The sequence below is a fragment of the Larus michahellis genome, chromosome 5 (assembly GCF_964199755.1).
Source record: "Larus michahellis chromosome 5, bLarMic1.1, whole genome shotgun sequence".
Lineage (NCBI taxonomy): Eukaryota > Metazoa > Chordata > Aves > Charadriiformes > Laridae > Larus > Larus michahellis.
In genome coordinates, this window is record NC_133900.1 from 41782499 (window position 1) to 41926677 (window position 144179).

Here is a 144179-nt window from a genome sequence, read left to right on the forward strand (position 1 = left end):
TGAATATTCATGAGAATAAGATCTATTTAAGCCAAAGTTGTTACAGTCAGCCATTGATAAGCAAACCACAGGCTGAAATTTGTGCACCGTATATATTTGATAAACAACTGGAAATTGTAAACAATGAAGTAAAAACCAGTCAAATAGGAGACAATCTAACAGTAGCAAAAAGACCAACATTTAGCAGCTTTTTTCTTTTTTTGCTGAACTCATCTGTGTTGCTTTAATATATCATAGGGCTAGAAAACCACCTGCAACAGTGCCTTTTTTAATGAATATGGGATCTGTTTCTGGAATCCAAATTTCTGATGCCCCCGGGAGTTGATAGTGTTGGCAGGTAGATGTATCACTGATTGTTATGGCACAGAATAGTCCTGCCTCATGGCTGATACTAGGGGCTGGGGACATGCATGACTCATTTGGAGACACAGTCCATCACAAAAAACATCTCAGATTAATTCCTTGCTTGGCACTGCAGTTGTATCTGAGTGAATTTTGTTGCTTATCCAGTAAATCATTAAGGAATCCTGTCTGTTTTCTACAGGAAAAAAAAATCATGACACAGCAAGAAAACCAGTATACACAGAAGCTGTGGTTGTCCAAGCTCGCGTAGCAGAACCAAGACTAGAACAGAAATTGACGGCTTAATTTGCGAAGTATAGTCGTCTGTCTAGCTCTTGGCCTCTGGTAAACAGCTTATGCTTTTTCATATAGCTTAGGAGCTTGGTTGGTCATCATCCCTCCCATTTCGAGCATGTTAACTATGTATGTACTTGTGGCATCAATACATTTGAATACTACCTACAAAATAGTGGCAAATGTATAACAGAGATAATAACGGTAATAACAGAAAATGGTGGAAGTAGGAAGATGGATATAATGGCAGTCAATGACAGATACTTACAGAACGGGACATTCTTATTCTGAATTCTTTGACTGGAAACATAACTATAATTTCATGTCACCTTAGGCTTGCTCAGAAAAGTTAAAATCTTTAATGGAAGGCTGTAAATAATATAGGCGCACTAGCCAGATGTTGCTTTAAGCTGTCCTCCTTACAAATATGATGATATCCACTCAGTCAGGGAACAGAGACCACGCAGTGTAACTGGTCATGTAGCTGGGAGACTGGGGTAAGGTCAACTGCTTAAGTCCAAGCCATACTGGAAAAAAAGTGGTTGTTGAATTAAAAATATATGTGAGAGTACAAAGGTTTTTTTAAACAATATTTTGAAAATACAGTAGACAAATCTGTTGAATCATGCATTGTCTGAAGACGTATTACATCCAGCTCTTTATCCATGCATGTAATACTGTTGCAAAATGGCTGGATAGCATTATGACTATTAGCTGGCAAGTCACTATAGCCATCTGACTGTGAAGTTCCTTAAGTAAAGAGCACTGTGAACCCAAAATGTGCAAAAGTAAACTTCTGAACTTCTGCATATAGTGTTTTCAGTTACAATAATATTTTCCAAAACTAATGACTAGATAAGATTATCTTTGATCATGAGGACTACCTGTAGATGCCAAACTAATGTAACAATAATTATTGCAATCTTGCACCATTTTCAGGGCTCGGAAGGAAAAGCTCCCAGCTGTTTCCAACACAGAGCATCTTGGAGTTAACAGCTGAAGAAATGTAGTAAACCTATTGCCTACACCTGAAATTCATTACTTTTCTGTAATAAGTTATTTCTTCTTATAACCGTTTCCATCTTTAAGCATAGCAATGAATTTCCTAAAGGCAGAAAAATACTCTCTATTCATGCGTAGAAACTGCACAGTAAAACCTGGGACGGAGAATGATTTTATCAGTCTAAGGAACAGAGAGGACCTTGGGCTCATTGGATCTTGAGATTGCCTTGCGAAGAAGGAGCAAGTGGGCTTGGTGCGGATGTTTCAAAATACAGATAAAAAAGTGGGTTTATATCAGAAGAAACTTAAAAGCCATACTGATGTTCCACAGCGTGCACTTGCTGATCAGTGGATGTATGATGATACACTGAAGAAAACTGTAGAACACCAAATGCACGTAAAAAGTACATTCTATTGCAGGCTTTTTAAGATATACCTCACACTAAAATAAGAACCAGTGTCTCAGTAAATGGCATGGAATTTTTAGTGTCCCTTCACCCATGTGAGTGAACTGTCGAATAAATGTTCTTTATCTAGCTGTAGAGCTGTATTTACACCTGAGATTTTTTTATTCTTATGTTGTGCGATTCTAAGGATATTTCCATGGTGAGGGATGTGCAATTTCTGATGATGTTTCCTCTCTTCCTTCATCAGACTCTTAATTGCTGACTGTTTTGTTTGTTGAGATGTTCTTTCTAAGAGTCGTCAGATGGTTTCTGTCTTTTGCACTGAGGAGAAGTCTTGGTTAGGGATGTACAAATAACATTTATTTTAGGAATTACTGTCCTTAGGAATAATTCCATTTAATGAAACTTGTAGTAGACAATAGCAGGCACTGGTTATTTTTTAAAATACCTGTTTTCATTATCTTGAAGTACATAAATGTTTTTGTACATCATATAAATGGCACTTTCTGTTGGTGTCTGTTCTCACTTAGGGTTATATTAACTGTCTACTTTGATAACATCCTTACTTGGGCATGTAGGGTTTCTTATTCATACAGGTAAAATATACCAGCACCAGGCCATTTTCTTCAAGAAATTTGGACAAATGCTTTCAGGTTGTGCCTATCTTTGAAAGCTGTTATCATCATTCTTTGGTGGTTTTTTTTTTTTTTTTGCTTTTTTCTACAGCAAGACACCCAATTGCATGGTGTCTTTGTCTCCATTCTACTCTCTCATGTTTCCATAGTGAGTCCACTTTGCACTCAATTAGCTACAGCTTCTCTTACAGCTGAGTAAGGAGATACAGAAGGAAACACTTGTTTTCTGTGTTTCGAACTCTAAATGTTTTCTATATGTAAAAATATAGAATATATAGGAAGTTGGCCTTTATATCTCGGAAGCCTGATGTCACAGTGTATCTGAAAACTTCAGTGAAAGTTTGAGAGGCTTTATAAAAGCTTTAATTAGGACTTTTAAAATTAGGATAACTTTTACACTTATATAGCTAAGAGGTGTGCGTAGAATCCTATTTATGTGATGATTTAGAGGATTGAGTTTGTCTGCTACATGCAACACTGCACTGATGCTGTACATCTCAAAAGGTTAGAAATCTTAATGCTTTGGCAAATTCAGTGCGTACTTGCAGTTGTGAAAGTTGCGCCAATGGTGTCTGGTTGATGATGTTTTGACATGAAATACTCCATTTATAAATTCTGTCTTCATTACACATAACATCTGAAGAAAGGAGCTTTAAGTAACATTTTGGAGTAGAGCCTGACTCGTGCTACGAAGGAAAATGCAATGAACAGGAGTCACTTCTAAGTGGCTCAGCAATGGAAAGGCTTTACAGAGTCTCTTGCTTGGCTTATTCTTCAGCTGGGGTTTCATTTTATGGCAAAAGTCAGTTAATCTGATTTTGGTATATGTAGTACCATTCTGAAGGTCAAAATATGGCAAAGTTGCTATCAAGCTAACATAGCTGGTCACTGGAAAAGCGCAGGTGGGAAAAAGCCAATGGATGGCTTCTGCACCCCTCTTGTCTTGTTCGTGTGGGAACCTCTCGGGTACCTTGGAAATTTACTTCTACTTGGTGAAATGAATGCAACATTTTCTCCTTAGCTACCAAAATAGCTTCAAACTCAATAAATTTATCTTAACAGTTAATTGCTCTTACATTTAGGTGCACCAGCAAATCCGTCTATGTAAAGATACCAGACTCTGCATTCTTCAAAGACCTTCTCTTTTGTCTCAATTAAAATGCAATCAATATAGTCTCAATTTCACTAGCTTGTATACAAGTTATCAGCCAATTGTGGGCATGCCTATTCACTAATGTGCTTTACTAGAATAATTATTTCCATGATTTCTCAACTTTAAACCTTTACAATTCATACTGAAGTTTCATAGCAAACATTCTTTTACTCAAGAAAACCAACAAATAAATTAAAGGCTTCACTGAGAGTAAACACTAAATAGCTTCCTTTGCAGCTATGGTCAGTAAGATAGAAAAATGTCAGTGCTATTTTGGAAACTCAAAGCTACAGACAGCCAGTACTACCAAACCTGAATGCATGATTCATGCACATGGATTTGACTGGTGTGCAGGCTAACAAAATAAGTCACTTCAGTACTGATGATCATGACTGTACATATGGAAGAATACAGACTTCAGTTGCATGCATAATGAAAATTATCAATTCATGATCGAGGCACTATTCTCACTCCCTTCACTGAGGAATGCTTCCCCAGGTATTCTTGGTTCAGGCTTTGACTGCTTTACACTGCTCTGTTTCTCTAATATCAAGTGAGCACGGGGATGTTTTTGCATAGGATTACACTGCTAGTGCTAAATTCCCAGGAAACATCTTCCCTCAGGTGTAAGGGTGTCACACCAACAGCAGCATCTTCGTTGCTATTATAGTGTCCACAGACAACTGAATGGTCTTTGATCCCTTTATGAAAATAGCATGGTTCTGCACTTTGACCTACCCAGAGTGATGATATAAAAACAACGTATTAATCCCTCTAAGATGAAAACAAGGGAGGAAAATGAGGGAAAGCATGCAAAGATGTGAGCATCAATCACATTTTGTCTTTCTTCATATTTTTGTGAGGGATAAAGTCACAAAGAAGTAGTAGTTTTTGTATGTAAAGGGCCATGGAAACAGATTGTGGAAGCATGAAGGACTAGAGAACGAAAAGAGAGAGAGGAATTCAAAAGTGCAGTGAAAAAGATCTGATGTGAATGAAGAAGTAGAAATGATGGTGGAATAATGAAATGTGAGAAATCAAAAACTTCGCATGTGTACAGCAACTAAAATTAGTGTTGGGATTGTCCGTCAGAACTAGATCCGCCATTGTAATTAATATTGTGCTCCAGGGAATTGCTCCAGCAAGTCCGGGGGCCCTGTGGGTGACCCTTCTGCAATGGTCAGGTGAATTCACAGAGCTGCTGGTCACAATCCTGTGGAATTCAGAGACTGCTGGGGAATCACGGTACTCTTGGCCATCTTGCAGGAGCTGACATTGCTTTGGGGGTTCAAGAGTCCGCCTTTTTACAACCTAAAGGCATTTTATTGCCAGTGGATTTCTATAAAATAATAAAGGTTTTTCTCTAGGGTGAGGCTAGATTACTTCCAAAAACCAAAAAGGTGAACAAATTCTTTTCTCAAGGGATAGAAAGGAAACATCAGTCTTTTGAAAAATCCAGGAATACTGAATTACGATTAGTAAAATGAATGCAGGTGTGACTTAGCTTGCTGACCGATAAGTATCTACTTTCTTTTTGCCTGCTAGTCCTTTGAAGGCTGTCTTGCTGCTGCACTGATTTAATTCCTTTGGGGCAAGGTTTCAATATTCTTTCTCTTGTTTTAATGTCACCTTGCGTCGTGACCGACCAAAAAGAAGATATCCGGTGAGGATGAGAATATGAGAACCTGGACCTTAGTAATATGTTTTGTATATCATATAACTTTCAAAAGGACAATTTATAAAGTATAAGATTTATCTTTTTTTTTCTATGATTCGTGGGATATTTCCAAGTAGGAAAACACTGGGGAGACCTTTTTTTGAATACTGACAGCATTACTGACTACTCTACAGCAAACATCTGGTGGTCTGTGATTTCCTCTGTGGCACTTACTGCCAGCTTGCCAGAAGCTGCATCACAATTTTCAAAATATGCATTTTTCTTTTTATAAAGCAAACTCCACAGGAATGTATTTACTACTTTTAAAATCCTTTAATAGCAGATACAGCTAGTCAAGGATGAAAAGAATCTCATAAATGTGTGGTGCACTGTTTTATTCATTCATGGTAATATCTTACAAGGTGCAAACTGTATTCCAGGGATTTTGCAGATAGTTTGTCTGCTGATGCTTTTTATTCTTTTAAATCAAAACCCTTTAAATAAGTAGAGTCAATTTTCAATTCCCTGTGTTTCTGAAAGTATTTTTTACAATCTAGTCATGACTAATGTGCTGAACATATTTTGTAAATGTTTTATGAATTTCTTTTCTGAAATGATTGTGAAGTACGTAATTAGATGTAAAGTATACCAACAGGCAAGGTGTAACTGCTGAATGTTAACTAATTTCTTATTTTTTAGTTACCCTTGTGACATTTAATTGACCTTTCAAAAAGAAACAGTGCATGCATAAATGTACTTAAAGTCTACTTCTTGAAGTAATGATTTTTCTCACCCTTGATTGAATTTAGAAATGTACAGTAAGCAAAGTTTGGGCTTGTTTGTTTGGGGTTTTTTGGTGTTTTTTTTTTTTTTTTTTTTTTTAACTTCATGTATTTGTTACTTTAAATGATGAAAGGAGAATGACTTGCAAAAGAAGCCAGGGTCCATTCTTGCAAGCTCCTCCTGTTGCTGGGGTGTGCCTGAGCCATTCACTGGGCTCTGGGCAGGCACGTGAGTTGTTGAATTCACATTTATTGCAAAGAAATCAGGTCTGGATTAGTACAATAATCCTTTCTCCAGAAATCAGGTTCTGTAGCTGGGGTTTGGGGAGAAAAGGCATTGATATCAATAGCTGAGCTATCCAAGAGCGTTTTGTACATCAGTACAACTGAGACTGGATATCTACAGGTTTTTAGGTGGGAATTGTTGTCTAAGGCGGTTTTGGAAGTTACGTTATTCAGATTAGTCATCTGAATCTTTCATATCTCTCTTTGGATACTTTATGTTCTTATTGTCCTACAAACTTTTCATCTTTCTAGGGGCATTGAATAGCGCGGCATCTCTGAGTATTGCTTCTAATCCTTACATGCTGCATGGCAATAATTCATGTCCATTTGGTGGATTTTGCAAGTGTCACGGTTACATAGGAAAATGTTTTCTAGCCATGGATTTCAATAAATGCCTTCTGATTCTCAGTCTAGTTTGTACTCTTGAACCTTCCCTCTTCTTACAGTCTTTCTTGCACTCATCTTCAGATTTATCATTCCAGACAGTTTTATAATTCACTGTAAATTTCAACTGTAAAACTAGTTCAGACAGTTCTTTACTGGTCAATGATGTTTCTGTTTTTCTTTCTGTTGCTCACTTTATTTGTCTACTTGCAGCATAAACTTATTTGAAATATAAACTACTGATGTTAGAAAGCAATCATGTGAGTTGTGTTATATTTGATTGGTACAAAAGGAGTAGAGAAACAAATCTTGAACTTTTCTGCTGTTGAAGAAAACAGAGCATGAGAAGATGGGAAGGATCCTCTTGAATTGATTTCAGTATTAGCCTCATTATTGCAATTGACAGCAAATTATCTGCTGATACTTTCTGCTTTTTTCTGTTGGGTATCTGGAACGGGGAAGATACTTCAGTAAAACATCTCAAGAACTTTTCATGGAGAACGTAGGCTTTCTGCAGTATATTTAAACTTTTTAAGCAATTCACATATAAATGTAATCTAAATATGTATACTTTTGTTTTCATCTTGTTTTAATTTCGTGCTTAATCCAAGGAATTTGACAAAGTGTTTGCAGTGTGTTTAAAGTGATCTCCCCAGTAAAAATGAAGGAAGCTGATGCTAATGCTCTGTGGTTAGGATACTTATGTGGAAATGGTGGAAGAGCTGGTTTATTATTCTTGATCAGAGAAGGTTTTATGTAATTCTGTCAATTTTTTCTAATGTAAGCTACAGAAAAAACTGTTGGAGGAGCCCCCGTTTCGCACAGTCTGCATCCATTAAACAGAGGACTAGTCTAATTCCCCTGTCTGGCTGAATTAACCTGTCATTCTTCTTGCAAAATGCAAATTCTTTAACAAGAGTTATTGATCCAGACATGCTTCATAGTAGTCTACAGTCTCGTCTTTCACTTGGACTACCGGTTTTAGTCTCATGACTTGAAAGTACCCTGAGCATGAGTATCACATTAGTGTGTTGCTCCTCTTTCTCTTCCTGGTTTGGACAAGAATATCTAGGACTCAAGGGCCATTTTTTTCTGGCACAAGATTTTGCGATTGTCTCTTAGGAAGTGTTTCTGTTTTCAAGAACTGTCATTTTGCTTTGCAAATTTCCTGTCCAGGTCTAATCTTACACCATTTAGAAACTGTTAAAAATTCTTTGTATGAAAAAAAAAAGTTTGTTGCATCCAGTAATAAATGCGAAATAAGTGCACATTTTCGTTTGAGCTAGGCGGTTATATCTGGGCATAAAGATTTAAACTTGCCATCAGTATGTAGAGGATGATTCATTCTAAAAGCCTAATCTCTTTTATTTCCTTCAACATATGTTTCATTCCTGCTCACCAGAAATTGATATTCCAGAGGAAATAGGCCACTGGAAGCACGAGGCTATCTAGAAACAAAGGATACTTCAACTGAGGAAAGATAATCACCCAAGGTACTCTCTATTTTACCCCATTTATAGAGGGCAACCTCTGGCTCATGACTATGAGAAAGAGAGGAAGACTAGGGTTCTGCAAGCTAAAAATGATTTACAAAAAAAAGTAAAATAGATGTGGACAACCTTGCCACATATACCCATTTTCACAGAACTAACATTTTGACACTAGTAGTACTGAAATGCTACCTTGGTTTGGTTTTCTATGTGAAGTTTAGAGTGGTTTTCCAAGTAATTTATTTTAAAATGTGTTTTATGTGTGAAGTTTAGTTGCATTTTTCACTTCTATAAATTACACTCTAAACCTATATACTGCTGTGTGAAAAAAAATATTATTTTTCTGTGTTTCTTTATTCTTTTTATGAAGATATTGTCTTGGTGTTACTGATGTATACTTAAGAATTACGCTGACTCGCTTAAAGAGATATAACTCTGCTTATTTGACTGTAATCATCAGGAGGGTTGGAACTAGATGATCTTTAAGGTCTCTTCCAACCCAAACCATTCTATGATTCTGTGATTATTGACCTTTGTCTCTTTTTTGGAGAGTAATGCAACACCAAAGCCATCACTTTCACTATCATATGGCAAGGTATTGGGGTGCTCCAGTAATGTGTCTGATTTTCTGGATAGATTCTGTGAAAGAGAAAATTCTGTCTGAATGTGAAGTTTTGTGATGTAGGAAACAGATTCTGTAAGATATTCGAGAAGTAATTCTAAGTGTTGTGACTAAGACTGATTATAATATTCAAAAATATCATCAAAACAGGAAGTTGTTTGCCTTGCTTTACACACACGATGGATATTTTAAACTTTCCATTCTGCAAACAGCTGGGATTGTAATTCTAACATTTATCCAAAGGAAAAGTAAAGTGTGACTTTTCTGAACACTCTTACCATATCTTTGTTTAAAGTGTAGCCGTCCCTACAAAACTGTACTCACATTACATCACAGAAGATGAACAAAGTTATAGATGTATTTTTAACGCCTGTCCAGGTTTCTTAAAAATTAAATTCAGATTTTATTAAAAAAAAAAGATAAATAACTTTTTAGGGTGTGAAATTGTATACCTAGCCAGGTACAATAATTTTCACTTGTCTCTTAGATAATTAGAAAGTCACTGTACTCCTCTTAGAGAAAGAAAAATACAGCCTTCCTGAGCTGGAAAGTGAGACATGCAGAACTACCCGGGAGGGTTTAGAGCAAATGGTAAGAGTGGGATGAACTATCCTTACAAAACACCCCAGTATTATTCTTTATATACTTTGTTGGTTCACACAGGGCCGTATTTCCTGATCTCTTTTTCACATACAAAACAAAACCCCAAAATAACCAAAGAGAAAGCCAAGCGGAATCCTAGATGCTGTGTAATTTCGGTGCTTTTCATTTCCCTGAAAGGGGAAGAACTCCTCCCATCTCAGCTCCACTTCTTGTTTGTCTTAAACCTCCATTTAGGAAGCATTTGTAATAACTATCACATATTGCTCCATTTAAAATCAAGTGAGCCTCAATCAAGTGGGCAAGAGGGGAATGGTCTTCATGCTCTGACTGAAAAATTCTCTCTTGACCTGTTATTCTGGTGTTCTCTGTACTGAAGCTGTGCTTTCACGTTCCTGTGGGCTAGACTTTGAAAAAGTCTATTTAAAAGCCTGTAAGTTCTATTCCTGTATTAGCCTTATCAGTGAACTATTTCAGGGACAATGTTCAGAGTACCTCCCTTAATCAAAAGTATAGGGAGAAACAGCTGCACTAAAAATCCACCTTTGGGCTCCCAGCAGATGGCAAGGAGCAATCAAAGCACAAGAGAACAAGGTTAATTATTGCTGCCCAGTTCTTCAGTGGTTCCCTTATGGTCTTTATCTACCATAACTGAACCTGGAGCACCTAGGAACTATTGTGATTAACTTTTGGTCTTGCAAACCCTGGGTTAACCACCCCTGTGTCCTTTGGCAGCCAGAGATGTCCAGCAAAGGCATCTGTAATGAGCCATGGCAATGGGAAGATGCACGTCCAGGGCTCCCAATGAACGTGGCAGCTCAGATGGAGAGCCAGCAGGCTTCCATTTGGGTTACTGGTACCCAGTCACAGCTTAAAATTGCCTTTTTTAAGAAAAGCACTTTGATTTAGTATATGACAACACACCCTCGTACACTAGCAGAAGTAAACTTGTCGCACGTAGGCTCTAACAACAGCACAAAGCACGCCTGCTCTTTCGTCTTAGTATGAAATGCAGATTGCTGAAGTCCTCCCCCCAGAGAAAGGGTAATGGATAACTGGTCAGCCAGCTTGTAAAATTTACCACGGCTTATACAAATTCACAAGTTTTCTTCATTTCTCTGCATGCCAGCTGCCCAGTTTGCTGAAATTACAGCAGAATAAGGATAAATAATTTCCTAGCTATTTATCTTTATATGGTTTGGTTTAGTTAAGTAATATTAGGGAGATAGATATACAGCAGGATTGTGCAGGCAGTTGTGTTAAAAATATGCTTAATTTATGTGTGGGGTGTTTTTTTGTTGTTGTTCCCCAGCTGCACGTCCCTCTCACTTTGCGTACCTGTGCTTTTAGACATCCAATAAATTTAACAGTTTTCTTTATTCATATAAATATACCTCAGAATGGCATAGCAATTAATTTATGTAGTGGGTAAGTTGATATGACGCGAAGTTGCCAAGTGACGAGGAAAACATAGGTCCCTGGGTAGAAGCTATGCAGCAAAGTGAAAGCATTCAGTTGTTCAACATAATTAGTGTCTCAGAAAAAGTCTCGGAATACTGCTCTGCTTATAGATCATGGCTGGTATAACATGCCTTGCCCTCTTTAGGTTCAAGCCACTTGAATTTTGTCATATGAAATCCTGTATCATATCTGCTTGCAGTCTGACGCCACACATGATGTCAGTTTTGTATCTTCTTTATGACAAGTCTTTGTCTGAGTCTACATCTTTATGTTGTTATTTGTGTTTTGATGTTCCCGTATGAGCAAAGCTCGAAGCTTGACTCCTCAGGAAATCATGCCCTTGCTTGTAAAGCAGCTTGATATAAAAGTAATCTAAACCTTTTTATTTTATTCACTAATTATATGTAGCTACCTGGTGGCTGGTTGGGATGAGATTAAATTGCTAGGCAAAAGTCCCGTCAGTGTGGTGGCAGCGTACTGAAGGTTGTCATTGCATACATCTCTTTATTCTTAATGAATACCAGGATGAACTTAAAATTCAGGTTCTAATAAAGTAGTAGCCACAAGATAAGTGAGCAAGACCAACAAAAAAGGAGAAGAAAGAAGAAAAAATGCTTTCATTAACACTATTTAGGAATGTTGAAGATGTTTTTCATTTGAAGTGACAGGTTGGCAGTCTGTAGTTCATTGCTGACAAGCAGAACTGCAAGTGTTATAAAACTGAGCAGGTTTTGGAATTGTTGATTCTGTCTGAAACTCAGTCTGGTTTGTCTGTAGCTCTGAATAAATTCATTATTTACTGTTAAAAAACATGTAGACTGACAGTTATTCTTATCCAAGAAAACTACATCAGAGAAAGTGAGTGTTACCCTTACCATCTGGCTTTTTAAATACTGAAGAGAAAAGAAAGTTAGAGCTACAATAGGTGCCCTGCAGGCAAAATCTGGAAGTTTTTTAATGGCTCAGGGGATGGTAGACATGTGAACTGTAGTGCATAGTACGAGAGAAGAATTGAAGGCTGAAGATTAGCAATGGTATTTTGTGACAGTGCCTGTCTGACAGATGCTTAGGGCAAAAGAAGGTGGTCATTGATCTGAAGGTCAGCTGAAAAAGGAATGCCTGTATTTTCCTACCACTTGCTTATGTGAGATCTGGCGTTCTAATTCTTTGGCAAAGATCTCTCTTCTAATCCGGCCTCCTAGCAGTAGTTTAATACTGAGCATTTCCTAATTTTTTAAATGTATATCTAATGGATATATTTATAAATAATGGATATATTTATAAATACATATTTGAATAAATATTAATTTAAATATAAGTTCACATAACTCAAATATAGCTTTACACAGGACATGTAATAAAACCATCAGAGATATATATGTATACTATTCAAAGGACAAACGTGTTCTTTCATTTGCCTAAATTAATTAGGAGGCAATGGAAATTGCCACTTGGGTTCCTTTGAAAAAGGATATATATTAATTTATTGTTGTTACACTAATATTTATGTGATAATGTATTTCCTTTAGTGTTCTTGGTACAGTGATAACACAAAGCTTTTTACCTCTGCCTCCCACTGTGATCTTAGATTAGAAGCAAGAGGAGAATGAAGCATACATGAAAGTTACGTTGTGGGTCAGGTTCCAACAAAATTGAAATTATGCTATTCGTTGGTCAAAGCTGATAGAAAATGGATGGATACAATTTATGATCTTCTAGTTCGTAGCCCGAGGGCTGAAATGAGTGGTTTCATCTAGAAAAAGATAAGTAAAAAGAAGATAAAATGAAATGTTTTAAATTTTGATTTTGAACTATTGGTTTTGTCAATTGATTTCACAGCAATAACTAGTACACAGTCAGCTTTCTGCTCTGCCTCTGGATGGCTGGGAGCCTTGCAACTTCCTCCTTTCAGGCTTTGCAGTTAGCACTCACCTTTTCATTAGTTGCATCTTCCCTGGGGCAACTCTTGAATTATACAGAAGCTGCAGAACTTCTTTCTAAGGTCCAGAACTTCATGGATAGTCTGTTTTGTGTTTTCCCTCTCTAACCCCCCTAGTAATGTTAGACCCGTGTTCTGGGATGGGCAAAGGCTAATGACCTGTTTCCATACTGAGTTTACGGTTTTTTATTTAGCAATACAACTTCCTGGAAGGTAGAAATTTTCAAGAAGAATTTTTCCACTTGGGAAATAAAAGATTTCCAAGAAGATTTTTTTCTTTTATTTTGTTAAATGAAGGAGGTGTGGAAAAATTCAGGGAAATTAATATTTTTTTCATTAGTGGTGGTTCAGAAAGCCTTAAGTGAACTCAGCATTACCGTTGGGGACTAAAACTGGCTCATCATTGGTCTAGGGAAGTAGATAACGTATGATCCATTAGTAAGAATATTTAAAGCTTGTAGAATCATCCTTGTTCTTTACTTACCCCATTGATTTTTATGGTCTTTTAAATTCATGCTACTCTAACTATGTTTGAATATCATTCTCCCAGTTGAGCGTATGAATATGGAAGATTTAGTCACATCACCCCCCATTTTTATCTCCATTTCTCTCCTCCATCTTCATCACTGGATGGGCAACGCTTCACACTTAATATTTTGATCATACTTTATATCTCAAACTTGATGGGAGAGAGAATTTTGCTGGGTCATACGAGCTTCTCTTCATATATTGTACGTCAAAACTGATACAGTAGCTTTGTCCCTCTAACTAGTAAATACATTCAGTAGAGTTTTGTGGCGTTGGTATGAGTTAAAGTTATGTACTCTAAAACCTAGCACTCTCCATATTTTTGCACTGTCACTAAAGTTAGATGTTTTTCCTAGTTCACTCGGAGGTTTTTCTAGTTGAATGTACTAAAACTCTCCATATTAAAGTGCAAGAAAAAATATTGCTTAATCAAAATCCCCATCCCTGGAAGTGTTCAAGGCCCGGTTGGATGGGGCTTTGAGAAACCTGGTCTAGTGGATGATGTCCCTGCCCATGGCAGTGGGGTTGGAACTAGATGATCTTTAAGGTCCTTTCCAACCTAAACCATTCTGTGATTCTATGAAAATGTTTTTTCATGATCAATACCTTCAAAAATTCAAGCAATGCTCTTATTTACCCAGAAATCTGTAACTGCCGGCACACCTGAATAACAGTGAAGAAGAAATTAGGTCATGCTGTAAGCTCCTGTTGTTTCCCTAGCAGGACTGTTTGATACCTCATTAATGTGAGTGAATATTGTTGTCTGGAGCTATTTATAATTACATGCAATGGCTCACAACATTCTTTCAGAGTGATTGAAGCAGATGAAGACTCTTCTTGGATGCTAATGGGAGACCACACCCCTATTTTAAATTCTTTTTAAATTGTTCAACAGATTAAATAATTATTTTGAGGTGAGCTAAGAGACAGACATACATACAGATTTAAGAGACAGGCATGGCTGTGGAGTGTGTAGACTGCACCAGCTTTTCTTCCCTAGGATATCATGCTAAAAATTAATTGCTTTTATTGATGTGTTGAAAATGATTATTGTTGAGCTTTCCACGTACAGCAGTGTTTTACCCCATAAGCAACAACAGCAAGTCAAGTACTAAAGAGGTCTTTGGAAGAATGCTCCATTGAAAGAATGAACTGAATTTCAATGTTCAGTGTATCAGCAAAAAGATGATCTTTTAAACTTAGTTGTCTCTGAGAATGAGATGCCATTGTTGTAGGAACTCCTCTTCAGTATTGCCCTATGGGATAATAAATAGTGACATGTGCAGGTGACCTTGACTGCTGGGACAAGGAATCTGTTTGCAACCTCTTGCCATGTCTGGGGCAGCCTCTCTGTACCTTCTCAACCCCTGGCTGGGCAGCTACTGTGCTGTGTGGTGGAGCGTGGTTCCTGGAGCCCTGCTGCAGAGAGTTCACTAGCAGCCTAAGCTCAGCTTCTCTGAAGTGTTGGCGTCACGGCTCACACTCACCTGTTTTCCTGGTTTGGCAAATGAGTAGTCCGGTTCTGTTGTCCTGCCAGTATCATGTCTAGGTTCTGACTTTAAATTCAAATCAGTGTGAGGATTGATGGAACTTTGTTTCATTTTTTCTTGCTACTTATTCCAGTACTTTTATTAGGATAGAAAAAAATCCAGTGTCAACTGAAATTTTTCTTTGGGAATATGACCTGATGATCCCAATGGACCCAATTGGTTCTGGTTAAAGCAGCAGCTGCCATTTTCTAGATGTCGTGCGCATTTTGTAGAGATTGGATCTGCAGCCTGCTGCTTGGACCTCCAGGTGTTCCTGAGTTGAGGTTTTGCTTGGGCCTTAATTTCCCTGCAGCGCAGAGGTAAATATTGTCTCCTGAAAATAGTGGTGAGCTGGCAGCAGAAATAGGTGGCTCTGGGACCTGCTAGTCATGTGATGTGGTGTGATGCTGAAAGACCTGTGTTTCCTGATTGTCCATTGCCATCCCAGCCCCTGGGGAAAGGGCAACTTTAACAATCTCAGCTGCTGAGATTGTTGCTGAGTAGTGTCAGCCTTGCTGAGTAGTGTCAGCCTTGCACGTCAACTAAAGTTGACTAAACAACTAAAATGCTTTTGTTTGCACAAAAGAGAACTGGTGTAATCCAAGTTAGTCACCTCCATACGGTTCAATGTTTTACTCGGAAGATGTGAGCAGCTCAGTTTTCAGTATGGTGTGTGCCATCGATATTGATGAGAGCAATTTCCCACTCTTTACCCCTCTTTACTTCAAATCATCTTCAGATGTTTTGTTTACTTCCTCTCCCAATGACTTCAATTGACATCTAGGTCTACATATTTAGTTGAAGGTGTGGCTTTTAGTGCTTTTCACTCCAGGGCTTGAAAGCAGGGCTTGACCTCCAATAAGGTCTTTTTGCAGCCAAAACCCTGTCAGATCAAGAGAAAAATAAATGCTTACATGGAGTGATTTTTCTGAGGGGAGTGAATAAAAAAATTATTCACTTGGAAGAGATTGCTCCCTTCCCAGGAAGGTTTGATATTTTGGTTTTTTCCCGCCTAAGTAAATGAGAAGCGTGGAATTTTTGTGGAGAAACATTATGAAGCGTGGAAGGTAAGGAACTTAAAGTAGTCTGTGGGACTTAAGAAAATAACTATTTTGTTAAAAAACAAAAAAAAAAGAAGTTAAAAGATAGTGCCTTTCTGCAAACAGTGCAATTTACCATTGGGAGACAAATAGCAGAGCTGTACTTCTAACAGAGAAGTAAAACTCACTATGTAAAAGCAGTTGATTGCTTCTCTTTGCACTTCTGAACCACTTCAACCATTCTAGCACATTTTTATAACTAAATAAACTGCTTTTTTAGGCATATTGTTGTTAATTGCAGCATGGAATAAAACTTTTCAGTTAAATTCCCTTTATAGTTGAGCTATTAGAAAATTAATACACTAATGAATTTTGGCAGATCTTGTCTTTATTAGCCATATACGTGGTCTAAATCCATACAGAAACACATGTATCTTTGTGTTCATTTGTGCAATCATGAACAATTTTACCAAAGCCCCTGAGGTGTAAGTCTTTACGCCACTGATGGGAAAACTTGTTCTGAGAAATCATTATTAATGATTTGTTTCACTCATGAAGAAAACGGCAATAGAAGTAAATAGGACTCAAAGTATAAAAAGCTTTCTAGCATCATTTGAACGTTATATTTACCACACAGAAAAACCTGCTAAAAGGCTTATCTAACAGGATGGCAGTAAGTAATCTAGATTGTTGTTATCTATATGATATTTGAGTCAGAGAGACGGACCCTATCCCAGCCCAACCATACAATCAAAAAATCTAGTGAATCAAAAAGCACCCATCTTGATTGTGTGAACAAGAGTAGCTCACTGAAGTCAGTGGAATTAGAATGGTATAATTCTTAAGTTTATGGTAGAAGGATAACACTTCCCATGCATAGCTAATCAGGAAAATTCAATAATATTAAAAAATCTTACCCTACTATGTAACTAGTACTGTCAACTCCAAGTGCCAACCCACTCCCAACTAACCGAAACCACCCCCGTCCCCAAATCCCAACCGTCTCCACACAAATCTAGACCACTCAGTTGTGCTGCTGCCATGAATATTCTGAACTTTAAGGTAAATACAAACATGGTTGTTTTTATTTCATAAATAATTCTGTGTTTCCATTTTCAGGATTTACCCTATTAAAAAAAAAAGGAAAAAAAGAGGAAAAAAAGAAAAAAAAAGAAGTAAGGTAATTCTATTAGTCTTATTTAATCATATGATTTCAAAAGCATATATTTTAAGAATTTTTGATGAGATAACGCAAAAAAGGCAGAGAAAAATGGTGGTAACAGTGACGCAGCTTTACAATGGACTAGCAATGTAACATAGATTCTAAAAGAGTGGTGAAGGGAACAGTGACATTTTAAAAGCAAAGTTTTGGTGGCAATCTGGAAAGAATAAACAGACCACCAATAAGCGGTGTTTTTAAGAGCATGTTTGGTGGAGTAGCGTAGCTCTCTGGCTGTGCTCATGTTGTCTGCAACAGATTCAAGGAATAATGTAAAGCATAGGAGGGCTACTGCAAGTACAAGCAAGAAGTAATATTAAGTTGAAAGAACATAAACGTGTTTGTAACTCAAGAAAATAGGCCCTGTTCTACCAAAAAAATGTTGGGCTTTATCTATTCTATGAAAGATGAATACTGCCTTTACATATTTGTTGTTCTTTAAATCCAAGTTATGAAAATGAAAGTGCAAACACAGTTAGCTATTCTTCTGCAGAAGCCTTTTGAAAATCAAGTTACATTGAGATATCTGTTATTGTAGTGAATACTTACAGCAATAAGAGAACCGACGTGTTTCTTTTGAGAGATTTGCAAATGTTAACATTTTTGTTACTTAAATTATCATATGAATAATTGTACATTGAATTAAACCAGCTCTATAGAATGATCAAAAATTAATTGAGTTTGAGTGATGGTTAAATTATGTTCCTGTAGTCTTTGAAAGGAATGCTTTCAGACTTATGGATTACTGAAAAATAGCAACAGAAAACAAAGGGAAAAAAAGTCAAAGCTGGTAATACAAATGGAATAAATAGTTGATTGTTATGCACAATGGTAAAACAGAAGAGAAATCACACTTTGACTGCAATCACAGAGCTGATCTCTTGGCTATTATTATTAATGCTAATATATATTTTGCAGTCACACTGTTTCTGCAGCCTATAAACAACTTATTCTTTCTCATTAACACATGCCTCCTTGCTACTGTAAGAAATATTGCAAAATTTTCCTCTGAAGTCACGTACCTTATGTAAACATATCTGAATGTTTTCTTGTGAAGCTAGAATGCAGAATCCTGCAAATAACAGCATAAATATGACTTGTCATGTTTCAGACATTCTTATTTAGCCACACACATGCCAGGATATATACAACTTTTTAACTAGAAGTGCTTTCTCTGACCCTTGTGTGTTGGTTTGTGTGTGTGTGTTTTGGTTTATTTTTTATTTTTTCCTGTGAGATTTTGCTTCAATGAATGTTCTGCAAGAAAGGTATTCAATTAAAAAAAAATTAAAAATATAATCTGTTTGATTTTTGTTCTACTAGTTTAAATCTGCTGTGGTTAAGAATGTAAAATCCTGCACTGTGTGTGTGTGTGTGTATTCCTTCCTTATATGTTTACAGGAGTGATTAATAATAAACTACTTTTACTCTGGTGTTGCTGTAGCAACACCAGAGAGCGTACTGATATTACTGTTACTTTTTTTAAGACCTTAAACAAGCTAATTACACTGGCACTATTTCTATGCTAATTGACCAATGCTACAGGCATGACATTGTTCAACTAGCTATCTTAGGATTCTCTTTTGTAAATTTGAGAGCAGTGATATTGCTGGTCATATCAGATGTGTTCATTTTACTAGAAAATACAGTTTTGTTATAGGCTAATTTTAAGAAACTGCTTGTAGATCGTCCTAGATATTTATTGAATGTTATAGACACTGCAAGGTCAGCAATATTTCTTATTGATTGCATTAGCTCATATCTGGAAAAGACTGTGCAATAAAATTATCTATTTTCAATGCCTCCAGTAAGTGTGCCATGCATTTGGTGTTATTTCTGTAGCTTCATCTGGTGATAGTTACAATTAGAACTGCATTTTGTAGTGGAATTTCTTATCTCATAGCATATTATGATTTAACATAGGTATTTTTCTCACATAGGCTCACTAATTGGATAGACAATGTTATTCTTACTTAGCATTAAACAGTGGTTGCTTGGTAACTTTCTCAGTGATGCTTTGTGCTTTTTCTCAGACATATTTTTGTGTGTATTTCTCCCAGATTATATAACAATAAGTGTGTTTTGACTAAGAAAACTTTTTGTTCAGAGTACATTCATTCCTTTTCACATATCTGAACATACTGAGAGTCCTATTTGAGGAAAAAAAGATAATATTTTAAAAAATCAGTGGCAACAAATAAATTAACAGTGAAAAGAAAAATAATGCATTCGTTAATACCACTTACACCAAACTTTTCTGAGATTACTTTACAGTGTTAAATGAGACTATTTTACCTCAAGTAATAGTTTTGAATTGGACAGAATTCCAAATTTTGGAAGTTGTGGGTTTTTTTTTGTATTTTTTTTTTTAATTATTAATCTGTGTTTAATACATGAAGGTATCCCACAAAGGAAGAAATTTTTGGTTTTTTTTCACTGCCTTACTGGAGACAAGCCTGAGAGACGAATATTTCCAATCTAGTGTGCTAAGGTGAGTTTTGTATGGGACTCACCATATCAGTTTCCATTCTGATATGCATCAGAAGTAGTTACTTCTGTACTTTTACTACTAAGGTATTCTTATAATTTCCATGCAGCACAACTAAACGGAAATGATATTTTTTCCTTGTAACTACTCAGAATGCTCAGCTGCATAGAATCAACCTTTCTTTTATTAAATTTATAGGTAGAAAATTGTCCAAGTCAGTCTTGAGAACTAATTCATGCAAGCATAAAGGACTCAGTAGACACAGGAAAAAATAGTATATTGGTGTCAATGATTTTTCTTTTTCTGTGGCATCAGTGGTCACACCACTCTTTCCTCGAAAAATAGTAGGACTCCATCTGTCCCTCTGAGACAATCATAGAATCATAGAATGGTTTGGGTTGGAAGGGACCTTAAAGATCATCTAGTTCCAACCCCTCTGCCGTGGGCAGGGACACCTCCCACTAGACCAGGTTGCTCAGAGCCCCATCCAGCCTGGCCTTAAAAACTTCCAGGGATGGGGCTTCCACCACTTCTCTGGGCAACCTGTGCCAGTGTCTCACCACCCTCATGGTGAAGAACTTCTTCCTAACGTCCAGTCTGAATCGACCCATCTCTAGTTTTAATCCATTCCCTCTAGTCCTACCATTACCCGACATCCTAAAAAGTCCCTCACCAGCTTTCTTGTAGCCCCCCTTAAGATACTGGTAGGCCACTATAAGGTCTCCTTGGAGCCTTCTTTTCTCCAGACTGAGCAACCCCAACTCTCTCAGTCTGTCCTCATAGGAGAGGTGCTCCATCCCTCTGATCATCCTCGTGGCCCTTCTCTGGACATGTTCCAGCACGTCCAAATGTCTCTTGTAGTAGGGACTCCAGAATTGGATGTAGTACTCCAGGTGGGGTCTCATGAGAGTGGAATAGAGTGGGAGAATCACCTCCCTCAACCTGCTGGCCACGCTTCTCCCGATGCAGCCCAGGATACGATTGGCTTTCTGGGCTGTAAGTGCACGCTGACGGCTCATGTTGAGCCTCTTGTCCACCGGCACCCCCAAGTCCTTTTCTTCAGGGCTGCTCTCAAGCCAGTCACTGCCCAGCCTATATCGGTGCTTGGGATTGCCCCGACCCAGATGGAGGACCTTGCACTTGGTCTTGTTGAACTTCATGAGGTTGGCATGGGCCCACCTCTCCAGCCTGCCAAGGTCCCTCTGGATGGCATCTCTTCCCTGCAGTGTGTCAGCCATCCCACACAGCTTGGTGTCGTCGGCAAACTTGCTGAGGGTGCACTCTATGCCACTGTCCATGTCGCTGACAAAGATGTTAAACAAGACCGGTCCCAGTACTGATCCTTGAGGGACTCCACTTGTCCCTGGTCTCCACTTGGACATGGACCCATTGACAGCCACTCTTTGGGTGCGGCTGTCAAGCCAGGTCTTTATCCACTGAATTGTCAGTCCATCAAAGCCATATTTTATCAGCTTGGAGACCAGGATGTCATGCGGGACAGTGTCAAAGGCTTTGCTCAGGTCCAGGTAAATGACGTCAGTTGCTCTCCCCTTGTCTATTGATGTTGTGACCTTCTCATAGAAGGCCACCAGGTTTGTCAGGCACGATTTGCCCTTGGTGAAGCCGTGTTGATTGTACCCCATCACCTCTTGGTTATCCTTCTGCCTCAGCAGTGCCTCCAGGAGAATCTGCTCCATAGGCAGGTGAGACTGACTGGCCTATAGTTCCCTGATTCATCCTTCTTTCCCTTTTTGAAAAGGGGGATTGTGTTTCCCCTTTTCCAGTCAGTGGGGACCTCACCAGACTGCCATGACTTTTGGAATATGGCAAATGGCTTTGGCAAAATTAAGGAACGAGTCTGTTCTGGCTCTAATTTATAATGACACACAGTATGGTAAATTGCTTTGCTCCGCTCAGATGTTTTAGGGTCTGTGGCTCTATTCTGTGCAAAGCTTCCAGTGTTTTCTATGAGTGTGGGACAGACATTTAATCATTGTTTTAGGCATCAGCAGCTGCCGTATCTGAACATAAAACAGATCCTTTAATCCAGTTATGAATGTCAATCTTTTGCACTGGTGAGATTCAAAGCTTTATTTTTGTTTGTTTGTTGGGGTTTTTTTTTTGGTGAAAGCATGAGAGATCAAAGCAGCTCTGGGACTCTTTACCATTGAAGAACTCATATGAGCAGCAGAACTCAGCAGGTGAGGCAGTGGGAAACTGGGTACTGTGGGGCAGGCTGCCAGGCCACTGGCTATACTACGGTGTGAGTTATGTTAACACTCTTCTTCCCTCTGTGAAACTCCAACAGAAATTAGAGAAGACCATCTTGAGAAAGGTGTACTTCCAGTCTGATATCTTAATTTTTGCTGCTTACTGACATGTTTCCACCAAAAATGCTGCTGCTACATGTAGCTTTGCATTTTTTTAAATGTGATAATATCCTAAGGATTTGTGGAAATAGAAAGAAAATCCTCCACTCAACTACTGAAATACTGAAAGCATTACAAAAAGCAAAAGTCAGTGTTATGCCCTTGACCTGCATATGTTGTTCAATTCTAGTCATCTAGAGGAAGCCTAGTAAAATGCTGCTGGAGTAATTAGAAAAGTAGGGAGCTCATTTTACCAGAGTGCTGAAAGAGGCTGTCTTTTTCTATCTAGTTCTTAGATTGTATAATTACTTGCTGGAAATTTATCAAAAGAAGAAACCATGCTGGTCAAAGAGCAAATGCACATGAGACAAAGGATCAAGGACAATGAAAAAAAATACAGCAAACGTTAGAATAGCAGGGAGCTGGTAGCCAGAACAAAAATGAGTTTTTGAAGTAGCCTTTTTTTAGGTCTGCTTCGGCTATGCTATGTAACCAATTTGATGAGAGAGTGCTTATGAAAGGGACTGGGCTGTACAGATTGTCTCGGGCAACAAGGGGTTAGACACAATGACAATGGAAGCTGTTTTCAGTGTTTTATTCCTAAAATACTGCCTCAAGCACCTTGTACCACGTCTGGGTACTATTATTTACAGGTAGCTGTTTTCATTCTCTTTCAGCTCAGATGTATGGCACGCCTGATATACAGTAAAATTCTAGATGTTGTCAATGTGGCTGCATTACATTACTTCAGGGCTTATGCTGCTCCAAAAGCTTGTAATTCAGGCTGGTATGTTCAGAGTGGCTGTTGGATTTAGGTGTCTAAATCACATTGATGTCGCACATAAATAAACTTCAGTAGTTAGATATATTGGTTTGAAGTCTGCATTCCTTAGCTGCGAATAAATTTGTGATTTAACAGTGCAGTTTGGGTTTTTGAAAAATGGCTTTCCAATCTTAGTTCTATATTTCACTCATATTTCAATGCATTGATTAGCATTGCCTGTTAACTGACATAATTAAATAACGTACAATCTCACTGATCTTATTGCATTTTCTGTAAACTAAGAAGTTCATTAGGTCATTGATGATTTTGTTACATTCCAACAAGAAGGAACCAGTTTTTCTCTCAAGTTACTTCAGCTAATTGGCATGAAAGGGTCAAGATTCACTGCATTAGCTCTTTGTAATTTTCATTAACTTTCACGCTACTGTTTTTTTCCCTTTCCTGATCATAAAATCCTGTTTCATTTAAGAGGGTCTGAATTTAAGATGGTGCTTCTGGTATAAAGCGTATAAAACTTAAAGTATATATTTACCAAAATTAGGTTCTCGCAAAAGTAATCTCTTTGACTTGAATAAGACTATTTATTTGAACGACTGCTCTTTAGCATCAGTAACATGGATCGATTTAATTCTGTTTTCCAGGGAAATGTGCTTTCTTCATGGGATGTTGCTATGGTCACATAAAGAAATTTAGCAGCTTCTTGTAAAAGCTGCTTTCATATTCACACAGAGAAAAAGCGGTCTGAAGAAAGATCTGACAACTAGAATAAAAGATGTCTGTTGGAAGAAAGTATAAAATCTTTTTCAAGGAGATATAATCTCTTCTAGGTATCAATTAACTTTAATTTCAGTATTAATTCATTAAAGTGTTTTATTTTCTAGTGTCAAAAGGGGTTAATGAGAAGTAATTTCACTGAAGTTAATCACTTTTCCATACAGTTTTTCAAATACTTCGATACAAGAGAATTCAGGATGAGGCCCTGAACTTAGTAGGTAAAAGGGCAGAGATTGTGGTTGTCATTATTTTAATTCATGTAGGTTAATTTGTGTTGTAGAGTTTCTGTCTGTGCAGTATTTAGGCTGAAGCCAATTGTAAGAGCTTCTAATTGAGCTTCCTATGAAGACAAGTAGTCTGCCATTGAAAAATTTAATTTTTCAACTAAAAATTACTTTTCCTTTCTGTTTCCAAAAGAAGGTAATGTGTTTAGCCATATGTCATTCTGGGGTTCTCTGCGCCATTCTCTGTTCCAACATATAAAATCACTGTCTGTAACTTTTGTACCTGGCGAGGGTTCTGCCTCCTCCACGGGTTCTCAGCGCTGCGATGGATCGTGCTGGTTTAGCGGAGAGAGGCTCCATCTTCCCTCTCCTCTGTGCCTCTCGCTGAGGCATGAATATTCTGGTTCATGGATAAACACCAGTTTTGGAACTGGTATTAATCCACAGTTACCTACTGTGGTAGCCAACCTAGAAGTGCACAGTAAGCCACAATTGACAAATGTTTCTGATTAAGACTGGTTTTAGCCAATTAGCATGTACTTTCAGTGTATTCTATGAAGCTGCTTTGGGCTTGGTATTACATGACAGCTTGTATCCATGCAGCTATCAGAAATTAGGTAAATTAGTGTTATCTCAGGCTATTTATTGTATAGAGTAGATGTTGCATTTATTGTTTTTATTTCCTTGTAGTCTTTTGAGGATACTCAGATCTGCATCTGGTTTATTGGCTGTTGTGCCAACATTCCTTGGATATACATACTCCAAAACAACCAGCAAAGAATGTGATATTATAGGATTACACTTGTGATTTTACTTATAAATGAAACTGATCACAGCTTTGAACTGAAATTCTTTTTCCTCAGGAAGTAGCACTGAAATCAAAGGATCTATAAAACATCATCTCCCCCTTTTTTTTTTCTGCATAAATAAAATGTAATTGTGTATGAACGCTTTACCTAAAGTGTTGAGAATTAATTAAAGGAATGTGATATAAGTCAAAATATAGTAACATTATTGCAATTGAGATGGCGGTAAAGACATCTGAAAGTGGCAAAGATGAAATACCCATCAAGCTGCATAATTTTTCTGTTATTCTCTGGCAATATCTGTATATATTTGTACCTATGTATATGTGTTGGATATATGTGTGACTGTGTATATAGAAAATAGTATGGATGTTTGTGTGTGAATATGTACTAAATATGCTAGAATTTAAGCTCCTCTTTTTTTTTTTTTCCTGTTTCTTTTTTCATATCCAGAACATTTTCAGATTATTTAATGCATTTTCTTCCCTTGGTCACCTGCTTGCTTATCTCACAAGTCTTTCAAAAGATCGACTTCTTACCCTTTGCTTCTTATAACTGCTTGCAGAACAAAACTTCACTGGGAATGTGAAAGTGCTTTGAAATAATTTAAAGGCAAGAAGAAATTCAGAATAACTTTTGAATAGCAAAACAGAAGTATCCAAGTGGTTGTAAAAGTGTTTCTCAGGTAGGTAATATTTTACTTATCTTTAATCATACTAGATGGTCTATATGCACACATTTGATCCAGATCAACTAAAACCACATTCATATGTTGGTCAATTTAATAGAACTAATGATAGGGGTTTTTGCTTGGTTTAAGGTGCCTTAGAGAGAACAAATGGTCCCTGATCCAGAGGAAAGTCCAGGATCAAAAAACTACGAAATCAAAAAACTTCTAAGCAATATGATCTGTAGCAGTTCACCACACTGTGAGTCATTCCTTCTTGCAATCAGTCTTTTTTTTGCTAAATGAAATAATTTAGGAAATGGAAATGGAATCTGAATTTATTTTACTTCTAAAATACAATAGATTACTATCAAGATCAATTAAGTCGAGTGGTTATGTCATTCATGTGACAACATAGGCAGTGTGCCTCTGAGTGAAAGCCAAATTGCTGAATACTCGAAACAGAACATTCAACTTTTTCCTTCAGGTAAAGAGGGATTGCTAACAAAAGTGTTACACAGCCTTGGTAATATTTCCATACATGTGACGTAAATATGATTCAAGCATAGGCAACACTTGCTTGCTTTTGTAATGTAAGATTTTGCAATTAATATTATAAAAATGAAAGATCTGTAACATATCCTGATTGAAGGAACGTAAAGTCTTCCTAGGCAATATCTTGACACCTGATACAAGAAAAAATTTCCATATTAAAAATGTTTTCAAACTACCTTTGCATTTTAAAAAAACTTTAAGAAACAAAATATTAAATTTCTGATTGTTATAGTAATTCATCATAGAGACAAAAAATGAGTATGGACCCTTGAATTTTCATTTATCGTAATGAAAGATTATTATGAAAATGTTATATGTAAACCTAAAACAATCTGGTGAAGGAAATACTTTTTAAATTAAAGATTTGCTTGTCCAACTATGTATGATATAGAAATAAATCCAAAGAAGAGAAATCTATCATTTTAGATTATGGATGTTGGATTAAAGTTTTCTTTTGTGAAGACTAATTTCACCTCTCCTCCTCCTCAGGTTCTATGAAAAGAATTTATTTATCGTTTACCCATTATCTTTGAGTGTGCAAATTCATTGATCTTTATTTTCAAATCCCAGGAATTTGGGGGATTGAAAAGTTTGATTTGTACAGGACCGAGGCTTTTTTCCTCCTTAAATGAGGTCATGAAATCAGAGCAGACAGATAAAAAGAAATTCTAACATTAAAAAAGTACTTCATGGTGGAGTTCAAAAAGAGGCTTGAGCCAAAACACTATACTTTAAAGACTGTAGCCTGAGAAACTAATATAAAGAGGCATACCTCTAAGGCAGAACAAAAATGACTAGAAACATCAAAAGGGCTCAAAAAAAGGCGGCGAAGTGATATCAGTAAAAGAGCAGTAAAGGACAAGCGTGGTTTATTAACAGTGAATGCTACAGACAATATACATTTGATAACGTATTTTGTCAATTGTAGAGGAACAATATGCAGGAACCCTTTATATGTAGCTCCAGAAACAATCTTTTTTCTCAAAAAAAATGTTAAACTATGAATTCATTGCCACGTGATATTAGTAAAACTGCAATCTCACTTTGGGAGAAGAGGCTAAATACATGTGTTTTTGTGGTAAGGTTAAGCACAGTAATACTTGGTAGATAGACTGGAAAGAATTTCCTGTGATTTAGAACAGTAACTGAAATATTTTCAAAGAAATATTGTTTGAGTAAGTTATCATATGTTTATCTACTATAATAATTCTTGTATCTTCTGTTGCTACGTTCAGTACTGACCACTGTCGGAGACAGAACACTGAATTATAAAGTCAATGTGTCAAATCCTGCCTTGATGTGCGCATTATACAGCTATTTTCCACAAGCACAGTATCATAGTTACACATCAGCTAGTCTTGATGATATCCTAGAAAACAGGAAAAAATAATAAAAAAAGAAGAAATGTTTCCTTCATATGATTGTACAAACAGTAACCAGTATATAGCTATCGATTAGCTATACAGGTTACTTCTTCGAAGAGGAGTGTAGGAGAAATTGTTTTAGTATTTTGGGTGATTTACTTATACTGATCCTGGCGAGGTCCATTAAATACTAGGCAAAAAAATCAACCTGATGCATTAGATTAAACTTCTGTAAATGTAATTAAATCCTGTCCTAGGTTTGTTCATGTATCAGTAAACTAATTCCATTTAGTCAAACATTTGCTTTGAGTCTGGACAAAATTAAATTAATTTCCCTAGCTGTGAACTATAGGAAAGCAACATATAGTAAATTACTCAAGCATTCAGTCTATTGACTCAAAAGGCAGAGTTAAAACAGAAATGTTGATATATTCAGTAAAAGGTGCCATTAGAAGAATTACACTTGGAGAACAATTAATTTTTGATTATTGAATGATATATAACAAGTAAAGTAGATGAATAAAAGAATTGTTAGGCAATATTTATTTCCTTCTGCCTCTTGGCGTTCAATTCTAAAAGCATGAAATTTTTCCTCAAATTCCACAGTGTGCTTGACAGGGGTGAGACTAAATTAAATCAGAATTTGACAGAATAGCTCACAAAGATACCCCTGCTCAGAAAAAAGGTGGTTGAAAAAGTGTAAGTGGAGGGAATCTAAGAGGACCAGGACTAGCGCCACTATCTGCATAGGAGAAAGGTTTCAAATAATTGTCATATGCACACATTCAAAGAAGATCTCGACTCATAGAGGGGTTGTGCATGGTGAAAAACAAACAGAAAGATTTGGAACAGATTTTGAGGGGAAACGTGTTCCATTTTCTATGTAGGTTTGCATCAAGATGAAGAGCGAGATTCTAGTCTTCTGCTCCCTTTCTGCTCTGAGCTGAGAGGAAGTCCCATGAGCAAGGCCAGCGCAGAGCTGAGCTTGCACTGTAGGTGCTGCTGAGAGGCATGAGCTCAGTGCTGCTGGCTAGGTGGGTCCCAGCTCTCACTAACAATATTCATCAGGGTTTCTGGCAGGGGCTGAGTGAGCTTGAGATATGTGGAAGAATGCCCTGAGACTGCCCAGTAGTGTTCACAGTACAGGAACGTGATTGAGGCTCATGTCTGTTTTCACAATTAGGATATTCATTAAGAGACGGGGATTCTAGGGTCAGTTTAATTATTGGTATAATGTAATAAAAAGAGCCTGAGAACATCATCTTCCTCTGAGTGCCCTGTGTTCAAGGAGGCATGAACTCAGATACTTTCCCTTTGCATGAATGGTCTAACTCTTGAGGTCCTGCAACAACTGTTCTCCTTTCAGTAACTTTGCGAAATTTAGCCTTTTTTTCCATTGCTTTGCCTACAAGTGAGTTAGAAACTAAACAAAAATGTCAGGGAAAGATTAAAAAGCATAATAATCCTGATATAATCTGAGGTGATTTTTTTTTTAAACTGCTGTGCCAAAAAAGCAATTTTTCATACAAACATATTTTAGTTAAGTGCAAAGAATATCTGGATAACTTTCTGAACTAGAGGAATACTTATCCTCCCTGAGTCTCTGATCTTTGTCCTTTAACGTTTAATCATAATTTCCTATTACTTTGAATAAAAGGAATAGTAATGTGAGTGCTAGAGATGACTAGAGGATTCTTTTTCAAAATGCAAGTCCAACTTGTACAGACCCATGGGACCTGGTGAAATACATCCACAGGTCCTGAGGGAACTGGCAGATGAAGTTGCTAAACCACTGTCCATCATATTTGAGAAGCCATGGCAGTCTGGTGAAATTTCTGCTAACTGGAACAGGGGAAATATAACCTCCATTTTTCCAAAAGGGAAAAAAGGAAGACCTGGGGAACTACAGGCCAGTAAGTCTCACCTCGCTGCCTGGCAAGATCATAGAATCTTCATGGAGCAGATCCTCCTGGAAACTCTGCTAAGGCACATGGAAAATAAGGTGATTGGTGACAGCCAACATGGCTTCACTAAGGGCAAACCCTGCCTAACAAATTGCCTAACAGGGTTACAGTTTTGGTGGATAATAGAAGAGCAACTGACATCATCTACCTGGGCTTCTGCAAAGCATTTGACCCTGTCCTGCGTGACATTCTGGTCTCAAAATTGGAGAGACATGGATTTGATGAATGGACCACTCGGTGGATGAAGAACTGGCTGGATGGTTACACTGAAAGGGTTGTGGTCAGTGGCTTGATGTCCAAGTGGAGACCAGTGACGAATAGTGTTCCTCATGGGTTGGCATCGAGACTGGTGCTGTTCAACATCATTGTTGGCAACATGGACAGTGTGACCAAGCGCACCCTGGGCAAGTTTGCCAATGACACCAAGCTGTGTGGAGAATGGGTTGAGAACAGCCCTGAGGAGAAGGACTTGAGGGTGTTGGTGGATGAGAAGCTCAACATGAGTCAGCAATGTGTGCTCACAGCCCAGAAAGCCAACAGTATTCTGGGCTGCATCAAAAGAAGTGTGGCCAGCAGGTCAGGGGAGGTGATTCTACCCCTCTGCTCTGGTGAGACCCCACCTGAGGTGGGGCCCCCCACATAAGAAGGACGTGGACCTGTTGGGGCGAGTCCAGAGGAGGACCACAAAGATTATCAAAGGGTTGGAGCACCTCTCCTATGAAGACAGGCTGAGAGAGTTGGGGTTGTTCAGCCTGGAGAAGAGAAGGCTCTGTGGAGATGTCCTGGTTCCAGCGGGACAGGGTTAATTCTCCCCAGGACACAGGTATTCCATGCCATATGAGCCATGCCCATCCGGGGGTGGGGGCGGGAAGCCGCTGCCTGGAGCGGGCTGGGGAAGTCCCGGCTCCGGGCGGGGAGCAGCGGTTCCGTAACCGTGTTTGTCTGTTCCTCTGTCCTTGTTATTGTTGTTGTTTTCTTGTTCCCTTTGCTGTTCTGTTAAACTGCCTTTGTCTGAACCCAAGAGTTTTGCCTTTTTCTTCTGATTCTTCCTGTATTGGGAAGGCCCGAGCGAGCGGCACGTGGTTCTTTGTTGCCGTCTGAGGCCAAACCACGACAGAGACCTTATAGCGGCCTTCCAGTACTTAAAAGGGACCTATAAGGAAGCTGGAGATAGACGTTTAACAAGGGCATGTAGCAACCTGACAAGGGGTAATGGCTTTAAACTGAAAGAGGGTAGATTTAGGTTAGATATTAGGAAGAGATTTTTTACTGTGAGGGTGGTGAGACACTGGAACAGGTTGCCCAGGGAAGCTGTGGATGCCCCATCCCTGGAAGTGTTCAAGGCCAGGTAGGATGGGGCTTTGAGCAGCCTGGTCTAGTGGGAGGTGTCCCTGCCCATGGCAGGGGTTTCAAACTAGATGATCTTTAAGGTCCCTTCCAACCCAAACCATTCTATGATTCTGTGGAACTCTGTATGTAATTTAAAGGAAACCTCATAACCATGGCAAGTAAACCCACAGAACAATGTCCAGACTTGAACGTCGTACAAAATGCTAAGAAGCCTGGTAAAGATCTGGCTGATATTCAGGACTCACTGGCAGATTAAAGAGCAGCGGAAAGAAAAAGGATATGTTTATCATGACACATCATGTCTTGCCAAATCCTGACTGGACCATACTTATCACACAAATGCTGAAAGTCATCACTTGAAATGGTATCGTAAAGCAAATGCTGGAACAAGTTTTTGCTTATGAAAGCTAAAAGCTGTAACTGGTTACAAATACAGTCAATCATACTTGTAGAATTTATATGAGGTTTGGAATCTGTCAGTTTTATCTTATTGCGTCATATACTTCAGCAAGATGTCATTTATTTTCTCATGTAATGAATAACTAAGCTTATCTGCACCTGTTCTGATATACTTCCTACTCATTTATGCTGCATACTTTGTGACACGTAAAGTAAATAGTTGTTTCACACCTGGACAAGAAAAATGCATGTAAAATTAATATTAGTATATATAAAAAAAATATTTTTATGTGGGTCAATTTGCATTGTTCACTGCTTTATTTTCTACTGACAAATCCAACTTTGTATACCACAATATCAATTCATAAGAATAAAAGGCCTTCTGGTTACCAGAACCAGACCATCCAGTTCAGCCTGTAAGTATATTTGATTTATTTGGGCTGTCCTGTTTTTTCTCCCTTCCGATCACAGAACTCTTGAGAAGCCGTGTTTCCTTATAGTTTTCGTTTTAATGGGCTCACATGCAAAAACCTGGTGGTTTGAGTGTTAATAAACTTTATCTGTATTAGCTAAAATTAATATGTTACCAATCTGGTGTGGATTGGAAGAGTTTGTCACTGTAAAAATGGTATGATGACAATACAGCTCCTAGAAGGAGAATCATGATCCTCGACCAATTTCAGTGATTTATATTCTGGATTTTTTTTGGTAAAACAGTGCTAGTTTGCAACTATGCTTGTTCGGAGAGAAGAAAAACTTGCAGTAAGACTTGAAAAGCCACAAGAAAAATAGAAACCAAACCAAGAAGGACAGAAGACTGTCAGACAAAACACAGCAGAACTTAGTAGCTGGAAAACAGAATGTGTGAATGAGGCTGTAAGTACTGAAAATAAGTTAGGTGAAGTTAACTTATTCTGCGTAAACCATACAGCAAAATATAAAATGGAAAAAATCTAGCTGAGAAAAGGGTCATCTTAGAATCTGTTTAGTGAAATCTGTGACCCAGTAACTCTAAATGAAAGCGGTGTTAAAGTGATGTGGGAGAAATATAAGAAATGCCATGCAAAAACCATCCAGTCCTCCGTCTACTCTAGTGTTCTGTTTTTAGCTGTGACTCTCAGTGCTACGACACATTTTAAAGAAAGCTGGAAGAAGACATGTGGTAAGCAATTATAAAATCTGCCCTGAGGAAAAAGTTTCTTCCTGCAACACTCAGTTAGAGGTTTGTTTATGCCCTAAGGCATAAGGATTAATATTCCTTCCAAATACCTTCGTTTTATAAAGCTCTACCTTTTTTTTTCTTCATAAAAATGTTCATTTTAATTATTATTAATTCTACTGACCCTCTGGAAGGATCTCTGCAACAATAAATTCCACCACATAGTTATTTATTTATGTGACAGAAATGTACTTTCATGACTTTAAAGAGGAGCTGGAATAAATGCGTGCTTCTGGAGGCTAACTGAGATCATCATTGACCAAACACAAAGGTGAAAAGAATTAGAAAGACAAACCATATGGTGAGGGAAGGAGATGGAATTTAGAGAGAATAGGTAACAGCACTGTTTCACCAGACAGTTGCCATTCATCTGGTCCTTATGACTGCCATATGCAAACAGTAAATGTGATGAACATTGACTATAACCAGTTGTGAATTAGAATCTGTTTAGATTGCATAAAGCCTAACTTTCCTAATGTTCAGTGAGGATTACTTTACTAAAAACAAAATTCCTAAGCCCCACAGTATTGTTACCCTTAAAGTATATGCACCGATTGTAGGAAAAGGGAGGAGGCTTGCAGCTCCTGTTTGGAGAGATGAATGTCTTGCATCCATAAAGCTTACCAATGCGTATATTGTAAATAAAAGAAGTCAAAATATATTCATTTTTTGAGGAATCTGTTTTCTCAAGCTGTGGCTTTAGAATAAAAAGCTTGATCCTGAAAACCTGTGGGCAGCAAGACTACCTATGCACGTAAGTTCGTTTATATATTCAGATCTTACCATCATAAACTGCAGTGGAATCTACAATGCAAATACCTGAATAAAGAGCCATTTATGAAGACTTTTTTTTTTTTTTTTTACTTTTATTGCTTTAGGAAGTTATGTCCAAGACAATTCAAAACAGAGACAGCAATGCCAGCAAAGCGTTAAAGTTTAAATATAGCCTCTCACATTCTCATTTTTTAAAGAAAACAATATGCTAGTATTTTATGTTTTCCTTTCAATATCTGAGCTCTTAAGAAATACTTGTTTTTTTCTGTAGTAAACAGGAACGTAGATATTTTCTGCTTTCTAAATGAACAATATGATCAGTATATCACATAAAAGCACGTGTGTAAAGAACAGGAACCTTCAGGTAACTATCAAGTCTCACAGGAGATCTAAAAAAAATAATCATAGAATCATAGAATGTGTTGGGTTGGAAGGGACCTTTAAAAGGCCATCTAGTCCAACCCTCCTGCAGTAAGCAGGGACATCTATAACTAGATCATGTTGCTCAGAGCCTCGTCAAGCCCGGCCCTGAAGGTCTCCAGGGATGGGTCCTGCACCACCTCTCTGGGCAACCTGTTCCAGTGTCTCACAACCCTCAAATATAATGGAAAAAGTAAGACCTAGTACTTCTGTGGTGAGCCATGCCTGTCTAATATATTCTGAAATACATATTGGTTACAGGAATATCTCCCAGCCCAAATATTTCACATCTATAAAAAGCAAACTGAGAGAAAGAACAGATCAGGAGGGGATGGATGTTAAAGACTGATAGGATGAAAGGGGAATGCAATGACAAATAGAGGTCTTAGCTGTGGTGTTTAACCACAGAGCTACAGTGGAGGTAATGAAAAGCTATCTTGCTTCTGGTGATGCTTAGGGAGCAATTAGAGAAAGATAACCTTCTTGAGTTCCTGATGCCAAAGAGCACTGCTGCTGATGTCAGTCTTTTAAATGGCCTGTGTGGCCTCCAAGCTAGTGACCTAAGAAGAAAAACTGGTATTTCGCCCTCTGCCCACTTTCCGCAGCGATGCCTGTCCCATGACTACTCAGAGAGGCAGTCTTCCCTCTATTCTCAGTACTCCTTTCAAGATATAAATAGCTATTAGAGAAGATGCCCAGAGGAAGAAGGGCTAATGAAAAGTTAAAATATTAAGTAACTCTGCATCCTTCCCTCCCAGCTCCCACCTCATGCAATATTTTAGAGTGAGAGATATTTGCAATTCTCTTTGCAATTCTATTTTTTTCCCTATGCCTATGCCAAAATCAAGACTCTAGACTCTGTCTGCTAAGATCTTGTAGTTTAGGCTGTTGTAATGTCTGAAGGACTTACTTTGTTTGCAAACTGAGCATAATTCCATTTTTATTTACTCTGGTAACAGGTAACACAGAAATGTGTATAATGTGGATCCTTTTGTGTTGATTTTTTCTGGTTTCCATTTTTCTCTCTAATGACTTGTGCAGACATTTTCTGCTCATTACGTGACAGCCAAATTTATGCTCAGGCTAGGGGAACTTGCCATTTTGTGTGTGTATAAAATTTCAAAGAACTTTAATAAGCAGGGGTTTTTTTATTCCTTTAATCATAGCATTCATTTAACTCTAATTATATTAACAGTTTAAGTTATAATTGTGCTAAATAGAATGATCTAAGCCTTGTGAGTGGCTAGATTTATTGTTTTATGTCAATTTTTTTACAGCATTGCGTTTCACTTTCAGTGAGGCAGATTTGTTAGGAAAGGTTTAGCTATGTAAACAGCAAAATTGAACAAGACACAGACCATACCCTAAGTCTGATAGGTTTACAATGATGAGCTATTGCCTATTAACTGCAACTTGCATTTAAACAAGACCATTTCTAATCAGGAGAGTTCCTTGGCACCTGCATCTAATTATACCTTTAAGACCCACTTGCTTAAACCTATGGATTGCTTTTGAACAGAGAGGCACTGTCCTGAAAATAGGGTCTGAATAATGAGCGGTTTTGTACTAAATGCTCATTTTTAACCCAATAAACTAAAGCCTCCTAGACCTCAACTATTTCAGAAGGGGGTATTGTTCATTGTCCAAAACAATGTTCTTGTAGTGTGATTTACATTGTTGTTTACATCTACATGTTGTTTAGGTCAAAAATCCATAGTTAAAAACTACCAAAGGACGGATTTACTGTACAGACAGAGTGTAGCAGCTGTGAAGGAGCCATTAAAGTCTATCAAGCAACTACCATGACTTTTCAAGAATAGTATTTATTTGAAATTCCAGAAAAGCTCAATATTTTTTTTTCTATTTTAACAGATAGCTTCAACTGGAATTTGTATAGCACTATTGTTGGTATTGTCGTAAGAGAATGATTTTTTCTCTTTTATTCTACCTGGTTCTCCATGAGATCTCTGCGCTTTTTTCATGGATTAAGAAACTGGTATGTTTTTTATGGTTTTTTTGGACACAGTCCACCAGATTGTTTAAATACCAAGCAGGGAACTGCAATAAGAGAGAGAGTTATATGGCATAAGAAAGTATTATTGAAGAGAGTAGGTGAAAAGTGACATGACAACTATTGACCACAACAGTTCAACCTCTCGAAGAAGACTTTGAGACACATTTTGGAGACAGGTGAACCAAAGATGTTGAGTTAAATGGAAAATGGCAGAAAGACAATATGGATTTATAAGAGGGGAATGCATATCACAATGATGTGGTGTATTTCCTTGATAACATAATTGATTTTATAGACCAGAAAAATACAATAGAGCTAAGCTCTCTGGAGTCCAGCAAAGAATTTGATTTAGTGTCTCGAGGACAATTATTATTTCAACATGACAAGATATAGCAAAAATGTGGCATGGATAACGGACTACTAAAAGGAAGGCGAAGCAGGTAATGTTGAAAGGCGAAGGAGCATTCTGAAAGGCAGTTACTATTAAAAAGTCTGGAGGCCTGAGCTTGAGAATAATTTTATTGACTATTTCTGCGAGTGGCCCTGGCATATGGGAATAGAGCATGTTGGTGAAGAGTGCTATGAAAACTACTTGTATACTAGTACAGAGGAGGATAGGAATTTCCAGAAGGTAAAATGAGCATAGCAAGCTTGTAAAAATGTTGCATTTTTATCAGGGATCTGTGTAAATACAGATGTTACCCGTACAGTAACAATGGCTAATGAGGACTTAAGTTAGTTCAGCTGATAAATTTTTTACTAGACTTCTTCAGTAATAGCATTTAAAAAAATGTTTATAGGAAATGTGGCGAAGGTAGAGAAGGCTATATTTGCAGATCCAAAGCTATCAGAAAGGAGCAGTTTTTGCCGTTTCATATTTTACTAATGAGATCATCTTTTTGGAAAAAAAGGAAAGGTGTAGAACCTCATTCCACCTCAAATCGTCACTAAATTGGAAAGATACAAGCAAAATAGAACATAAAGGTATTCAGTATCAGAATTACTGATGAACAGAATGCATTTATTTGCAAATGAGCAAAAATTGCATGATCACAAAATGTAAGCCAAAAAAATCGTAATGCAGGCAATCAACACAGTTCCCTTGAACGTAGGGAGAGTACCTTAGTGCAATGCAGAGCTATACAGGAGGAGGTCAGGACTTAGCACATATGTCAGCTTTTATCATCCTGCAATGTGCATTTCAGCATTTCTCCTACTCTTTGTCTGCAACTGACATACACACGTTTTCCCACGTATCTGGATTTCTTGATGCACTAGAATATTTTTTTTTTCTCAGGTAGATTGCCTTCATTTTGAAAATTTACATTTGTATTCTGAATACAGCTGGGTAAAATTTCAGCCAAGCTTGCTCTGAAATGTCAGAGAAACGTTTTAGCATCTAGTACACTTTCATATGTAGGAGCACTTTCTAGTCCCGTGCCCTTTTAGTCTTTCTGGGCTCCTTTCAGGCATCATTGTCTCTGCGGTGGGCATGCGGACCTTTTCCTAAGACAGCAGCACTGATGACAGCAGTTGCAGTGGTTGTAGCAACTCTGTGAGCAAAAGACATAACTCTCACGCCACCCATGTTATGCATTTCACTACTTACACAAACAATTACCAAGCTTTTTCCTATACTTTTCCTAAAGAGAGAAATAACTCTGCCTCAGAGTTTTACTGCTTCTCACATTCCCTATTGAGCTGCCGCGACTTAGACATGAGCCCTTGCTATTTAGACCATTGCCAGAAATCTAGCTGTATCCACAACCAGTAGGTTTGTTACACTGTAAACTGTGAATGCTCTTAGGAATTCATTTACTTCCTAGCTTATCAGGAAGGGTGGTTTTGAGCTTTATTAAAACAATTTCCAGCCAATTTTCAACAAATGCCAGAGATTTTTAAATAGTCATAAAAAACTGTACATGCTAACAATAAAAGCATGCATCTTTCTAGCAGCAGGACTCAGCCTTCCTTGAAATGCTGTTTTGTGGACTGTGGAAGAGATGTTGCAGTTGCAGGAAAAATGGAATTCTGCTTGATTTTAAGACTGTATCGATAGTAATATATTCCACAATATCTGTCAAGTGCTGTTTATGACACTACCATCAGCTGCCACTTTGCAGAATACCATTAGAGAGTGATATGTACTGTAAGAAAATATTCTCAAGAAACAAAGTCAGCTACAAAATAAAATCAATGATAGCTCGCTTTCTTTAGATGAGTCCAGTTTTGAGATGCAATTGTGTCTTTTTTCACTGGAATTAGCTGTGAACAGGAATTATTCACTGTATATGGTTTTGCCTTAGGATATAGTGTAATAAAACATAGCGGGCCCGGAACTTATACTAGCATGAGAATATTAGTACGATGCTTAAACAGATAATAACATTTACAGATCTGTTGGGACTATGACTTAAATGCTGTATTTGTTTCTTCTCTGCAGTCAAGTAATTTTTGACCACTAGATGGGACTATACAACTTCATGCAATAGTATTAACAGCAGTATTTTGGAATTTGTTTTACTTGCAATTAATACTTTTTTTTTTTCCCCTGATGCTTTGCCGAAAGAGAGTTTTGTCCCCACCATTTGCAAAGGGTGAAAACAGAAGAGCCTCTTGTAAACAAGGATCTCTGTAATGCTACTGAGAACAAAAAATTACAAACATTGCACGCTATCCCAATAAAAGAGCCAGAATGTGTATAAACAAGTTTTAAAGTTGTAACAAATTAGCTTATCCTCTGTGGAGACTAATGCTGCAATCATGCTGCTTGACAATGCACTACTACGACATATTTCTTCTTCATCATCTTTTTCCTTGGTATGCAATTATCTTAGCTGTTAACAGCTGAGTCTGACATTCTAAACTATGCATTATACACATTTCTTTCTAATCTTAGGCTCAGCCAGGGTTCTGTGATACTTTACTCAGATTAAGATGCTATAAGAAATAAAAGAAATGAAAGCCAGTTATCCCTTTCCTAGCTAATTCCTTACATTCTTCTTTAGTTTTCTTGTGATTAGATTCACAGTGATGTGGAGTCTGATGTAGCAGTAAAGCACTTTCCACTTGATGAACTCAGCAGGTTTTATTTCATTGTGAAACAGTGTTTGACAGATGGAAAACTGATCTTGGTTGGCTATTGTGATTCTAATGCTTATTTTTCTTTCAAAATGTTTGGGGTTTTTTAAAATTTTTTTCTTTTCATTTTGCTTTTTCTTAATCTTTGAGTAGTAATTGCACCATGGTTCCTTCCATTTGACATCTAAAGATGTTGAATTTAATCAGCATAGAATGGCACATTTAAATCCCAAGGCTATTTTAATCTGGAATGTGCAGGAAAGGTTTTGACCATGGGATAGGGGTTGTTGCTGAATTTATTTTTGTTTCTTGTTGGAAATGTGAATTTCAAGCTCTGAGACTGTCTTTTAAGAAACTAAATAAAAGGAAGCAATGCACAACTTGATTTTTTTGTTGGTTTGTCTGGAATGTTCGATAAGAGCATCTGGAGCACACTTATAGCTTTAGGACCAACTCTAATGAGACAGTGATTTTACTCTCCCAGTCCTTTTGTAGCAAATACTGTCTAATTTGCTGATATATCTACACTGCATATCTAATCTGGCTTTTACTGTCTAAGCTCAGGCACTGAAAGCCATCTAATTTTTGGTTTATTATAGCCCACTGAGAATTTGTGCTCTAAAATAACAAACCAGGGGATCAAAATACCATTACTCCATTTTAACTAGGCGGCACAGAATAGAGACAATATTGTTAATATGCTTAAATATCCCAGATCTTCCATCTGACATGCACATACGTTGAAGAGAGGGGATGAAATTCCAGTGGTGATTCATGAAAAAGAAATTTTGGTAGATGAGTGCTGGTCCACCATGTTTACTTTCAGCAAGACAGAGATGAATTCGTGGGTTCCAGTAAATGCCCTTTCCCTCTAGGGTCCAGGGGTGTCTCAGAAATACCTTACAGCTATTAACACAGCCAGAAACAGAGAAAGCAGAATGATCAGGTTGTCTTTCACCGTTGCCAGGAAGAGGTTATCAACTAACAATCAATGTGTTTTCTAGTTCTTAGCAGTAAGAACTAGAAGGGCGTGTGTGTGCCTTTATGCAATAGATGTCTAGATAGATAGGTATAAACACGCATGCTGTTTATTTAATGAAATGAAGTGTGGTTAGGATATATGCATATATATTTGAAGCTAACTGTCTTCATCTTGGCTGATACTCAAGTTTCATTGTGGATGAGGAAATCTGACTGGCAGGGTTCTTTGGCGTTTTCAAAAATCTACAGATACATCTGGCTCAGTGCTATGTAAGACTCATTGTCTGTGTGTATGAATAAAAAGATAGGCTGCGCTGTGCATATGATAGAAAGAGATCACGGATAAGTAGGTGCACATACACGTGTGTATGAGTATACATGTGTGTGCATGTATGCTTTCAGAAATGCATGTTGAAGGCTACTTCTCCAAACACTGTCCTATAAAAGTTCTCTAGAAAAGTTCTGAGTGTGTCAAAGGTACCTTGAAAAACTGTCAGAATTGTTCCAGCAGTAGCACCCTTTATTGGTTAACTTGCCTTAAAAATGAAAATTGGATTCAACTCTGCATATCCTGTTTCATAATTGGCTTCAAGAGCTTGGTTTCCAGCTATATGCCACGAATTGGTATGCACCATGGCGGAGAAAGAATACACGACAGCTGCAGTTTCCCAAGCAGAGATGTCTGGCATTGCAACATGCGCTTACCTATTTCTCATTTTCTTGTCACTGACTAACAGGGGGAGGAAGAAGGTCATGTGTGTGTGCAAAGGGAAGATTGCAGGGAGAGATTGTTTCATCTTTGAATGGAGATTGGATCAGATTTATGTGATCCCCTAAGATTCAGGAAGCCAGACCAGTCTTGAGAATATTCTTCACTCCTTTCCTGAGCTTCACAAAGCAGGTATGTGGAAAAAAAATCAAGCTTTCTCCCCCTCTTAAAACGCTTATCCTTTTTACAGAAATTTTACAGTTCTTTTCTTCCAACAACAGATTAGACTTTTATACTTTCCTCCACAGATTATTACTGCTGCTCCTGTTGTTTAGCTAAAGTAGAAGCCAAGCACTGCTGCTGCTACTGATATAGAAGCGAGACAGACCGTTTTCTTTCCTTATTCTTCATGTTCCTTGGTGCCTGGCAGTTTTATTTAGCCTGGCTGCTAGAGAGAAAATTCTGTCTTCAGGCAGATCTGCTTTTGCATTAGAATTTCTGATTTTCAGAAAATACATGATTACTGTTACTTCTTAGAAATTACATATATATACAGGTAAAGCTGTAACATTATCTGTTTGCATTTGTGTATACAAGTTCAAGGTTACACAAGATTTTATGCAAAACTTATTGAGTGTATGTGAAGTTCTGTTCTTGAGTAAGACAAACCCTGTAGTTTGAGGAAAACCCCCAAATGGTAGTATGAAGGTTGCTTTTACAGGATGAAATTAACTGTTCCTCCTACTCAACAGGCCTATGCAGTGTCAAGAGGTCTAGCATGGATATTTCAATAACAGTACCTGCAATATGCTGATGGCATCCAGACTGGACTCCACTGAGGGAGCTGAGCAGGCTTCTTAGCCCATAGGTAACAGAGGATGTGAATGAGGGCTGCCTCCAAGCACCATTACCAAAGCCTGAGGGGCCAACAGCTGCAATACAGCTCCTTTGAGGGAGAAAAGTCTCTGGTTCATTTTATCTTAGCCAGAACAAGCTCATGAAAAGGTGTTTCATACACCGTTGGTTGAGATGACGTTAACTGGGTTAATGAGGTTGGCTCTCCTCTGGAGCGTTTTGTACTTTCAAGCCTGCCCTGACTGTAGGGGTTAAATAAGTGCTAGAGGTGCGGATGCTGGACTTGGAGAAAGGAAGGAAGAATTTTGAGATTTGCTTGTATTGTGAGTGGATTAACTGTGGTATTCCTTCATTTTTATCATGTCAGAACCTATAACTCTATGAACCCTATGTAATGGTGTGGATTTTGCAGAGAAATACTTATCTGGCTTGAGTTACAGGCTAAGTGAAGCAAACATTAATATGTCACATTCCCTGGGGTGTGTAATCATTATAAATTGGGTACTAGACTACTCACAGAGAGCCCAAAACACTAACATGTTTCTTCAAAAGGGTAAAAGGCTACATCTTCCCATTAGCTGCTTGAGCCTGTTTGGAAGTCTGCAGTGAAAGGAAAAAGTGGTATTTGATGACCCATGTCAGCCAGGAACACCTTTTGGACTCCCAAGTCCTGAACCTGTTCGTTTTGTAATAGTACCAGGACTAAAAATATAAGACATTTAAGAATGCATCAATGTGTGGTCTCACTGGAGAGTAAGAAAATCAAAACAATTGAGGAATTGTGTGAGGATATCTCTCGGTGGACAAGTAAGCTCTACACTGCGCATAGCACAGATTTGAAAAAGTTAAGTTGGGCTCTGATTCATGCCCCTAAGAAAGTTCTTTTCATCTTTATGCAGAGCTAAAAACCAAAACAACAAACAAACACCACCACCTCCTCCCAAAAACCCCCAAAACAAACCACATGGATAGGCATGGGAATAATGCATACCTCTAGGAAAAATGGCAATATTTCTTTTTTTAATATATACTTATGAATTAAATAAATATGTAATAAAGGGAGGTTGCTTTATCACCAGCAAGAGGAAAGGCTGATACTGGATTTGTTTTTTTTTTTTAATTCTTGAGGTAGCCTCAGGTTTTTAACAGATTCCTTTAGGAAAAAAAGCAAACCAGAATATAAATGCTCCCATTCATGCAGTAATTCTGTGTGCATTTTAGGAGACACTTTTCCCTCTGGCCATGCTGAGGCTTACTAACAAAGTGCTAAAGTGTGCAGATAATGTCTGAATATGATGAAAGAATGGTATAAAAGCATGACGTAAGACTGAGCAGCTGTGGAAGAGGTGGACCTGTTAAATTAAAGCATACTAAGGAAAATGTTAAGTTGAAATGAAGAAAACATACTTGCAAAATCTTATAGAGCAAAGTGAGCAGGCGGGTCATATAAAGCAGAGAGCATCAGCTCTTTAGTTAGATATGTCTGTAAGGAACTTACTGTCACAGTGCTTTTCTCACAAGACAGCCCGGGAGATCTGTGGCTTATGCATCAGTGGTACTAAGGAAAATTAAATGGAAAAAATCTTTGGCCTTAGTCTCTGAGAATAAAAACAGTTTGATTTCATTATTTATAGAAGGTCAGTGTTAGCTGAAACTGACTATGAGCCACTTCCTGACATTGACAAAAGGTGTCTGGCGAACAGCCTCTAGTGAATAATACCATCATTTTCAGCTGCAAATGCATGCTTTTTTTTCAGAAAAACAGGATCTGTGGAAAAATTGTGTAGTTGGAGGTGCAGATTCTCAGACCAAAAGTGAATGGGTAGGACTGTAGAGCTAGGTTATATACCTGGCCATCTGATACGAAGCGTGCAAGCGGAGCTGCCCTGCAAAGACAAACTGAGGGGTGATTCCTCGTACTGCCACCATGATATCTTCTAGGTGGTAAAACAGACTTTTATCCCTAGGCAGTCAAGCATTTTAGTAAAGAGGATTTTGTTGAAAGATACCTGAAGAGCTACAGAAGAATATCATAACAGGGAGATACGAAGGTGACACAGAGCTGGAAAATATCTTAAAAAAAATGATATTTTATACATCATGAAGACCGGTACTGAGGAATTCATAAATAGTTGTTACATACATCAAGAAGAGGGGATAGTTTAAGTAGCTTAAGAACAATAGTTCTTGTAGAGAGCTCACAAAAAAATGGCTTCTGGAGTAATGTAGGCACAGAGGTATTTGCACTTAGGAAAAAAAAAACCATCCTTCTTCACTTTGTATTCATTCTGGGCTGCTGTTCTCTCTTCCAGTGTTAGAATTATATGTTTACAGATAAATCTACACTGTGCACATCAAATGTGTATTCATCAGACATTAACTATATTGTATAATAGTTCACAATGAAGTTCAGTTTAGGGGATATGAGATGAACCACTGCCTATCTGACCAATTTAAAAACTGTTCATGTCACCCTTTAATCTTTTCTTTGGCACTGTCAACAGCAGAAAGGGTGTGTGTGTTGTTACCTGCTGACAATTTTATCAATCTAAAACTACAAAGTAGGACACCTTGCCATGTTAAAAACTGATATCAGAGCACCTAGTGATCTGCAGTTAAAGGTGCAGATAAAGTGGATATAACTTTATATAATCTGAGATACGGAAGGTGCTACCATGTCACAAAAATGCTGCTGAACTAGTCTCTCATGATCATGGAGCTTATCGATCCAGAAATACGTGTACTACTGAACTCTCTGCTTCCTAGCAGAACTTCTTTGGAAGAACCAGACCAACCAGGTACAGACAGGATTATTTTTTTTTCTAAATAAAATGGAGGTCTGAGTGATGATTAGTCTTTGGTATTCTATAAGCTCTTTGGGATGGCCCTCATGGTCACTAATCCTGAAAGATGGTCTGGCATCCACTTATAAGAGTAGGAAGGAGAATGACAGCTGACCACATTTGGGGCATCTGCTTTCTGTTGTTCACTCCCTCATAACCTTCGGATTCCTTTTTTAACTCCTGAGATCCAAAGAAGAACCAGAATGTGATTCACCACAGAACCAGGAAGATGCCCAGCAGGTCCTCAGCAAACCTCTAAAGGTTGTTTTGTTATAGCCCCTAAACTAATACATGCTTTTACCTCTAGCAGTGTTAATTTTCAGGATTTCTTTCTGCTTTTTCCAGAATGTCAGGCTCAGGCTGATAAACTGTTAGATGAGCTTTTGCAGATATTGCTATAGAGGCACAGGATAACATCTGGCAGGCAATAGGTACTCTATTTTAGGATTGCCAGGCGGCAGGGAGTGTCCTTGAGGAAGCCTTGCAAAATGGTCAGTCAAGCAATGCGAGCCTGCTTGTGACTGTCATGTCTTGGTGATGGTGGATAGCTGGACTGACCTTCCTGGGGAAGCCAATTCTCTCCTCTGGTAAGAGCGTGCAGAAAACGCCTTTGGCTCACACGCCTCTCCCTAAGGAATCCTTCACAGCAGGACAACTTTGCACCGCATGCCCAAAACTTCCTGAAAAATGGACTTTGCATAGGCTGATTGACATGCATAAGTCAAGCTGGGAGGTGGAGGATGACAATAAATACATAGGGATGTAATGTGGATAGACTGCGGCCTCCTGCCTTATGCATCCCAAAGGCACTGATGGACTGTCCTGGGACAATCCAAATCACCTTCCTTTGTGCTTTTCCGTGCACTCACAACAAGGGCTACCCAGCCCTGAACTGTGGCAGCATTAGTGAGATGAAGGATGCCAAACTGTTCTGATTGGTGTCTCAGGTACAGGGCATGTAGCTCAGGAGAATGATAACCACGACCATGTGGCTGCAGAGAGAGACAGCACATATGCACAGGTGTGGGCAGTAGGACGTGGATAGTGATACTAGTGTCGGGAGCCATGCTGGGCTGTCTTGTGGAGTAAGTCTTGAAAGATGCGAATGTTTCCTAGTGCAGGGAGTCATCTGAAGTGCCAGAAAGAGTCCTCTATCGCATACTGTAAGTGCTGACTAACTTTCATGCTCAGGCATAGTAGGATGCACTCAAAGAGCTCACTCTAGATGAGAGATTTGGCGCTATGAAGACTGCCGGGGTCAATCTAACAGAACAGTATATACACAAGCTATGAGACTAGTAGAGCTACAATGCAAAAAGAGAACTGGTGAGCTGAGAGATGCCAGAGTCCTGAAAGTTAAAAAACCCCAGCAAATGAACCCCCTTAAAACCTGAAAGTTTGAAGTGAGTGGTTGCACTTCCAAAAGGTTAAGTACTGTCTAAAATTGCTGAAAATTATTTTTTTTTCTAAGAAGGTAGCTGAAGTTTATGTTGACTTGGTTTACCCTTAATGCATCTCATAACACACTATTTCACTTCAGCTGGTGACTATAATGTTTGTTGAATAGACCAGACAAAGGAAAATTGAAGCACAGTTCTATAATGAAAGGCCATGCAAAGCTGAAATGATTCATTTGGAAATGCTAACACAATAATTTCCAACTTCTTGAAATTTTTTTTGTTTTGTAAGTTTTAATATTTTTTTTTGGACTGAAACAGCTTATTGAATTAGGTAAAAATTTGAGAATTCTTTCAGCTCATTGAGATCTGCATATTTTGGTGAAAGAAATGAACCAAATATTGACCTGTACATTTGATCCGAGGATATCTTTATTTTGGAAATGCTTACTAACTTGCCTCATCTGTGAAAATTTTATGTTAAAACTCCTGTAAAGACCTAACAGGAGACCCAGGGAGTCTTGTGTGTTGGACTATGTGATCCAAGATAATATCTGACAAGAGAAATAATGACGATGGAAAGAAAAAAGGATTCTTTATTTGTTATACTTTGGTCATCTTGCTTGCTGAAGATGTTATATCTATTCTGCTCTGACCTAAAGCAATTTCTTTGGTAATCAACACTGAGAAAAGACCATAAGGCAACCATGAGCACAGGATTCATGTGGCAGCACAGATGCCATTCCCAGCAGGCTTTCAGTGAGTGAAAATTGTGCTCATCTTTTATATTCAAGAGCAATCTTCTCTAGCTTTGCCATTCACATATTTGCTCTCACAGTGTCTTACATAGAAAAATAGTGACTATGATATTTAAGATATGAAATCACAAATTCTCTGCATCAGCGAAGTTCCTTTTTTTGCAGGAGCTTATGCACTTTCTATTCAGTACTGAAACTGTAATAACTGTTGTTAAATAAGCAATTTATCACTGAGAAAAATTAAAATCTTATTTCTTTACAGTATTTTTATGCATGTTCTTAATCAAAGTTCAGATCTTAGATTTAATGAAAAAACTAATCCTGCACCCTGTGCTCAGTTATGAAAGTAAAATGGCACGTAACAACTGCTTTTTTGAATTCTCACAGGTTTGAGGTTTTTTTTAGAATAGAATAGAACAGTTCATTTCTGAAGTCAAGATTTTTCCTTTTATGGCTTGATTATAACCTACTAAGACTCCTGGGATAGAATTCTAACATAAGTAGGTTTGTTCTCAATATATTCAAACCTCATCAATTTTGCTTAAACGATATTCAAGCATGAATGTTAACTGCTAGAATTGTAGGCTTTGGATTTTTGTAATCGCAGTGGAATCACGGTGGAATGAGAAAGATGCGAGTTCTTTTATGGTTCTGACTGCACTGTTCAGCAGGGACATTGTGCAAATCGCTTGATTTAATGGAGACTGATTCTGAAGTAAGTAAAGACAGAAGAAAAAGTCTCCCAAAGAGCATTTTCAGCATGTAGTTTAAGGGAAGGTAGTTTACTTGCTATGATACTGCTTTTTCATTAGCAATATTGTCTCCTCCCTGTGTCTTACTGCGAAGTTACACAGCATTTGAAGAAATGGAAAGGCATGTATTCACAGCAAGTTAGCATAGCTTTATGCTTCATATCATCAAGGAAGGAGCTATCTCAGGATCAACCTAGAGAACTGGGCCAGCCAATGCACAAGGGGCTTTTCTCTAGATAGGGCTTCTGTTCTGATGGGTATTTTTATATTCACGTCGCTTGTTATGCATTTTGAGGAACTTGCAATGTGTAACTGCAGTTAGTGCTGTATAATTTTGCGTGTTTTATATAAGGAAGGGACTTCTGTGAAGTATGCATAGGAAGACCTTCTCAATAGTGTAAGCCAGAAAAGTCCCGAGCTCTGATACGTCCTCTCTGTTTTGACGTGCTTTTGCTCTTTTGGGTCGATGTTCTTTTTGGCTTGCTTTTTTTTTCATAGTTGATAAGCTGTTCATGTTGCAGTCAGTCTTCTTATCAGGCTTTCCCCCCTCTTTTTCAACAGCTTGACCTTCTTGTATAGATTTTAGTTCTAGACACTTTTACAACAGCTGAGTTCAAAGAGTGCTTCTCTGCATCCCCGCCGCTCTCCTGAGGCACGTGTTCTAGTGTGTGAGTCAGCCTGCAGCTTCGCCTCCCTTCATGGGGTGTTGCGTCGGGTGCCAAGTCTGAGGAGTTTTGTGGCTCAGAGACTTGTTCCTAGGAAGACAAGTGTACTTGATCAAGAAGGATAATTTCTGAGCTATTTACATTTGAGTTTAAATCATACAGTTCAAGGGTAGGTTAAGATACAGAGCACTTGCTTACCCTGCAGCAGTTTAGCATCTCAGTCCGAATCTTCAGTCACTGTTAATGACTAGAAGACAATGCACTGATTGTGTTGATACTATGACATAAAGACTTCCCTTTTACCCTTGTGCCCTAACCTAAATAGTCTAAATCATTTGCTAACATGGCTGATGTAAGTAGGTAGAGCAGTTTGAGTCATGATTTCCAACTAGGAGAAAATTCAGGAAAAAAGAAAACTCTACAGAATGCAATATGACATAATTTTTTGCATTATGTCATATTGCTGACATAATGAAAATAAAATTATGTGGGGAATATAACATTAAAAGTTGAGAATGAAAAAAATACCCCACTATACAGAAAGGAGAATTCTGTGATAAAAGGTTGAAGGAGAGGTCATATCTCTAATACATAAACAAGCAGAGTGTGAACAATGTGTGAAAAGGGCAGAGTAAACCTCGGGGAAGTGAGGAGGAAATTGTCATATGACATTTGTTGGTCAAGAGTTTTTAATTTGTGCTATAATTTGAAATTAGTGAAAGTAAGACTAACAGAGAGGCACATCTGAAATGCCACTCTACCACTGTGTCTTGGGTATAACTTCAAACTTTTCAATTGTAAAATGCCATGGGCTAAGTTGTGGTCTATTACGCCTGTCTACCTCTAGCGAAAGCACTTGAATTCAATGAAATTACACCAGCTACTAATTAGAGCAAAAAACCTTCTGGCTTGAGATCCACAGGATAAAGGAGAAATACGATAACTGGCAGTTCAGAGTAGAGGAAAGCACTGAAAGTGAAAACCTAAACTCTAGTTTAAAATTACCAACAAGGACATATGAATACTTCTCTGATAGTCATTAAATGAGATAGAAGAACTTTCTAGAGAATATAATTCTATTTTGGGTATACACAGATCTTTGACCTTGCTGCATTATTCACTCTTTGAAATTGAAGAACACAAAAGTATTACATTATATATAGGCCACTCCTTTAATTTTTTATCAGTACTTTTCTCCCAATGTTATTTTAAAGTCAACACAGCTGACAAAATCATTTGTTACTGATGATAAGGATCATTGCTATTGAATATTTTGCCATAACTGAATGCTGTTAGAGATGTCATTGGAATTATTGCTCTTGTTTACTGTAGTTTGTTTGTTTGTTTTTTCAGATTTGCTAGAGGTTCTTTTCCATAGGGAAAAGGGAAAAAAACCAAAACTTTACTAAGAATTAAGTTTTAACAATGCCAGAAAAGAGAAGCAAATACAAGGTATGGTATCCAAGCGGTGTACCTGATAAACATACTGGTCGTGATGTCAGAATTGGTTGCTATGACTGGATATCACAGTGTAAACAGTGACAGAAGTAATGTTTTTACGAAACACTGGGCAGAGTTCATCTCTTACAGCATCTCTTACAGCAATGTAATCCATAATTACTTGTTGGACACGCGTACAATGAAGATTCAGAATTAAGGCCAAGATTCCCGCCCTTCATGCAGCTGGTGTTAGAAAACTGAGAATGAATATTATGATTGTCAGTACCTTTGTTCAAGATTGGAAAGAAAAATGCATGTTCTTTCTAAAGTCATGAAAAAGTACTACTCATTAATGATAAAGCAAAAGATACTGTCACTGCCCACAATTTTATTGCTTGTAACCTGAGCATTATTAAAAAAAAACAAAACAAAAACCCAAAGAAAACAAGCCCAACACACACCATATATTGTATTTTCATTGTTTTGCTCTTTGAGAAATGAGTTCAATAATGGATTCACTTTTTGTATTTTTAATAAAATAACTGTCATAGACTTTGAAAGTTTTAACAGCATTTGGCATTTCATCCTTTATTTGAGTAAGGGCTGACATTGACTTTGAATTGCTAACTTTTCCATACAAGCCAAAACTGTTCTTTTGAGGTGTAAATTTCTTTGCTTCTTTACATAGCTGTGAAATTTCCTTGACAACCTTGAGCTCTGTCTTGTCTTTCAGAGCAGTAACATGAAAGTGAATAGAAACTATGACCACTGGAAGGAAAGTAGCAAATGACAGGGAAACAGTGGGCAAGACGTGTATTAGAGTACAGACAATAACATGCTATCATTTGAGATGCAAGCTATTCTCTACTGCTGGTAAATTTAGTAAAGGCAGAGGACTATGAGCAGTTCACCAAATTTGGACTGTTAACAGCCTTCCCCCCTCTCAACTGTGTTATTAAAGTAAGTGCACTTAAATTAATTTTCTGATGTATTGAATTAATGTACATTATACTGTCAAACAGAAGATGACTCGCTCTTAGGTTTATACACATCCAGTACCTAAATATTTGATTTAACGTATGTTTTTGAGATTTAGGTTGCAGTAAGGAGTTTTATTGTTGCTCCTCAGAAATGCCAAACTTAATCCTCAATTGCCCAATTCAAAGGAGACAACCGTTCTTCAAATAGTTAACATCCTCATTATATAAAACTTCTCTTATTCACAGGGTCATGTGAAATGTTGAGTACATACTCCAAAAAGTAAACTAATGAGGACTAAATATGTAATTTGTCTCATAATACAGTAAGTAGCAAATTTGACTTATTTTGCTTCCTCTTTAAAACTGAGGAAGTCAAGTATATGGCTGATTTCTTTATGTGCTCAGTCTTGAAGATACTGAAATAACTATAATGCTGTTAATTTCAGTGATTGCATAATTTTACTGAAGGCTAGGTGAATGCTACTTCAAAATATCCAGAGCAGAATTCTGGTCTGGACAACTTGGAAAAAGTGGCATAGATTATTGTTTTATTGTTTAATAATTTTATGGGGCCTAATACACAGCGAACCTGATCTTTATTGGAGCCTCTACACAGCTGTGCAAAACAGCTACTACTAATGGGCCACCAAAATTGCTTTAGGTATTTTTACAGTAATTAAAACCAGATGGTCAATAACATTTTCCACAGCGTAACAAATGTAGTAGATCCTTCTTGTGTAATCAAACACTGATTTACTTAGTTATAAAATGATTTTGTGATTGGATAAGGATGACAGACAAAAAAGGGTTAGAGGAAAATACTGATTTCAGTAACATGATGTTATTCACTTGAAGACAATAGCTAGTCTGGATTTACACCAGGATAGAAGATAGCATTTAGCCCACAATTTCTAACTCTTGATTTTGAAAAGTTATAAAGAGAATTAAGGTCTTGGTCCAGAAGCTTGACAAATATTCTCCACCATAATTTATATTCTTAATCAGCTTTTTCTGCGTACAGTTGCTCCTGTTTCCTTCCCACCCTGTTTTCTAACAGTCTAACTTATAGTGTTGAAGGGGAAACTTTACAGATTTGAATAGCTATAGCTGTGCTCCTCAGTCAGACTGATAAACCTCTTATTTAAGTTGATGCATGTCAACCCTGACTGAAAAGTTTCAAAGCTTTTCACATCATTGGTACTCTCAGATACTGCAATGAAACAGGTTGTTCCACGTCCATGAAGAGGTGGGGAATTAATAAGGGCTATGTATGCACCAAGGTTTAGTTTTGAAGGACTTAATTTTTAGTATATTGTCTTTGTGACAGAATCTACATTCTCAGACTGGTGTAAAGTTGTTCAATGCAGGCATATAGGTGCCTGTATAAGTAAGGAGTTCAAATGCTTAAACTATCCCGAAGAAATGCCTGAATAAAGCATCTATATTTAAATCCTCTTTTTTTTGACCTCTAAGTGCCTTCTTTTACACACAGCGAGACACTCAATTTTTTTTCCAAGAAGCCAATCCCTAGTTTTTTTCATTTGCACAAAATTCTGAATATATTGCGAAAATGATGCTCTATGCCTAGCAGCTCAGTAGTTGGTGCACTCATAGAAAATTTGCGAGATGGTGCAAGAGAACTGGGAAGGAATTCCTCTTTATGCTTGAGAGAAATTACTCCCACATTTACCATCTATTTAATATTCTTTAACTATGAAAAAATGGTTTGTTAAGGTGAAGTGTGATGGTTAGGTTTTTCTGCATATGATATCCCACTTTTCATGAAATAATTCAAGGTTCATTGGATACAGGAGAAAAAGACATTACACACAAGAGGTATACATCTCCAAATACTAGATTGGCCTGTGGATATGGGGGGGGATCTTGTATTCCATGTGAAATGGTATGATTTCTATAGGAGAGCTTAAAAGGCTGTGCAAGCAACATACACAGCAGAATTCATCATTACTTAATCCTGGCAGAATTCTGTGAAAATTTAGAGTCAGATTTTCATCAGAAATAGCGCTTTGTTCAGAACACTTCTCTGGACACAACAGACCTGAAATACCTAAAAGTTAATTAAGGAATTTGGGAATTAGAGGTTCGTGATTTCCATTATACATTTCTTAAGCAGAATATTGAACTAGATGTATATGTCTGTCTTTTTGTAGTCCTGTTCCTAAATCTATTCACTTTCTAGAATATAGCCTTCCAGAGGCCGTCTAAGAAGCCAGCTGGGGAGAAGAATCGGTAGGTGTATCTTGTTTAGCTGTTAGTAAGCAAAGCTGAAACCTATACTTTCAAAGTAGGCCCTGTATATGGAAGGAAACAGAGGCACACTGTAGCACTGTAACATAGAGGAGTTGTAATTTTCTTCATTTCTTCCTCTGTGAAGATTCTGGGAAAAGGGTGAAAAGGAGAACTGAAAAGGCTTGGTCTCTGTTATGAGTTCATATCAGTATCTGCAAATAAAAATGAGGCCAAGTGGTAATGTGAGGCCAAATGGTAATGTAAAGAGACGTTACTGCATTGCTTTATTTTTTTTTTTGTCCTCATGCTTTTGCTTTTCTTAATATTCAAAATTGGTTTTGGCTGAATGTGATGTCTCAGTTGAGTCCAACACAAAATATCTACCCTTAGGTGCTCTGGATAACTTTACAGTCTTAGTAAAACTTCAGTAGCTAATGGCTTTCAATCCATCAAAAGGATGGAGTGGTGCTAAGGCAATCTTGGTGAGTAATTACATCCAAGGGGTTAAAATCTATTTCAGTGATGCTTTCTGGTTAATGGAATTGATCTTGACCCTTCTCTTGCAGATATCCCTGCACAGAATTTAATATAACGTCAAGGCTGTTCTTCTCAGCATACACTTTGCTTAATTCTCCAACCGAACATACACCTCAGCTGATACACTTGAGGCAGTGCGTGTAAAGATAAGCAGTTCTAATACAATAAGCTGTGGTAAGAGAAACATAAATCACTTCTCTGTGTGTGTCCATAAACATCTGCTGCCTTTTCTCCTAGTAAAATCTCTGAATCAGAACCCAAACCCACATAAATCTGCATCCTTCTGTGAAAGACACACCTGATATACAGCTTGTTCTGATTGGATAACTTCTCATTTTGTCTGTCACTTAGATGATTTTTCTGTGGAATACAGAACACACCTAAATACTACAGAAGAATGTAAATTCCAAGTTGTACCCAACAGCTGTGGTGCGTGCTGTCTGCAAGTTCTTATTGAATGTTTCGTTCATTTCCTTGGGTGTGCAACAGATGTGTCCAGAAAATGGTGATTTTGTCTTGTATATACTTGTTGACAAAATATCTATTTTTTTTACAGAGAAAACTCAGAGGGACATCTCATAGACTTTACCTTCTCCTACAGTGAATTATTTTTTGCTTTCAAACCATGTTTCTGACTCATGCCATGTTTAATTAAGTACAGCTAAACAACTAATACTAAATATATCATACTTCAGGGGAAAAGGTAAAACAGTAAGTCAGTGTCTTCTGAAACTAGCAGTGTCATATGAAAAAGCAGTGTCTTATGAAACTAGCGGAGCAGGGCTCTGTTCATTGTACACTAATAGAACTAATAAAATGAGAAATATACATAGTAGCATTTTTTCTAGAATGGTTCACTGTAGTATCTTTTATTTCTTTTAAGCTGATTGAGGTAAACTAAAGGAAAAAAAGTTATGTTACTCATACTAGGAAAGAGGCCTAGATTTATTTGGATCCTCCATCCTGTTCTTAATCTAGTTCCTTAGTAGAGAAAATTTTTTCTGTGATTTATATGCAGGGGTTTAAAGTAAAAGTTATAAAAATATATTCATCTATGAATTAATTTTTTTTTCTATTCTGGAAATAGCATGGGAAGGGGACTAGCAAGTGGCAGAAATTAAGAACTTGTTTATGATTCCTTTGAATAACAAGTATTTTCCTAAAATGTAGAGTCCAAGGCAGCCTGTTTTCCTATAGATTTGTCTCAGGACGGTTTGACTACGGGGTCTAGTAAAAGTTTAAGGTCATCCTGCAGCGTTTCTCTAGGATCTTTCTTCTCTATTTTCATGAAAATTGTAGAAATGCAATTATTTTTTGAGACTGTGTCACCTCTGCCAAATTCTTCTGAAATCGTTCAGTTCATATGGAAGTGATTGAATACATATTCAGACACTGACAATGGCGCAGAGAAAGTTACTGAATCAGCTTGATTTCCATGGGAAACAAGCTGAAGTAAAACAAAGGAAAAATCAATGAAAAAAGATCTGCATTGGAGCTCAGAGGTAAGGAATCTTCCCCAGACCTGCAAGTTGAAATTAATGCATCAGACGTTCTTATTTGTGTTAGTCACATTAGTTTGTATTTTGAACGCACTGTATAACCAGTGGGTTTCAGGGCTGACATTTTATTTCTTTCCTGGAGACCTGTTACCGTTCTTGTTAATACTCTTGCTTTTCTAAGAATGAGAATTGATGTTGCTAGCATTACCTGATATCTAGAGGTCATCCTTTTCGGGCTGAGAGTTGATGAAATCAATTTCCAGTTTATGCTTGATAACAGAAGCAAGAATATCAAGAGATAGAAAGAAACATAATCTGACCCGCATCATGTTAGTTTTCTGAGGTGTCTCAGAAACACTATTCTGTGATCACTTTCAAAAGACTCTGCAAACGTTGCAAGAGTTGCAACGAAATCTTATCTTGCAAAACTCAGGCCTTCTGCCCCGCCCCCCCCCCCCCCAACTTAAAAAATATTTTTATTGTTTTATTTTGTTGTTGTGCAAAATAGTAACTTTTGAGTGAGTGTTCAATAGCTTTTTCTGTAGTCTGCAAAAAACTTTTTAAAACATACATATTAATGTGCTGCTGTCATGAGTGTGTACTATAGTGAGCTCTCACTTAGCTAATCTGTGTGTTGTTAGATGCTTTAGTACAACCAAGATATAGGCAGTTTTAGAGCCACATTGTGTTCAGGTGAAGGGATGGTAACAATTCATGCTGTTATGGGTTACTTTTCTGCATGGTAGTTTCTAGCTAGTGAGCTGGAAAAAAAGTACAAGTGATGGAATAAATAACGAGCCTGAGAACTACTCATCCATCACTGTATTTTGCAATGATAATTTTCTAATAAGTAGGAGTCTGTAATGCCTCAGAACTCTTCCCAAAGTTCCTTGAGATATCCAATTATTCAGTATAGTACTTTATTCAGACACAACAAAATTTAAATGTGAAAGTTTATTTTGAGTCTGCAGAATACAGTAATTATCTTGTCCCTTAATTTTCTGATTTTTATTTCATTTACTTAGTAGCTTCTACAGTGATGCTGAAAAAATAGCAACAATGAATATATAAACAGCCATTGTGATTATACATGATTCAAATGCCACAATCAGAAAAACAGATTGGTAGCAGATAATGTTGAATCACCAAACTAAAACTAAGCCTAGAGCCTTTTCATGATTCAATTCCAACAGGAAGGAATAAATAGGATTGTCTGAAACATTGTAAGAACAAAATCTGAAAGAGGAAATTTTTTTTTTTTTTTTCAGAAACCACTTCATAGTTCTAATAAAAAGAATTGTTATAGTAATCTACACCTTCTGTATTGGAGGCATTTCTAAGCAAGAGTTGCTGCCCGCTGCTTTTTCTAGCCATCTTCTTTTGTCTTCTGGCCAGTGGAACATGCGAGGGGGAGGGTGGAATCCAGAATTCAGGCAGCAAACTGTTATCTTTCCCAGCCCAGTAAATAGGAATTTTGCCATGGCTAGTTTAAGTTGACGGGCTTTGTATTGATGTGACAGGACTTGGGCCTGAGCTGATTTTAACTTTTTTTTTTTAACAGTTTTCTAGTGGTGGACTGTTGCTTATCTGTTTTAACTCAAGCTCTCTGAATGCCAAGGATCATAAAAGTCTGACATACCTAGGGAATAGTTTATCACGTCTAGCGTAACAGGTAGTATGGTAGCCCAATAAAAACCATCCCTTTGTGCCAACTGAGCCAGCGAGAGGATATTGTGCAGCTTTCAAACTACATCTGAGAACCAGTGGAAAAAAAAAGCAGACTGTGATTAGAAAACAATTAAAAATAGATCCAAGCGGATCCAAGAGAGAGGAGGAAGAGGGCCCTGTCACCAGTGCTGCTCATGGTGGATAATTATGGATGTTGGTACCTCATAGAACATCTCTGCCAGGCGAAGAGTGGGAGTCACTGACCTTCTGACTTAGGAGGACATTGGAAAGGTGAGCGTAAAATGAGGGAAAAGGAGTGAATCTAAGTAAGTTTTCTTTATGAAAGTTTTAAGGATTTTTTTTTTTTTAATTAATGGACCATTGATCTTATTGTAACTGAATTAATGATACCTGATGTACTTTGATTGGATAATTTGGATGTTAACTGAGCTAACACTAAATTTTTCGTTCACTTACAAAGCGTGTTTTACTTTTACCAACAAGACTTAAACCATGACACTTCTGGTAGAGACTGTGTGGAGACAGTGTTATCCTAGGCCATGCGGAAACATTTCTCTCATTCTTCCATTTTCTCCCTTTCCAAGGTTTGACTACTGTGCAAAGCTGTGGGTGAACTGGACCGAGTAGCAGCATGTGGCATAAGAGATCTCAAGGCCAGAGAGAGACACTGCAGGGATGTGAGGTACAGTTCTTGCAGTCAGAGGGGCCTCCTGATATGGACAGTGGGATTCAGAGACTTGTAAGGTGCAGAAGCAGTTGCTTAAGATATACAGGATGCTTCTGAAAATATGGCTTCGGAGAGGCTTGTACTCTGCATCGAGGAATTAGAGAGCAGAACAGGCTTTGGGCTGAGGAAGAGAGCTGCATTGGGCTTTGATCTTGGTTTGAGAAGATACAGAAGGGAACACAGAGAGGGCAGAAGAATGTAATTTTTGGCTAAATTGGTTTGGACTGTAGTTACTAGAGCCTTGAAGTTTGACCAGTTGAGTGGCATACCTTTTATTTTTTTTTAAGGTAAACCATCAAGGCTAATATCATATTATATGTACTGAGCTTCTTGACTTCACAAGGGTTTAAAGTTAGCAGTTCATAATTATGTCTGAAGATCAGTCCAAAGTTGAAAGGTGTGATTATATTGCTTTGCTTCATCCATTTTGCTTCCTATCAATGTTTGCTTAAAAACAAAACAAAAAACATTTCCTACTTTTGTTGTTCCAAATGATATAGGAAGGTGTTGGAACAGGCTGTATCCCTGCATCTCACTCCAGCCAGTAAGTCAGCTTCATTGGGGGCCCAACTTAAATGCCTCTATACAAACGCACATAGGGTGGGGAATAAACAGGAGGAGTTAGAGATGTGTGCATGTCTGCAGGGCTATGATCTTATTGGCATGGTGGGACGGCTCCTGTGACTGGAGTGTTGGAATGGAAGGACACAGGCTCTCTAGGAAGGACAGGCAGGGGAGACGAGGAGAGCGTATTGCCCCCTATGTCAAGGATGAGCTGGAGTGCGTGGAGCTCTGCTTGGGGATGGATGAGGAACTGACCGAGAGCTTATGGGTCAGGATTAAAGGGAGGGCAGGGACAGGTGATGTTATAGTGGGGCTCTACCACAGGCCATCTGATCAGGAAGACCGAGTGGAAGAGGCATTCTATATACAGATAAGAGCAGCCTTGCATTCACAAGCCCTAGTCCTCATGGGGGACTTCAACTACCCTGATATGTGTTGGAGGGACAATACAGCAGGGCATAAGCAATCCAGCAGGTTCCTGGAATGCAACAATGATAACTTCCTTCTCTGAGTGACAGACGAGCCAATGAGGAGAGGTGCCGTGCTGGACCTTGTTCTTACCAACAAGGAGGGGCTGGTGGGGAATGTCAAGCTCAATGGCAGCCTTGGCATCCAGCTCTGAGGCCCCCCACATAAGAAGGACATGGACCTGTGGAGCAGTTCCAGAGGACCACAAAGATGATCAGAGGGCTGGAGCACCTCTCCTACAAAGACAGGCTGAGGGAGTTGGGGTTGTTCAGCCTGCAGAAGAGAAGGCTCCAAGGAGACCTTATAGCAGCCTTCCAGTACTTAAAGGGAGCCTACAGGAGAGTTGGAGAGAAACTCTTTATCAGGAAGTGTAGCGATAGGATTAGGGGTAACAGTTTTAAACTGAAAGAGGGTAGGTAAACTGTGAGGGTGATGAGACTCTGGAACAGGTTTCCCAGAGAAGCTGTGGATGCCCCATCCCTGGAAGTGTTCCAGGCCAGGCTGGACGGGGCTTTGAGCAGCCTGGTCTAGTGGGAGGTGTCCCTGCCCGTGACAGGTGGCTTGGAACTAGATGATCTTTAAGGTCACCTCCAACCCAAACCATTCTGTGATTATTCTATTACCCCAGCATAGGTTCCTGTGATTTCCCCCTGACTTCACTGTGAAGTAAAAACATTTACATTTTGCTTATTTGCAGGAATGGAACCAAGTTCCTGTTCAAACAAATGTCTTCTCTCTGTTTTCATAGGTGCTTAGTTTCCCTGGAAGTCATTGTAAAAGCCTTTTAGAAACGCAGTGTGAAGTGGGCTAACCTTTATTCTCATGGTCTTTGAGTCTTTCAGGCAATTCTAGTGACTTTTTGTGGCATTATTCTTCTTGAGAAAAGCCAGGCTGACTGACTTAAGTCCATTATATCTCATTTTTCTGGGTTGTTTTCATTGAATCTTCTAACAGTTTGTCCAGCATAGCCATCGGATTTACTGTTCTGTAGTTTTCCATATCTTCCCTGGAATCCTTTCTGGGAAAGAAAAAAAACCAACAAACCAACACATTTACTTCTTTGCAATTCCTGAGAACCAAGAAGCTTTTAAATGCTTGTACTCCAGTTATTTTACTTTTACATTTGTGTAGGACTCTCGGACTGAACACCATGTGGTTTTGTTTCTTGCTAGTCCTATTACATATGTCACAATCTCTTGCCTTTGAATTTGCTGCATCTCTCAAATGAATGCTACATTCACGAGGGTTTTTTTTAGGAACCCCTGATCCTTCAGACATGCCAAGTTCCATTTGTCAGCTCTCCCCACACCACCAGATTTTGTCCTGAATGTCTTTCATCTTCATTGATGTTATTAGTTCTAATTTGTTAATCAGTGCTCTCCAGGTGGAAGGGGAGAAACATGTCCATCAGTCAGTATCACTTATCTTTTCAAAGCTCATACAGTTCAATTACTTTCTGCAAAACAGTTGTTCAAAATGACAACATTTCTCAGAAGGGTGCACCTGTGTCTGTGAGTCCATCCAATGCAAAATCTGAACACAGGCAGATATGAGCGGTATGCTGCATATTGTATTTGGTTATCTGCCAAGAACAAATTTAAAAATTGAATTTGGTAGATTTACCTAAGTTGTAGTAACCACAATATATCCCCTTAAGCTATGTGACTGTGAGCTGCTAAAAATCTATCTGTCTAGTTTCAGGTTTCCTGCTTAAGGGTGCACATTCATGTAGTAACATATGTAACTGTCACACAACTGATTTTATCTGTTAGTGTGGAAAGAGCGTTTCATGGTATGCTCTTCATAATAAGTTCTAGCTTGAGGCTTCCTCTTCAAGTAGACCAGGATTGAGCCACTACCATTACTCATCATCTTGAGATGTGGAAAAGTTTGACGTGGTAAGAATAGGTATGTAAAATTTTGTAAAGGGCTTAGAAGAGTTACCCCTTCTCAACATCGAACTTGGTTTATCAATAGCTGTAGTGCAGCTGGATTCCCTTACTTTTTTGAAATTCATATCTAGTAGTGTTACTTTTTGCACAACTGAGCTAGACCACAAAATTATTTACTTGTTTTAGAAAGACTTTTTATGGAGTCCTCCTATGTAAAGCATTCACTTCTCAGACACATAGGAAAGTACACAATTTTTTTTTCACTCTGACTCACAAAATAATGAACAATAACATACTCTTCCATGACAGACCATCCCAGAGGAAGCTAAATGGAAACACTGCTTGGAGGACACAGTGCGATATGCTTTCTTGACTTCTTCCTGTAGCCTTTTCTCTCAAACAGTGGAATTGCCCTGAACTCATAAGGCCCACATGAGCACTAAAGATGCATTTTTGGTTATGGGAAAGAAAAAAACCCCATAAGATCTGAATTTGTGAACCTGACATTTCTGGTTTCAACTGAAATGAGACAAGGCAACTATTTTAAATCATGTCAGTAGGTAGTTCAGTGTTGTATTTCCACTTACAAACAATGTATGTGAAATGGGAGTCAGATCCTGTAAATCTGTTGGATTAGCAAAAATGAAATCTAGTTTTCTTGTTGTGTTCATTGAAATCTAGATACTAGGTAAGTACCAGAATTTTGCATGAAGGAATATATTCCTAGCAATTACCTTGATTTAGAGAGAAAAAGAGGGAATTTATTCACCTGATGTTTTCAGTGTTTCAGTTTTGAAAAATGTTTGACTGGAGTTTTCCTGTCATTTTTGACCTGAGTAGGTAAGAGACTTGAATGTCCATAACCGCAGAGGAATTTTTGAACCTGAAGTAATTATGTCAAATAATAACTATAATTTTTGCACTTATGTAAGTTTCTTAGAGCTATGCTAAATCCATCTATAAAACCACCTTTCAGAATGAAGGATCCAAAGCAGAATTTCAGCAGTGATTGAAATGTAAGCTCCTGAAGTGTTTGTAATGGAAATGCTGACACAACATTAACCATAACAGTGTGTGTAGTCATAATGAAGAGTTTGATAATGGGTCTGATAATGAGTTACTAACTTTTTTTGTGCAGTAGAAGTGATGGCATGACTAATTTATTTAACTTTTGTAACCATAGATTAGCATGTACATTTATTCAGCTGTTAAAATTCACTTACAATTGTTTTAGCTTTCTAAAACAAAGCGTGTTTTTATTCCAAGGTTATAATGGACTTGCTAATGGGGTATTGACTACTGTTTCTTATCATCCATCTTCTGGTGGAAAGGTGATCATTACTTTTCACTTAATAATTCCCGGTTTTCTGCACATTCACATTAAATTACTTTTATTAGGAATTCATCGAACTTGCAGTTGAGGATAGCCCCAGCAGCAGCTAGTGCTTAATAATGTTATTTTCTGCATAGTATAAAATAGCAGTTTCAGGGATTCCTCGAAATTAAGAACTGTTTTCTTAACTTGAGATTTAGCAACCAGGTACACATCTTCTTGACTTTTGGGTGCTTGACCTTGGGTGCATCACCTTGACTTTGGGTGACTTGAAATTTGGGTGCTATCAACTCAACTGATAAGGAAAATCTTATATAAAATTGATTTTAAAAAGGTTTGATGTGGCGGCATGTCTCACTGAAACAAACTGTTGTTGAGAAGTTCTTGAGAAGAATGAGTAAAGTTGACAATATAATCCTGTATTTGTATTCTTAGGATTTCAAAATAAAAGCCGAGGACAATACAGCACCTCCAAAAAGAGGAAGTTTCCAAGCATTTGGTTCTGTCAGTCTTAGCACAAGAAGGAGAAAATGCAAGAAACGTCCATTTCCCCGTCTTTCAGTAGGTCCTTGGGATAGCATCAGATTTTATTATACCTCATAATGCCTTCTGTTTCCTGAACAATCCCAATAATTTTGAGAAACTACCCACCTTACATATATGTGTATGGCTGCATCACCAATGGCTAAAGTTGGGCTGTACCTTAGAAAGTGACACTTAGACAGGAACTGCAGCTCTGTCTTGGGTCCAAACATCCATTCCTTAGGACTGCACTGTTTTTCTGAATTGAAGTGCATAAAATCCCCGCTTCAGTTATCAGAGAGTGACTGCGCTCAGGGAGTCAATTATTTTATGATATTAAATTAGATCCTCATCAACATGTTGATTTATACTGGAAGAAAATTTTTGGAAAGGTTTAACAGTTCATATTCTGCTTCAATTGTACTTTAGTTTTCTGATGAGCAGCTTTCAACAATGCTCCAAAAGAAAGGACAAGCTTAGAAGTATAGAGCATTAAAGGTTTTTGTTGTAGTGAGAATCCTTTCAGAATTGAGAAATTTTCCAGATTTCTAGACAGAGTGTAGAACCAGTAACCAACCTGAAGGAAACTCTTTGTCATGCAAGTTTAAACTTAGCTTTATCTATGATCCTTCACTAAAAAACGTTCCCAGTTCCTGACCTCAGTTCCCTTGGCAATCTGTGGTAACTCAAAGTTAAGAGCAAAAAGCTTTGTGAACACAATTTAAGCATGAGCATTCAACTGTAAGATACTCTTTGTAGTGACTGAGTTTTCCTTTGATACAGCTCTTAAGTTCCTACTGAGTTTTCTCTACAGTTACTGGTGTGAGAACTTGACATATTGCGTAAAAAGTGAACTTGCTAAATAGAGATTTTCTTTTTCTTTTCTCTTTCTATGTAGAGATCTTCTGAGACTGTGGTGTAGTCTTCCAACCTGTGTGATCTCTGGTAAGCTTTTACAGGATTCTTTTGCTGGTTAAAGAATTTCTTTCAAGTTAGAGCATAGTGAAAGAAAGACCCTAATGCTCAATCAGTCGTAATAAAGTAATTCTCGTCAATACTGAGAAACAGACTGAATGGTGGTTACTATGTACTACTTGGTACATGCTGGTTGCCTGAGAAATATTGAAAATTAATATTTATTAATTATTAGATATTAATCTAATTATTAATTATTAATCTAATTATTAATGTAATTAATTATTAATTATTAATCTAATTATTATTATCACAGATATTAAGATCTGTGTTCAAATCTTACCATATTAGTAGACACTAATATTGTCACTTTCTGATTACCTGTCATTATGAGCCCACATAACAAACGTGTAATTTGTAAATATAAAATCTGCAGGCACAGACATTTATGGATGGCAAGAACAAACAAAATTAGGCATATGCTGAAGAGTTTTTCAAAGGCGTTAATTTAAATTGGGGTCAATAATTACTTGTAACAGGCCAGTGTGACCACAAATTTGTGCTAACTGGAAAGACAAAATAGGAATTATTAAATGAACTAAATCTACATTTAGACACTTTTTTTCTTTTTAAAGTAGTACTGCTAAAATGTGTCATTTCACCTGCACTACGTAGATCAAAGCTATTGATACGTTTTTGATCATTTATTCCCCTGTGAGCAAAAGTCATAAGGATACCACTTTGAAATTCATAGCTTGCTACTCTGTAAAGAGATCTTATTTCTGAGCACTAATGTGCCTACTGCAGTGATTTTCACACCTGATTGAAATGCTGTCATTTGACCTCCTAAGGTCAATCAGTCAGCAGGGTGATGTCTTAGCTGACTTCAGAGCTGGTAAGTTTTGCTAGCACCCATGTTCTCTGATACCTTAGTTTGAACTTTTTATTTTTAGTTGTACACTTGAAAAAATATTATATGAGGGATTCTCAGACATTAATTGTAAACTGTGTGGTCCCATGTACTCATACAGGGCATAGGGGAACCGAAAGGAGCACACTCTGGAAAGGGGCAGAAGAAGAAAGCTGCTTAGAAGGGAGACTGCTTTACCTTACGTCTTGCAGCTCTGGAACAACATTCAAGTAGGGGAGAGACCTGCAAAGCATGAACTACGGGGGGATGTCTGGTTACCTTGTGCATTATTCCCCTAAGAATTACAATCCTCGTAGTAGTAGCGTTTACTGCTTTTGTAAGTAGCTAGTTACTCTGTATAATTGCTTTGCTGCACGTTAAATACATCACCTGTGTCCCAATATGACTCACCATGCAGAACTCTAGGTGTGAGGGAGATTGTAAAAAACCATGGAAATAATTCAAAATTGTCCTTGTCTGCTCTTGGTATTTAGAAGCTTTTTACTCAGTGCCTCCAAAATTCACTTTGTTTCTTGATTGACTTCTAAGAGCAGATGGTGCAGCAAAGCGTCAGTGGCACCACAAAACTTATTGAGAAACTGATCCTTAGGGACTGAAGGTAGAGGTTTGATTTCATGAAAATATCTGAAAATGCACTGCAAATGTTGCATGGACTATATTGCATTGCTCTATTACATCAGTGCTTTTACAGTATAAACAGATTTTAAAATTAATCTTATTTTCTGACAGAGAAATAAAATTGTCATCCCATTTACGTTCTAGCAAAGAGGAAAATGCAAAGAAGGTTCAATAAAGCTGTGCATTTTGCTCCCAACAAAAAATAACGTAGTTGGCTCATTGGAATGTTAATGAAAAAAATTATCACAGTTGTCATTTTTAATTGGAACAATATCCAAGTCTTTCATCTGTGACATGGCATAGAATATATTGTTGAATTACTCTGCTGGAAAAATTAATAATAAATATGATACAGATTGTAGTACTGCACAAAGAAATGATCTTGAGAACCATTGTGGTCCTCTGCTTAGACAGTTGTGCTTCGTATTTTGATGATCCACTTTTGCCCACAGTTTTCTGCTGTGCATTGTTACCTGAAAGAGTTAAATCTTCTTTGCTTTGTTGCTTGTGTTTGTCTCCATCTCTACTAATCTATCTTTCACAAGCACTAAAATTTATGCTGTCTCTGGATGGAGCAGTCCTTTCTGCACATCTGGTAACTTGTATCTGCATCCACAGTGATACATGAAGACAGCAGACCTGTTCTGCAGTGCAGAGAGCAGGACTCCGTGGTATACTTGAGGGAAGTACTTCTCCTTACATCACATAAAGTTCAGACAAATCTGCTTTTTAAAACATAGTTCACATTCCTTCTGGGACTGTGGAGCAAAAAGATATTGGAGTGTTTTCTTTGCACAAAGCACCTTGAGTACCAAGAGAGGATGAGCAAGGAATTTCTTCTGAGTTATTCTGATTTTTTTCATATATATATATATCTTGCCTTTCTCATAAACTTTATTCTATCCCCTGTCTAGCATAGCATTTTCTCATCACAGTATATTATTCTGCAAACACTGGGGAAAAATTGCACGCTTCCAAGGGAGATATAAATTGAAGTTGGGCAGATCTTTTTAGCTTCCATTCTTGGCAAAAATGAGCAGTAACAAAATCAGTTCTATAGACCAGATTAATTCCCAAGACCCACGTACAGATAGGAGTCTTAGACTGAAGATTGCTTTCTTTCTTTCAGAGGAAAATGTTTATACCAGAACCTAGTAGGTCATTCCTACTCCATTGGTCCTGCTGGAACTTTACACAGAAGGGGCAGAGGATTGTTTGGTTCCCAGATAAAAGTGTGGCATGAAGTAGAGAAAGTGCAGCATAAAGTGTGGTCAGGGAACACCTTTTACCTAGATTTATAATCAGCCTCATCTCTTTAGCCACTTGACTCCTGTGTATCAGGGCTTTGAGGAATATGAGTTGTATCGCAATCCGTGAGGTTCAGCTTGGGAGATCTCAGCCTGTTCCCATAGACGTCCTGGCTGTGGAGTGAAGGCTTTTTAAAACCACTACTTGCAAAATTTGGTTTGTTGTGGCTATTCTTTTTAAATGATTGTGGTAAGATGATGAAAATATCTGGAGAGTTTTATTAAAGAAATGATGCATGTGTAGTCAGTTCTGTGATGAGAGGGTAAATCCAGTCTGGGCAGATCAAATTATACCAAAATTGGATTTTGTACTAATTTCAAAACATCAAGCAGACTACCCAAGTAAGATGTTGGGGTGTACACAGTCAAAGCACTGGTGTAATAGAATAATGCCAATGCAGGCCGTGGAATATTTGCAAAGCATTTTCTCAGTTATTTTCTGTGAAACCAAACCTCTGCTTCAAATCCCTGAATACCAGCGTTTTCGTAACTCTTGTGGTGCCACTGCTGCTCTCAGAATCTGTATGATGTACAGCTTCGTGACTGACAAGTGCAAAAGAAGGATGCCAGAGGCATATTTCTTGCTGCTGACAGAAGAAAGTTGTGCTTCCATATTTGAACTGTCAGCCGTGAGCTGTTAGCAGGCTACAAAAGAACCAGGTACAGGGCTACTGGAAATAGGGGTTAAGTTTTTCAGTCAGTGGAAACTTCACCAGACTGCCACAACTTCTTAAATATAATGAGAAGCAGCTTAGCAAATTCATCCACCAGTTCCCTCAGGACCCGCTGATGGATTTCATCAGGTCCCATGGATTTGTGCACCTTCAGGTTCCTTAGGTGGTCTCGTACTTGATCTTCACCTACAGTGGGCAGTGTATGCAAAGTAGGATAACAGCAGAGGCAACTAGTGGAGAGGGAGCAGCTGTCACAGCAGTTTGCAGGCTCCTCCCTCAGGAAACACTTCCTGGGAGCTGCATTTTCTCAGAACCTCTTCTGGTGGCCTGCTGCTGGCAGTGAAAGTTAACTGCTGGAAATGGGATATAAAGAAAAGCTTTTCTTACCACAAGGGTGGTCAAACAGTGGCACAAGGGCCTAGGAAGGTTCTGGGACCTCCATCTTTGAGATGCCCAAAACTTGACAAGACGCCAGTGTAAGCAATCTGATCCTATCAGTTCTGCTTTGAGTGAGGAGTCGACTACTTGACCTCCAGACATCCCTTCCAACCTAAATTGTTCTAGGATTCAAAGATGTTCCAGACTGATTACTGATAACATAATGCTAAAAATTTGTTGAATAACCACCACTATTTTGTCTGGCACTGCAATTATTTATGATGTCTTAAAAAGAATAATGACAGAATCATGCCTTGCTATCTTTTCAAAGTACGTCTAATCTGAGTCAAGCTTGCTTTAGTTTTTGATGTGGTGGCAGTAACAAATTTTTTTGAGAAAGATTACTGCAAGGGCTAGGAGAACATTAGTTTGGCTAAAGTTACTCCGTCGGTACTGACTATTAACAATGTCTTTATCTGACCAGAGACGTTCCCCTTTGTGTTTTACAATACCTCAGGTAGTTGCGTCTCTGATGTTATTGAGCTCGGTAACACACAAAATTGGTACTGCCAGGGATTGCATGAGTTAGGGTGGGTGAATTTTGTTGCTCTTTTTATTTCTATTGTTAGAGAGAGATATATTAGAACGCATAGAAATGTGTGTGGGGTTTAATACTGTATTTTATTGATGTTTCATACAGTAAAGAAGAGTCTGATAAATACACAGAATTTGTAGAAATAGAAAGGTAGTAAGCAGTCTTTCCTTGTTCCCACTTTTTATTTGTGTTCTGTACATGCAAAACAGAGAGACTTCATGCCAGCCTAATGCATTACCCACTGAATAATCTTTTCAAGAAATAAATTCAATAATGAAGTAGTGGGAAGCCCTGTATATTCACATTTGTAAATGGGAAATGTATCAGCAATGGCATGTTGTTATTGATTTTGTAATAAGCTGCACTAATTAACTAACTAATAGGCCAGCTGGAAGTCAAAAGAGATTTATTTTTTATTTTTTTTTTTTGCACACAGGTTGAAAGAAGCAACATTACCAGGGGAAGTATTGGAATTTTGTTTTATTTTGAAGGCATATTCTGGTAAAATAAACCAATCCCAAAAAATTGTGTAGTATGGTTTTCCACAAAGGCAGTAAGCAAGCTGAACTTCTACAAAGAATCTTTTCTCTGCAGAAAGGTATGTGTTTCTTCCTGACTTGTTTAAATTAATTTTCTTTACTGGGAATGCCATCCGTTATTTTGACATATTTTATGGTGAATAAAAATCCTTGATTGCAGCTGCATGCCAAAAGAAGTAGTTTTGCCACTTTTCACATAAAAACTATCTTCAAAAATGTCAGAGGCCATTTAAATGTCATTGCTTGAGAAAGTACTTTGAGAATGCTCCAAAATGAGCTTTTTTGGAGATGTCAACTCTTGAAAAAATAATAATAATAATAAAAATGTATCTGTCTAGCCACGTTGGAATCACTTTTATACAGGTTTTCTTGTATGCATATAAGGAATATCTTAGACAAGCAGTCAAAGCCAGAGTGCTCCCAAAAGGAAACACATTTGAACATTTCTCACAGAGAGAAATTCTCAGGTTACTTCACAAGTAAGATTAATTGGATTTATTTCAGTTTGGGTGTTTTCTTGTGGATAGAAAAAGGGGATACAAAAACTGCTGATAGTTTACTTGGTTTTCTTTACTGAAATTTCCAATATACTGGTGGAAATTGTGAAATGTAGTAAGTAGTTTCACAGGTTTATTATCTGTCTTTTACACAAAGCTGTAGTACTCTGAAGCCCAGATACTGAACCTCTATTATCTTATATATTTATAGCTGGCGTTTGGAAAACTAACAGAAAATCATGGAGTTGTTTTGTACCGTGCAATGTATTTGTATATCATTCTGAAGACCTCAGGAGAATTTTAAATGTTTCTTTATTACTGTTTAAGTTAATAAATTTTGAGGACAGCTGTCAGAACCACCATGACCATCTGGCTCTGGCTTCCTTTCTACAGAAGCTATAGAACTTGTGTGAATTATTTCTGACTCAGGGTGGTGAGTAGGTGCTTCTTCTAGAAAAATACCCTTTAGTAGAGTCTCTTATTTTCATTGATGAAGAATGCTTAGTAAGCTATCCCAATGTCTAATTGCACTCTCTCTTAAAAAAACAAATAAGCAAAAAGATTTATATTAAATTTTAGCCCAGAACTTGTACAGATCCCATTATATCTTAATTTGAGAAATATAAGAGATATATTTAAGAATTTGGGTTTTTTTGTCTTTCATATCCAGGTTGTATGATTCTCTTTAATGAACTAAATTGAATGAACTTCTTAATTCCTCTGTAACTCAAAGTTTATGATTCTTCAATTGTTCTTGGGGTTTTCTCTAATTTTTTTCAAATTTATCAATGTTCTTCCTGAATACTTGGATGTAGTGCTCTAATAGCGATTACATCACTAGCATAGCATAAGCAGAGGTAATGTAACCTTTCTTCTACTACCATGGCCTACATGAGAGTAGAGAGAGTAAACAATCCCAGGACATAAAGTGTCTGTGATAGCCCTGCAAGTTCACTGCAGACACTAGTCTTCACACAGGCTAGACAAAATTGAAGTGGAGAGTAGTACTTAATAAACCCACCCCCAGATTTTCACAAAATTAACTTATATTCAGGAACCTGTTTTAGTAGACATGGAGAAGTTCCCTGCCTCCAAGAAACTCCAATTAAACTTTCAAAATGTCTTGATCTTTTCTGAAGGTCTCAAGAAATGGTGAGAGCAACAATTATAAGCAAGCTGCAAATCCTAAGGAAACCATGGGCATTTCTGAATAAGCATAATTTCTGGACCTCAAGGTTTCCTACAATGCCTATTATTACATGTAAACACAAAGCTAAAACTTGCATAAATGCAAGAACAATTAAGTCTTTTGTCCATGGTTCATAGGTTGGTATGCTGAGGCTACATCTACACTAATGAATTTAATCTAAATATAAATGCTTCTATTTTAAAGTGTTGACACAGTCTTGGAGAGTAGGGGTGCCTGTTGCTGTGTTAAACTTTGTGATTGCTCATCCCATAGCAACCACCAAACCTCCAACTGATGATGATGATTTCTGTGTAATATTTCTGTTGCCTTATTTTGACTGGTGATTTTCATTTCTACATCTGCAATTTTCACTTTGCTTTCATTTGATCATACCCCGGATGCAGTGAAATCTGGTTACACTTTTCTGCTGCATGGCAGAGCAATATGAAATGTATGCCAGGCAGCAAATGTCAAGTGAATAAAAGAATTCAATTCTTTTACAAGGCAAGATTACAGTAGATGACTCTGCATCATATTGCTTTCTTTTATTCCTACAATTATTATAAACTCCTCTGTTCACTTTCTGCTTTCGGGATGAGCAGGTAAGGAGATGAAAGAGCTGGCCACTGCCTACCAAAATCTCCTATGTCGAAGTCCTGCCAATGTATGTTGAAAGTGATATAACTGATAATGAAGCAACAGGGAAAATAAACCTTCTCTGGCAGAGGCTAATTGAATTTGTCCTTTTTCCTTTGCTCTCCATAGTTCCCAGTCTAATGTTTCCTTCCTTTTTCCCCAGTAGATACCAGTACCTCCTAAGGGATGCTGCCTCGATGGCATTATCCTGAACAGGTCTATCTGAACCTGGAGTAGACTATTACCTGTTGCCTAGAAGTATATCACACCTCTGGCATAGCAGTTAGTTGGGTTTTTTCTATATGAGACTCCCCTTGTATTAATTCAAGGAATCCCTACTTTCACGTTTGTTTACTGGGAAGCAAGGGAGTTCACCACTGAAGTGTTTAAATCCTAGACTGCAGTAAACCATACCTTTATTGCCCATCCACAGGTTCCCTTGGCAGTAATGCTTTTTCCAGGCTAGGTTTAGACTTGTTTCAGGCAAGGAGGAGACTTAATTCTTCTGGTAAGTTGGCACCACTGACATTTGTGAGTGAAGAAGAGGTAACTCACAGGTGAGCCAAGTGTGTTGGCTCTCAGGTCAAAGCAGATTAATAGTGGGTCCAGAGTACAGATTGCTCTATAGGGACGCTTATGGAAATACACAAGAAGTGCTTCCTATGTGTTATGGCACAGGAAAGGTATTTTTTTATTTCCTACTTGCATGTAACCAAGTATGTTTGTTTCTTGACACCTAACCTGAAATAGAAAATGAGAGAATGCAATAAGAGAAGAATATAGTATAAGGTGTTGTGTTTTATTTAAAAAAAAAACAACAAAAAATTTTGTTTATTTAACAAAACAAACAAAACTTAATGAAGAAAATGTTTGCATCTGATTTTCTTTTTCCTGTAAGAAAGATAGCATACCTGTATCAACAGCATAAGAGACAGGTGTATGTGGCTGGCTCCCAGGGTGAATTCAGGAAATTTGTCAATACGTTTTGGTCAGATACTCAGCTGGTAACAAACTGGAGCAAATTTGTTTTACATCAGGAACAAACACACTGTCAATGTGGGATATATTAATATTCTGTGCAGTTTCTAGCAACTGCCTTATCTTGAAGACAATTGGCTTTGAACCAAAATTCCTGTATAAGCCAGTAAAAGACTTCTATTAAAATTAAATTATATGGATCAAGCTTCTTGTCAGAACTCACTAAGTTTTCTGATTGAAGATCAGCCAAATCCGTATTGTTTCAACCATTTGTAATAATCCAGATTTTTGTTTAGATAGAAAAGAGGGTGGTATCTTACATTATAAACAGTTTTCAAGAGCATGAGAATAAATTTGGCTTACAGTTGATACGTGATTGTTTCACTGTTTTATTTCAGGGTGTGTGCATGTGTGTGAAGCTCACAAACCTTGGGCTCTATTAACTTCCCCACAGCTTCTTAAAATATTCTGGAGTGGCAATTTTATACCTGAGGAAAACCTTCCTCTGAAGTAGAAAACGTCTTATATTATGATATACATATATATAGTTTTCAATTTTCCAAGTGGGATAAATAAGACTGTTCGTAATTTGAATTGTTCTATTATAGACAATTTAACATTTTTAGCATTCAGTTCATATTCCAAATTACTGTAAGCCAGTTCCAATAAACTGTAGAGATTGCTTCTTTATGGCTTGTTTGTTGCATGTTTTATTGATCCTTATACTTGACCTCTAAGCACAACAGTGAACTATATTAAGAAAAAAATAAAGAAGGAGAAATGAAAAAGTTTGAAATTGAACAGGCACCAAATCTTGTATCCTATGTTGTTTGAGACTACAAAAATAAATTTGTATGATGGTAAGTGGCTGGAAGCAAAATTAGAGAGTAGAGTGGGTAGAAAACTATTTGGAATCTTTGAAGATAAAACGGGATTACTAACTCATCCTGGGTGTGTCAAGAGATGCACTGAATGGAATAGTTATTAGTACTTTAAGGCTCTCTGACACTTTCTACTTACAAAAACTGTTGAAACAGAAGGCACGAGCATGATAACACGTTGTATTTCCCTCCCCCATCCCTCCCGAGACTTGTTCAGTGCCCAGGATAAGCAACAGACACTCAACTTCAATATTTTATTTTATCTTTGTTTCCCAATATGGAAGCCCAGTCTAAAGTACTGAATGATTTTTAAACCCTGCTCTGAAAATAGGATTTCTTATTTATTCATATATTTTTAAATGATGTAAGTGTACAATATTGACTCAATTTTATTAACGTTATTTAAAACACATGAAACATTAATTATTTTGTCTGCTAATCCAGGGTGCACAACATGATATTTGTAGTTCAGAAAATTTCAGAATCTTGCATGATACCTAGTTGGACAGAACTTTTTTGAAAATCAAAGCGCTGACATCCAATTTTACAAAATCAAATCCCACTGAGGTAGTTTTCACAAGTGAGTCCTTGGTGGTTTTGAAATTTATGTCATCAGGTTTCAAATTTCTGTGCCCAATTAGTGGGCACTGATTAGTTAGGATTTCTAAAATATTCAGTTGAAGCATTTTGCCCGGATTCCTCCAGGAACTTTTTGTCAGAGTCAGGGATAAAATCTAATATTCCTTGAAAGTGTAAAAATTCTTAAGCCATATGATTGTTCTTTCTTCCCTTGCAGTATGTCATTCGATTTGCCATAATCATTCCAGGTCCTGAAGGAAATGAGACCAAGATTGTTCTCTTCAAAGCAATGACTTGTTATTTATTGAATACGATGAGTGAAATGTATGCGATTATGTAATTAACTGTATCATAATTCAGAAATAGAGAGGAGAGAGATGAATTAATTTAAATGTGCAGCATTAATTACAGACTTTTCTAACTTTTTATTGTTTGGCTTTGTGATATTTGCTTTCCATCTGTTTTCACCCAGCCACCTGAAAACTTCTGGAGCTGCAAGTGGAAAGTGTTAACACTGCTCATACCATCCTATAAGTAGAGGCTGCTGTTTTGACAGATCTTTCTGGTTCTCCTTGGTCAGGCCAATATTCTTTCCACATATATCAGGTATTGTATGAGCAGGCCATAGTGCTGTCCTTTATCACTGGTCAGAATAGATTTTCTTCCTACGTGTTGGCATAGGACTGTGTGGTCTCCCTGTCCTGCAAGGGTGTGGAATGTTGTCACACATTTCTCTGTACTTCATGTTTCTTGATAGCAGATTGCTTCTTTATGAACTCTTTGTTGTAGGTTTTATTGATCATAATACTTGGTGTTCATGCAGTCAGCTGGAAAACATTAAGAAAGGAATGAAAATCGCTTTATAAGCAGAGCAGCCCAACTTATCAGGCTTATAGTAAATTCCTTTTTCAGGAAGGACTTCAACTTTAAACTAATTTTCCCAAAAGCTTATTTTTTCAAAAAGGCATAGAAAGGTTTATTTTTTTTTTTTTTTCAAAAAGGCTTGAGCCCCAGATGTTACCTTTCCATGGGCAAACTTTCATGATTTCACTGGAGTTTTATTTGGTTAGGTTTACAATTTTTTATGATTCTGCTGACCAGCCAATAGATATACCTTCCTCTTAGGCATCTTTCAGAGGTATTTAACACCACAGAAGTGTCAACTACAGCTTTTTTTTCCAATTTAGGTAGGTGTTGTCACTGTATTTTAATTTCTCCATGTATATAAGCTCAAAAAACCCAGGAGTGCCTCTGAGTAATTATAGCAAACCTTCTAAGGGTAAAGTGAAAACCTATCTATTTCTTTTAGGACAAGAGAGTATTGTGAATTGTCAAACTGGATCTTGCAGTCTTTTAGTTAAAGATAAGCTGGTTATGAGTCTAATAGTTATATTGTCTTAAAATAGCACTTGATATCAATTTTCTTCTTGTTTATTGGACACAACTTTGACTTTAGTTTCCACCTTCTTCTGGTAAGAAGGATACTGAGGATACTAAGTCATGTTGAACTAGAAGTTGAACCAAATACCTGTTTGCATGATGCCCAGTACTCACAGCATCTGCATACTTTACTTACACGACTCCAGCAACAACATTACCGTGTATGGTATAAATAATTCAGCATATATATTTTTTAACAGAAGGGTGAAATGAAACACTGGCCTTGCCTCCAGTTGCATATAATCCAGGTTAATTCAGTTAATTTCCTTACCTGCTATCCTCCTTTTCACATGCAAAGTTGATACTTGTTCCCATTCAATAATAGGTAAGAACAACAACAGTAAAAGCTGTGAATGTCTTTAGTCATTACTGTTTCAGTATGTCCAACAAAAATTCGCAGACCCTGCTGAGTTGGTGATAGAATGACAACTGGATCAGTAATGCTCTTAATAAAATATAACTTGTCATATTTTTTTTTGAAAGTTCAGCCAGTTTTGGTCTTTTTCTGCCTTCCTGACAATGTCAGCTCTGACATAGTTCTGTATTCTCATGTCACTTTTCATTTTGTTATTCAGCTTTGACTTAATTTATAATTAAAAAAATAATCATTGATTCACTGGCTTATTGATCTGTTCACCAAATAGTTCAAATGAAGTCATTATCCTATTGATCTCTCTGTGTTTTATATTTGCTTTGCTTCTACTTTATCTGTCTGGATGCTGCAGAGTTTTGCTTTTAGGAGGTGTGAAAAGATTTGGAATTGCAAATTGTAAGCGTGCTGTGATTCTTTATGCTTTTCTATGGCTTCTCATTTAAGCATTTAAGATTGTCTCCCCTCCATGATAGCTGTGTTTGAAGAGATGCTTGATTTTGTACAACTTATTTAGTATCAAAGCCCTCCTAGGGATTAGTAACGCACTACCTCTGTACGGGTGTTCAGCTCCTCTGTAGCAACCCTTTCATATTTGCAAGTTTTACAAAGATGTTTTTCTTGTTTTTATTGGTAGTCTTCTAGAAAAATAGCAAGGTAAATAATTCTATCTAATCCCTAACAAAGTAAAAAAGTTTTTTTTCTAAAGGAAAACCAGATTTGCCCCTTTAGTCTTCCCTCATGTTTTTCCCTCAGAAATGACCACAAGTCTGAGGTCTCCAGTTTTGCCTGTCAACCTTGGAAGACCATAGTTTTTTTTCAAATGAAACTGCAGTATAACCTGCAGTCTCTGAGCAAGCCCCTTCAGAGCACTGCAGTTCACTAATTACTCTGCAAATATAGGCCAAAATGAGCTGACATATAGATTTAACTCAGGTTTCAGTGGCTAAAATAATGAACAAAAGGTGCATAATTATTATGAAAGCAGTTCTTAAGAATTAGTCTAATTCTTTATAAAAAATAGAATGATTTTTTAAAATGAATATATGTTATTGGGACTTTTGCTTGCTTGTTAATGTATTTAAAATGTGAATACTCTGCTTTTCTTCTGTGTGTTTTTTTTCTCTAAGTTATCACATCTTCAGTTGCTATAGCACCATCTATGAGAGAAAAAATGCAAACAGGAAAGCACAAAAAAACCTCTCTGTCTGCATAAATGCCAGATACTTTCTGAACTTGCATTACTTCTTGTTGTTCATTTCATGGAAAAAAGGCGCATTTGACAAAATCCTCCACAACACTAGTGCCAGTGACTGGAATTAGATACGCACTGTTATTGTGTATCTGGAAATGCTCGTAGCGCAGATACAGCCGGCGCAGCTCAATGAAACATTTTGCAGAGCTTAGTGCACCCCATTCCGCTTCTTTGGTTGTTCCGGCAGGATTTTTAGTCTCAGGAAATTCTCAAGAAACTCACATATGGTTTTTATCCCAATATTAATGCACCCTGGGAGAGTCTGATGTAACATGATCAATTATAAAGAGATAATAATTTTGATACTTTTCCTTGTTATAGTAGAGACACAAACAACAGGCAATTCTTTCTGTCGGGTTAAACATGTCAGCAGCACTTTGATGACACTTTTGGTCTCATTTGCTTTGAAAGAGTCACCTTAAAACTTATGGCAAAGCATGGCATTTACAGATGGTTTATTACACACACACACACACGGAAGGGAACATGTGCATTTTTTTTACTTTCTGTTCTTTTAGGCCAGTTTTATAGCTGTGTAATATAATTGACTAAAATAGAATTATTTTTGATTTACAGTGCTGTGAGTCAAAGGACAATTCGTGTTGCTGTAATTTATTTTTTAAAAAGCATTTAAGACTTTTCATGTATCAGCCTGGTGAATCTGTGTGATTTGTGCTCTGGTGTACGCACTGGGGAGAGAAAGGCTTGGCATTTTCAGTGGTGATTTATAGTCTGGGGTAGAATATGGTCAGTAAACAAATCTAAGTCACAACGTCATCCAAAGCCCCAGTGAGGCTACATGAGATGATGTGCAAAATTAATATAGGGGCAAATTACAATTGCAGGTGAAATACAGTGGGGAAATGGTGACTCAAATTTGCCTGTGATTAGGGAAAAGATCCCACCAGCTTTTCCTATGATTTGAAAGTGCCTGATAGGAAGGGACAGAAAAAATGTCATCACTGATCACTGTACCAGTTTGTGTGTGAGAAACAACACCAGCGTGTGAGAGCATGCAGAACTCTCCACAGATAAATCCTTTCCCCTTCATATTTTACTGCCTTCAAGTGCAAGGTGAAACTGTACCATTTGTACAATTTCGTGGCTTTTTTTGTACAGACAGCGTGAAATTCTGGAAGAGGATAAATGTTTTTCTTGGTGCCGCAGCTCTGGAAAGTTAGTTAGATTGTCTGTATTCAAAACAAGTAATCCGGTTTCCTTCCATCTTATGCAAGGAATCTATCTTATGAGTTACTGTATTTTGTGATACTTTCCTCTTCTGCCTTTAACAATCCATTATCAGGTGATATCTCATTTCCTATATGATACTTTCAGAGATGTTTAAGCAGTGGAGACAGTCTGTAGTATTTATTATATGCATGAATTATACTTTTAGCTGTACCTAGAAAAGTAGAGGCTTCTGTAATCAAACATTCTGCCATTCTCAGAGTTGAGATTTGATTTGTACGATTAGTCCACATCCTAAATGAGTATCCTTCCTACCGTGCAATTGACTGTACTGGGATGGGTTGCTTTCAATCTGCTCTTTATTTTCTATAAGTAATTAACTATCCATTGGTCCAAAGAGAGGAACTCTGCTCACCTGGAATATGCCAGAATCAAGCAAGTGCATACTCCAGCTGCTTTGCTGTAGATACTGGAAACTGAGCTGCTGCCTGTTCTTGCTTTGATTTGAAATGATGTAATTAGAGAGCTTGGTCTAAGCACAGAGTTTTCCACAGAACATTTTGCTATTGCTTCCTTTTAATTTTGCAATAGGAAAAGATATTGCAATCAAGAAAATTCAGCGTATCTGTAAGTACTGTTGTGCCACATTTGAGAATGTCAGTGGTCAGTAACAGTTTCTCTTGGTCTGGTCTTTGATGTCACAGGTATGCTGACAAAAGCATTTGTTACATAAAACGCTGTAAGGAAAGAAAATAATGGAGGTATATTCATATCACCAATGTGGTTGTCTAAGTTAAGCTGCTCTCCCTAAACTTCCTGCCCCACTGGGGCTTGTTCTTCACTTCTCCAGATGTTCAGGATAGGAGATTCATTTTCTTTCTCTGAATTGCACAAAGCAATAGCCTTCTTTTCTCCAGCGACTGCAATCTAGGTCTAAGGAGACTAATACCTTAACTTCAGCCACAGATAGACTCTTATAGTCAGGGTATACGAATATTCATCATGTCAAGGTGTAAATTTCTCTTACTTTCCATTTCATTGCCTAGAAAATGGAAAGCTTTGAAAGGGGAATTAATATGTTACTCACATATGGAAGGTAAGGACTTACAGAATTACACTTTTTTTTCCTTGTTAGGATACTTTCGGTCATCTTCAAGATATTTCCTTGTCCTTTTGTGAGATGCTGAAATGTAAGGCTTTTTTTCCTTTTTTCTGTGTCATTCACCTTGAGTGACTACTCATACAATTAAACAGAATGAAGTCCTGTGACATTTTAGGAATCTCTTTCCCCTTGGGAAATAATATTGCATTCACTTACTCTGAGATATAGTAAACTATAGTAAACTATAGATGCAAGGGCAAGTTTAAATCCTAACAGGTGTTTTCTAAAGGGAGAAAGTTTTGCAGACCTATAGAGTCAGGTTATCTGACCACTTTCTATTTCTCAGACCCAAGTAGTCTTTTGTAAATGGAAACAAGTTTTTCAGACTCTTAAAGCTGTTCTATGATTTTAACTACTGATTAGTGATTCTGAATTATATTTTAAAAAATATTTATTTGGGCTGTAGATCATTCAGGTATAGATGTAGTATTTTCTGCTGAAGATTTATGTGTCTAAACTAGCTGACAATTTAGAAATTTTTATTATCATTCAGTTATGAACAGTATGCACGGACTTGGTCAAAATATAGACAGTATAGTGTTTAAAACATTACGAATAAATTATTCCATGGAAATTAGAATATATTCCGTCAGAAGATTTGTTATTACACTTACACATTAAACAGCATTGTAATTAGAAGGCAGTAGAAAGTTTTCACTGGAAACCAACTCCAGTGCCACAAACAATTAACAAGCACTTCTCTTCTTATTCCTGTAATTACTTTCTTGTATCTTGTTTATTTATCCAGAATTTATTCTCAGGAAACTTCCTAGGAAAGTATTTCCAAGCAGAAGAGAGTTTTATGTGTGCTAGTTTATGTGTGTTGGGGAGAATGAGGAGGAGAAGACAGAGAAGAGGAGACAAGAGTGAGAATAGCTGAGAACATCAGTATGGCTGGGAAACGCTAAAGGACCTTATATCCATTTTTGCACTGTAAATACCTCACTAGACATTGTAAATAGCGGCTCTATCTGCAAATAGCTTAGTGGATGGCTCCTTGAAATCCACTGTCCTTTGCAACTCTGCCTTGTTTGTAAGCGTCTATCATTTGTCATGGGAGCAGCTGTCACGACAGGGCTACAGGCTGAGACAATTTGAGCCAAATGCTGCTATGATACGCTCTTGTGAAGTTTAGCTTAGGTTGCTCTTATCTGATCATCATAGAATCCTTCCGGGATGGAAAATAGTGTTACAAGGATGAATTTGCTGGGAAAGAGTCAGCAAAATACTTGCAAAACAAAGTGAAATGGATTCAACAAGAACAAGGAGGAAATCAAGACCATGTAGAAATTGTCAAAAGACAGTGAAGTCTGAGAGGAAATGGACTTGCAGAAGAACTGCCATCTATAGTGCCTGGTCTGTAGTGGAATACTCCTAATCTACTGAAGGGGGGAAATGTCAGCAATTTTTGCTGCAAAAAGACAGATACATTTTAAGATTACCTTGCAATTAATTATGTTCTAGAATTTTGCGTACCTAAAACTCGTCTTAGAAAAGTTTACTTCCTAGATTATGTACAGGGATATACTTCTGTTGCCGGTTATATGGATTGGAAGAGTCTAGGACTTTCTAGACTGCCTCAGAATCACACCCTACATGGAAGTACGTTTTGACAGACAAGCATTTTGGATGTCAGTGTTTTACTAGCTGATTCAGGAGAAGTTAGTACATCTAGATTCAAGATTTTTTTACTCAAATAAAAAGTATTGGCATATCAATTCAGGTTCTTTCCTGTAGCAAGGTGAGTGTATCTTTCTCCTTTCGTACTGGTTAGGTATCTTATTTCCTTCGTGTTAATTATTTGAGTCAACACTACCCAATGTGTAGTGGAGGTAGATGTGAAGAAAAAACAGCAGATACAGTGTTTATTTTGCAGAACTTTACTGAATCAAATGGAACGATACCTGTGATGTCCCTGTTTTTTGGAGGTGTATGTTGCAAGTTCACCATAAATTAGTTGTTTTAAGACAGATGAGAGATTTTAGGTGGCTGATATAAGGACAGTGCGTCATAGAAGATAGATGCACAATGAGAGGGGCCAGGCTTTTTCTCTAATTCACCTCAGAAGACTTGAGACGTCTACAGTGACATAATTGCAAGCAACATTTTGACTGAGGTCCTATTTTCACACAAACTCTTTATAGCCACATGATAGTTCTCATATAAGCTGGAGGTACAACTAGGCCTGCTACTTTCATTAAAATGAAGAAAATATCATTAGCTAAAAGTTGCATTTTGTGGAAAAAGTAGAATATGGGAGTAAAAATGGAAGAGATAAATCTAGCATATGGAGTTTTTTGTCATCTAATGGCTAGAACTAGTGTCCAACAACTGACAGTCACTACTGGAGAAAGGAAGTAAATCAAGGAAGGTGGTAGATGTTACTACATTTGCAGTTATTTATAACCTTAGAAAATGGAAAACCTAAGAACTCCGCCAGAAACTTTGATGTATAGAGTAAGTTTTTAGTGTGATATGCCTCACCTCTGGAATAAATGTTTAGCAGCTGATATTCTAGAATAAAATACTACTGGTCGGAAAAATATTTGCAACTTTTCTGTGCCTGGGCTTTTAGTAAAGTCTTGAATCAAATATTTTTGTTGCTTATGTGCATAGATTCATATTTCATTGCTATATCACTGGATTTTTGTACTTGCTACAGTAAAACTGTGTATTAAATTGAAAATTTTGCTACCTGCTCTGCTAGCTATAAAATATTTCACTTAACTACAATTTGAAAGTTATATGTTCTCTGTAATTTATTATTAAGTATAAAACTTGTATCTTTACAAACAGTTTCGTTATTTTTGCTTTTAAAAATAGATTCAAGATCTTTGTATGCACATGGGACTGTTAGTTTTAAAGTACAGTAGTTCAACAGTATTACAAGCTTCTTAAAAGAATCTTTTATGCTTCTATGTCACCTACAACCTGACTGTTGTCTGTTGTGGAGTGCTCAGTGGGAAAGGAAATTTCACCTTGAACTCTTTCTTGCAAATCCCTTCAGTTTTCTGATTGTACTCTCTCTCCGCAGGTGAGAATTCATATTTATATTCATCATAAACCAGAAAAATATGATCTTGTAAATCTGAAAGGCTTACAAGCTGAATGCCTGACTCCACTTGTTCACCATGAATTTTGAGTGATTCAAAAAGGCAAGTGACCTTTCTCTACTGGCTCTCAGTTTGCACTATGGTCTTACTGACATCTAACACTCCCTATCTGGTAAGCGCAGACTACACATTTAGGAGGGTTTTTGTGTTTGCCAGGAGGAGAAGATTTGTTCTGACTGCTTGACCTGTTGAGTTCTGTAAGCATGGAAACTGAGAACGTAATTGACGTAACCAGACTTTTCTAATTGGCTTTGGCTCTACAGTGGTAAGGATAACAGTATGAGACTATTATATCATCGTTAATAGTAACAGCTCATCCTTCAGAAAAGATGGCTACAATATAAAACATCTGCACCTTCTCACATTGCCTAAGAGAAGTCAAACCCTAAACTGAGTAGGGCATATGCTTCTGTGTCCTTAACAGGCTAAGGAATCTCACAGGGAGAAAATAATCTGCCATTAAACCAAAGGTGCAAACTGTGAGCTCCTCCTAAATACTATTACCTACCGATACTTACTGATCTTAATGAGCTGTCAGAGGCTGGGGTAAGAGGAGACCAACAGTCATTGGGAAATAATGTCTTTGATTTCTCTGTTCTGTCTTTCACAATAAAACTGTCAAGAAAGGTATAGATAGATATTGAAAGCAAATTTTCATTTAAGCATTGTAAGATGAGAGCAATGGCTCTAGCTTAGACTCGCCAACATTTATGGAAGACATTTGTTGTTGGGTTTAGGGCCAATGGAGTACCTGCATCACACTCTGTGCAAAACCTATGTGATTCTTTCCCAAATCTTATACTGTTGGCAAAAATGTGTAATTGATTTGGAAAAAGAAGTATCTACTAGTTAAAATGAAAGTCTGCTAAATGTTTATGAGATATTTCTAAAGGCATCCTAGCCACACATGGAAAAGAAAGAGCAAAGATTGTAAAGTCCTTAAATATATGAACTGCTTAGATACTGGATTCTCTTATGTCAGAGAGACACAATTTTCTGTGATGCAACAAATTAAACTAGGATAAAGAAAGGGCCTTCAGAGAAGCCAAGTTGACCATCGTAATGTGCATCATACTGTTGGTGGGAGATATGACTGAAGAGAAAGAAAGGTATGACTTCTCATATGCAATGCCTTGCCATTAGTGCTGGAGGTGACACCTTTGCAGATAGTACTGAGGAAGGAGGTTGCTTGTACTTCCCAGATAGGTGGAGTACACTGCCATGTACCTAGCAGATGTACCTCTGGTAGTTTATGTTAGAGCATTAAATTTGTGACAGCACGATGTTCTGTCCTCGCTAATTTTCCTTGCTGAGAAGCAAGACGGATTAATCTGAACTCAGTACTGTGCTGCTGCTGGTGCACACTGCCAAACAAGGCATCCCTGGAGTCTCTGCAGGACACCACGCAATGCTGTAATCCTGTTCATTCCCTTCGTTATTCCTGGGCTGAATGGCTTGCCCTTCCACAAACTGCTACACCCTGGGAAAGCATACTATTATTACTGTGAGGGTAAAAAAATCGCTCTTTAGTAAAATGGTACAAGGGAGGAAAGGATGGAGAGAAGTCAAGGTAGAAGGGGAAGCATCGAGGTATAAGTGCCTCTTAAGGGTATACTTTTGAAAATATTCCTGCAGGATCCCAGTCTCACTTATCAGCTGTGTTGCAAACAGATGCCTTCTCCCTTCCTGATCCACCCAGGACAGATCAGATGATGGATCGTGAATGATAATGCTACATTGGCAGAAATGTTAGCACAGATGTATACAGTAAAAGCTAGACAATGACTTGCCTTTCTGCTTGCCTTTGTAGTCAGTTACCTGTTCACCTTCTGAAAAATCATGCCTTGGTTCATAACAATTAGAAAAAAAATGTGATTTAGCTAAAAGTTTATTATATGTATTTTGAAAATTTATCTTATTTTTTCCTTCTCAAGCAAGTCTTGGTTTGTTTGTTTATGTTTTTTTTTTCCCCCTATAGAATCTGCTTGGTTCTGCTGCTCTTGCTATGGCCACGGGGTTAATTGGAACCAAAAAACCGTATATAGTAAGGTGAATTTGTTTCCCTGGAAATTAACCAGGGCAGTTGCTGCTTTCATTTATCCAAGGCAGCTGAAAAAAGAAATGTCTCAATAAGGCTGAACGTTTCTGATTTTACTCCTTTGCTACAATGGCCATCTGTGATGCAATTTAGTCCTGCTGTGGATATTGTGGTACATGTGTGTATATGCGTGAAAAAAGCATTCCATTTATGACTTAGCTTTGCTTGTTATAACTAGAAATGGAAGTCAGGGCAAAACTATTGGTTCAGCTGAAGCAAGTTTTAATTCAAAAGGAATAACATAGATGGTCTTTATTGCAGGGTGTTATGTTTTCATCACTGCTTTTAGCGTTACCTAGGTGCATCCAGGCATTGTCAAACTTGTCACAGACAATAGCATATATTCTTTTTTTCCATCAATGTTGTTCTGCAAATTTGTTACCTGGGATAACAGAACAAGAATACGACTGGAAGACTTTTTGTCACTGCTGTTAGTGCTGGTTTTGAGAGCTGTTGCAGTCATTTTTACAAAACTGAGAAAAACAGCACTTTGGGAAGGTTGGCCAAAGCTTTAAATTCATTAAAATATGTTGCAGTCTTCTCCAGCTCAAAAATGTTAACTACTGGACCAAGGAAAACATGTATGTGAGACAATAGTTTGTTGGCACTTTTCCTTGAATCCCATTTGTGCTTTCTACTCCTGATGGTGTTTTGGATCTACATTATGCCCAGCTGAGACTATTAAGGTGAGTTCTAAACCTTGGTACATAAAGTATTGGACACATTTGTAATCTTTTAAAAGCCCTGCATATAAATCAGTGCAAAAAATTAAAGTAACCACAACAAAGTGTCATTATGAATTCCAAAGGGAGCCCAAACCAGTGTTTTAGACTATTGTCTAAATGAAAATGGTACCTATTACTTCTTGGTGAATATTGTTGAGCAAGCTGTAAGAAAACACCTCGTGGAGTGTTATATGTAATCTCTGTTGTCTGAACATACATTCTTCTTTTTATATATTCTTTGGAATAAGAATGAAAGTACCAAACCAGAAAGTTTTGTTGGTTTAGGTTTTTTTTTTTTTTCTTTTTTTTTTAGCTGAGTTTGAAATGTGCATTAAAATAAGGTAAAACTTGTCACAGAAGATTCCCTTTAAATTATGACATAAAGAGAACGAGTCTGATTCTAATCTCAGAGCCCTTAATTGACTTTAGTGGATAAAAGATAAGAGGAATTTATACCATATTTGAAATATTTAAATATATATATATATATAAAAAAACATATGGAATTGCAAAAGATAGCAGCCAACCTCACTCAGAAATCCTAGCTAGAGGAGGTGATGTTTAAATAGTTCTAAATGCACTAAAAATGTTGTGCTCTGCCAAACCATTAAATGTCATATGCTAGATGACGGAAAAGAGCTATGCAAGGTGGGCTAGCCAAACATTAACAGGCTAGTGAATACATTTTCTGGGAAAAAAACAAAACAACAAAACAAATAAACACAGACACACACAACCCCAGCCCCCCAAGCAAACAGCTTATTTTCTTACTAAATAGGTGTCATTAATCATATTCACTGCATCAGTAATTATGTAAAAGCACAATATCTGATGTGCATATTTTCTAGATTGTTTCTTTTTTGCTTATAAGAAAAAATCTTACTCTTCTCTGTGCATTTTAGGAGCAGATAAGGAGAGTTGTGATGAATTTTTGTTGGGGAAAAAAAGCAATAAAAAGTTATGGAAAGCCTTAAAGTCAGTAATCTAGCCATGACTTTTCCAATCTACCTGCTACAGAACATATCCTTTTATACTATCATGGTAGTTAGACCCAAATACATGAGGGGTCTGATCTTCTGTTACAATGATTTGAGAAACTTCACTAACATCACGAATTTAGAGGTGGCTCTTAGGAAAATTCTGTGCATCATGTCATAATTCTGCGCATAATGTGAAATGGTCTCTTATGCTCTTGTCTCCCCCCCTGCTTCTTCCTGATAGTAGTCTTATCAGAACGGGTGTTTCCTTCAAGGTCTACCAAAAGTTAATCACTTTCCAACCTTTTTCTGCTTAAGCAAATGGGAAGGAGAGGAATGAGGCAAGTGGACAGAAAATAATCTTGCTCTTTGGACTCCATTTTTAGGTGGATTTTCCATTGGAACATCCAGTGTTTGTCAACCTCTTAGGCTGCCAAAAAGTGTTGCAAGAGACATTTTTCCCTTCATGTACGTTGGCCAGCTTTTAATTATCTATTTGGCTACTACCTATCTGTCTTTACTATCTAGTTGTCCTAGCCAGAGAATGTACTATATGGTGGTTTCCAAATCCTTTCATAGAGTTTTTTTTTTATCATTATGTCCAGTGAATGAAACACCCTTTAAGAATATTAGAGAGATGCTCAAAGACTGTTTTGCACCCACATGAAAAGAAAAAGCCATACTCTAACGGTATGAATATAATGCGACTTCCAAAAAATTATTTCTAATTTCAGCTCTGATAGTTCCCTCTGTGGGGTGATTAGAAGGAAATGACTGAGTGTGATACATTTTTTTGAAAGTGATCTTCCGTGTATGTCATGTTAATATCCTAGTTAAATGTTCCACATCAAACTAAGAAAGAGGCCACCTCAAAGATGAAGCTTGGAGCATGAACGATGTCACCCCACAAATTCTTAGGAGCCTTCTAGGAAGTGGAGCCCTAAAACTGATGTAACAAAACTGGAGAATTAGCAAATAAAGCTCCTAAGCCAGAGGCACGATTATAATTCTTAACAAAGGACCAAACAGAAGAGTTAAAACAATTTATGATACAATTGTCTATAAAAGAGCCATTAAATCTGAACAAAAATTCTCATCTCAGAAGCTTGGGTCTACCCTAATAGAAGCACTAAATAATGAACTCCCTCACTGAGAAAATACATGAACTTTTGGAAAAAGACTAGTATTAAAATATTATATCATTACAAATACCTATGATTTTATTCCTTAATAGTGGTGTAAGTCAGGCATAAACCAGGACAAATGACGTTATCAGGAGAACACAACAGATCATTAAGAGGATAGTAACTTCACCTTGTAAAGGACACTTCAGCAGTCTCTGGTACTGCTTGAACTCCAGCTGACATTGCTGCAGGAGCTATGGGGAGGTTTTATGCTTAGTACTATTTCTGTTACTAGAAGGACACAATGGCAGTGGAAGCAATTCCCCATGCTTAGCCATCCAGAAGAACATTTTCTATCCCCTCAAGCCATATATTTTATGTATGATCTGATGAAGAGGTTTTTAACTTGTTTGTGTCTTCCACCTTTAGCTTTATATGTACAGTCATGAGTTGCAGCTTCTAAAAGGACAGAATCATACTGCCATTCTGTGGTCTTAACCCAGTTATTTTTGTTGATAATAATAATTTTTTCCTCATTCTGGTTCTATCTATAGTATTTTTCTCCTTGCAGATTTAACTTCTTTAAAACTTGTTAAAAAGTGTACCTTAGAAAGTAAATGCTACTCCTTTTACTTTCCTATTCAAAACCAACTGGACTAGTTGTACCTTGCATTGAAATGACCAACTTATGGGTGAAATAGCCCCAAAATAGTGTTAGATAGTATGTAAACGAAGAATGAAATTTAAATGGAAAGGTATCCAGGGTGTGGATGTCATCATTTTAAATTCCTCATAACTATTCGGTCTTGAATATTGGTTCTCCAATCCGCTAATAGCGTACACTATTATCGTATAATGGAGAATGAATTTTTGAAAAGCAGTTGTAGGATTGAAGTTTGTAGGAATATTTATCTGCAGATACGCAGAAAAAAGCGTTTGTCTACAAAATAGATGGATTTGCATAGATAAATGTTTCATAGATGTTGGACTAGAGTCTTCACATTTATAAGAAAACAGAAAGTGCTGAATTCTGTAGCTAATCATTTGCAGTGCATGTTTTAGAACAACTTTTCTGTAGGGGTTGGTAGAAGTCTGTGTCTTAGGAGACCCATTCTTGTGAAATCAGGATTCAATTTAAATCTCATGAAAAACTCTCCTTAAATTCAGCGCAGAAAAATTTTATTTCAGATTTTCAAGCAAACAGTAAAAATTCTAAAATCCCCAGCTGATTAAGCTCCTTTTGAGAACTGGATCCTTAACCCAGCTGTTTTTATTGTTAATACTGATCTTTCCCAGGATCAAGTTCCTTGTATGGATTAAAGATTGGATCCAGTTCTTTGTGAGAGAGCAAAGCAGCCCAAAAGACTGGAAGATGGTTTGCTTGATTTATATATTTAGTTAAGTGTAAATATAGTGGCATTACTACAGTGCTTCACTATGAAGTAAGAGTTTTGATTAGACCTGAATGTAGGAGAAAAAACTGACCCTGGATTTCTTTGGTCTTCAGCTGAGACAGAAAGCAGTATCCGCTGTAATATTGACTTCTCCTTCGTGCAAAGTCTTATGACATCTTTGTGAAGATGGCCCTGTATTGACAATAATGACTGAATTATTTGAAGTTTTACTTTAATTAATTGTGGCTGATATCAAAGCACCTGCTCTGCAAGATACTTATTACTGTCAATCCCTATTGCAGTGAACCCTAGGATACCAAACACATGCAATAACTGTTTCAGTAATTATCAAAAGGCATTTACCCTAATGTGAATCTCCAATTGCTAAATGTATCAGTGAACCAGCAAAAAAGGAATGGGAAACAAAATGAAGGAGATGAACAATTTTGTGCGGAGTTGCTGCCTCCTGAAAGAAATATAAAATGATCCCAAGATTTAAGATTTCAGGGCCAGCTTTTGAATGCTGTTCTTCTCCCCACCCCACCCCTGCCCCCCCACAATTTCAGAGAGATGTCGAGCAAGGACATCATATCTTTTCAAATAAGCTAGCAAAGATTCCTCAAGAGAGAGTTTTCAGGCACTGTGGACCTGATCTCAGCTAGGACTAATGGTCTGGAAATCAGCTTCCCTCCTAGTAACTCTCTCCACCGATCTAGTCTCTCTGGAATTAATTTTTTTATGGTCAGATTAGAAAAACTAAAATAAATCATATCTGAGTGTTTAATGATTTAATTGCAGTAATATAAAGGAGAGTATTTCAGCTCTTTCGTTTCCCTAAACAAGTCACTGAAACACAATTTTAATGGCAAATATGCTAAAAGCATTCTGTCCTTTGTGTAAAACCAGAATTCTGTCCTCCTAATGTAGAGTCTCAGTTCATCTGAAGCAGCTCTCAGCCCTTTTCTGAAAGGATTCCCTCTTTGAATTTGCAATCTCTTTTAGAGATGGACTGGTTGTTACAGAGCTGGCACTGTTATTGCGCCGTCCCATTTTACTAATCTATAATGGCCATCTGTGCACGCTTGAAACCCTACCAGATAAAAAACAAGCATTTCTGCTGTCCAAAGGTGTATAGTTATGTTTTGAGGTGGATGTAAGATGAGGATTTAATGGGAACGTAAAATTATGCTATTAGGAGAATATTGGCTTAAGAGAAACTGCTTCCGTGTATTCCAAAAAAGATCCAGATCTTCACGTTAAGCAATTTGAGTACTTTTGGCCAACCTAATGCCAAATATGTTGAATAATAGTATAGCAAATTCTTACACTATAGTGGTTTTCTAAGGCTATTTAAAGAAGTTTTTATAATTTCAAATCTAAAATTTAGACAATTTAATAGGATAGTTAATTGTAGCCTCAAAAAATGCAGTTTTTTGGAAGAATAAGGAAAGTTCGAGTCTCTATGTCTTTTATAAACCTGTTTCTAAATGGACGGTGTGACATATAGTTGACAAGTATTTTCCCCAAGCAAATTAGTTTCCTTTCGTTCAGGTTTACAAGATGACTAACCAATGAAAATAGATAGCACTTATTATTTGGGGCTTTTTTTTTTCTTTTAACCATCATTCTCTTTTCTAAAATAAAACTAATTTTAGCTTTTTAAAAAAAAAAAAAAAAAAAATCACATTCTCACTATCCTGTAAAACTTTTGGGTATTTTGCCCATAGGTGAAGGTTGCAGCCGTACACACAACAAATTGCTATATACTTTTGTTTTGTTTATTGGAACATGCTGCTAAAATGGTGTAAAACAGAGTTAGAGATGCTGGCTGCCTGTCACAAGCCGTACATTTAGGATAGAGGACTGCAGTGTGGTACTGGCACTTGTATTCTTTCAGCTACCGAAAGGCAGTGGAATTTCCATTGCAGATTTAACTTAAATAATTACTGAGCCCCAATTCTACCTAAATTCTGAGTTTACCTTGAGACCAAAACGTGCTTTTGTTGCTCAGATCAGTGGGTGCATCTATACCTACATTTGCACTAAAAGTAGTCAAAGCCATTAAAATGGTCGTTGGAAGATATTTCTGCGATGGATGATGGTAACAAGCTTTGTGCCACCAGCTTCTCTCAGGGGAATACAAAAAAAGAAAAGGGTATTATCCTTGCCCCTTTCCTGTATTTTTCTGCCTCTGTGTCTCAGGCTCTCCCAGCACAATAAGCAGCTTCTGCAGGGTGAGAACAGGATAATGGGAAATAGGAGGTGTCTCAGTTCCTTCTACCCTTGCTCACAAAGGAAGAGTTATTTTGTTTTGTGGGGTTTTTTTTGTTTGTTTTGTTTTGTTTTTTTTTTTTTTCCTCCTGACACAACAGATGTGTTACTTACTTTCTGAAGCCTCTGGCTTCAGCGTGGTCTCTTCTGCTCTTCAAAATATCAAACCTTGAAGAGGTCTCTCTACATTTTATGCAAAGTAAACAACCCAGTTTAATTTTAAGTATCAGTGGGATTTCAGAAATTCAGTAGGTCAGAAAAATAAAAGATGATGGCTATATCTGAGTATTCTGGAATCCTTTTTACTAGACCTAACATGATATTTTTTTCTGTTCACTGTCTTTTCACATAGTAGTGAACTCAGAGAAGTTATTTTTTGTTGATGTTGCTGTTGCACATCATATTGTCACTGTATATCATGTTTGTATGCTTGCTTCCATGGCTAGATTATACACCCAAATGTATATACATCATAGAAGTGACAGTAAGGTTTTTAATACTCATACGTACTTCTGTTTTCAGAAGAAACAAAGATCATTTCTTAAAATTCTCTTATTTTGTAGCTTGACCATAAAAGTGAAAAAAATACAGGCAGCTAAAGATGTTATCCCAAGCAGGAAGTACTGAGTCTGTTTTCTGAGTGTAGAGGATGTAATTCTTATGAGACTATTTCGGAATATTTTTTTTTTTTTTCCCAGGCTGTAAAGGAATGAGAATGAGCCATGGAATAATGCTCAGAGAGATGTGATTATATGGTCTACACCATGCCACTACATAAGAATAAAGGAATTTTTCTCACATTAATGTACAACTTTATATAAGTTGCTGATTTACATAATAAAACAGATCTTGTTTTCATAACAGGGTAGAAATCCCATATAGCCATAAACTGTGTTGGAAGGTCAGATTAGGGCAATCCTCAAAGGTGTCTGAAGAGTCTGATTGCTTGTGGAAACGTTGAACCTGCCATTAATCCTGTCACAATCTTAGATAATGGGAAGTTGTAAAACCATTTCTCCCAATCATAGTAATGATGTTAAAGTGATACTAATTTTCTGTGCAATAATACAAAGTATTGTATAATTGATTGTTCCATCAGTCATTCTGAAATATCATTTATTTTAATCCCTCTGAAAAGTCATCATATTTAAGATTTGCAACAGTGTTTGAATAATATTCAGAGACCAAATAGAAATTTCTATTTAACCATGAAATATTTGTTGCAACCGCTGTTACAGCATTTCAGTACCAAAGTTTAAAAACTACCTTGCCTGTACTGGTTTTGCTTGATTCCAGAGCAATATGGATGTGCAAAGTTTATTACTACTGAGCAGTTGTCAACAGATGAACAAAAATGGAAATATTGTAAACCAAAAATTTCTCAGGCAATTCTGATTTTAAAATCTATTGTTAAAAGAGAAAATATAGAAAGTGAAATTTAACTAGCTGAAAATTAATTGACCATTTATTAGAGACACACATCTTCATTCAGATTTCTATTTTGGAAGGTTTGTGGTCCATAGCTTAAGTAGAAGATAGAAAAAATAAATCACGCTATTTTCAGAACATTTTGGTTTTACTGTTCTGAGAATTATCAGCCTTATTTATAGGTAGTGTTCCATTTGATTTATTAAGCGATTCTACAAATAATGTTTTAGAGTGCAATAAAATCATAGGGCTTAACACTAAGGTGACCTTCATCTGAAATGTGCATATGAAAATGCTCAGTTCATATAAAGATAGCCATTATTATTGTTTAGCTGTATGAAATAATAATTTCCATTTATACAACAAATATTGCTGGTCTGCTCAAATAATTTACCCAATAGTGTATCATCCAGCTTAAGTTGGTAGCAAAATCAGAAATCTAAACCATGCAACCATAGTCATATGGCTTTAATGATTTAATGACACAATATTGAAACAGCTGAGAAAAATAGTTTCCTCTCACGGAGATTATCCTTTTGAAGCTTCCTTCTAATACAATTCCTTTTATTTTAATGTATTTAGTGCTTTCATCTAACTTTTTGCTGGTCATTTTGTGGTTTCAAGATGTTTATGTGTGTCTTTACATCACCACAGAACAAAAAAAAAAATTATGATCATTATTAATATTCTGAATTCCATTGTAATCCACTCTTCTTTTCATATTTCACTACTTCAGATTATTATTTTGTGAGGGAGAATAAAATAAGAAGTCATGAGAAAGAACTTTGTTGTGGATCTAGAGTGTAAATCATTAGACCAGTATTGCTCTGAGTATCCCATATCCATTCCTGTGCTCAGAACGGTACTGTCTGTCATTATGGGAAAACTCTGCAACTTTACTTTCCCTAAGACAAATTACATAGGCTGGTAAATCAACATATTGCGGGTTTTGTGCTTTATCATTTGGAAATGCAAAGGTCAGAGTTGCTACTATCAGTTACACTGGCAAAAAGTGAGAATTACTTCACTGGCCTTAGAGAAATTATGATGTAATAGGGGTTATTTTGATGAAGCCTGTATTTTCCGCCTTTGGAAAATGCTGATTGATTGAGCCTAGAAATAATATCTAGTAATTTATTTTTTATAGTGCCTGTTATTTCAAACCAGCCTTGCAATGTGGGGAAATGCTAAACACTTTTTGAAAAGCACTTCTTTTCTTTTTTTGAGGGAGGCTGTGAGGAGAGTTCAGAACCCATAATAGTTTTGTCCGCTTTCTTGCTTGAGTTGGATTTTAAGACCTCTATTCTTTTAGTACCATATTTCCACTTAGGAATGGATATTCAAATTCATACACCTCTGACCCTCATATTTTTCAGATTGCGTGATGCACTTTTGCTCTTTGGGCTAGTTTTCATACAGTGTAGTAGTGGCTTTCTACCTCCATCACGTTGCTTAAGAGAAGATGTAGTCACTTCTAGTACAAAGTAATTTCTATCACTTATGCCATAGGGAGTTGCAATTTGATACTGAGTTAACTTGACTTTTCATATACAAAGAATCTTCTTTTAGAGTTTAGTGTGAAGATGCTAGGAAAGTTTGCAAAATTACAAAAAAATACCCAACAATCCACAAAGAAAAAAAAGTAAAAAAATTTTGAAGAAAAGGAAATCTCTCTCCAGTTGTTCCCAGAGCAAATTCCTAGGCGTCTCCTAGTTAGCATATTGCATAGCTTTGGTACACACATAAGATCAGAGAAAAACTTGCCAACTACCTCTAGTGTGAACATCTACATTCGGTATCCAGTAGAAGTTGAATCCCCGTCTTCTGCTTCTGGGGACGAGGTTGATTCTCTGAAATGAATGAAATTTACCCTTCTTGTGCAGCACAGAGTTATCAGCAATGAGCCTTGTTCCCATCTCCCAGGTTTACACCGTTCCCATTCTTTCTCCCTCTGTAAGTACAGATGAATTTAGAATGTAGTTCACAGTTAGTTTTCTAGCAAAATCCTCCTTTGTGAATAAGACAAACAAGAGCTCGCTTGTGCAGGGTACAAGGTACAATAACGAGAGGAGGAAGCTATTCGAGTAGTGCAGGCTAGAGAAGATCTCTTTCATGAATTTAAATATTAGTATCGATCTGCTTACAAATGCAGTAAGTACTTAACCTGAGGTGCAAATGATAGCGATATCACTTCATTCAATGCTACAATGAAGTGGTTCTTTAATACTGTATCAAAGTAGAGCAAGATTTAATAGGAAATAATGAATCATGCTACAGTCAACACTTTTAAAAACTCTCTGTAATTAATAAATAAAGAGAATTACTAAGAAAGAGAATTAAGAACGTTGAAATCACCTCTTAATCTTGTGAAATTCTTTGATTTATACATGGAGAAAACACTTCAAGAAATAGAATAGATTTGCATTTACTCATACCATTGCATAAGAGAAGGCCCCAGCCAACACGCACAGTAGAAAGTAGAGCACTGACTAATATAAATAGAGTCAAGCAACAATAAACTGTAAAGAAGAAGAAGGAGAAAGAAATGGCAAAATACTTGTGTACTAGAAGTATTTTCTCTGTGGACCCAGACGCTGAAGTAATTATAGAGAAGGAAAATTCTATTAAGCAAAGAATTGTCTTGTGCACACTGATATTGCAGAAACGTGAATATTTTATAGTTTTGGCATGCCCACAATTTAAGCCCCTCATTCTCTTCTTGTAATCTTGTTAAGCCTTATGTGCTCATCTTTTGCTTTTAATTCATTCTATTTGGGTTATTGCATAATGGCAACAAATAGATAACAAATAACGTGAAATTGGGTCCATTATATTTTGTTCCTATTTTGCATATTTAGGGCCTTCTACTGTCTGACTCTTTGCCAGCAGTAAATTTGCTGCTCTTGTTTTAATTAATTTAATTTTTCATGCTTTTATGAAAGTAATTAAACAAGGATTTTGTGCATTCACTATAGGATTTACTTTACCTTTCAAAACTTCTGTCTGGGTTAGAGCTGTCCTATCTCACCACTTGTAGGTAATTATCATCTGCACCGAGTTATTTAGGCTTAGATTCAATGTGCTGCATCTTAGCGCTCTTGTTATTATGAAACAAATTTGAGGAAGAAGAACTGTTAGTAACCTCTTTTATTGTCATTTGTTTTATTTTACTTCTTTTTTTTACTATTTGTTTTATTTTACTTTTACTAACTTTTTGTTTTTACTTTTACTAACTCAAATAGGAGTCTACCTACTAGCAAACAATATTTTAAAAGTGATACCAGTAAGGATAAGCTCATACGAGTATTCTGCTTGCGCCATCTGTCCTAGCTTCTCCAAATTATACTTCTTCTTTACAGATACCTTGGATATCTCAAGACTGTTGAGTCAACAGCACTGACATGGTCTTAGAAGTCACAGAAGTAAACTGTGTTCTAATAGTCAATGGAAAATGCTACGTGCAGAGGTATGTTTTAAATCTAGCTCCTACAGAAGACTGTAGGAAATCTCCTACGGGGATTTAGCACCTACAGAAGACTGTAGGAAGCAGCCTACGTCCAGTCACGCCCACGTTGTGGCCCATGCACGGTAGATGCTGACCTACCTTCTTTCAGAAATTGGGAGTGAAGCAGGGAAAAGTGGGAGAAAGAAGTCGAAGCGGGAGATCATGGCTTTCTTTTAAAAATGGGTGATTCTTAGCCACTTTTTCTTTTGTTTGGAAACCTGGAGTCTAGAATGCATACTGAAATAGTGCAAGGAAGAGAACCATTTCACAGAATCATAGAATTGTCTAGGTTGGAGGGGACCTTTCAGATCATCGAGTCCAATTTCCCTATCTTGTGTGAAGCAACTCAAACTCAGGTTTCTTAGGCCAAAGCAGAAAGAATACTAAGGTTCTGGGGGCTGAAAGAGATGAGCACAATTACAAATATGACTGACTATCCTGGTTGTTAAATAGAAGGAGATCAAGTTAAGACACATTCCAGCTGTCTTAAGAGAATTAAACATATGGGGAACATGATCTTGAAAAACCCTCTGTGTACAAACTCACTGGAAGAAGGCTAAAGCTTATGGGATTAGTAGAGTTAGTTTACAACAAAAAAAGATTGGCAGATACTGTGTAGGTTATGTGAATTGATAATAGATTATTTCTGCAACATTTTGGCAACAAGATGGAATGACACTTCTCATGCAGCTGTCAGGAAGTTGAAGAGAATCTGGAAAATGCAGCTCAGGTACAGTGCCCAAGTCTTTTGAGGACTTTTATCTCTTACATTAAGCAAGATTAGGGAACACAGGCAACATGGGAATCAATGAGGAATTTAAATACCTATTACCTCAAATTTGGTCAGTTAGTCAGTGTACAACTCCAGTGTATGGCAGCTTGTCCTGCTGGTTCCATGCCAGCTGTATTGTAAACCTGGGCAGAAGGTTTCATAGCAGTTTCAAAGACCAAGTACAGCCTTCCTACCTTTGGAAACCAAGGTGAAAAAGGACACATTCAGAGTTCTGATGTGTGTTGGGTCTCTCATCCAGACTCGCTGGGCTATGTTCTAAATCTTTTAGTTTAAACAGTTTAGTTTAGATTTAAAATGCTCTAGAGGGAGGTCAACATTTTCTTCATACATCAGCAGATAACTATTATTTAGTCTTAAGGATGACTCTGCAAATTTGCTGAAACAAATTTCAGCAGTTTTTAACAAATACAGGAATTATTTGCTCTAAAATTCATTACCCTTTAATTTAAACCAGTGAAAATAAACATATTTACATTATAGCGCGTGTTAAAGAACCTTGGGGAAACTGTCTCTAAATTTTGCAAGGCCATCACATATTTTCAATTTGACATTAAAATATGTATTTAAAAATGCAAAAAGTCCAGCAGACTGCATCATCTTAAAAAAGAACGACTTTCAGATTGGGTATTTCAACCATATTAGGATTTAAATGTTTTATGTTTTTGCAAAGTTTCAGAACTGTATAGAAAAATCTAATAGAATATTAAGACTTTGAAGCAGTCAAGCTTGAGATTTTAAATGGACAATCAGAAGAGTTTGTAACAAAAGCAATTCACTCCATTCTCAAGAGCAATAGCACTTAATATAGAACCTTTATTTGCTGTTGGCATTACACTAAAATACTTCAAGTGTGATTGTGATCTGTGGAGGCAATGGATGAGCTTTAGGTTTTTGTAGTTAATCCTCCTATGAGGATAACAGGATACCCAGCAATTCAGTGGAGGCTCACACAGATTCACAGACTAGTAAGTACCCTGGTCTTTCAAAATAAAATACATTAAAAATATAACTCATAGAGATCTATATTTCTCTAAATATATGCATAGCTTTCTAATTATATTTTACTTCTCTCTGAACTATTTAATTACAGAATTCTTTCTCAGTGAAATAACTTCTTGCTATCAGAGAAATCACCTTTGACGTGGTATACTTACAGTGCACAAGGCTGGTTGAAACATCCATCTTTTTAAAACACGTTTTGCTGAAATAATAGTAAACATTTGTGATCCTGCTAGCAGAAATAACAAAAGGAATAGAACAAATGAGATGCAATTATTTGTTGATTTGATTAAATGCTGCTGTGATCTTCCAGTCATGCTTCTGCAGTAGTTTTACTGCACAGACTCTTTCTGGATTTATTTGCTTTTAAATTCTGGCTCTGCTGTTGTGTTCTTTGCCTTGTAAGCACCTGCAAAGCCCTGCAGTTACGATGCTGTATTTTTTATTCATACCATTTTCTGGGGCAAGTGGGAGACAAGAAGGACCATAGGTCACCAGAACCCGTTCAGGTCAAGCAGTTTTGGATTCTATAATCCCTCAGAGCTATCATCCTTCCTGCCTTCTCAACAGCTAACAGCGTATCATAAAATGTCAGTGTTTTTGGTGTCAAGAAATGAGTAAAAACAAATCCAGAAAATAAATTTCCTTCCTGTTTAATCTGAACAAATGTCCTGAATATTGTTCTGTTTCTGCAGGAGTAGCTTTAATTTATTTTCCAGTTGACCTTAACAACAGTCTCTTAGGATGTGTGGGCAGATCCTTGCTGACTAGAATCTAATACCATCAGTGTTCAACAAGAACATGATGCAGAGAGGCTACTGCCAGGTTGTATTTTGCCATCCCTTTTTACTATACATCTGTTCGTGAGTGGCAGCATCCTGTTACACATGTTTAGTGACTATTCACAAAGCCCACAAATGCCTAAGAGAAGTAGCTTCAAGGAAAGAAGCAAACTGCAATAATTCTGGAAAGATCAAACATTGGATAGACATCTCAGGGAGGAATAAATTGAAAAGGTAAATGCCTTCCTATTGTATCTTCTTCCTGCTTCCATATTGATGTATTTTGTATTATTTTTAAGTACAGAGAGTACACAGAAAATAAGATTGCAACATGGAACTCTAAGCGTGTTTGTATCTGTGAGTTTTGTTGAACATATCACTCTTTCAGCAATGTGCCTTTTTTCTTTATGCCTCTCTTAGGCACATGCTAACTTGGTGCCCATGTTAAAGCAGAAGTCTATTACCTGTGAAACACCAGTTACTGATATTTGGCAATTGCATGGGGAAATTTTGATAATTTGTAAAATATCTCTAGCAGGTTACGGCAACAGATAGGAGAGCAAGGGCACTTCTGGCCAAAAATGCAAACATATTATTTTTAATGGCAGCTAACAGAGATCTATTTTCTTTTACCTTCAATGGTAAATGCAACTTTAATCAAGCAGAGCAGTAAGTTAGCTTCTGGCATTTTGCATCCTAGACAGCTGTGATGCTCGGAGCCACAATGATGGTGGTTAGGAAAGAAAATATATGAGTAGTGTGGTAACCTGCAGGGGGAAAAAAAGTGTCCTCTTAGTCCAAATCATTTATCCAAAAAAGATTTCATCAGGCTTATGTCAATGTTCAAAGAAAATGCGCTACTTCTTCCCTGAAAAAAACCCCACAAAAACCTGGCTGAATTTTTTTTATTTTCCTGGTGCATTTGCCATATTTGTTAAGTACTGCATTATATCCAGTGTTAAAGTACATTTATTTACATTATTTATGGAATAAGGTAGAAAAGTAATTTCTCCTACCATAAAGACTATAAAGTGCTGGACATTCTTGAAGGGAATTAATATAAAAAGTAGTTAAATTGTGTGAAATTAAAAAAAAATCTTTAAGGGAAAAAAATACTTCCTATACAGTTGCATGAACTGCGAAATTTCTTATACTTTGGGTTTGTTCATACAATTTTAGAAAGTAATTTTTGCTTTGAGCTGGTGGCACTGTATTGTGTAAATAGTGGGTTTGCATTCCTATTTTTTTCTCTCAATTTGCTGCTGGAAAATTAGAGACACCACTTCACACTAGTCTCTAATGGTAAAACCAGTAATGATTTCAGTACTGTGAATTAATAGAGAATATGGCAAGAAGGGAATGATTGCATGGATATCTTTGATAATTACCATATTGAAGAAGGCAATTATTGGGCCAGATTCAAAAGAGCCTTTTTACGTTTGCCTTTCCTTCTGATTCAGTGGAATTGCACAGTGTTGCTTTTCGATGGTTTATGTCTCTCTGTTTCCATAAATTAGTTTGTGCAATCTGTCCCTGTGACCTCAGGAACAATTCTCCTTCTGTTTTTGTGAGGCATCTGAGCTCTGATGCTGAGACTGAAAAACTTACTAGAGCTGATAATTGATAATTTGCCCTGTAAGTAAACATAAGCTGTGGCTAATGTTGAGTTGGATGGGTAATTTTTTTGTATCACAGACACATACACTACTACGCGGTAGGAGGAAAGGGAAACTTGTCAGCTGCTTATGGATTAGAAGGAAAGAAGTTGTGGGGCTTTTTTCTGCTTGTAAGATTATCAAATTATGGATTTCCAGCACTGAGTGTGAGATGGAGACTGATGTGTTCATGTTGGTTCCTCCTGTATCTCTGATCCCCTAACATCGAAACCAAACTTTCAGAGCGCACAGGTATGGGCCGAAGGGATGAGTAAGATTACAAATATTGTGTGTACAGATAGAAAGAGAGAAAAAGAAGATGATGTAAAGAACAAAGATGGAATGGACTTCTTGAGGCACTTAGCTCAGTCTCCTTCCCCATACTCAGGTTTCCACATAATACGTTTATGTTCCTAAACGTTTACTTCCCCCCATTTACTTCCCCCATTTACTCCCCATTTACTTCCCCCATCACAGTTAATAAAATGCTTTTCAATGCACTATGATAAACCTGAGATCTACAGAAAGAAACAAAAGCATTGACTGTAATTTTTCACAAGATTTAAGTGGGAGAGATCAGACATTCAAACAGCAGTTCAGTGTCCTGCAAACATTACCCTTTAGGTCAAAAAGATGCCTAGGAAAGGCTTTTAAACCAAAGCTTTCGTTTTTACTCCACAGTCACTTACACTGTCATGTTTTCTCTCAGTTGTAAAGCGCATAATTGCTCCCTCCCCATTTTTAATTCCATTTTAAATGTTTAATCTGTGGAGGCCTGGAAAGCACGCTTCATTTCTACTGAGTTATTATAAGAAAACTTTGTATCAGTGTTATCATAGACACTGATATGTTCCATAACTGAAATAAATCTTCCTTCATCTTAATGCTTACTCCTGCCTCTACAATATTTGCAGACTTCCTCAGTTTCCGTTTCCAGTTGCATTTCTGTAGACCAAACAATCCAGGTTCTTTTAATCTAATTTTCAATTAAAGAAAAAGTTCCCCAGTCATCTAATCACTGTATTAGTTTTGCTATGCAACCCATTCCAATTTGAGTTCACATTTCTTAAATGAAAAGGGACGAGAAGAAAATGCAATTTCCAATTTGGAAACTGATTCTGAGCTAAAGTTAATTTACCATTAGTTTTAAAAAATAATAAGGTTCCTTGTCTTTCTTGTATTTGTTAAGTTATAGCATTTCCTTTAATTCCCTTCCTGATATTTGATGTCACACAAAAAGTAATCACAGCAGTATTTGTTTCACAATCATCCTTTGTTTTTTTCTTCTCATTAATAATTCTAATGATAAAAAACAACTAGTGTTGACTTTGGTAAAAGATGTCATCACAGTGCCATCACCATCAGAGAGTATGTTATAGTGATAAAAACAAACATGTTATAAGCATAAATGTGTTATTTGTATTGTCTACTGTTAAATTACAAGTAACTTTGGAAATAAAGGTCAAGGTTTCCGATATCTATAAAATATCATAAATAGTACATCTAAACATAGCTGAGAATATGTTTCTGTAATAATGTATATCTGTTAATTAAATGCTATCCAAATAAAGAAATATTATATTACTGGAACATTTCTTTAAAAAAAATCTATAAAGCTGATATATAAAGTGTTTTCTACTGATCTGATACTGCTTGTGGATTTAAGTATGTTGCCTGTGGCCATCCCGCAGCTTTAGAGGAAAATACCTAGGGATTATAAAACTGACTCTGTGATGCTGTGCCTTGATTGAGCAAGACTGAACAAGCAAGAATTGAACAGGAAAAGGCAGGAATTTGATCACAATAGGTTGAGTTGCTATTATACTTATTATTTTTCTTGCAGATTTAAGAGGTAACAGGAGAAGAAAAGCCAATCTTAAAAGCAATATGATGGAAGCATAAGGTAACTATTCATAGACATTTCTCAAAGAAAAACTAACACAAAACACAATGCAGTTGCAACTGTTAGAGAAAAATGACATAGTATATATGGAAGATAAGATGCGAACTCCAGGCTTAGGCTTAGATCATGTTTCCTTTGGGATCAACAGTTCATTTGATGATATAGATACAAGTGGAAATGGGAGTGAGATATATTTTCAGCTATGAAGTATTTGCTAGTCATGATGTCAGATTTCCTATTGCTACTGACAGGAATGCTATTAAAGATACTGCTAACACTTTCCTTTTATTCCCCTGTCAAATACTGAACTTGCCTGTTTGAGCATTTCATTTGATCATTGTTGTTTGATGCCTTTAGTCCTAGATTATCTGGCTATATGAATTAACATGAAAAAATCCAATCTTTGTTTTTCAGAAAAGTACACTCTGAATACCCAGAGGGAGAGATTAGGGGGTGGGAGGGGAGATAATTTACTTTTCTACGGAGGATGACTAAAAGACCACTTGGGTTATAGTGCTATTTTGAGCAAGACATAAGTGGTACTTGACTAGTTCATAGGCTTTGTGTTGACCTGTTGTACTGAGGTGAATTTTACCCAGACAGTAGAGCTCTTCTGTAAAAAGAATCAAGAGCAGCAGCATAATTTAATATTAAGGAACCAAATTCAAATGTGATACAACCAGTGGAACTTTGCTTCCCCAGTAGAATTCCAGTCGCTAAAATATCAGGTTTGAATTCAGTCCAAAGAGTTTGAACTGCAGGCTTTCTGGTGTCACATCCTTCATGCAATTTCCTGGTAGTGTTGTGCTTCATCTTCAGCCAGTTGTGTAAAAAAAAAAACAACAAATCCAGGAGTGCTAATTAGCTGAAGGTAATGGCAACAGAATGTGTCACTAATTGTTGAAATACAGGCTGAAAATTGTAAAAAATACTTAATAAAGCATCACACTTCATCAAATCAAATCGGTCACTATAATAAACCAATGACAGTGCAGCGCACTGATGTACAGAAAATACTGAGCACAAAATATCACCTGTGATTAACTACCTATTATTGTACCGCAGATCATAATTCACCTTCCTGAGAAAGCGGTTATGATAGAACATAAGATAATAAAGTCTTCCAGCAGGTGCCATTATAATGAGGAAAACTGTCTCGATGGAGTCCATGCATCTGGTGAAACTTTTAGCCCTTCTAGCAGCAACTGCTTCTTACTTTGACTGCAGCCCTTTAAATGAAGTTTCCCTTCATTTCTGGGGACTATGCCTGTTGAAACCCAAAATACGCACAAAACTTGTAACAGCAGTAGGATTTGTTCTGTGATTCTCTTGCAAATATTAAGATACTTTGGCTTCTAACATGCTTTTTTCCCCTAGTTTGATAAATAACTCTTCTTCAGTATTTCTAATTATCAGAATCAAATGCTGGCCATGCTCCATTCACCATTTGTTTCACCTATTTGTTATGCTGTTATTTGCTTTTTTTTCATGTACATCATAAAAAAAGTAATTTTGGGAAATGGATTCATTAATAATTGTAATCATAATGCTGTAACTTTAATTTCTTCAGAATGGAACGAATAGCTGCTATATGACTTTTTAATTTACAAGCTGGAAATCTAGGGAGCACAAGCAGGTAAAATGTTTTTTATAGCTCAGAAATGGGCTCTGGATTCATGAATACGATAGTAATGGTAAGTAAAGGATTAATAAATCAGGGGAGGCACAATATAGCTAACTTTAAATTTAATCTGAGGATGTTAAAAGTATATGCGACGTCTAAGGATGCAGACTTGCAAGCTGTTACTACTGTGGCAGCATAGATTTTGTCAATAGCACAGCAAAAATGTGTAGGTGTCATACACATTCATTAATAGCAAGACAGAACAAAAGTGGCTAATGGGCAGTGCCGTTTTTTGTGCCATCTGCGACATGGTTGATGATACCTAGCACTCTGCCTTGTATACAACAGGAAGGTAGAGTAGGTCACGTTTGCAGTAGGAGCCCTAAGGGAGCACATGAAATTCACTTCAAATGTCCTCCCAGAATCTTACAAGGTAAGCCTGTGGTTGTTTGTCCTGTTCCATTTTACCCTTATTTCACATCTAGGGATTAGCTATAAAAAAAGAGCTGTCAGTAATAAAGTTGTGAGTTTCACCAGCTCTGAACAACGCAAATTGGTTGAATTCAGTGTGGTGATTCATTTAAAAAACAAAATGCAGATCAGGCAGTGCTCCCCAGCTGTCGGTGGAAATATTTTCATAAGATCTAAACCAGATTTGTAGCATTTTTGAATCTCATACAATGAGACAGCCAGTGGCCTTGCAGCAAAGGGCAACTTCCAGCTGTGATGTTGCTTCTCGCTGATGAGCTCAGCAGTTCCTGGAGGAACGAGGTGTAAACCAACAGTGCTGTCGTGCTGCTGGGCGTCAGCAGTCGCTATGAGCAGCGCTCGCCTTGTGTGCGACTTCCAGAGGCTGCCACGGCTCGGGCCCACCCAGTGTTTGCTGTTTTACAAGCCAGCGTGGGAAATGCTGGAAGGTAGTTAAACAAGCGGCTGGTTTATGAGAGCAATGGGAGAGGCTGCTAAACATTGAACCCTCCGGCTAGGAGAATAGTTCAGGTGTGAGAACTAACATGGTCTGTCTTGGGTTATTTTAATGTATCAAGAACTGTAATGACAATCTTCAGTCTGTGCTGGGCCTTGTTGAAACTCAAAGTTCTGGATTCTTCTTCACTGGATTTAAACTATTTTGTTCAGTTTTGTTTGGTATGTGATAATTATCCTAAATAATGATTAGTGTGAGTGGTTATTTTGGCAGCTTTGATTAGGTGCCATCTACTATGAAATTTATGTGCAATTTTGTGGTTTGGTGTAGTAAGTGTCTTTGCATCCAATAATGATGAAATTAATTTGCTACTTTTGCAGGAATTAAATTTCTGTAAATATTCTGAGAAATCTGCCCATGATATAAATTATTAACATAAGAGAAATGTTTCTCCTCACCTTTATACACTCTTCCTGTATTTATCATCCATTCAGACTTTAAAAAGCATATGCTTTTTGTCCTAAAGTTCAGTTGAAGAGAAGGCATAGCTAGTGTGAGGTATTTTGCTAGCCTCAACAACTTAAAAATTGTCACTCTTCCACCCTGACAGCACTGATTTGCTGATTAATGGGCCATCATCTTGCCTTTGTATAAAGCAATTGCTCTCAGCTCTTGCTGAATTACTGAAGGAGCTGTAAAACAGAGTGCTGCCCACCGTACAAGTTTCCACCACTCAAAACTCTGTGACAGCCACTGAATTGTATTAGGGCAGCAGCTCCTGATGAGTTCCTGAGGCAGCTGACCTATTGCTCCCAATAAGGGCAATTTGGTAGCTTGGGACTGTACAAATCAGTAGCCTCCACTGGACTGATCTGTGCCCCACTAAGATACTGTGCTCACGCTTCTTTCAGCTTTGACTTCTGCTATGGGAGCCCCACTGAGCAGCCAGGTTAAAAGGGTTCACACAAACCTTATGCCCTCTTTGTATTTCCACTGAAACTCAAAGTAGATCTTAAGTAATACATAGTTAGTCAATTGACTTAAATCAATTGTCTGCATGCCTGGTGTCTGGGACGGAGAAATTGCCAGCGTCTTGGAAATGGGGATGGAGGAATCCAACTCTGTTCGCTACTGAATGAATCCTTACAGCAGTGTGGAAACATGAAGTTCTGGAGGTTTCATACCCTTTCCCAACCTTCCAATTAGACCTGTAGTGTTTCTGCCGCTTCGGGTCTTGAGAGTACATTTTATTGTATGTGCAAACCATTCATTCATCACCTGAGTGTCCACAGAGTACAGTTGTTCTGTAGCGTTTGTTTTCAGTAGAATATTTTGCTCTTCTTTCCCTCCACTTTGATATGCAGACAGCTTCTGATTGTGCTTGTGCACCCTGCCTATCTATTCAAGTGCAGCTGCCTTGGGTGTAAATTCCTTCTCTGTCATTTTGCATTCCTAAAATGTAGAAGGTGTGGAGAATGTAAAATGTTGCCTTCTACTTCTTTTTCACCACTGACTGCGCCCAGTTCACCATTTTAATTCTTCTTATTTGTATCCCAGAGGTAACGGTATTATATTTTATAATACATCTTGAAAAATTCAATAGTACTCTTGGTCTATATCCAAACTCATCTTTTCTTAAGGCTGGAGTTAAAAATGAACACGTGTCTTGCTGCCTCCCTACCCCTGAAGTTTGTATTTCACTCCTGCCAACAGCGTGTTTCTTTATACGTGCACATCTCTCAATTTGACATATAGCTTGTAAGGTCTTATATGTCAACAAGTAAATCAATTGAAGAGAAGTTTCATTAACTGAATAGGAACAGATGTGTGCACAGGGTAACTTATTCCTCATTAAAGGAGAACATGTATGACCTTTGCAGCACTTGAGTGTCAAATAGCTGATAGGTAGATGGTGTGGAAGGTTATATTTCTATGAGGCTCTTGTCTGAGCTGTTTTGGAGTTAGTTCTTATGCAGAGGTTTATGCTACATATATCAGTCAGCTAATGCTCAGTAGATCTTTTTTGTACAGCACAATGTGTGGCAGATTCTAACAGAACTTAGTTGATTTAAATAATAGATTTCTTCTAAGTGTGGGGTTTTCCGTGTTTAGCTTTTGGAAATGTTTTGCCTGAACTCGGCTGCTAGGACTATGCCCCCAATGATCTTATACTTGTGGTACTAAATAGAGGCTCAGTTAAAAAGCACTAGATTGTTTTTCTGCACTAGTCTTCAGTGACTATTTGGTTTTTGATTACTGACCTGCAGTGATCTACATGCCTGCGAGTGACCACAGGCCCCCAGCCAAACTGTGGAAGAGCACAGTCCCATTCTCTGGACATTTCCTCATGGAGTGTATGTTTGACATAACTGCCAGTAGTACCATGCTTTGCAGTGGCAAAAGCATAATGACCTCACACTGCGCGCTGACAATCCTCAAAATTTTTGAGATCTTGTTTTCTCAACAGCTCTACGCTTCTGGGTTCCTGTGTTTTCTTTACAAAGACTCAGTCAGCACAGACCCTGAGGATTCCCCACAAATATAATTACTCTGGGCTATTTAGATAGCAATATAGGTGTTTCATCTTTCCTTTCTCAGTTTCCAGAGAAGGCCAAAGAAAAAGTTGCACCACATATCAACGTATTTAGAAGACTTTGAAAGCAGATAGCTTTTCTTCTGTATGGTAGTGTATCCTTATTTTCTGCCTTGAGCCACCTTCTTTGCACTTACTTATCAAAGGGTCTGTCAGCTTGAGTTCTCTTGGCTTCTTTCTTGCCCCATGTTAGCCTCGTGTTCAATAATTAGGTCTTGCAATTTTCATCCAGATTTGAAAGAGAATAATTTTAAAAGAAAAAAAAATCAAAGGGCAAACACACAAACTGTCAGAGGATTTAATGCCAATCTCAAAAGGTTTTGATTTTTAGAAAGGTCTCTCACATTCAAGATGGGTTTTTTCCCAGCATGTTAATAAGGCCAGCAAATATGGAGCTGGTAATAATATTAAAAAAAAAAAATAAATCCAACTCTCGTCTGCTACATTGTAGAATTACTTTAGTAGTTACAAAACCCTATTTTTTTTTTCTTGCGTTTAAGAATTTACAGGAACCTATCTGTAGTTAATTTGAAACTTTCTGATACAAATCTATCTTAAAACCTCTGATGCACACTTTTGAGACAGATCTGTTATATGCGTTGAGCTCTTGTGCTCTGAGTTTTGCCTTTTAAGTGTGCATCACTCAGCTCTGGCCTCAGGAGTGATAAAGAATGTTAGGACAAAATGTCTAATCTGAATCCAGTCTAGGTTTGACTTAGAATAAGCATCTCATTTTTCACTCTGTAGCCATATATTTCACTCTAACACATCTTACAATGTCCCGCTTGAGTATATCCAAGAGAATATTTTTCCTAATTCTTCCCAAATCTTACACTAACTCTGGAAATTACTTGTCTACGGAGGACTTCATTTTTGACTGCCCGTAGATTGCTAGGGTTAGTTCTGTCAAGGACCAATACTTCTCCTGTCAGTTGCAGAACTATATTTATTTATTTGCTGTGTCTGAAGGAAAGAGTGATCTGTCTCACTCTGTATTTTGACTGTACCTACTGTCAATAAGAGGTAATAGAATATAACAAACGTTCTACATAAAACTTTAATTTCAGTTGCTATATGTTAGATAAAAAAGGAATATGCACTGCAGATTTTTGGCTAGGGAATAGTATTTAAACGGCAGCTTTTCTAGTTGTAGCTCCAAAATTAAACCCATTTAGAGTGCACTTATTCTAAATAGAAAATGTCTTGTAGATGCAATTGTTCTGTTGCATGAAATCACACCCAAATTATTGTTTTTCTGGGTGTGAAGTACTGTATATAACTGCAGTTGTGTAATGAAGTGAAAATTAGTATACTGCACATGAGGCTTGTACTATAATTATAAAGAAAAATTGCTTTCCTTGCATTCAGCCTAATATTTTCTAAACGAGTCAGTTGCATTTATGAACTCAAGCCCAAAATGTGGACATTTTCGCTTTTTGGCAAATGTGAACCTAAAACTGAAACAAGGAAATTAATTAAGGTGTGCTCTATTAAGGTTTATATCTTGACACTCCAGAATCAAAAGTGCCAGGAAAATGAAGATCTTTTTTAACTGGAAGTGCCACAATTCTAAGTTGAAAAGACAGAAAGCAGGAGGCTGAAGAAAGATTTCAGTACTAGCATTTTCTATGTAAGATGAATGTATGGCGTAGTTCAGAAGTCCGTACTAGGGGACTAACCTTCTGAATGTTAGATTAATTGGATTTATTTAGCATGTTCTATTTAGCAGAAAAAACTTTTAAACTGGGATCAAGCTGTTTCTCTTACAGAATATGTGTTCACTAATGAGTTAATCCTAGGAAATGGAATTTATAGTCTTCTCTCTTATCCATTTTATATTAGTTCACCCATCATTAAGTTGCACAATTCACCTGTCAGTCATAAGTAAATTCCATATGGGTATTGCTTGCTAATTACTCTAATTTCCTTTTTAAATGAGGAGATGAGAGAACAGGCAAGACACTGAAGATAACAACTTTAAAATAAACCCCTCATCATGCACAGTCATGTACTCATGTTTAACATCTGAATATCAATTTAAACATGGATTAAAAACTGAGGTTAGATTAGGAACAGTCCAAGCGAAATAACGTTAAACTGATGTAGGTCAGAGAACACAAATCATACTAAGGAAAAGAAAGGGCAGGAGAGCAGTTAGAATGGAAAAAATGTAAAATACGGAAGGAAAGGTGCAGTTGTAGTTAATCTGCTTGGCATCAGACTGATCCAAATTCCTAAGAAGTCAGTGGGACTTTTACTTCTGATTTCACTGGGAACAATTAGGTTAAGCGGATTGAGAGCCCGACTCAGACAGTCCTATACTATATCTTAAAATAATTAGAACTCCCAGCGATAGGCTGATTAGATTTTATGTATAGTTTTTTGTTAAAGTTTTGCTCAATTATTTTAGAAAAGTGTCAAGGCAGTGGGGAAGTGGCAAGAAAAGTACTTGTAACAAAAGTGATAAAGTTAATAGGTTAGTTTAATATGACGATTGGAAAATACGTAAAAATCTTGAAGGACAACAGCAGAGGTGGGTAGCCATAGTGTAACATTGATCCTAAGGCTTATACAGAACAGTTGAATAATGTTCTAATGCTGAGTGTCTTGTGTTACACGTTATGAAAGGCAGGAGAAACAGCAACTTTTATTATGTTACAGTAACTCATAACAGCCTCTCTTCAATTTTGTGCTCCATCCTCCTACTCTAATTGGGTTTAAAAATTCACCAAGAGAGGTGAATCCCTGAGCACACAGCTCCTTTGGGAGCTGCCTTTGCACCAGCTTCAAAGTGCCCGCGCGACCTGTCACGACAGAGACAAAGGGTATCTGCTGGGCCCTAGGCCCACTAAGTAAAGAAGAGTGGATTACAACAGCTTCTTCATGGTGAGACAATCCCATCGGAAGATGGGATGAATAGAAATGAGTAGCGAGCTTCTGCTGCTGAATCTCAGTATGGTTTTTTTTCTGATATGTATAACCTCCTTGGAAACATGTGTCTTCTGGTTTTGGTTAATGAGAAAGTTGACAACCTCCTTCTATTTCTGACCTTTTCTGCAGCTGTTCTGAGGTTTTCAGAAATAGTTCAGGGACACAGATGTATTTGTCTTCACCTCCTATGAATATATGAAAGGGTAAGTACTGCCCTCCTTTGTTTCAACACCAATTGAAGCATGATATAGAAGCTCCAATTATTTGGTACTCTATTCTTGGAAGCCCTGTCTTTAAATCACATACACTGTCTGCATTCAGGCTTCAGTTTCCTTTCAGTATTTCTTATAATATATAAGATAATTACAATGGATGTATCTAATTCAGACAGAATAACTGCCAAAAGGAAACTGAAAAAGCATGTCTGGGTCTTTTGTGGTCTTGTTTATTACCACCACAGTAAGGAGCTTTTTTTCAATATAATTGCTGGTAATGTTGAAAGATTTTTTTAATTTCAAGCTTAAATACAATTATGGCTTTCTCAGTGATAGAGAAAAACCTGTGTGATTTTAACATTCAGTGAAATGTACATGTAAAATTCCGATATTGTATCCATCAGCATAAAGGCTCTGCTTTTGGATGCCAAGAATGACTCTTGAGTTTGTGTAAAGGCAAAACTAAAACAAAACACAAAAAGTTTTCATTTATTTGATGGAAATTTGATGTCTTTTAAATTATAGTTAGTGTTTGTATGAAAATCACAACTAATTCCTTGCACATAAAAAATATGGAAATTCATAAGGAGTACAGAGAATTCGCAGGGCTTAGTCAGAGCAGTCCTCTTGTTCTTTGTCTTCCCAAACTGGTCATGTCTATCAGAGTAGTAATTTGATTAGGTATGTGAAGGTCAGCACTCACTGTCAGACCCTGAGTCCCCAGTTGTCAGCAACGTTATGACAACCCTGAAAGACAGTAAAGACACATAAGTCATGCCTTTGCTCCTGTGCTGTACATACAAAATGTGTTTGCTCCTGGGATTGTTCTGAAGACAAAGAAAATAACGTTAGTGCTGCTACAGAGAACTGGGCTCAACCACAAAAATGCATCTAAAATGGCTTTTCCACTGGCAAAATCCATTTTGTGTTGTATTTCTTCAGCTATGTAATCAAATAGGCTGGTTCCTGAACAAAGAATGTGATCAAAGAGGCTGGTTTCCTCCTGGTAAAACCAGAAAGAAAAATCAAGTGGTAGGGTGTTGGTTTTTTTAAAAAAAGTCGTTTGAGTCAATTCTGAATCTATGGCTCAGCAGTGAGTAAGGGGCTCCATATTATAGAGGTCATTATGTCTTTCACACAAGTGAAAAAACCAAAAGAATATCAGTATGGTTCTGCAAGAATAGAGTTGTTATCACTCTTTTCAAATTCCAGTTTGGGTAATTACTTCTTCCTTACCTAACTTCAGCTGTAGTTCCAAATAGATGCTATCTTCAATTCCCATTATAAACTATTGTGTAAAATCACTATAGCCCCTGCAATTTACCCTAGAACTAACTGCAATTCCTGGGTGTCTGAAAAGATTCTTGTACAGTATATGTTCAATTTGTAAAGACCTTTGAGATCCTTGTGAACTGATATGTGTATATGAATACATAACATCACCTTCCTAGGTTAGATAAAATGGAGACAGTGATATCTAGCTAAAAAAAAGTAAAATGGTATAAAATTAGCCAGAACTTTTATAGGAAGGAACAGATCACTCTATTACTCTAGATCTTTTGTTCTCTTCACCTTTCTGTCAGTTACTTGATCAGCACCTATTGTGTAGATGGAGGTAGGAGATGGAAGGGAGAGAAAAAGGTTGACTGAAGAGAGAAATTCTGATGTAGCTTAATCCTCAGCTGAAACAGATGTAACACTGATGAAGTCAGATTGTACCACAGAGGAGGAGCACTGGGCCCATGTTTCTTCCATAACAAGAAACAGCCTTCCTTTGTATCCTCTTGCCTCTCAAGACAGGTATACTGCTATTACTGCTGTATTTTTTCTCCTGGTATTACACCGGCTGTTAATACAATAAAGGGCATCCTAGAAAAGCTGGAGCATTTACTCCATTAGCTCTAACAGAGGGAAAGAAGTGGGGAAAAAAGTCAGTCATATTCTGGGCTGCTCATGGAAGGTATTGCTTTGACTTTATTACTTCCACCAATGGTTCTAAAAGATTGTTGCATTCTAAAATACATCTAGAGACTAATTAAGAAACAGGATTTTTTTTTTCCCCTGTCTCAATTTTCAGCTGGGATACTTGTCCCCACTGACTGGAAAAGGGGAAACACAATCCCCATTTTCAAAAAGAGAAAGAAGGAGGAACCAGGGAACTATAGGCCAGTCAGTCTCACCTCCGTGCCTGGTAAGGTTATGGAGCAGATCCTCCTGGAGGCACTGCTGAGGCAGAAGAATAACCAAGAGGTGATTGGGTACAATCAACACAGCTTCACCAAGGGCAAATCGTGCCTGACAAACCTGGTGGCCTTCTATGAGAAGGTCACAACATCAATAGACAAGGGGAGAGCAACTGATGTCATTTACCTGGACCTGAGCAAAGCCTTTGACACTGTCCCGCATGACATCCTGGTCTCCAAGCTGATAAAATATGGCTTTGATGGACTGACAATTCAGTGGATAAAGAACTGGCTTGACAGCTGCACCCAAAGAGTGGCTGTCAATGGGTCCATGTCCAAGTGGAGACCAGGGACAAGTGGAGTCCCTCAAGGATCAGTACTGGGACCGGTCTTGTTTAACATCTTCATCAGCGACATGGACAGTGGCATAGAGTGCACCCTCAGCAAGTTTGCCGATGACACCAAGCTGTGTGGGATGGCTGACACACTGCAGGGAAGAGATGCCATCCAGAGGGACCTTGGCAGGCTGGAGAGGTGGGCCCATGCCAAGCTCATGAAGTTCAACAAGACCAAGTGCAAGGTCCTCCCATCTGGGTCGGGGCAATCCCAAGCACCGATATAGGCTGGGCAGTGACTGGCTTGAGAGCAGCCCTGAAGAAAAGGACTTGGGGGTGCTGGTGGACAAGAGGCTCAACATGAGCCGTCAGCGTGCACTTACAGCCCAGAAAGCCAATCGTATCCTGGGCTGCATCAGGAGAAGCGTGGCCAGCAGGTTGAGGGAGGTGATTCTCCCACTCTTGTGAGACCCCACCTGGAGTACTGCATCCAATTCTGGAGTCCCTACTACAAGAGAGATACGGACTTGCTGGAACATGTCCAGAGAAGGGCCACGAGGATGATCAGAGGGCTGGAGCACCTCTCCTATGAGGACAGACTGAGAGAGTTGGGGTTGCTCAGTCTGGAGAAAAGAAGGCTCCAAGGAGACCTTATAGTGGCCTACCAGTATCTTAAGGGGGCCTACAAGAAAGCTGGTGAGGGACTTTTTAGGATGTCAGGTAATGGTAGGACTACATGGAATGGATTAAAACTAGAGATGGGATGATTCAGACTGGATGTCAGGAAGAAGTTCTTCACCATGAGGGTGGTGAGACACTGGCACAGGTTGCCCAGAGAGGTGGTGGAAGCCCCATCCGTGGAAGTTTTTAAGGCCAGGCTGGATGGGGCTCTGAGCAACCTGGTCTAGTGAGAGGTGTCCCTGCCCATGGCAGGGGGCTTGGAACCAGATGATCTTTAAGGTCCCTTCCAACCCTAACAATTCTATGATCCTATGATTGACTTGATTTATTTTTCAATCTTGAAAAAAAGGTATTTTTAACTGAATCTCTTCCCCCCCCTCCCCCCAGTAAAATATAGCACCAAGAGAAATGCACAGACTTCTGTCTGCAAAGGTAAATTTTTGCTATACAATTGACAGGTGCTTTTACAGTCCTCTTTTTCATAGGCTTCTATGATTTGAATATATTCTTTGTATAGCTGAATATTTTATTTTGAATTTCTGTAACGTTTACTGTTCTTACCCCTGCATTTTTATTTTTATTTTTATTTTTATTTTATTTATTTTCATTTTTATGCTGTCTCTCCAGAATTTTTCTTCTAATGGAGTATATCTAACTCTTACAGATGACTTGAAACTGTTGCCAACATGCCCTTGAACACTGAAAACTGTAAGTACTGGTGGTAAGTGCTAATGATACTTAGCTCTCAGCACAAAACCCTGTACCACTAAGGAATTGCACTGATTTCAGACATTTGTGTGTTTGAAATCTTTAAGCCAAGGATCCCAAACAGGATACTAAGACCCAGTTCCATTTTCCACTGCATAAAAAGAGGTTGGAAATAATCATTACTGGAAACTTGATCCAGTTGAGATGCTGAAGCTAGTTTGTTTTTTCTTTGTTTCTGAAGCACGTAGTTCTTCATCAATATTGAACTTGTCAATACTTTATGGATTTTTTTGTAATTTTTTTTTCCCTCTTTCTTAAAAGAGTGTAGTTAATGACGCTATTTTCTGCAGTCCCCATTGAGATCAATGGCAATATTGCCACTGACTTAAAAAAGTGAGATTTTAGGGTTTTTTTATGTACCTTAAAGAAACAATTGAGATAGTTGGGATGACAAGTATCTTACATCAGACATACTGAATTCAACCCGTATTCGCCCAAACCAAAGCAAGCAAAAGAAAACATAAAGATCAGATTTAGTGATAGAGTAAAAAGACATCTCAACTGTAAAATCAGTAATTCTTAAGAATTAATAGATTCAAATGGGACATTTAATGTTCTGTGAAATGTATGTTACCTTTACAGACATGCATTAAAGAGGTGCTGTCATGTATTTCAAACTTGCTGGAAAAGCAGAGTTTTTATATTCTGCAACCTAGAGAATTAAAAAAAAAGTGGCACCTAGTGGTTTTAGTGCTCCAACTTGTCAGTAAGCATTATAGATAATTACTACTTGTCTCACTGCCAGTGAATGCCAGTTTCGAAGCCAGATTATGAATTTGCATGAAGATTATACAATTTGTGTAACAATTATAATGTGTCAAATTTTTCAGAGCTTTTAATATGTGTTACCAACTTGTCTCTTTCTAGATTTGGTCCACAGATTTGAAAATCAATTTTATTTTCAGAAGCTTTTTTTCTATATAATTACAAAATTTTAAAACTCTCTGCTTCTGTATGCCTGTCCTGTTGTCTTTAACTTATGTCAATGTAATTATTCCTTTGGGTCAGAGCATCTGTATAGGCGTCAGCTACTGAACAAAGATATTTCCATTATTTTCCCTCTGTAAGGTTTTCCTATTTATTTAATCATACATTTGCTTGTTTTCATCTCTCTGGATCGTTATGACTGTATGCTGTGATTTCTAAAATGGCAATTTTACGGGTGCTGAAAGCAAAAGTTGTCTCATAGCTAAAGACCAATAAGATTGTGAGTACTGAGACAATAAGCATACTGCAATGCTCTGTGTCCAGTATACTTTAATTACTTATATAGGTCATTTTCTTCTGGATGTGATTAGCACAATCGATAAACTGACTGTCTCCAAAAATGCTTGATATATGCCTATACTTTCATTTTATAGACAACTTCAAAAATGTTTCCCCTCTGAACTCAATTTTACATCTATTACTAAAATTTCCTTCTCATTTAATTAGTTCCATCTACCCATTGACCACCAAACTATCTCCAATTTCTTTTATGATCATTCATCCAGATTGAGAATTATTGACCCCCAAATCAATGTAGTCTTTTCAATATTGATAATGCACCATGGTCAAAAATATATATATCTGAAATGATGAATAAACCCAATGTCATAAAGAAGTGAATGTTTATCACGAAGTGCAATCAAATTGCTATGGGACCAAAATGTAATAATTGAAGAATAATTATTTTAATATGCTACTGTGCAGTTACCTCGTGGCAGCGTCCCAGGAAATTTGAGAACAGTGGCACCTTTCCCAGGGTATTGTTTCAACTTTTGTATAAAATTTTGTTGTTAATTTTATGTATTCTACAGCATACTCTCAATGATTCTCTAGAAAATCCGTTTGGTTTTTAGGCTGTTGTCTGTAGGACTCCTGTACTTCTGCAAAACCTATTTACTTAATTCCTAATGAATCCAAGTGTCTTTCATAAAGATATTGAGCTTTTCATATAAAAAATATACACTAGAGAGCAAGGTGTATAGTTTATATTATTATTGTATAGTAAGCATACAAAGCTAAGACAAAATATAATTACTTCATATTCAGTTGAAAAGACAATTTCAAAGATCACATTAGAAGACGAGGGTTAGAGTGATACACTTAAAAAAAAAAATCTTCCTGTAAAAAACTTTTGCTGTTTTAAATTGAATTCCTCAAGACTGCAAATCTCTACTGCATTACCATCAAAGACGGTGAGATCTTGCATTTCTACTGAAGGGCGGGAAAAATCCACTTAAGCATAGAAGATGAGTGACCTAGTGCTATGTTTTTTACCTCTATAGGCCTTCATAACTATAGAGTAAGGTACGGGTAGTTTCTTATATTACTTGGCAGTTATTGATAGCATAATGGAAATATGAATCCTTCTTCTTGTGCTGCATATTTATTCCTTGAAAAGGTGGAGATGATGCATATCAGAATCTGAACACTGACAAATGAATTGCAGCACTGGTGTCTTCAGCAAGTAGGATGATCAACTTGGCTGTAAAGGTGCCTGAATCAGTGACTTTAATCACTGCGGTTTGTGAGGCAAACAATGAAATATCAGATGTTCCTATTTATATCCTAGTTAGATAAGCATGACTTCCTTTTTTCCTTTCTTTTTTTTTTTTTTTTTAATATTAGAAGAAATTGAATTGTGCAATGTCATTAATCAAGTTATTGAAGTCCACATTAAAAGCAGTTTGATAGTTGGGCTTCCCAGTATTTCAGAAGTGATGGGTAACAATGCACTTGCTTTGAATTTCCAGAACAATTTCAATTCTTCATGCGCAATTTATACTCATTTGTTCTTGTGCCACATTACCCTTGATATCAAATAATGATTCTCTCTTTTTGATACATTGCCTCTTGATATATCTGCAGAGAGCAATTGTATCAAACCTTGGACTTGACTTTTGGTAGGCTAAAAGACTAGTTCTTCTCTCCCGTAGTACCTATTTCTCTGTCAGATCTATAGCTCTTTGTACCTGTAGCAGGAGTGATCAGAAGCGTTTGTGAATTTTGAAAGCCCTTTGAGCCTGCTGTGGTGGCAGAAATGCTTCTTTGTCTCTGAAGATGTTGAGAAACCCTTGCCCGGCTTCCTCAGAGGGATCTTGTTCTCTTTGAAGGCGGTGCAGGGGTGCTTTGGTGCTGAGCAATGCAGCCACACTGGCATAGTCCAACAGCAAAGAACATCTCATCCTCTGTTGGGTTACCTGCGATGTAATAACAGACAAGTTTGGGTGTTCCTAATCTGGCTCAAGTGCATAGTAAAGGCTTCAGTTTAAAAAACCACAATGCTGAGTATTCTGACTTAAAATCCTGATAGTAGAGGAGCATCCTGAACCCTATTGATACCTGTGATTCTGAATTGCTGACTTGTGATCTACCTGCAGGAGAATGGATGTTTGAGAATGGAAGTAGAACAGAAGTGGTTGTAATTAATTTCCAAGTTATTAATTCTTGTGCTGGGCCTACTTCTTTTACAGTTGCAGAAACGTATCAACTGCCTCGGTTTGTGGTATACTTTGGATAGTGCATTTAAGGGCTAATGTGGGTGAAAAATAAGGTCTCGGGAAAGTCTTCCAATGGAGACTGCCACTCAGTGACAGAAATTTTATTTAACAAATAGAAGCAGAACACACAGGGGGGGAAAAAAGGGGGCCACTAAAAAAAAATGCTTTGGAAAAGAGAGGTATTGATCTTTAGAAAGTACATTTCAATATAATTTGAACAAAACATAAAGCAAACCCAATTTATGTAAACTGCATTTTATGCCGCTCTGTGTGATGTGTATGTTACACCAATTAAGATTCTGTGGTCTCATCCTTAAAGTGAAAATTTTGTCACTGATTAAAGCGAGATCAAGATTTTTTCAGTAGTCCAATCTGGACTCATTGACAGCTACTGTGAGTCAGCAGACGCTCTCATCCTTTCACTACTCTGTAACTCTCATCTGTGAGCATGACTAAATTAAACTTGAAGAGCATATTGAAACTCACATGCTTGTGCAGAGATTATGCGTGGTGGCATTCCAGACAAATCCAGTGAATATAATGCAGAATTGTTACTGCATGTATATAAAAACACTTAAAAATATTAGTAAAGAAATACCTCTGAATACGATTTCCCAGGTTTAATTTTCTAAAGACTAGCAGAGGCTATGCATAAAATTTTCAAATTTAAGCCATTTGAAATATACAATTGTAAAAATTAACATTTAGTAATGCATTAGCAATGCAATAACATTTTGTAAATGTTATTGGTATTTTTTTAATTTGTAAGGGAAAAAGTGAGAAAACATCTCTCATTCTAATCCCATATCAGGTCTGAGAGACTGCTTTGCTTACTTAAAAAATAAAAGGCCATTAAACATTCTGTATTTGTGTTCCTAAAATCAAAACTTTATAATATTCCATTAAAGAAAAAAAAAAGCATTGAAGCCACTTTACCAAACATTCAGAAATGCAGCATGATACAAAGTCAAAGCTGTACCTGCTTAAATGTTAGCGTAAGAAAGATTGCAATTGTGTGCCAACAGAGCGGCGCAAGAAGGATGTTTCACTTTAGCTACTTTCGAACAGAATCTGTAAAGTTTCATAGCGATGATCTTGCAGCCTTTTTTTTTTTCTTTTTAAATAATCAAAGGCTTCATTTTATAAATTCTATAAATTCTTGCAGAATATATAAACATCTCACCAACTGTTGATATTTCCTCTTGCCGTTTAAGAAATGAACTGTAATTTAGGAATAATAAGGTCTAATTGGGGTACATCGAGACCACAGTACTGTACATAGTGTCTGTTAAGTTTTTCATGCCAAAGTCCATTTACCTATGCGATTCTAAGCAGGCAGGCTTAGAACTTTCTAATTCTCCAAAGGAAATGATGCCGGTATATGTTTTGAAGTGACTGAAGAAAAATAAAAGTCGTTTTGCAAAATGTTGGGAAATTTGGTGCGTTTGAGCTTATTTGATGTCTTTTTTTAATAGCAAAACCAATCTGGACACATGTAAGCAAAATAAACTTGTTGAGGAAAAACAGATATATTGATGAAGAATGAATATTTTAATGACAGAGGAAATAAAGGGTTATAAACGACATGAAAAATGTTCCAGTAATGTACTGGCAAATGGAAAAATAAGGCTTTAAATTTACATTTCATTAAAATGAATCAGTGTATAAAAGCACAGAATTTTGAAGAGTACAAAAATAGTGTTTTCAGCAGTCTGGTTACCTTTGTTTATCACAGGCATACTGTAATGTCAGCAAATGACTGTGGAATTCATGACACTTTATTCTCCTATTCTTCATTTTTATTGGAATATAACTTTTGGAAGTGAGCCCATAAATGTTTCCTTTACCTACAACAAGACATCTCTTTGTTTTTTATTCAATAGCTATACAGCCATTAAAACAATGAAATGCGTAATATCTGCGATGTATAGATGAGTATGTGCAATAAAGTATGCACCATGAATTATAATTTACCTAATCACAAAGCAAGCTGCTTTTTAGGATAAAGTTTGCATCAAAGTAGAGCTAAGGTAAAGAGAGAGTATATGACGCATGGCTGAAATCAAATGCAAAAAAGAAAAATCATACCTGAATATATAAGAATAAAATCATATAAAAAGTATTGCTTAATAAAAAAATTTAAACATGTCATATAAACAATAGCATTCAGTTTACCTGGAAGTTTAGACAGTAGGAATTCTGGAAAGATACCATTGTTGCTATTAATCTATTTCTGTACAAAAATGTATTGTCGCTCTTATTTTCATGATAATTTTAATCTCCTTTGTTTTAGGAATTGCCATATTGGACTACACCAGAGATCTGTCTAGTCGAGTGTTTTAATTTTGACCTTAGGAAGGTTATTGCTTACTGTATCTGTAGCTACATTATAAACGAACAAACAAAAAAGTGTGATAATTCCTGGCTTGGTTAATCTAGAATAATTTACAATATTTTTTTTTTTTTTTTTTGCTATCTGTTCCTCTAGGTCTTAAACTGACTTCTCCTGGATACAAAACATTTGCCTTTGGTCCTGAAGTTTTATATGTATTCCAAAATAAAGGTTATTGATACTTATAAGAACTCAGGATGTTCATCAGATATGTATGTTCTTTTTGGATCTCTAAGATTTTTGCCTCAGCAGCTTCCAGGAACAGTGACTTTTGTGCTGTTATGTAGAAAAATTTATGATTAATTTACCACCCTTTAATTGAATTTTTTTCCCATCCACTTATTACAAGAAATGGAGATCAGAAGCTCTGAACCATTTCCAGACTATCAGTGCACGTGGTTTTATTGTGATTGGTATACATAAGAAATATGTATACCAATAGTAACCTTAGGTGATAGTAACCTTTTTCTATCACCTTTTAAAATAAAACAATTTCCAACCTTTTGGAGCATTTTTCCATCCCTTTGATCATTTCTCTGAATCCTTCTCTGAGATTTGAACTCTCTTTTCTGAACCTCTGCCAGTTCTTTAACACTTTTTTGAAAGACAGTGATGAGTGTTACACATACTATTCTGGAGGAGATGGTATTTTAGATGGATATATGGTAATTTCTTGACTGTAATGGCACATGGAGCAATTGAAGTTTTTTGTCCCCTCCTTTTCTCTTTATCCATTGTCAGTTACTTTGGAAGGCGCAGTGCAACCTGGTCCAGACCCTGTATTTGAGTACCAAACACAAAGTGAAAGGAGATACCTTTTTTTTTTTTAATTATTATTTTATTTTCCTGCTCCCTATCAGTGTTGCGTTCAATTACTGTTGTCTTTAAAGGTTTCTGACCCAGCTAGAAAGAATATCCTCTCCTTTGGTATGGGATTTGGTTTGGGAAGAAGTGCTGGGGTGGTGGCTGGGGCAAGGGCTTGCACCGCTTTCCTCTGAAAGAGCGGAGCTGCACTAGGGTGGCAAGGACAGGTGCCATGGAAAGCCTGTCATTCCAGTCATGGTGAGAAACCCTTTAGTTGCCTGTGTCTGGTTGGTGTGTTGGTCTCCAATTCACTGCCCCAGATTAAACTTGTGGTCGTATTTAGGGAAAAGAAGGAATTTTCCCTTATGCCAGACTGTTTTAGTCTGTAGTGTTTTATATGATCTTGTTTCAGGCATCCTCTGAGTATTTTCACCAAAAAGTTCCATTCTGTTGCAGAATCTGAAGACATAGGCAGTATCCTTAATCACTGCAGGCTTCCTCCTCTGGCATGTTTTTGTTTTAAAGGCTTTTGATCTTTAATATTAAAGGTCCTATTATTGGTCAGATGCCGAGGCATGTTTTGTGCATTTAGGGGTGGTTTACAACTTGTGGACCGGACACTGGAGAATTCTGCATTCTCTAAATCAGCTGTGTATCTGGCTGTGTACCAGCTCTGTATCTATCTGATTAACTTGCTGGAAGTGGCCTTAAATAATCACTACTTTGCAACATGAGTTCTCAAGTCTGTGTAGAACGGGAAGAGGGATAAGCAGAAGGGATGTAGAGAAGATACAGGGAAAGAGTTGAAGGGAATGTGACTGTAAGTCTTCATCCTTAAAGTTGGGTGTTTGCTGTTGTGGTGGGTTGACCCTGGCTGGATGCCAGGTGCCCACCAAAGCCACTCTGTCACTATCCCCTCCTCAGCTGAACAGGGGAGAGAAAATATAATGAAAGGCTCATGGGTTGAGATAAGGTGAGGGAGAGATCATTCACCAACTACCGTCACGGGCAAAACAGACTTAACTTGGGGAATTAATTTAATTTATTCCCAATTAAATCGGAGTAGGGTAATAAGAAATAAAACCAAATCTTAAAACAACTTCCCCCCCCCCCCCTTCTTCCCAGACTCAGCTTCACTCCTGATTTCTCTACCTCTTCCTCCTGAGCGGCACAGGGGGATGGGGAATAGTGGTTGTGTTCAGTTCATCACACGTCTCTGTGGCTCCTTCCTCCTCAGGGGGAGGACTCTTCATACTCTTCCCCTGCTCCAGCGTGGGGTCCCTACCACAAGAAACAGTCCTCCATTAACTTCTCCAACATGAGTCCTTCACATGGCCTGCAGTCCTTCAGGAACAGACTGCTCCAGCCTGGGTCCCCCACACAAGTCCTGCCAGCAAACTTACTGCAGCATGAGCTCCTCTGTGTCCACGGGTCCACAGGTCCTGTCAGGAGCCTGCTGCAGCATGGGCTTCCCATGGGGTCACAGCCTCCTTCGGGCATCCAGCTGCTCCGGTGTGGGGTCCTCCACAGGTTGCAGGTGGAGGTCCACTGTGGACCTCTGTGGGCTGCAGGGGGACAGCCTGCCTCACCATGGTCTTCACCATGGGCTGCAGGGAAATCTCTGCACTGGTGCCTGGAGCTTCTCCTCCCTCGCCTTCTTCACTGACCTTGGTGTCTGCAGAGTTGTTTCTCTCATATATTCTCACTTCCCTCTCCAGCTGCTGCCACCACAGGGTTGGTTTTTTTCCCTTCTTAAATATGTTTTCACAGAAGCACTACCACCGTCACTGATGGGCTCACCCTGGGCCAGCGGTGGGTCTGTCTTGGAGCCGGCTGGCATTGGCTCTATCAGACATGGGGGAAGCTTCTAGCAGCTTCTCACAGAAGCCACCCCTGTAGCTGCCCTGCTACCAAAACCTTGCCATGCAAACCCAGTACACCTGGATTGAAGAGTGTGGCCTTAGACTAGAATGCTGACTCCAAAGGCTCCATGTATTCTACTTCAAGCAGTCAGAATATGGCCTGAAATTTACCCCTCCTTGTAGCCCATGCTCTGGCCTACAGAATATCTTTTTCACTGTCTTGTCCACTGACTTTATAAACATTATATGGGGTTGGCTTCCAGCTGTACTCTGTGATTTTTGTGGTTTTGAGACAACTTTTTGTCCTTCTACTTCTTAAATTGAATTTGGGAAACTAAGTCAGAGGTGTAGATTTCATTAAGGGGAGCAAGCAAGTAATATTAGATGTTTCAGTGCTGTGGAATTTAAATTCCTCTTAGATATGGATCTAAGATATGTCTCAAATATAAGGGCTTTCCATAATAATGAATTCTTCATGAATAGTCATAACTGGAAAAAAAAGACATAAAAAAAATACACACATATAGCCCAGATTTCTCTACCTCATTAACAACAGAAATCAGAGCAATTACAGTCCAGGCAAAATATTTAGTTCAGACTGATCCTGCAAGTTTGGAGATTATCTAAAGATGAAGTGTAAAATTTGGGCTGCTATACTTTGAGAACTTAGTTACAGGTTCTTTCAAGTTATTTCTTCACTCCTCTTTAATGTTTTATGACATAGGTCACCTCGGGAAATATATCTTTTTTGGATGTAACAGTAGTATTTTAAAGATGCTTTACGAATTTTATTTGCCATCTGTTTATTTCTATACTTTTGGACTGAGAAGCCAGTACATGCAATACATATGCAAGACAGGTAATAAAACCAGCTTTATTATTTCATTAATTTTTTTTTTGCATTACTGTTTTAGCTTTATTTCTTTCTGAAGTGCTAAGCAGGTCATGAATTCTAAAATCTAATCTTCTGTAAGTGTTAGTAATGAGACAGTGCAGCAGAGAAGCATGGGTCTTCCCACAAGGTTTCACATTGTTTATGAATTAAGTCATATGAATTGTGGAATTTCAGATAAGGCATGAAATTTTTAGGTGGTGCCAGCTGACATAGCTCCATTAAAATCAATGGAAAGACACCAGTTTTCACTGCCAGCTTGTGACTCACTCCCAGGAGAAATAAAATAGATGATATGAATGTTTCAGTCATGAACCTTTTGCATTGAACTATTGACTTCGTAAAGACAGATGCTGGTATTCAGAATCAGAGACAATTTGAGATATTGTATTTTGAATTTGAGAGAATCCATAGGTTTTCTCTCTATCATCCACTATTGCTTTGACCCTGACTCATAGTAGAGCTTTGTAGAAAGTAGCTGAATAATTTGAAGTTCCTTGTGGCTGGAGTAAGTTGTGGGCTACTGCATAGCATTAGGATGAAATCTAGCTTTTCTTAAAGATTGAGGCACAGAAGGGGAAAATCAAATCTTTTCCCCTTCATTCCTCACGAGACGCATATTGAATAGTGCTGCTGAGTCCGTGTCAGCAGTATGACCATTGATGGATGCTATAACTACCAAGTTCAGTAAAACCATTTAAGCTGATAATATGCATGTCACTTTCTGTCATTTTACTGTAAGGTAGGCATGGGATGCGATTTTCCAAACTGAATGTGGCAATAGCAGCAGTCAAATCCACATGCGAGGATACCTGAATGGGCTTGGAAAGAAGAGGAAGCAGCTTGGATTTTTCTAGAACCTCTTTCAGATTTTACAAACTCCTACTACAAGCTCAGGAAGCCTCCAGGCAAACAAAATCTAGAATAAGCAGAAAAATAGCTGATTTATCTGAAATTATGTGAATCAGGGAGGCCGTTTTTTGTCTTTCCCTGCAGGTACATGTACTTTTCCCTGCGCTTGTCTGCCAGCAATGCAAATTTTGCATCAGTATGGGTGAAAGATCATCATCTTAGGTCAACAGTGCATCATTATATGTGTTAGATAAAAATACATATTGCTCATCTACTATTTCTTTATTTATTTTATCTGTGGTTTTGAGTATCACTGTTTCTTGTGAAGTACTCATGCATGGTGGTCTCTGGAACACTACTTAAATTTGCCGTGAGGATAAGCTGCTAGTAGTGATGAATATGTATCTGTAGTTTTTCCATGGGCTTTTGCTTCCTCGGGTACAGGGGTTGTAAGTAGAATAACAACTCGAAAGGACTCCTAACTCTACAATGCCCACATTTAGAACTTTTTAAAAGGTTGCTGTTACACAGACTCAAGAGTTTCATGTCTGTCAGTAAACTATAGTCATTGTGAATAATATAGGAAGTTAAATAGCATGAGTAATTTAATTTGAAAACAAAAAAAAGCATGCTATTGACACATGCTGGCTTGTTTTTTGTAATGTGAGTTGCCTGTAGTTTTTTCACGAGGTGGACATTTCAAATGTAAAGTGACAGTATAGCAAAAAACATTGTCAAAATAGGCAAAGTAAGTGGATTATTGTTGACTTTCAGTGATACCTAGGCTGTTATGTAGGGGTTTTATGACTGAATATGAGAATGTAGCTCTATGTCTGAAAGTAAGTTATTCAATGTATTTTAAAACGTAAATTTTATAGTCTACTTAAGATATATTTTTTCCTGAAAATTATCTCTTTTGATTAATTTTCAATTCTAAGATACCCAAAATTATCCTGCCTATCCTCCCTACAGATTTTTCATTAAAATTTGTAACTGAATTGAAAGGATTTAATTATTACAGCCATTGCAATATTGGTTACAGCTATATGTAATGAAGTTTTAACTTAACAATCACCGTATTGCTGTCTATGGTAATTATAATGAGAAGTACTGATTGGCCAAAGGTGAAATAATTTATAGGGATTTTATCTTTTACTTGGCAATTAAAAAAAGAATAAAACATGTTTCTTTAACTTTCCTCTTTATTATCAAGATAAGCAGGGAGGAAAAAAAGCAAGTATGACGCAAAGCAAAATTATCTTATCCCTTCACTGGATAACAAGAGTGATAATCCTTTATGAATCCTGCTTACATAAGATGTGAAAGAGAGAGTTATTTCATGGACGGCCTGGTTTCTCCATTTACATTACCCTTGGATCAGTGCACAAGCAAGTTTCTCACTTTAGAGCTTTATTAATGAAGCTATTGTTAAGCAAGCAATCTCAACTATTTTCCATCCAAATGAAAAAGGGAACAGTTCTGTGGCTAAGATTTGCCCTCTAGGTAGGCACCTGAAATCTCACCAAGTTACGACCGATCAAAGTTGTGACCCATTTTAACTACAACAGTGGGGATGCATGGACTTTAAGCTGTTTCAACATACGCCCCATTAACTTTAGTATGTGCTGAACATTGTAGCAGAATTTTATTTTTCTGCTTTTCAACATAGCTGTGCTTTTTCCTATGATGAGGCCTTTCTGTTGAAGAGATTACTGGCACTAGAAAGCTGTCAGTTTTATTTTTCCTGAATACTTAAACTTTTTTCAATCATAAATTCATATGATATTTCAGGCTGGAAGGGACTTTGCAAAGCCTCAAGTGCAACTTCCTACTCAAAGCATCCATAGCTATGAGGTCAGACCAGGTTACTCAGGGCTTTATCCAAGCAGGTCTTGAAAGCCTTATAAAAACTTATAAGAACAGAATAAGAATGATAAGAACTTGAAACAACTTTCAAGTTCTTGATATTGAAGAAATTATAAATCCAAAATTATTAGATTAAGGATATTAGAGGCTAGATTTTTGCTTATTCACTTTAGTACCTGTTAACAGACCTGTTGTCTTTAAATTTGTCTAATTCTTTTTTAAATGTGCTGCCCCCGAGAGCCTCCCAAGGCAACAAATTTCAGGAGTTCGCTTGCTGCTGTGTACAAGCATCTTTTCACTGTTTTTGGCTGATTTAATAGATTCATTGAGTGCTGACTGAATAAATAGTTCTGCATTCAGTCACCCTTGTGATTTTACAGACCCTCAAGCATACCCCATCGTCCTTCTCTCTATACGGAAGAATCCCAGCCTTTTTAGTCTCTCCCTGTAAAGGAATTACTCCTCTGTACCTTTCTAACTCCATGATTTTTTTCTTGAGGTGTAGGACGGCTCACAGTACTCAAGATGTTTGTGTGGAAGAGGCTGCTTAGCCATCCATGGATGCCTGAAGTCTGCCAGAGACAAATGTGTAAACCACAGCTTTAAAATGATGGTAATAGAAATAAAAAGCACTGTAAGGTTTTGGTGTAACAAAAAGGGAAATTAATTGTTGATCTTAATGGTGGTTGGTTGAAACAGCAGAAGAGTGCGGTTTGCTAGGCACTGAGGGTGGCATTATAAAATCACGGTGAGATGAGTAAGGAATTACTTGATTGGGTGACTCATGGGATACCTAGACCAGAAGCACAGTCCATGGCAAATGTTTGGCTGAAGACCTTTTTAAGATCCTGGAGGACACCTGATGACAGGACGGATTGCTGATGGGAGAAGAGCTTGCTGTAGCGGTGAGCCTGAGGCAGAGAAGTTGTGTGCATGGACCCTGGTCTACATCAGTATGAGTGTCCCCTGGGGACCAGATGTAGTTCTTAGTGTCATGCGCATGTGTACCCTCTCCCAGCCACCCACCAGGCAGTGTGCAGGAGTGTGACTTCCCTGCTGTTGCTGTGCGGTGTGGTTGGTGGCCAGGAAGGTGATGAGTGCTGTAGGAATGGGTCAGCTAGCGCCAACTGCCTGATTGTCGGTGTCCCCAGTGTAAGCCTGAGTTTTAATACCGCTTGTGTGTAATTGAAGCATTAGAAATAAGATTAGCAATACTAGCTGTAGAACACTGTTTTATATAATAAGGGTCGGTTGTCAACCCATTCAGTTGCCAATCTGTGCAAATCATTTATCAGCACCCAGTTTATCTGGATGTCTTGCTTGCTTTTGGCCTGGTCTTTTTAATCAGGCTTTTTTGAAAATACATGTTTATTTGTATGCTGAATTTGTTTTGCGTGCTCTCTTCCACTGCATTGTTGAACATGGTTGCATTGTGATCATTAATGAGTTAGTTAAGTGTCCATGATGGTAAGTCATTAATATTTATGATTCTGAGTGTTACACTAAGAGTAAGGCAAACACACCAGAAAGAAAATGAAAGTAGGAAAACGCTTTATATAGATTTCAGGACATCTGCGGATGACCTAGAGGTCCACATTCACTCCTTATCAAGGTTGGGAACCTAACTGTTGTATGCGCTATATCTCATCAAGCCCTTGCATTTGAGTTTCCTTTCTGGCACAGGAGGATGTAGTCTAGGAGATACGGCTGGTACTTACTCGAATGTGACAGGGAGCCGACAGATGCTCTCAAGGTCTGCTAGACAAATATTCCTGCCTGTCTTGTTCACACTGTTCAATTATGAGGCCAGAAGACATTCTTCATAAGAGAAACAGGTTAGTGTGCCTAATTAAATTTGCTAATGTAACTGAGCAGTCAGAAACACTCTGTTTCCCCTACTTTCTTAAGTCATCTGTGCAGCTTCTGAAAACACGACTAAATGGCTTTTCATCTTAAACCTTCTGAGGGAAGTACTGGCTTTTGAGATTCATGTTACCTCAGCAGATATATTCCTGTGCTGCAGTAGCTGAACATAAGCTAAGGGAAATTGAAAAATATGTAAAAGAAGCAAGCAGCTTTGAAAGTTGGAAGCCAGCCTTGACTCAATCAAGTAATATGTTTCCTCAGCCTGTAATGACTTATCTTAGCTAGAATGGGAGAATATTGTTTTTTAAGATATAAACTAAGTCATTGTACATGGAACTTTATTTCCTGTACGTGTAAAGAGTACAGCAGTGATTTTATTGGCAGCTGTTCTACGAGGTTTTATTTTTAACTACCTGCTCAGTCATTACAAGGCCATTCGTTGGAAAAGGTGGCTGTAAAATTTTTGTGATAGCTCACATTTATTTTTGCTCAATGATAGAAATAATGAATTATTTTTGTTAAAGATTCATGTCAAAATATGTATTCTGTGTAGAAACAGACAGGTTTCGTATTTAGATCTCTCTATATTACTCTCCTCAGAAAACATCTAACTGTGGAAACTTTCATTAGAAACTTTCAAAGTTGATAGAACTCAGAGAAACATGTTGCTTTGATAAAAAGAAATATGTTAGTAGCCATAAAAGCTATATGAGAAGGACTTCTGGTGTCAACAAGTCTGTAGCCACAGGCAAAAAAAAAATTATTCTGAAAAAACTTTTCACTACATGTAGGTCTTCTAGACTGACGCTGGAAATTAAGGAGATGAGTTATCCTTGCTTTCAAATCCTGCTAAGATTTTCTTTGAATTAGGTAAGACATGATTCAATGTACATTAGTGCCAATTTAAAAAATGTTTAGTTATGCTATTTACTTATGAATGTTCCTTTTAGGGAAGACTTTAGAGATGCAGTATCTCACTTTCATTTCAGTCCTGGGGGACAGGAAGCCACCCATGCATAATAACTATCAGTTTCATAAAGCTAATGAATTCACATTGCTTGTAAATAATAGTTGTGTATCAAATGTGAAAATATGCAGTAGGAGATTAACAATTTTAAAAGCACTGACAAGATCCCTGAAAGAGAAAAATAGTTCTGTTTTATAAGCAACACTTTCAAGTGACTCTTTTGCATCTACTCCCGTTAGATGAGACAGGAAATAGTAACCTCCCTGGGACAGTTGGTTGTTACCATACATTAGCAGATTACAAAAATATAGTGAGGAAAAACCCCATTAATCCTCTAGATTAATCTGTGTTTGTTAGATTCCTCTCTGTTCCTGCATTTAGATTATGTGTTCATCACTATCCTAATTCTTTCTTATGTGCACTGGATACTTTTAACATGATGTCTGAAGCATAAAGATTAAGTAATGGTATTTTGGTAAAAGTTCGGAGAGGTGCTTAGAACTCTAATTCAGTTTCACTGTGTTTGTATTACAAAATCTCAAAATAAATTCAGAAAGAGCTTCAACACATTTTGGCTTTATGCAACTGGGGGCAAAGGTGGTTTCATGCCAACCTTCTGTTAGCCTCATCGTCATAAATTATGTCAGTCTCTAAGTGCATCCGAGTGCCATTGCACAGGCTGGAAGTCAGCTAGAGTGAAGTGGCACTCTGGCATGCCTCTGCCATCAAGCCTTCACTTATGTTTCATTGCCACAAAAAGCGGGTGTTGTAGTAACATCTGTGCCATCATTAAGGGATCCCCTTAGCTGCTAATCCAGAGAAGTTTTATAACTCCTTTGCACATTCATACAGTGCACCATATCAAGGTAAAGATCATAGTGTTTTTTCCAAAACAGTGCTTAAGCAATCTAAAATGGGCAATGGATATATTTCCTCTAGTCGTTATCTACTCTTCTCTCAAACAATATTGTAGTTTCACTATTGTATTGTAATATTATTTCATAATAAATATAATATCCACAACATTCTACCAATAAATATTTTATGAGAAAAGCTCACATACGTAGCTCTTTTGCCACATAGAAGCAGAAAAAAATACCCTAGTTCAACATGTTTAATCTGTCTCCTAATCAATAAATAAACATCCTTGTGCCTCACAATCCCAGCAAAAGTAACTGCACCCTGTAACCTCCTTGCAGCAGGAAAAACTTCCTCACTTGGAAATACACTCTAATCATACAAAGACAAGGAAATCTTTAACAGGAAATTTAAATGTAATCATAAAAATGTGAAAAATATGGGAATGATATGTAACACATACATGGATAGAAATTTCCCCTTATCCAAAAAGCTGGCAGTATTTTATGGAACAGCCCTGCCCTGAGTTTATGAGAAGGTTTCTCAGGAAACAGTCCCCTGATTGCATCAACTCTTGCACCAAACTTTTCTCACAGTCTCAGCAAATGACTAGGCATAATCTATGGGTCTTCTTAGCAGGCTTTTATTAGTGCCCAAAATACCTTCTGCCTGCTTTTGACTCACCAACAAAATTTGTTAAACCAGAGTTTAAATAAGTTACTGGCTAGCAAGACATCCATGCAGTGAATGCCCTTGTGCTGTGTTTCACTTCCTTTATTCACAGTAAATTTATTAATCTGCAGTAGCACCTCAACAAGCTCGTTATAGAGTTCAAAGTAAGAATACCTTTGGTCAGATCCAAAGAAATGTTAGGACACCTAACCAATCATTGATTTAACTACATTACTCAAAGTAAAATTAAAAAACAAAGGTGTCCACAGAGAAATTTCAATTAAAAAAAGAAAAAAAGTTTTTTTTATTTACTGTACTTTTAGGATTGCTGAAATAAAAAATTTGGAATAAAATGGCTAGTAATTACTTTACTGACATCATTCCTGCCCGTGCACTTGAATAAATTTCTTTTGACAATGTCCTTTATTCAGCTACTTTCCCTCGTTGCTTTTGCTGATATTTAGAGCAGAGAGGATGAGAAGGAAACACAGAAAAATGGAAATCAAGAAAATGAAGACAAGGAAGACTCACATATAATCCCTGATACTGTTTTCAGACACAGCTTTGGACTTGGCTAGACTTCAAAGCAATGATTTCTCTGTAGAAATCAATATTTGAAAATCACACTGTTGCCTACACTAAGTCCCTAATGATGACTACCATAAATTTAGTTTATCTGATTGAATCGGGCACTGGTGCTGAGCCATTTCACTGTCAAAGGGGACAAAATTGTCTCGATTGTGGCTATCTGTGTGTTCATTTGGTGCTATTGGCAATTCAGTGTAGACTGAAGCATTCATGAAATTCTTCTATGTAATTATCCAAAATCTTGACTAACTTTATGATAGGAGACCTGAACAACTGCTATAGAGCAACTTTTCTTCTCTTGTGAGTGCGTGAGCCAAACCGTAAATGAAAAGTTGGGCTATGAAATTGCATTTTTTCTCTCAAAGTAGCCAGAATGTTAAATGTTCAAATTCATAATCATTACATGTAATTTTATATACAATAAAGCAGATGGTTCAGAACAGAACCAGCTTCTTTTCGTTGACTTGCTAAAAGAAAAATGTCTATTGATGCTAGTGCAGGAAAATTTTAGCTGTGAAACTTGATTCCTTTGTTTCTTTACTTCTCTCTGCAATTAGGAAAATGTTTCAAAAATTAAACAGTTGTTTTGTATGCTTTCTTGTATCCCAGCCAACTGACGTGTACTTCAAGTCTATTATTACCAAGTTCCTGTTTTGCTAGGGTCCAGATAACATTATTTTTAGAAAAGTGACTGCCGTTAATAAATGATCCAGAAATACTGATCATAATTTTATCATTTCCAAAGAGTGGATGCAGTTTTTATCTATGGAAAACTACCTTTGAACTTTAAACTTGATGAGAAAATTAAGAGAAAATTATTTGGCTTCCATTTTATCCTGAAATCTGATTGTTCAGCGTAAGTGTTAATATGAAAATTTAGCATCAGCTTCAATTTTGATTTTCCTTTTTTCCCAGTCATGACATATCTACTGTACACATCTATCTATAGAAAGGCCCAGGTTCACGTTCCTTGTGCTCTTAGAAAGAATGTAACCTTGCAGATATAGCTGAGTATCTTCCCATAGAGGCAAAGTAATTTTAATGTCTCAGAATGGGAGATGCAGTTGAAGACCAAATATTCTTACTCTATAATCTAATGGAAACTATCTCCTGTGTCCTGTTAAGTAGTTAAATAAAAATATGTGGCCTCATCGAAGGACTTCTGAAATGAGTAACTTTCATCAGATTCCTCCCCTGCCATTTGATGATGACTTGTAAATGCAGAATCCTTGTTCCACATGATAAAGACCAGCGGATTGGTGTCTGTCACTTGCTGGATAAAAGCCTTGAAGAAGGTCGTAAGTATTGCAGATTTGGTGTGTGTTTTGTTTTGTTTTGTTTTTTAATTTTAATATATATATGTTTCTGGGAGAGAAATGACAAAATCTGAAGTTAATTAAATAATAATGATCACACTTAGGACTTAAAGTGCTTTGTGGTTTATGGAATATTACTATCACCATTTCATAATTAAGGAAAAATGTGGTGGAGTGATTTACCGAAGGTTACTCTGAAAGTTAGTGATACTCTTACAAAAAGAATCCAAGCTGTGCAGCCTCTGTAGGTCACACTAAGTGGAAAGTAATTAGAGTCTAGAACATCTTGTTATTTCTGTTTTTCATTGAGCCATATGTGTGCTATTACAAATACTATATACAAATCGGATACCCTTCCCAGTGGAGTTTAAACTCTTCAGTGGATTACATGAAGAGAAGAGGGTAAAGAAACTAAAAGCAATCAGTCTATTTGATTTTATGTCAGTTCCCCAGATAGTTATTTAGAAAGATTGAGATATATATAGACATATGAATCTCTTTTTCCTAAGAGGACTTAATCTAGGAGAGTGCCAATATATCATAAACAACTAAGTAGACAGTCTAATTTTATGTGCTTTCAGTTATCACTTTCTTGAGAAAAGAACTAGGTTCAACAGGGCAACTGAAAGCATCATGTCTCAGGGGAGAAAGTTGAGGCAACATGAAGAAAACAGTAAAAAAAAAGAAGAAATGAAGTAAATAAATAAGAAAGAATGAAAACAGGAAGTTTCACTGTGTGTAATTGTGATGTGTTTTTCCTTCAGACAGAAAGGGACTAGAGAACTCTGTCTTATTTCTGGGAATGGTAGTGACTTTATCTTTGTGTTTGATAGCCAAATCAATACAATCTTTTTTTATTATACTACATCAATGTGCTCCTTGAGAAAGGACCGGCGCTCTGTTAGATGGCTCCTCAGGAATGCAGCAATGGGAGTGAAGGTGTAGTAATGCTCAGCCATGTCCTCCTTCAGACCCTCAGGGTCTCTCTGCAGCTCTCACCCAGCAGCACACATGAAAATACTTGACTCACCTAGAGCCTGCACATTGCCCCCTTGGTCAGTTTTCGTATGCGGCCCTTGCTGCTGCTGGTCAAAAGGAGGCCCACCAGTCTTTGGCTATTATTCAACAGGAAAAGGGTGATGGGGAGAAAAAATGGATTAAAAGTCAGACCAGGAACGTACCAGATCTGTCAAATGAGGCTAGGCATTCAATAGCTTGCACAAAACAAGAAACTCACCTCCTCTGGATACCAGGGCTGAATGCAGTGGAGTTCGTTTAGCCATTCCAAAGAGTTTTTGAACAAACTAACACCAGGAGGAAGAATGCCGTGGATTCTCATGAGGGCCAAGAGCCCCTCTTAAGAGTCTGTGCCTCCTCCATTCCTCTGGATGGGCATCTAGAGTGCTAAGGCAAGGGAGGACAAGAATCTTTCTTTCCAGCAGGATGAGATGGTGAGTCTAAGAGATCCTTGGACAGGGGACATAATGCCTACAATAAATCAGGGAGAAGCATCTATTGTGAGAAAAGGAAGGGGAATAAAATATATTCTAGAGTAAAGGGAGGGTCTCTTGCTCTCATACCTCATAGATGTTTATTCTCTCCTCTTTGTAGTTCCTGGAGCCACTGCACAGTACCTAAAAGAAGATGGACAAGCAGCCACCTTTGATGAGACCTATTTATATGAGAACATTTTTCTCCTCCCACCCTTCCCCTGCCCCACCAATAACTCCATCTCAGGCAGCTTTTTGTGCATTTTAGGGCTGTTCACTTTGTTTTGCCTCTTTCAGAAAATCAGATTGTGACTGCTGCTGTCAAGTGAATCCTTTGCAGATCTTCTGCAAAGAGTGAGGTGATACAGGCCAGGCAGTGGGTACCCTGTTGTTTTACTAGCACTAATCTGTAGGGCTGCTCCCAACTGAGCCAGCAGCAATCAGGTCGATCTCTGGCTGGCAGCGATGATTGTAGTAGAGTAGCCAAAGAGAGTTTCTGGGGACTTCTGGATAATGTGAATCTGAGTGCTCGGCAGTATTGTATGATCTGGACCACACACCTGCAGGAATGTACACGTGGGAGATTATTGCAGTGACGGCTGCCAGCCATTCCCGTGGCTTGTAGCTTGCAGCTGAGGAGTTGAAATGCTAAGAATTTCTGATACCATACGAAATCTAATGAAATTTCTTCACAATATAGAGGGGATCACTCTTACCGGACATGCCGGTGCTAATCTAACACCAAAGTCTGCTAAGATAGTGTTATGGCCTGTGTCTGTGTCACAGACATACAAAGACAAGGCAAGCACCAAGATGTGGGATTTCTGCAAATATTTCATGAAAACGTGATTCTGTTTCACAGCTCTCTAAATGTGTTGGCAGACTGATACAGAATCAGATAGGGATGCTGCTGAGGCTTGTGGCAACAGCAACAAGAAGCAACAGCTAAGAAGGGACCTATTTCTCAGTAACAAATGTGGTGAGCTAAAATAGAAGTTCAGGATTATGGGATTAAACGTATTAGAATTATTGAGTTATTAATAATCTATGCCTTTGAAAGCTGAGAGATCATCTTAACGTTTATATTGCAAGTTTTTGTTACATGAAACTCTAAAATGTCATGCTGTGTAATTGTGAAGGGAAAGGAACTGGAATGAAATAACTCATAAAAGAGTTTTTCTAAAAATATATTTCTATAAATTAGGTAAAGAAAATTATTCTGTATATTTAGTGAGGGCGAAATAGCAGGATGGGGAGATGGTGGAGGGGGGTGGAATCAGGCTCCTAAAATGAGAGTTAATAAGTGAAGTTATACAATGGACTGATTTTTATGACTCAGTCATAAACCTTTGAAAGCAAGGGTTTATAGTGTAAGTGCTGACAATATCTTAAACACTGTAAAACATTCTGTAATGGTACCAGATTTCTGAGATTTCTTTATGTTTTGGTTGTGGGGTTTTTTTTTTAATAGTTAAACCTTTTGAAAAGAAATAGTACAGATTATAGTCAGAACTACAGATGAAGAAATGTAGCTTTCTGCTCTAGTGTAATAGGTGTGAGTACTAAAGATTATTGACTTTCTAGCAACATACTGTAAGTAACCATAATAAAAATCTTGACCTTTTGCAGTTCATTTAAAACCTTCAAAGTGAATTACACTTCAAAAAAAATCTTTTTTTTTGAAATAAAACCTACTTACTCTGTTACTTGAAATAATTCTGCTGACTATTGATTTTTTTCTCATTATGTTCACATTCTTCTCTTCACTCACAAGAAATGACTTCTTGCTTCAGAAATTAAATATCTGTAAGTGCCACATTTCTTAGAGATGAATTTGTGTGCTTTTAGTTAACCATAACCATTCCATCCATACCAAACTTGTAATATTACTTATAGTTGTAAATTCATAAATTTGAGTCAAATATTACATACACAGAAAGACTAATTTATTGTAATGAAACTGGTATGATCTTTTCTCCTTTGAAAAGAAATCTCCTTAGTAGGTAAGGATTTTTATATATAAGATCATATAAAACAGCCGGGGTTTTTTTTTGCTTTTCAATGTTGTGTGTTTTTATCTACTGCCATTCTAATCTTTGTAAGTTATTACTCTAGAAACCTCATGGTCTATTATGGATAACACAGTATTTGTCAAGGTTCAACATGTCCTCATCTGCAAAGTTATATTTTTCTTAAGATTATCACTGGGAAATGTTGCAGGAGCTCCAATCTGATGAGTAACTTCTTATTCACCACAGCCTTAAGCCTTTCTACAGGTAATGGGGGAAGCTGTGTAGAAATAAAGAATCATTATCATTAGCCCTTCCCATCCTTCCACAATAATGGCTGATTATACCCAGCCTGGGATGAGCAAGTACCTTTTTTAAAAGCAAGGTGTCTCCTTTTAAAGAAGGAACTAGAATCCAGTATCCACTGAAGTAGGTATACATTGAAAACATTGAAAAAGCTGAAGGTAAAAGCACTGTACGTTCTTCAAAATGACCTATTTGTATTTTTCTCCAAAACTTGAGGTCATAAGATGGGGGTGGAAAAGCATATTTTAGCCTACTTGCCTGTGGCTGCTTGACTGGTGTAATGAATATCTGACTTTTAGGGGACGGGGACTTCTGCTCCAGTTATTGGAGGCTGTGTTGTTTCAAGGACCTGGTAGCATCAGTTCCAGAATGTAAGTACTGTCAGCCTTCACAGACAAGGCTGTTAAAAATCTGATGTTCTATGACTTCAGGGGCATGTGTATGGTAGGCTGAACATAAGAAATTGTTGAAGAAGCATAAGCCTTTTTATGCTGAATGTAAGTGATGCAAATTATTTGAGCCATATGTTCATGTGGTACAGCATCTAGAAGATGGAAAAAGAATGCTTAATAAAAATTAAGGGATAACTTTTACTGCTAGGAAGCATTGCTGGATTAAGCAGTGTTGGTAAAAAAAAACAGGGAACAGTTTTAGAGTAGTGGAAAATAAAGTTTGCCAAGAGAATGTATATTTTAACAATTCTTGCTATGTTTGGACCACCCACCTCTTTGGAAATGGCTTCTCCAGAGTTACAGAAAAAGAAACCAAGAAAAATAAGTGAATGCCTTAATATAGTGTCAAAGTTTGAAGAATATATGTTTATGGTCTTTAAATGTCTGTAAATGTCTGCAAATGTCTGCTTTCATAAGAAGAGATGTTTGTATGTGTCTGTATAGACATGTGCTTTCCCACTCTTTGTCTGTGAACCAACTGTGACTGTTTATTCTCACAAGAATTTCTACATACATGAAAATTTGTACTTATTTTCCTCTCTTGAAATTTGTTTTTCAACTGATGCCTCCACAAATCTTAAGAAAAGACATCTAGCATGGTTGCGAAGACCCCCAAGGTGGTTTCTTATTTTTCTGACTTTGTTTCCACCAAAAACTATTTGCTTGCTTTCATTTTTTCCATTTTCGCTCAGCTCTAAAGATAAAAAGGTTTAGTCTTGATGTTAAACATCCAGTATAGATTCACATTTCTATTTCCAAATCAGATAAATGGGCATGAGTTTCAAATTGAAATATTATTGCAACATGCTGGCTTTGTTTAAGCCACATGGTATTTTGGACTGATGTGATTACCTGAGAGAAAATAAAGAGATTGGTGATTAATTAGGTAAAGGGCAGACACAAGTAATTTTGGTTTTAGCTCATGGAATGTCAGCTTATTCTGTAGGATGTATTGAAGGTTTCCACAGGTATAGAAAATTGGCTAGGAAGATAAATAAACGAGCCTGAAATCTTCTGCTTTTAAGGACTGATCCAAGACAAGTGACAGTCTCTAAAAAAGTAGCCATAAATCGAAGGTGAAAACATATCCAAGTGGCTTGTAACAAAACCAATACAGTTCAAAATAGATTCTCTAATGTATCAGTCACAACATATTTGGCCCTTGTTATCTTTATACTATTTTTATATCCTTGTAAAAGAAGACTAGTCCATTGTTTCATAATACTGTGTAGGGGAGATTAATGTAGGGTGCAAAGGTGGCTGTGGAAATTGTACCCCATTGAAATGGTTTTTCAAAGGCAAGTCACATCAGGCTAGCCTATCTGTCTGCATGCGGTCTTAGCCCGGCTAAGAAGCAAACCAGGTTATATTGAGAAACAGGCCACGCTTTGTGTTATAGTTCTAATAAGTACCAAAATATAATTGACCATTTATAACAGTTTAGTTTCTTATCATGTCTGATGTTCTTTTTAAGGTAGCAAGGTGATGAAGGATGAGGGCTTTATTTTCATGTTTCTATAAAACTGAAATGTACTTTATTCTTGCAGCTCAGGAGATAATTTTGTGTCACCACTGAGCTCTTTCTTAAGGCAGAAGTCTCCCATGAGTACTTTATTTCTGGTGGTATTAAGCAAGCAGGAGCCAAGCGAAAGCCAGACGAAGCTTAAATCTGTAGGATGTCAAAATGAGAAACTAGATTAGGAATTTGATGCAGATATAAGGGAGAATAAAGTCACGTATTTTAAAAATTCAAGAGTATCACATTCGTTATGCAAAAATGTACATATAATTTGTTTTAGAACAGTAGCTAGCGACATCAAAGGATCTTTTCAAGTTAGACTCTTGTGAGGTTTTGTAAGTGCAACACTGAAGTCTGGTTTTGACAGAGTACAGGATTTGAGGACTGCTTTTCTTTGGGATTTTTATGAGGATAAGACCTACATTGTTCTTAGAAATAGACCTTCTGGTCAGTATTAATTCTTCTTTTGTTCTGTTGTACAAATGTTTTCCCTCTACATAGAAGCTTTAATTTGGTCACATTAACGCTCTACTGTTCTCTCACAATAAATGGAGTTAGTGGCTGTTTTACAGTTTGTTGTAATTCAAACAATTATATTCTGTAAACTGTGAGTGTTAGTAGAAAGCCAAGAGTAAAGAAGTGGCTCAGATTGGGCAATGAAAAGCGTAACAAACTGGGAAATTTATACCACTTTTAGCTAGCCAAGCACGGTTTGCTTTCAAGATTGTTATACAGTAAAAAAAGTAAAATAACACATTTAGCTTATGATTAAATGGCTTTAGCAGGTTTTAGAAAGATGAAGACATTTCACTTACTTTGTTACTGAAAACTGGCAGACCTACTATTTTGAAACATCTTTGAAGTCATCATAGTGAAACCATGCTGCTAATATTAGACAAGTTGTCAAATTGACAGAGGTTCCTCGCTTCATTATTGTTTCTTCTTTTGTATTGGATTGGTAGACTTTGAAGTGTTGGAAATAAGCCAGTGTTAAGGTTTAATTTCCATTTAGTGGTATAATGAAGTAATAAACACAATTTGATTCAGATTAAAAGTTTCTTCATCTCCTCCTAACTAAAAGCTTTCTAATATCTTTTTGTAGCTTCAGTGCTTGCACCCATCTCGATTGTTCCCCTTAACCACTTTCCTCCTTGTGGTATTTGCTGCACAATAATGCTCAACACCAGGCATTATGTAGTACCCAGATGAAATCTATATTTAATAAAGAAAATGCAGAACAGATAGGAAGAGGCTTTTCTCCTTCAGTCTTAAAAGCACTGGACCAAATCCTGGTCCTGGATGTATTGTGTGAGCAGCAGTCATATGATGCAGTGAACAATTGCCTATAGTAACTTGGTAACATCTTTGAACAAGAACTGATGGAAAAAAGGAAAATGAACTGGAAGAAAGAAATAGGTCTTGAAAGGGCTGAGGATCAATTAATAATTCTTTCTGTAATACTTCTCCTGAAGTTATCTTAGATTCAAGGTCTTTAAATCTAGGTTTCAAACTTTTAAGCAAGGAAGCCTTGAAAGTGTTTAAAATCTTCACACGTACAAGCATATAATCCTGGAGCTTTTAAATTGCTAATGGCTTGTTTTATGTAGTTGTTTTCAATAGCAAATTCTAAAGCAGTAATTAAATCTGTAGGCCAAATTCAGTCCTTAGCTGAATGCAGGAACCACTTCCAAATTTAGGGCTAGTACAAGGGTTCTTGATTTCTTAAAGTGTTGTGCTATGGATTCACATGATGTATTACAATTATAACGAAGACTGATTTTTTTAAAAAAATATTTTATATATTAAGTATTTATGTATATAACACCGTGACATTTCATTAGGCCCATAGCAGGTACAGAATTAAGGTGTTTGGTTGATTGAGGACAGCACCGAACTTCTGGAAAAGCTGGTTGCCCATTTGACCATATGAATGGGCTGGTTGCCCATTTGACCATACTTAAGCCTCCTCAGTCCACTGAAGATGTGAATTGATTTACCTATAAGCTGTCAGCAGCCTTAAAGTGTAACTGTCTCTTTTTCTACTTTTCCACAGTGACACACTTTGAAATACCTTGCCTTTGTCCATGAGAAGAATGGAAAATACCATTGGAACTTTCAGAAAAAATTCCTGGAACAGAAAATTTTTCATTCTTAATTCTAACTAGAAGACAGGAGGCTTGAAGGGCTTCCAAACAACTTTGAAAATATGCTGGAGGTGACGTACATGTCAAGTTACTGAATATAAAAGCAGTGCAATGTGATCCAGAGTGGCGACTCGGAAGTCATCACTCGCTGTGCTATAAAGGTGGAAGAAGCCAGAGGTAAGCACTTGCAATTGCCAGAAAAGGTGACCAAGTTATATTTTCTGCGTTAACACTATCACCCGGGAGGCAGGAGAGAAAGCAAGCATGGATGGTGGTCTGTGCAAAGTACTGACCCATGATGTGGAAGAGGTTGATTGCTCCTAAGTTTGCTTGTGAGCTACAGGTCAGAAACAGAGTAAAGAGATAAAGTATGCATATCCAACATTTACCCTGCTCAAAGTCATATTGACATTAATATATTTTTTACTAATGGAACTGCAGAAAATTTGTAACTAGTGTGCTTAGATTTTATGTTATTTTGTTATTACAGGCTGTGTAAGATATATTTATAGAGCGAGTTCAGTAGCTTTCTGAAAAAATCACTGCTGAGGAGAATAGGGATACATGGAGCAGAGGAGTCCTTGCTATTGTCTGTGAGTACTGAAAATGGGAACGACAGGCAGCTATGTGTGCTGGATTAATCATGTTGATGTGTAGACAGGTAGCACAGGGACACATTCTGGCTACATATTACTTTCCTAAATATCAGTGTGCCATTCTCTTTTTTTTTTCTCCGTCATCTGTGTTGAAATGTAAACGAATTATACATTAGCTACCTGTGTACCTCCCGTATGAAAGTAATATCGGTCCTCTGATCCCAGCTTCTACCAGAGATTGCCAGGGCTTTATTTACGCATAGGCATACATGGAGAGGAGGAGAGGAAGAGAACGTGCTTGTCAGCAGGAATTGTTCTTCTAAGAAATGTTGAACACAAACTTGGCAAGTAATTTATCATATTTGCTAGACAGTTAGGTCTCTGCAGACTGTGGAATGGCTCCCAAGCTCAGGTCTCGTTATGTCCTACTCTGCTCCTCAAATTGTATCTCCTTCTATTTCCTGAGTCTGTGAAAGCGCTGTGCGTTTCTGCTCACTATACACTACAAAAAGCTTTGTGGAAAATCAAGCAGAAATTGATATTATATGTTCTCTCTGTGGCTTTGGATTAGCCTCCCCAGGAGTGGTTGGCCACGGGGTCTTGAGATACATTGACAAATAATGAATGACGATAAGCTTTTCATTCAAGATGTATCCATTTGGGGTCAGAAGCTGTAGATGCTGTCCCTTATCTAATCACCATCTTGTTTTGCAACAAGCGAGCACTGAAACATGATACAATTGTGAAATGTGTTCTGTGAATTTATACACTCCAGATTTCCCTATAACCTTCATATTTGAAGGACTTATCACTTGCATGTGGAGTGAACTAAATATTGCTTTAAGTGTTGATGTAACTTTCTGAAGTGATGGACAATAGAGCTAACTGAAAACTGCAAATCTTTAGTTAATGTTAAGAAGCCTGTGTTTTAGTTCAGAGTTTTTTGTTGGTTTTGGTTTTTGAAATTACAAATCTGAACAAAAGGTCAGCTCACACAGTGTCTTCCATGAGCTTTCCATATATTGTAACAACTGATGTGCAATTTTTCAGCTTGCTGGAAATACCTCCAGAGAATGACAACAGCTTGTGCCATAAACTGCAGGGCTACTAGGCTGCCTGAGAGCACCAAGAACCAATTAGCCAAGGAGTCCGGCATCTAAAACAAGCTGGCCCCTAGGGCTTGCTTTGGATATTTCTTGCTAAGACACTGACCAGTTGACTTGTTTGGAAATAACTGCTAAAGGGCACTCAGCCACCAACCCCAAAATCCAGTTAATTAATACTTGTCAGAAGAACTTTGCCCTGGATGCCTAATGTCTAGTTATACTGACCTTTAAAATATCACTTGCAGCTGAGATAACTACCTAATAGCACCCTGTCTCCTGAATGCCGGCTTTCAGAAATAAGCACAGCAGGCTTCTGAGGGACTTTTTCTTTTGTTCAAGACTGTCATACTTCCTGTTCTGCTTTTATTCAAAACTTTTCATCTAGCCATAGTGCAGATACAGCTGTGGCTGAGATCACTGATGTCCTTTTGCAATACCTTCCCGAAGGACTTCCCTGTGCTTAAAGTTTCTCTGTCTTCCTTAACAGATTTTTTCTAGCTGAAGTGAATTTCTTGCTGGTCGCAACATTTTCACCTGTTATAACACTTTATCGCTCTAATCTCATAAAACTGGTTCACTAAGCATACATATAACCATATCGGCAATTTCTGGTTTGCTTTTAGTGCAGACCATTTGTAAGATACAGGCATGAGGTTTAGTTTTCAGAGCTAATTGTCCGAACGCTTCCTCTCTACCTTTTCTCAGACGCTGGCGTAGGCAGGTAGCAGGTAAGCAGAGGAGCAGCAGCAAGCCAGGTCCCTCAGCCGCTCACGCATGAAAAAGCTGCCACAAAACTGGTGCCATCAAGGTTACCAGGCTTTCGATATCTGCATCTGCTTGGGCATTACAACCTCTAAGGAGGCACCTTCACTGGTTGCCTCTGTGCAGGCTGCTACGAGCTACCTGTAATATTTTTGCATGTAATTTTTTTAAAATTATTGAGTTACAATATTTTAAGAAAATAATTTGATTTTATCCTTGTTTATAAGTATGCAATAGATTAAAATCACCACCTTCAAATACTCTTTGACTTTTCCAGAGGCATAAGTCTGACACTGTGCATCAGAAAATATGTGGACTTTCTGCAAAGGCACTACAGTCACCTGGCTGCACAGCTAAACAAAATAGATATAGATATTTTTAAAACACACTTTTCTACTAAACAAGTAGAGTGCACTTCAAAATCCAATGAAGTTAGAAATCTTGACATTTTACAGTTTCAAAAGGGACAATAATTGTTTCTTAAATAAATGGAGACAGAAAGCAAAAAGTAGGAACATGGTTTCATCTGAAAAGGAAAATAAAACAACCCAAACATGAAAGAAAGTGATTTGTTTTGTTTGTGCTCTAATTTGCAGGCACCCTTCCTGGCATATGCACGTAAATGGGGAAAAAGGAACAGAAATAAAAGCATCCAGCAAAATGTGGGTTTGCCAGTTGCATTTTACCCTACTAGCGACATAAAGCTAAAACTAAACAAAAATTGCTGGTGCTAGAAAATAACGAGCAGAGAACAAGAGTGGCAAGAGGTCATTCATACCTCCTCTGTCCCCTGTGTGTCCTTTGATAATAAGGAAGGCGATGCTTTTGTGTATTGAGTGCTGCTCGTCGTCACACTTCCTCAACAATAAGAGGAAATCAGCAATAAAAGAACTCAAAATCAAATATTCAGATGTCAAGCGATACAATTCTATCTTATCGCATGGCAAGGTTTACTCTCATCTCTCCCTCTTTCTGTACACAGTTATTGATATAAAATTAATGGGATGAGACACGGAAAAGATTATCTGCCATTTTGTATTGGACATTCTCTGTTCAAAAGCAATATATGATCTGAAGGCTTTTACAGTGACAGAAATGCATATTAAGGCTTATTAAATTATACTACAGCATAAAACATAATTTTCATTTTAATTAATTAAAATGAAAAATTTTGAAGCATGAATTTCGGTTTAAATATTTAAGTGTTTATTTGAATTGTAGCTGCTGCAAATGTGACTGTGCCAGATGCTAGATAAATACATTGCCTGGTACAGACCGCTCTTCTGCGGCACAAAATCTGTTGTAGTTGCTGGGGGTCTTTCCACTGACTCCCAAGTGTTTTGAGCCAAGCCTTCTGTTACTGTGCTTTTGCTGGTTATATTTGTAAACGTGTTGTACCATATTCTAAGAAGCACTTGCAGAGCGCTCCCAGTCAGGCAGGAGCAGGGTACGAGGCAGGCACTTGTAGCTTCTTGTTCCAGGTGACAAGGTGCTCAATTATTTCTCAATTGCTTTACAAAAAACCACAAAAACCCCACTGTCAATATTTTGCTCGTTCCACATTGCACTATGTCTGGGCTCTCTACAAATGCTCTCATCAGTTGAAAAAGCCCAAATAACTGCATTTGAGCTGTAGCATATGATGTTTCTGGAAAAGAGTGCAAAGCAGTGTCAAAGCTGAATAGTTAGGAGCCTTAAAGGCATGACTGTGGGTTATTCTGAAATGGAGGGCAGAAGCAAGAGGAGGATAAACTTTGCAAATTCTTTGAGATAGATTAAGAAAATCATTCAAGGGCAGTTCTTTATGAAATCCCTCAAATAAAGTAACATTCTCTGTCTTACACACATGCTCAGAAAAGCACATTTATTGATGTCCGTATAAAGTATGTTTTTGTAGCCAGTATGGTAGCACCATTATTTGAGTGTAACACAAAAATCATATACCCCGAATTACATTTAGTGCTATGTAGTTGTGCTGTGCTATGTAAAATACATGCTGCCACAGTTGTATTCCTAAACTGATAAAAAAAAATAAAAAGGTGGAGTTAGTAAAGAAACTGCAGTATGATTCCATCACAATAAAACGGCCATCTGTGTCTGATGTAACATACAACTGAAACTGCAAAAGGGCTAAGTCTAGAATGGGCTAGTCATAAATGCAGAGAGTATCTGTTTGATGGTTTATAATGATGATTTATAAATAGAAAACTTCTGCTCAGTAGACAGATGTGCAGTATGCTGGCACTGTTTTCCATCCTTGACTGTATAAGATGATGAACGTTTCTGCATTTGATGCTACAACTTGTTAGTCCGCACCAGTAAGGTTTGTCTCATCTGGACCTGAAATTCATAGATATTTTAGGATATTGGTCTTGGCCAGTCTTGATGCTAACTTAGAAAAAAAAAATATAAATGTTGGCCCTATACAAGAATTCACATGGTATGCCACATGAGAAACTACAGTTTGCAAAAGATGGAAGGTCCAAGGTGAGGTCTCTAAGGAGTCACCACCTTTTCTAGGTGGAGCTGTTTTGAGTACTCCAATAATACTTTGGTTATAAAAAAATGTTTGCCAAATATCTTTTCAATAGGTCTATGAATAATTATGCTGTTAAGGTTTCCGAAACAGTAATATTTAATGCTATCATTGTACATACTGTAGTGTTAGAACATTCACAGACGTAATATTGATTCATATTGAGCTCAACACCTTTGTCCGTAGTAAATAACAATCTCCTG

The 144179-nt window shown here is 37.4% G+C and overlaps 1 long non-coding RNA gene across 1 annotated transcript; it reads left to right on the forward strand.

Moving 5' to 3' along the window:
* Nucleotides 1-24994: 24994 nt before the first annotated feature.
* LOC141744262 (uncharacterized) lies at nucleotides 24995-25744 on the forward strand. The gene is made up of 2 exons (XR_012587382.1): nucleotides 24995-25499; nucleotides 25635-25744. It is a non-coding gene; the product is annotated as an uncharacterized LOC141744262 (long non-coding RNA).
* Nucleotides 25745-144179: the final 118435 nt, after the last annotated feature.